Source organism: Maylandia zebra, linkage group LG9 (genome assembly GCF_041146795.1).
Source record: "Maylandia zebra isolate NMK-2024a linkage group LG9, Mzebra_GT3a, whole genome shotgun sequence".
NCBI lineage: Eukaryota > Metazoa > Chordata > Actinopteri > Cichliformes > Cichlidae > Maylandia > Maylandia zebra.
The window spans coordinates 11920472-12060579 of record NC_135175.1 but is presented as its reverse complement, the minus strand read 5'-3'; the positions used below and the strand labels follow the sequence as shown (position 1 = coordinate 12060579).

Genomic DNA, 140108 nt, shown 5'->3' with positions numbered 1-140108 from the left:
AAGCTAAACTCTTGTGTAGGGCCTCTTTCCATGTTGTACCATTCATTTTAAAAAGTCCTGGTAACAAGAGACAGAGGTGACTTGATGTATTACAGTTACTTCCCAATTTACAGAAATGATGTGACTTCTGACATTTTCCTAGCAGGAAATGTGCTACTGTGGGACACTGAAAGAATAAACAGCAAGGCACGTTTTGTTTTAATAACTTTTCTTTACTTCATTTGTATGAACTAGGTTTACCTTACAAAATCTTATACTGTATATAATGTTTTATGTTTAATTCATGTCAATGTCAGCTCGTGTTTACTCGGGTGAGCAGTACCGGCCCACAAAGAGAATGCTCTTGGTGGGTTTATGTCGGATGAAGAAGATGAAGTGATGGTCGGCAACAAACTCAGCGGGAATCGTTATAGAGCGGACTTCCATGTCAACCCCAGTGGCAGCAGCAGCCTCAGTTCCTTCTTCATTTACATCCACGAAAGCCTTGTGGACAACTTTGGACACTATCAGGTCATTTGCTGGAGACATTCCTAGTAGATGAAGAGCCCAGAAATCAGTTGTGTTTTATTCTTTACCAGATGATGTTTTGCAGTTTTTGTGCTCTCAATATAACTGTATAATTGATTCAGTGTGTCTCATTGGTGCAATATTTCTCACCAGAGAAGTCTCTCTTGTAGATGTCAAAAGCGTTCTCCATTCCCATGTTGGTCAGGATTTTCTCCAAGTCATACTTCTCCTCCATCTTAAATCGAGGGAGCTTGACATCAACCTCGTTGGGGCTCATCATGTCTGGGCGAGTCCAGTCCACAAAGTTCTGATAGGTCAGCTCCTTCTCCAGCTGTGTGGATACAGTGTCACTAGCTTGTCTGATTGAAACTGGACATTAAAGTACTGGTAAGTGCATCTTACCTTTTCCAAGCCTGTGGTATCATCTTCTATGTCATTAGGCAGGAATATGAGCATGCTGAGGTCATTTCCTTTATACGGCATCTCAAGAATCTGTCCAGAAACATTGTTTTTATTTATTACTCCATCAAAGATGATCTGACTTCCTAATCTAGAAATTTAGGCTGATATTTGTAAAAGACAAGTTTTAGATCATGCTGGTGAAATCCTGTAATAAGCTGAAAGTGATGGATGTTACCTTGCAGTTGGCCTCAGGAATGGTCGCAAAAGGAAATTTACTTTTCTGCTGCATCATCTTCACCGGCTTAGTGTCGTTCTGAAAAATAGGGGAGACAAGAGAAATGTTTTTTGTGTTTAGTCTCAAAATGATCTCAAAAAGTTCTGTCATGGTTTTATTCCAGCCATTGAGTGGATTTGGATGTAGAGCACACGTCACAACACAATTTGTTCTTGTTAGCCGAAGTTTGTGTTGTGCTGTTGTTTGAGATTTATTTGAGAACTTATTGGATATTACATGAATAATAAACTGCATTGCATAACTGCATAAAGTTGGAAAGTGATCGTCCTAAAAGCACGATTTTATCCCCTCAGAGCTCCAGGCTTTATGTTCTCATTCAGCAAAGTCCACAGCTCGTTTGTAGTATGACAGATCAAAGTATAACTGCACCATCCTATGCTGCCTTTCTGCACTGTTACCTTGTTCAGTCGAAAATGCACATCAGCAGTCTTCTCCTCCTTAAACTGCGTGTTCCAGCTGCCCTTGAAGTAAATGGCATTCACGAGAACCAGCTTCGTCAGGCTACCCACTGCATCCTGGCTTAGCAAGTCCTTGATTTTATCTGGTAAAAAGAATTTATGAAAACTATTAACTATTACCAAAGATGCACTAGTTACTGTACAACATCTTCAGCTATAAAATCAGAAAACAGGGCAACAGCAAGATGGTTTTTATTTTAAAAAAAGGTGAAAAAGCTTTATGATCAGTATAACAGGGAACAAAAAACAAAAATTCAAGCGTAGGCTTGAAGCTACTGAGGTGGTTGTTAGCGGGGGTGACGCGATGCTTCTGGTATGCATGAATTAATTAAACAGTCCAATAACTCCAGCAGTACTTATCTTGTCCTTTTTGGTCTTTGTTCCAAACATTTTAAGATAAAAGCGCAGCGGTCACAAACGTTTTGCCTTCTTATGATTAACAACACACCTGACGCTGATTACGTGCGTCCACCTTAAATACCTTACATAAACCTACCATACAGGAACTTAAAAAGGTGGAATCCTCAGTGGTGCTTGGTGCCACACCCTCAGGGACTTTAATGTTATATAAAAACACTGACAGCTCAATATCTGCCTCAGTCACTCTCCCCGATCCAGCTGAGTCACCAATAGGAAAAATCTGCTTTTCACAGGAACTTGGTAACAGCAATAAGAGAATACGTAGTTTATTCCAAGAAGATATCGTCTCTCTCCCATATATAACATCTTATTGGAACCGATATGTTCCAGATATCAAGTGGAAGACAGTCTGGATGGTCCCCCATAAATATTTGATTGTAAATAAGGTGAAAGAAGTCTCATTTAAAATTCTACATAAATGTTATCCAGCCAGTCACTACATGGTCAAATTTAAAAGGGACATAAATACTAATTGTACTTTCTGTGGGGATCATCCAGAAACTGTGACGCATCTTTTTTGGTACTGTTCTTTTACACAGAGATTCTGGAAGGAATTTAGCAGGTTTGTTATTGTCCATATTTTAAGGGAGTTTTCTTTACGATGGGAAAATGTTTTATTCTGTTTGTTTAAGTTCCCCAAGAAGTATGAGAAATGTTTTTTATGATGAATTTGTTCATACTTTTAGCTACATTTTTTATCCATAAATGTAAGTTTACTAACAAAACACCATATTTCTGTCATTATTTTAAGGATGTGGAAATGTACATACAATCAATATCAGACTCCACCAACACAAAGGCTCTCAAAACAATACATGTATGTGTATTCTTATAATTGTTACCTTTTTCTTTTACTCTTGGCTTTTTGTGTTCATGTTCTGTTGTTTTGTATACTTCATCTGTTCGTATGTTGTATACTCATTGTTTGTTAAATAAAGTTTAAAAAAAAAAGAAAAAACTTAAAAAGGTTACCTCTAGCGGCAACATGAGGTATCAACCCAAAAATGGCTCCTACAAAAATAATGTCTTCTTTCAACTGGGATTAAGATTGTCTCATTTCCAGCAGGTGGCACCACAGTCCTATAACCCTCATAGAAAGTCCTTGTATCCTATTATTATAGATGGTAGATTTATAAATGGCCTGTATTTGTATCGCGCTTTTATAAAAACAATGAATGAATTTCCTGCTGCACTTAAGATAATATAAAGATATAGAATCAATAGCAGCCAATCCTAAATGGGCCTGAAAAATAAAAATATGTTAAAGACACAAGTGATCAAAGTAGAAGTACCCATCACATAATATAATAAGAATAGAAGAATTGGCCTGCTATTTACAGCAACATACTGCTGTGATGGTTTTATTAATAGCATGAAACCAAACAGTAAAACCCAGAGATAATGCTGCTTAATACTGAATAGAAATTAGACTGGAAGAACTGGAAACAGAAAATAATGTGGACGGTGGACAATCCGGTAATAATGTCTCAACTGAACACAACACAACTGATCCCCAAGGATTTACAGTGGAGATCATTTAAAGTTACATTATGCTTACCTTGTGTCTGCTTCTCCACCCAGCTGTTGATGTGGACCCTGGCCTCCTCTGCATTTCCTTTGAAGTCCACAGACTCGAGCTCAGCGTTGTAATGCTTTTTGGTGCCTTTTAAAAATTCCTGGAATTGTGAAAATAAGTCACTCGAAACAGATTCAACAAACTACGGAGACTTCAATCAAGTTCAGTCACTGTGTTAAAACATTTTCAGTCCTTTGGATGCAGTTGAAGCTTGAACTAACCAGTCAGCCTTTGTCTAATAAAAGATTAAAGCAAATAGCTTGTTGGATGCCAATTTAAGTAGCCAGCATAGAAAAATACACAGATTGTGGGTAAGCTGGTTTGTAACGTTTCGGTTCAGATGGCAGCAGTTTTTGCTGACAAATGTAAGTTTTAGTATTTCTAAGTATTAATAAATTACTGTTTTACTTCTTTATATATTTCTTTATACTATTTGCAAATATTTTAAAAGTTTAATCTGCTGTGATGACTGGAACACAAAGGAGAGAAATGGTGCCTTGTCTCTTGTTATGAACTGTAAATAGCTAAGTGCTTAGAGCAGCTGGTCCTAGCACACTTCAAATCCTGTCTCCCCCCCACCCTGGACCCCCACCAATTTGCATACCGCCAGAACAGGAGCACAGAGGATGCAGTCTCCATCGCACTGCACTCTGTCCTCTCACACCTGGACAACAACAACACCTACGCCAGAATGCTGTTTATAGACTTCAGTTCAGCATTCAATACAATCCACCCCTCACAACTCATCAGGAAACTGACAGACCTGGGCATCAGTTCCCTCATCTGCAAATGGTTACTGGACTTCCTGACCAACCGCCCCCAACATGTCCGGCTGGATAACCGCTGCTCATCTACCATCACAATGAACACCGGTGTACCACAAGGCTGTGTGATGAGCCCTTTCCTCTACTCCCTCTTCACCCACGACTGCAGACCTGCTGATGGTTCCAACACCATCATTAAGTTTGCAGATGACACCACGGTGATTGGCCTCATCAGTGACAACGATGAGGCCGCCTACAGGGAGGAGGTGGATCGTCTGGCTGAGTGGTGCGACACAAACAACCTGCTGCTTAACACCGAGAAGACCAAGGAGCTCATCGTGGACTACAGGAGGAATGCTGACCCACATCCACCCATCCACATTAAGGGGACGGCTGTGGAGCGTGTGAGCAGCTTCAAGTTCCTGGGAGTCCACATCTCCGAGGATCTCACCTGGACGACCAACTGCTCCAAGCTGGTCAAGAAGGTTCATCAGCGCCTCTTCTTCTTGAGGACTCTGAGGAAGAACCACCTGTCCTCAGACATCCTGGTGAACTTCTATCGCTGCACCATCGAGAGCATCCTGACCAACTGTATAACAGTCTGGTACGGGAACTGCTCTGCCTCGGACCGGAAGGCGTTGCAGAGGGTCGTGAAAACTGCCCAGCGCATCGCCGGAGCACCACTTCCTGCCATAAAGGACATCTACAGGAAGCGGTGTCTGAAAAGGGCTGGGAAAATCATCAAAGACCCCAGTCACCCATCACATGGACTCTTCACCCTCCTGCCCTCTGGGAGGCGCCACAGGAGCCTCCGGACTAAGACCACCAGGTACCGGAACAGCTACTTCCCCACAGCTGTCAGACTCCTGAACTCTGCCTCCTGACATCTGACCCACGTTAAACTCATGCACTGAACATACACACCCCCACAATGGACAACTGTACCCTCAAACACACAATAATAACATGGAGTGAACCACCACTCACAACCACTAGCACTTTATATAGCCTCTGTAGAAACTATCTACACCCTCACTTATCTTAACTGCACTACTGTATAGCTCTGTGTAAATAATCATTCTGTACATTCAATAATCTTTAATCCTACAACTGTTTACAACTTGCATAGTTGCCGGGGATTCCCATGATGCATTGAGTTTTTCCTTTCCAGTCACCTTTCTCACTCACTATGCATTAATAGACCTCTCTGCATTGAATCATATCTGTTATTAACCTCTGTCTCTCTTCCACAGCATGTCTTTATCCTGTTTTCCTTCTCTCACCCCAACTGGTCGCAGCAGATGGTCCCGCCCCTCCCTGAGCCTGGTTCTGCTGGAGGTTTCTTCCTGTTAAAGGGGAGTTTTTACTTCCCACTGTCGCCAAAGTGCTTGCTCATAGGGGGTCATATGATTGTTGGGTTTTTCTCTGTATCTATGAAGCGCCTTGAGGTGACTTTTGTTGTGATTTGGCGCTATATAAATAAAATTGAATTGAATTGAATTATCTGAAGAAGAAGCAGAGTTGGTTTGTTTCCAGCTGAAATCATCCAGGCTCAGGAATTTGAATCGATCCACATCATTTCTGCTTGAACTAGAGAACATGAGTGTCGACTTACATTTGGTCTGTGAGACACATGTCATAGTGACAGTATTTGGGTTAATATGGCATTACTCACCCTGGTCGCATTTCTTCAATATCAGGCACCAAGTTCAGGAACTCGTTCTTTTGCAGCCCGCGCAAGGTAGGAGGTCTCCAGAGTGGGAACCATCGGGAAGTTTTCACAGTCTGAGCAGGAGGGACTGGAGGCACGTGAGCTGTTCTCAGGGGTCCTTTAACACAAATCACACCAAGTTAGAATCAAATAGATAACCTGTCAATAACCGTTTGCAGATCGAGGTCAATGTTCCTAAAAATATGTTTACTTCTGGCCCATGGAGCCACAGCGCGAGTCCGAGAGAGAGGGGCAGGTAGAGGAAGGGGTGAGGGTGGCACTGCTGAAGCTCGTCACGGATGGATCACGTCCGATCGGTGAGATGAGAGAAAGCTGAAGTGAAACAACAGCAGGATGAGGTAGACGTCAATATAGGAACTCCCTGATGTGACACAGAAAGGCTATTTTTTTATTTCTTTGTATTATTTCTCACCTTGCAGTCACTGATGCTGTTCACCAGCTGCTTGTATTCAGTATTGAAGGTGTGTGTCAGAAGGCGCAGGCACTACAACACAACAGGAACAAGACCGATCAGCTCCGAGCAGAGAAGGAAGAAGGCAGCAACAAGAACGCCCACTAAGCCCACGTTTTTCTCACCTTGGTGGCCAGCTCCTTCTCACGCTTTCAAAGGTGGTGCTGGAGATCTGCGAGGAGACGGAGGTGGATGTGGACAGAGTGCCGGAGCTCACGCTGGGGGACAGAGACTCACTCAGGGACTTGGTGGTGGGAGCTGTTCCCACGGGAGCCGCCTCTCCCAGAAGGTGACGGGTCTTTTCCACCTGGACGAAAGATGGGGGCGAATGTGAGGTGGGGAGAAGAGGGGAGGTTAGTCATGTAAAGTCTGTACTCTAAGAAAAAACTTTTTAGAATAGCACTTTGGTCTTTGAGCTGAAAAGTCATTTTTCCCTCTACGATATTAAACAGATTTATTTCTTTATGAATCTTTTAAGGCCCCACCTCCTGCAGCTGCTCCATCTTCTCCAGCTCCCACTGGTGCTCTAGGATGAGGCTATCTCCTCTGGGCCTCCAGCCGGCCAGGTTCTCCTCTCCACGCACATAAGCCACTGATGTGTCCAGGACCTTCCTCCTCCTCCTCTGCATCCCTGCTCAGGACATGAGCCCTCATTAGGATGAAGCTCTCCACAGAATTATGATAAAACAGCTGCCGTTCTTTAAACATGTTTCATGGCCGCTCACCTGAGCTTCCAGTGTCAGACATCTTACACAAGCTCAGCTCGTAGATCCCAGTCACTCGGTTGTTATAATGAAGCAGAAGTTTTGAACAAGGAAACTTTGTAACGAAATGCCAACGACCGCCTGTCTGTTTTCAGGGCTGTATTTGAAGCCATGCTCCAATCAGGCAAAGTTTTAAGTGTTGCACATTTCGATGGGTTTCTTTCAGCTGACATAGTTTCCATTTGGGTCATGTGGTGTTAGATACCCCAGCGTGTGGTCATAGGGTGAAGAGCCCGGACGATTAGTGGGATTTTAGGTGTGGTGTAAAAATGACGCTGCAACTTTAAAAACGTTGTTGCTTTAAGGATTAACGTACAACCATACTTGGGCTGAGTTTGACACTGGTTCTCTTCAGTAATTAAAATAGCTTTAACACATGATAAGATCAAATGTCAGCTACACTGTGACAGTCGAGGGGCCACACTCAGATATATTTATTCGCTTGTTCTCTTTGTGTGATAAGAGTTTCCATCTGAATTTAACCCCTGTGTGGGGCTGATCTTTCATTTCATTTTATTTCAAGCTCAGATTCTTTGCCTTTGGCACATTTTCTGTGACGAGACTTCAAACCATTCCCACCGTCCTTATTAATCAACATGGTGAAGTGATTCTTCGCAAGGTGATGGGATAGGAAGAGTTTCAGAAAATGAGGCCTTTTGTCTTTATTGGAGAGGTCAGTGCAGACAGGACGGATGGGGGGAAGGCGAGGGGGGAATGACACACAGGAAACGGTGTTGGTCAGACCCAAAGACAGGCGTGGGCAGTGAGGACTCTCACCTTCAGACTCACTGTCTAATCAGTCTGACAGTGAGTCTGAAGACAGAGCAACCCAACACACGTTACTATGTTCATCATCATCATCATTGTTTATTTATATAGCACTTTAAAAACACACAAGGCTGACCAAACTGCTGAACAATAGAAACATAATAGATACCATAAGAATAATAAATACGATACAATAATAAACATAGCGAAAAACAATAAAATACAAGTCAGTCAACCACTGAGTCAAAAGCCAGTGAATAAAAATGCTTTTTCAATCTGGATTTAAAAACCAGCACTGATGTCGATTGCCTAATGTGAAGAGGAAGATTATTCCAAAGCTTAGGAGCCACGATAGAGAACGCTCGGTCTCCTCTCAGTTTCAGCCGTGATTTGGGGACTGAGAGCAACAGCTGCTCAGCTGACCGGAGCGAACGAGTGGGGACATAGGGCTTCAGCAGGTGCCAGACCATTTAAAGATTTAAAAACCAATAAAAGAACTTGAAAATGAATCCTAAATTCAATTGGAAGCCAGTGCAGGGAGGCCAAGAGTGATGTTATCACTAAGCAGGACATTAAATCAAATTAATGAGACACCAAAACAAGAGCTGGAGCCCAAGACAGCCATGAAGTCACAGTGTACACAAATACACAAGAAACACAGAAACCAGCTGGGTGGATGTGGCTCGGGAACCTTCTGTTACCTTGAACGTCGGTGTTTTGAACGCTGGCTGCTCCAGTCTGCTTGTATTTGTCCAAGATTTCCCCTCATATCTTGGTTATGGTTATTTTTTCTTTTATTAAACTGATCACACTCCTGTTCATGAATAGAAAAAAACCCCATCAGTGTATTTTCACTTAAACAAGCAGCTGTTTTTTTTGCATTAAAGTTATATAAAAATGTAACAGTGCAAATTCCTCGCTGACAGTTTAACCAAAAGGCATTTCCAGTGGAAAGTAGCCAACATATCCTCAGCATAACCATGTATAATATCCACAAAACCTGAGAAGGTTGGAGAGAAGGTAGGCGAACTCTGCTGGGATCTGCGTTTAACAAAGTGTCTAAAGACGAAACAAAGAAATCTTTCTGTAAATGTTCAGATGCACAGACTGGACTGAAAAAGAGTGAAAAAGCAGCTAACGTCCAAAAATAAGAAAACTTTGAAAGAACTCCAAAAAAACCTGGAGAACTTTTGCTCAAAAAACAGTTTTGTTTTTTTTAAATTACAAGGCAATCTGACAAAATGTCATCAAATGAGACTCAAGACTTCTGCAGGTCTCTGCCATGACTCAATTTTTTTTTCTTAACGGCAGAAACAATTGTTCCTTTTTTACTTTGTTTCTATTTTCTCTTCTTGTTTTTATCTGTTGAACAACAAACAACATTCATGCTGATTCACATAATATCCTGTCTCTACTCTCTGGGATTTCCTCGTAGCTCTTTGATGCAAAGAACATCCATCAAACGCTCCAGCTTGTGCTCAACATCATCGTGAACGGTGAAGGTACTCTGACGAGAAAATACTCAGTCGACCTTTTGGTTGATTTGTTAAAGAACCCCAAAATAGCTGATTACCTAACAAGGTATGCAGATAATTCACAGCTCTTTTCCTGAATAGCTGCTTTAAAACTCTGCTGAAAGCCTTTGTCCATTTCCAGGTATCCCCACTTCTCGGCATGTGTGTCTCAAGTGTTAGGACTGCTGCATTGGAAAGACCCAGACCCTGCAGCCAAGGTGAGAGACGACAAATATGATAACCCACACCAGCTGTGCTTAACTCTGTAAGTTCCCAGTATTCCCTGAAACCATCACGTGTGACACAGTTTACATCAGACGTGATGCAGCTGACGTCAACACTGACCTTCTTGTGGTAACAGAGACTTAAAAAAATAATAATAAAGCAACAAAGTGGGTCGCTCTTTGACAGTAAATTCCAGTGCGGTCCGCTCCAATCTCCTCAGGCTGACTCTCTTCTAGGCTCTCCTGACTGTTCCCTTTACATGCTGATGATGTGTCTTGTAAATCTGGATCCCTTTCCAGCAGGACGCTCCTCTTTTTCAGACAGTACCTGAGCTGCTCTCTCTCCTGACAGTCAGCTGTCCACCTCTGCATGGCCAGTCGAGCCAGCGCCGGCATTTGAGGCAGAGCTCGGAGCAGAGCGGGCAGCCAGGCTGAGCACGGAGCAGAGGTTGAAGGTCGCAAACTGACATCCACGTCTTCCAGAGAGCCCAGACCTCCTGCTGCAAACAGACTGCACCAACCGTTGTCTCCCACCAAGCTGTTGTAGGACAGATCCAGTGCACGGAGTGAGGAGAGACAGCCCCGTCTGCACACGGCAGCTGCACAGAGGAAGAGGACCCATTGATAACTGATCACTTTATGCCTGTTCACTTTACTGTTTTGTTCACAATGTTTCTGATGGAGACAAAAATAACACCGAATACTTTCATTGTTTTGTTTTATACGACAGCTACAGATGCTGGCAGCATGAAATAAATGAAAGAAATATCAATTTCCTTCAGGCTTTACTTGTCTTAATATACATTTATGCAGCCTAATGATCCACTACAGACCAAAAAAGAAAAAGTATAATGTCATTGTGTGTTAGTTACCCAGATGTTGCATGTCATCAGTGGTGAGCTCGCAGCTGCAAAGACGGAGCTCGCTGACGACTGATGGCTGCAGAGCATCCAGCAGGAGCGCCAAGTGACCGCCAACCACTTTACACCAGGAAATATCCACCGTGCGCAGATAGGACACCGCCAGGGCTGATGCATAAACACAAAGTTTTCACCATTTCAGGCTAGAGGGTGGAAGAGGTATTCGGGGAGAATGACTTGAAGGAAAACTTCTATAAATAAACAAGTGTGTGTGTGTGTGTTACCCAGAGCAGTGAAGGACTCGTTGCTCATGTAGCAGCTGTTGAATGGCAGCCTCCTCATTTGTGTCGCAGGGAGGGCGGAGACCAGCAGGTGGACCACACCTCCCACTTCCTTATTGGATGACACATCAAGCTCGGTCAGTGCAGTGAGAGAGGGCAGCACCTGGACTGAAAAACAACGAGTCACATGACTGCTGCAGCGAGCATGCGATTAGTGTCCGGCGTGTGAGATTGGTAGCAACTGACTCAGAGCCTCTAGATCATCTCGCGTGAGGCAACACAGGTGGAGGTCGAGTCTCTCCAGGTGTGTGACGTGAGCCAGGTGAAAGGTGAGGCGGCTCAGTCCACCAGCTAGAAGCAGCTTTACAGTATATTAATCAGAACAATGCTGCTCTCTAATGTATCTTGGTAAAGCGCAGAAAAATCTAATGTTTTATATGATACAGTGTGATTTCAGTAACATATCATAATGGAGGCTTCAGCAAGTACTTACGAAGGAAATCTTTCCTCTGCTCTTCAGTTAGTTCATCAAATACCTCCCAAAACATCTGTATGGTGGGGTGGCGGTCATGATATCTCCAACCATAACTTGTGTTCTGAAAACAGTGAAAATGACTGTTATAATCATAGAGTTTGTAAGGTCAGGCATACACTATGTTGCCAAAAGTATTCCCTAACCCATCCAAATCATTCAATTAATGTGTTCCAATCACTTCCATGGACACAGGTGTATTAAATCAAGCACCTAGGCATGCAGACTACTTCTACAAACATGTGTGAAAGGACGAGTCGCTCTCAGGAACTGAATGAATTCCAGCATGGTAATGTGATAGGATGCACCAGTGCAACAAGTCCAGTCATGAAATTTCCTCGCTATTAAATATTCCATAGTCAGCTGTTAGTGATATTATAACAAAGTGGAAGTAATTGGAAATGACAGCTAGTCAGCTGATGCTAAGGCTCATAGTGCACTTAAGTCACCAATATCTGCAGTCTGCTGTTGTTACAGATGTCCAAACTTCATTGGTTTCCATGGCTGAGCAGCTGCATCCCAGCCTTACACTGACAAACACAATGCAAAGCGTCAGATGGAGTGATTTAAGCATCTCAACACTGGACTCTAAAGCAGTGGAGATGTGTTTACTGGAGTGACGAATCACACTTCTCTGACTGGCAATCCGATGGATGTGTCAGGGTTTGGTGGTTGCCAGAAGTACTTGTCTGACTGCACTGTGCCAAGTGTAAAGTGTGGGCATGTGTGCACATGGCTGGGCACCAGTGCACAATACAAGGTCCATAAAGACATGGATGAGTGAGTTTGGTGTAGAAGAACTGGACTAGCCTGCACAGAGTCCTGACCTCAACCTGATAGAACATCTTTGGGATGAATTAGAGCAGCAACTGTGAGCCAGGCCTTCTCCTCCAACGTCAGTGTCTGACACCATAAATGCACCTCTGGAAGAATAGTCAAAAAATTCCCATAAACACACCTAAACCTTGTGGAAAGCTTTCCCAGAAGAGTGGAAGCAGTTATAGCTGCGAAGGGTGGGCTGACTATTATATTATACTATCATACAAAAGTCTGGATTAAGACTGAGATGTGACTCAAGGTCATATTTGTGTTAAAGCAGCCGACTGAATGCTTTTGACAGTATGCAGTACACAGTTATTGTGCTACAGGACAGCTGTGAAACTACAGCCTGTGTCTGTTTGGCTGACTCTACCTGTTTGAACTTTTCCCAGTCATGCACGTCCTGGCCGACCAGCACTCCCTGCAGCTCCTCTGGTCGAAACAGCCTCACCAAATCCTGCTCACACACCAGGAAGAAGCCTCGCTTGAACTCCTGGAACAGATTCTCCACTGATGTGTTGAAGGCATGATTCACATAGGCCTCCACAAACTCCTTCCTGTTTAGGAGGGAAAATGTTAAATTAGCAAACATTTCACAGAGACAAAGGTGCTGCAGATGAACCTCACAAACACTTCATGTTTTATATTTACCTCATATTAAGACCTACTAAGGACCTGATTGTTTTTAATTATGTCCTGATACATAAAACCTGAGAGCTCACATAACTGCATATGCTCAGAATAGACAGCACACATGGATACAAATTACTGCCTTGCAGCAGCAATCTTCAGACCATCACTATGAGCTCCATACAAGGTTACACTGTTCCTGTTATTAACAGCAGGGGGCACTATCAGCCACAGACTGGGAGCCAGATATGCTCTGCTGGTGCCTCATTGTTACAGAGGAAAGACTCTATAGTGAGAAACAGCTGAGGGGGAAACACTGATCTGGAAACGTCTGAGTGTTACAGAGGATATACATAGCACTGTGGTTCAGTGTCACACAATCACAAACAAATACAGCAAAGTACTAAAAAGGGTGTTGCCTCCAAAGATTGCTTTTACTGGTTTGGAGCTTAGGAGGCTTAATAACAACAGGCATGAATGAAGACAGATCAGAACAGCTGTTTGATCACAGCATCCAGTACCAACACAATCATCCACACTCAAGAGCCTGTTGGCTTCAGAGTCAGCAGCTGAATGTCTAAAATATCAAATGTCATTTTTGGTCCATCAGCTACAGCATGAACTGCTTAAAGTGAGAAGCAGCCTGAAGCCCGACAGATTCATCTTTCCAGACTGAAAATATCTCAGAGTGAACCGAGTGGTGCGTTTTCAGGGTGATCTCACAAAGTCAAATCCCTTTAATGATGTTCTGTCCTGTCTTCCTCTATCAAAAGCACACAAACACTATAAAACATTGTTTCGGTGCTTTGGGGTTTTGTTTTCTACACAGAGGTATAGCACGACTAGACCCTAAAGGCAGGCTGCTCACCTACAACCAGCTCACGAACATCTTTCCAATGGAGCTCGCTGCCTTTCTCGTGGATGAGGGTCACTGTGATCCTCCGCTGGATCCCCTGCAGCAAACATAACAGGAGCTCAGGATCACAGTGAGCACAGCTAGAGCAACATTACGCTTTAAAAGAAGATATTCAACTGTGTACAAAGGAAGCAGTTACCACTGTGTGAGTAATAAGGAAACAACATGTGCACCAATCCTGTACCTGGTGCAGCAGGTAGGTACCATGACAGGGCAGGCCTCCACTGTGATCCACGATGGCTGGGATGTACCTGTGCATGGAGGGAGGAGGTGACACAACATCCCAACTTATAATATTCTTCCTGGAGATCATTTTTATGGTTCCTTTAAAGCTTGTGCGTGAATATAACACTCCAGATGGATACTCACTCTCCAGTGGGCTCCAGCTCGCTGATCTCAAACCAGACCAGCAGGTCGTACTTGCTGACACACTGACCCAGGTTGGATTTGGTGATGGTGTTCAACTTGGAGGCTGCAACTGGCACACACACACACACACACACACACACACACACACACACACACACACTCAACGTTAACAAGTGGGAATTTTTCTGGATTTAAGAGAAGATGAATAAAAGTGAGCAGTATTTACTACATGCTTTGGGTGACTAAATGGAGGATGGATAGGTGACATGAAAACACTACTGACCCTTTATACTGAGCCAATAGCTCACACACTTCTATTAAATCTGTCTAAAGAGCCAGTAATCACAGAGGATAGATACTGGAAGAAAACTGAAATGTTAGGAGGAACTAAATCACACATTACAACACCAGTGGCAGCACCCTGCTGTCTCACACATCGGGATCACGGTCCTGTTGAAGCGGGATAATTGCTAAAGCTCACAGTTGCATTCCTCTATACTCAATATGATGGAAAAAACTATTTTAACAAACAATTAAAAAATGAACAAGTAAAAGATCTACTATAGCCAAAAGAAGACCATTTACAGACTATAGCCCTGTGAACAAGTATTTGCCTCCTTTCTCATTTCCTATCTTATTCCATATTTGTCACACTTACACCTTTCACATCAATACATTTATAACATTAGACAACAATGTCTAATATTCAACGGCAGTTTTCAAGGGCAAAACGCTATCCAAACATACTTGGTCCTATATGAAAAAGTAATCACACAGAAAACCTGATACCTTGTGTGTCACCTCTGACACCAACAACTGCAGCAAGCGTTTGGTGCTAGAGGTCACATTTGGACTCTGGACCTCTGTGGAGTGTGCACATGATCTCATTACTGTCTAAAAATCCAAGGAGTGCTGAATCATTGAAAAATACACAGTAACAGGTGTGTAGCATCGCTAACTAGGTAGCAACAAGCCTCTAACACAGTGTGTATGCTAGCGGCTAATCTAGCAAACAAATGAACAGAGTGCTTTTAGCTGTTGCACAAGGATAAGATGATAAACTGTGTGTCTTTTTTATAATGACCTGCTTCAATTTACCTTAATCCAAGGAGTGCTCAGTGTGGGTAAATCTGCCATGAGCAGATAAAGTGGATGAGTGGGACTAGGTAGGTGTGCCGAAAACAGGCAACAAAGCTGACGCTGAAGAGTGTGCTGAGAACATAGTGGCGCCGCCAGCAGGTTTCCGGCTAGCAGGAAGACTTTGCAGTAACACCTCCAACATTGGCAGTCCCATTTTGTGAAAGCCAATAAAAAAATAGCTAGGTTTCCATGTGTCATTTGTGTGGAACAATGCTGCACAACAAGCTAAATAGATTTAAAAAAACGAAAAAAATTGTTGAACAACAGAAGATAAATGTCCTTTTTTTCTATTTCCAACTGGCCGGCTGTGTGGTGCGCAGCCTTAAGAGGCCAGCATTCAGACCCCAGAGTTTAACGGCCAAGTTCGAGTCTCTGACGGTCGGTCTGCTATAGCGGGGTAGGCCGAGCGAAAGACGAAGCTCCGGGCTCCTCCTTTTTCTCGTTTCTCTTTTTTTCATTCACATTTATTTACATTTATTTAGATATCAAGCTGCAAGTAAAAGCTCAGGGAAACACTTTTAAGGCGCCCTTTAAGGTACCCTATATATGTCCTTTCACATCTTATCACTTCATACAGTGCTATGGACCAGTCTACACCTGCTACTTTCTGCACAAGCTTTTATCACACAAGACCCGCTGTTTACAGGTAAGAAACACAGTGTCAGTAATGTTAAAGTGGCTGTGTGGAGTAGCACAACCACTGCTAATATAACACTTTTCACATGCATTTCTACATATTACAGTGTCTTTTACTGTCTTTATGGTGCTAGCTTAAAGTCATGCTGTAAATGTTAGCTTGTAGTCAAACATATTCCGACCATGTTAGGACAGAAATATTGGCTTCTATCATGACTAGTTAACAGAGATGTTAACTGCCCACGCGTTACTGTAATCCGATTACTTTTTTCAAGTAACGTGACACACTGTTTACAGCAACACTGTTTACAGCAACAATACTGCACAACAAGCTAAATAGATTTAAAAAAACGAAAAAAATTGTTGAACAACAGAAGATAAATGTCCTTTTTTTCTATTTTCTTCTGGCCGGCTGTGTGGTGCGCAGCGTTAAGAGGCCAGCATTCAGACCCCAGAGTTTAACGGCCAAGTTCGAGTCTCTGACGGTCCGTCTGCTATAGCGGGGTAGGCCGAGCGAAAGACGAAGCTCCGGGCTCCTCCTTTTTCCAGCTTTTTTTTTTTTCATTCACATTTACACTGAAGCTGTGTTCACATTCATCCTTTAATCATGACAAAACGTGAGGAATCACACTGAGGTGAGACCTTGACAACAGACAAATCAGAAGCCGACACCAATGATAAGAAAGAAATTCATTTACAGACACGTGAAAAAGCAGTTTAAGGTTCTAGATCTGGATGATTACAACACATCATTATTTATTTAAAGCAACCCAAAATGCACAAATGACTATAACCAAGTACATCCTGTGATTCAGCAGCTGATGGAACCAACTTTAGCAGCAAAAACTTGAGTTAATCATTTTTCATTAGTGTTTCACAGCCAGAGATGGGCAGTAACGCGGGGTAAAGCGTTACTGTAATCCAATTACTTTTTTCAATTAACGAGTAATGTAAGGGGATTACTATTGCAAAAAAGGTAATTAGATTACTGTTACTTTCCCGTAAGCACGCTGCGTTACTGCGTTACTGAAAAATTTTTGGCCAGAGTGCCTCATGACAATAACAGCTGTGTGCAGATCAAGAATGGATAATCTATGGAGGAGTGCAGAGAGAGTATGACCGTGCAGCGTTTAAAGCGTGGAAGTACTGAGCTTACTTTGAGTTTGATTCCGTAAAAAGTGACAAAAACTTTTAGAAACTTCTTTTTACAGCGAAAAAACCCTTAACTTCAGAGCAAGCACCGAGTACGCTACTACGGGATTGGAAATTCACAGAGAGACTCGCGGATTCTTCCACAAATTTCTTCTAGTCAGGATGTTGCATATAATTTAATTTTTGCTTGATGCATAAAGTAAAAAGATTCAAACTAATAAAACAAGTTTTAAAAACAGACTTTTCCATTTGATTACATTTTGTATGATGGATGATGCAGAAAAAGTAGAATTGGGCTGAAAGATCTATTGCGTTATTACCTATTCAGGTCATAAATCATGTTTTTAAAAAGTAACTAAGTAATTAATTACTTTTGAAAATAAGTAATCAGTAAAGTAAGGGGATTACTTTTTAGGGGAAGTAATCAGTAATTAGTTACTGATTACTTTTATTCAAGTAACTTGACCAACACTGCTAGTTAAGTTACTACCATAGTTAATACAGTTACGGGTAACATGATAGTGCTAACCCATAACCCTGAACTCTGTAATACTGTAAATGATGAGTGATTTAAGTTAACACTAAACATTCAACAGTGTCTCCTGAACATTTCTAATCAGGTGTGAGTCTGGCTGCATTGACTTTTGAAGATGCAAATTTAGCATGATGGCTGATGGTGCTGTGTAAGCTTCTACTTACCTTCTACACTGTGTTTAACACACATTTCAGAATAGCAAAGAGGAGCACTGTTGCTTCATCCTTAATACTTTAGAGGAGAACTGGACTGCAGATCAAAAGGTCCTTAATAGCTTTTTGTCCTCCCCGACCCTCAAAGCCAAACCAGCCATGAGAGCTGATGGGACAGGATTTGTAAAAGTGACATTATCAGAAAGAAAGGGGAGCAAGAATACTTGATATTTGCATTCTTTAGAGAAAAGTATTTGAAAAGGCTGTCTGCTGTTTTGGATTGATGTCGTTCTCCGGAGGCTCAAAGAAGTAGGGCAGTGTCACGGTCCTTTTGGCAGCAGAAAGCTGCTGAGTGCTGGAAAGAAGCACGGCCACACCAGCTGAAATGTCTCACTGACACAGAAGCTGTTGGCCATCCTCTGTGTTGCCACTGTCTTCACCCTGCTGTTATTAAGTGTCAATAACATACATTTCTATGGAGCTAAGCTTGATGAGCGATGCCTTGTTGGCTGACATTTATGTCTTTGAGCGTGTGAGAAGTTTAATAATTATAAAACCACATGAGTTTGACAAATGTCCTTTTAACCGTCAGCTCATAGTGAAGCACACTGAGCCACCCGGAGCTATAATATCAAAATAGAAGCTGCTACCTTTGTCAAGAGTGGCTGGATCTGAGTGCATACTACTTTCAGTTATTCAAATTTTGCTGAATTTGTTCAAAGTCCTGTCTATGTGCAGAGAGTGTCTTCCAGAGGAATGGTTCTGTGGGGATTGTGATGTTCTACATCACGAACATCAGCCACTCCACAACAGAGAAAGTGTTATTGATGTTTTTAAAGCCATTCCTCCAACCACATGTAATTTTGGTTTTCATATGTGTCTACAGCCAGTTAGAAAGAATCTATTTAAGTGGTTTTCTCTTTCTTGGTAGCTCGCATTCTGCCAACAGTAAAGCTTTGAAACTGCTCCTGTGGGTTGCGTAAACTTCACAGTATCAGCAGGAAAAATCGTGATTTTAATCGACATTAATAGTAAACAGCAACCTGCTATTTAGGTTTCTGTGATGGATTTGAACATAGTGTGATGGAGCATGTTTTCTGCCCTTGCTGTACAATCAGAACATGGTATTGCTTTAACAGAAGTCATCTGTGAAGGCAGTGGTGTATTATTCATGTTGTTTCTTCTTCTTTTTGGTCCAAGGACGTTATGATGTGCACCAGGCGATACACAGATGTCAAACATGGCAGCAGCAGTGCAGCCCTGATTTAAAGGACCTGGTTAGGAGTGGATATTGGCCAGCATCTGTCAACATGTCTACTCTTTACACTTTAGACCTCTTGAGCTCCTTCCTGGAACTAAAAGTATTTTCTCCATGATTCTCCAGGGAAGCTTTTGCAAAACTGTTGGAGCGTGGTACTACAGTGGCTTGCAAAAGTATTCGGCCCCCTTGAACTTTTCCACATTTTGTCACATTACAGCCACAAACATGAATCAATTTTATTGGACTTCCACGTGAAAGACCAACACAAAGAAGAAGTGGACCAACACACGTGAGAAGTGGAAGGAAAATCATACATGATTCCAAACATTTTTTACAAATAAATAACTGCAAAGTGGGGTGTGCGTAATTATTCAGCCCCCTGACTCAATACTTTGTAGAACCACCTTTTGCTGCAGTTACAGCTGCCAGTCTTTTAGGGTCTGTCTCTACCAGCTTTGCACATCTAGAGACTGAAATCTTTGCCCATTCTTCTTTGCAAAACAGCTCCAGCTCAGTCAGATTAGATGGACAGCGTTTGTGAACAGCAGTTTCAGATCTTGCCACAGATCTGAGGGGGCGAATACTTTTGCAAGCAACTGCAAGTGTGGGGGAAGGCTGAGTGAAGTATTTCTTTGATATTGTTTTTCAATAAGCAGATGCAAATATTTACTCCTCTGTTATGTTTCTGTACATACAGACTGGGCGTGCCAAAAGCGATGCACTGCAGCACAGCTTTCTGGATGAGGAAGAGCAGCTGTGCTGTGATGTCAGCTTCAGCTGCCCAGCATGCACACCTGAAATGTTGGCGGTTTCAGTTGATGGTAACAGAAAGCTATATCACTTTCAGCAAAAAGAAAGGTGCTCATTGTTGATGTTCTTTGTGTTTGTGCCTTCCATGGTTAGACTTTATTGTTTCTCTGATGTTGCTCTGATGACCGTGACTTTTTTGATGCCGTTTTTTTGTTGAAACCAACTGTTGTCACCCTCTGCTGCTCAGTGTGCTGGCTGTTTTCTCGGGAATCTCAACCACAAGAAAGTTTATACGAACGAAGCTAAAAAACCTGTGACAGTTTGTGAAACGTCATTAGCAGCAGTGAAATAAGTTAGTTAGTGAAATGATAGAGGCTATTTTATGCTGGAAAAATTCTTCCAGCACAAAGTGGCCCACTAAACGGAATTTTTTAATACAGAAATACATCTAATGATAAAAAGCAGAGAATTCATTGTCTGTTTTCCATTGCAGAGCTGGGATGCTCGTCTCCTCATGGAGCGCTCTCGAGCTGTGAAGTGTCCAGATATCAGCGCTCACCTGGCTGGTACCAAGAAGGTTCAGCAAGTGCTCCCCAGACCTGGAGTCCTGGACAGATTCTTCCCAGACCAGCCTCAAGCTGTGCAGCAGATCCGAGCGACATTGGCTGACCTCTACACTCTAGACATGGTGAGACAAAGGGCACGGTTTGTTCATTGTTTGGAAAATTTGGCATTAGATAATCCTCACCTGGGTGTTGCTGTTCAGTGTAAGCAATATCATTTGCATTTTATTCCTCTGATTTATTTCTCTGTGGCGTTTATGAACTCGTATTTCTTAGGCTGGCTTTTAAGGAAGGAGAAAAGGTATGTATCAGTTGGCTGGGAAGAAAGATGGAGGTGGAAAGGATGTGCAAGCTATGGGACAAAGTTGCTGAGACTAGGTTAAAAAGAGGTGAGGATCAGTGAGCAGGAGTGTGGCTTTGTGCTGAAAAGAGCACAACAGATTGTCTGGAGAGAAGGTGAAGGAAAGTCAGCTGAAGCAAGACAGTTTGTGGAGTTTGTGTTGGACTGTATGTTATGCTGGGAGCCTGGGGATTAGTGCACTTTGATTCCAAGTTAATACTAGCTAGTGTTTCTCACTGGTTTTTGGGTGGTGGAGTAAAAGGGATTGGTTGGTGGCTGTTTCTAATGTTAGCCTTTTCTTGGTTTTCTTACAGGCAGGGTAAAGACATGGTGATGAATGAGTGTGTGGGCCGTCTGCTGAGGACCAAGAGCTCAGGACAGTCAGACGGGGGCGTCGCAGCAGGAGTCACCGTGCTCGACAACCCTCTGCTGTTCTGAGATGTCACACTCCTGCCTGCACATACAAACCACACTGAAGTCAAAGTTCCACCTGCACCTCCACCTGTTCTTGCAACAGCATGAAAACTGACAGAGGTGAGACAGAAGAAAAGTTCTTGTCTATTTTTTTTTTTTTTTTTACTAAGTTAAGGAATTAAGTTAAGAAGAGTGATTAAATAAATAGTTTCTTGCATTTTTGATTTAATGATTGTGTTTAGGATTATTTCAGAAACATGTTTAGAGGATCTTTGTAAGCCTGTATTTACTTTAAAAGAAGGGAAGCACTTCTTCATCCTACAGAAAAGGTGACACATTACAGATGAGTTCATAAAAAGTGTCTCTGTCACTCTTTCAAGGCTCTGTCACTTTTTCTTTTGTACTGGAACAGCATGGTAAAGTAGGCCTAGGCTGCCATCTTGTGGCAGTGTGTTGTTACTACAACATATGAAATTGTGTTTCTATTGGAAATATAATTCAGCACCACTGAGCCGCTCTCTCAGTTACAAACTGAACCTGTTTTGTAGACGTATAAATCACTAAGTACAGTGAAGCTTTTGGTTTTGTAAAAGTGTTTCTTATTCTAAATGCATGTTGATTTTTATCAGGGTGAAGAGCAGTTAGCAGTGCATTCATGGACATCTTTAAACTATTATTTGAAGAATCTTTGGTCATGATGGCATGAACTAGAAGCGTGAGCTCCAGGTGAGACTGCACAGAACAACAAGTGTCCTTAAACTGCATCAACTGATGACGTCTCACAATTTTATTCCACTGTGTGTTTTTATCATTGAATGTTTCTGTCTTTGTGTACATGTAACGCAGACACTAAAGCTGAGCCAGAACTTCATGCTGAAGAGAAGGATTCTTTTAAAATGCATGGGGGAGCAAGCGAGTCAGATACCAATGGCACGAAGATGAAGCAGGTCTGATCGGAAACCGTTTATTTCCAGGCCAGGGAGCACAAATAAAAACACCCTTAAAAGGTTCCCTCCTGCTCAACGGCGTCACTCCCTACGGAGAGAAGATCTACATGACCTTATCTGCGTATCTGGAGGTCAGCCGCTGCTCCGCCGTGTTGTACCTGTTTGTACGTGTTTTTAAGTCTCTTGATGTCATCGTGTCTAACACACACCCTTTATCTCCTCTCTGCAGCTGGACCATTGCATCCAGCCTGCCATTATCACCAAAGACATCTGCACGGTCTTTTACTCCCGAGACGCCAAGATTTCCCCACCCCGTTCTCTCAAGAACCTCTTTGGGACTGGATACTCCAAAACTCCTGACTGGTAAATCTGGGCTGCTGCACTGTGGCCATCTCTGTTTCACAATCAAAGATATCTGCCCTGTTACAAAGTTTCCTTGTTCAAAACTTCTGCTTCATTATAGCAACCGAGTGACTGGGATCTACGAGCTGAGCTTGTGTAAGATGTCTGACACTGGAAGCCCAGGTGAGCGGCCATGAAACATGTTTAAAGAACGGCAGCTGTTTTATCATAATTCTGTGGAGAGCTTCATCCTAATGAGGGCTCATGTCCTGAGCAGGGATGCAGAGGAGGAGGAGGAAGGTCCTGGACACATCAGTGGCTTATGTGCGTGGAGAGGAGAACCTGGCCGGCTGGAGGCCCAGAGGAGATAGCCTCATCCTAGAGCACCAGTGGGAGCTGGAGAAGATGGAGCAGCTGCAGGAGGTGGGGCCTTAAAAGATTCATAAAGAAATAAATCTGTTTAATATCGTAGAGGGAAAAATGACTTTTCAGCTCAAAGACCAAAGTGCTATTCTAAAAAGTTTTTTCTTAGAGTACAGACTTTACATGACTAACCTCCCCTCTTCTCCCCACCTCACATTCGCCCCCATCTTTCGTCCAGGTGGAAAAGACCCGTCACCTTCTGGGAGAGGCGGCTCCCGTGGGAACAGCTCCCACCACCAAGTCCCTGAGTGAGTCTCTGTCCCCCAGCGTGAGCTCCGGCACTCTGTCCACATCCACCTCCGTCTCCTCGCAGATCTCCAGCACCACCTTTGAAAGCGTGAGAAGGAGCTGGCCACCAAGGTGAGAAAAACGTGGGCTTAGTGGGCGTTCTTGTTGCTGCCTTCTTCCTTCTCTGCTCGGAGCTGATCGGTCTTGTTCCTGTTGTGTTGTAGTGCCTGCGCCTTCTGACACACACCTTCAATACTGAATACAAGCAGCTGGTGAACAGCATCAGTGACTGCAAGGTGAGAAATAATACAAAGAAATAAAAAAATAGCCTTTCTGTGTCACATCAGGGAGTTCCTATATTGACGTCTACCTCATCCTGCTGTTGTTTCACTTCAGCTTTCTCTCATCTCACCGATCGGACGTGATCCATCCGTGACGAGCTTCAGCAGTGCCACCCTCACCCCTTCCTCTACCTGCCCCTCTCTCTCGGACTCGCGCTGTGGCTCCATGGGCCAGAAGTAAACATATTTTTAGGAACATTGACCTCGATCTGCAAACGGTTATTGACAGGTTATCTATTTGATTCTAACTTGGTGTGATTTGTGTTAAAGGACCCCTGAGAACAGCTCACGTGCCTCCAGTCCCTCCTGCTCAGACTGTGAAAACTTCCCGATGGTTCCCACTCTGGAGACCTCCTACCTTGCGCGGGCTGCAAAGAACGAGTTCCTGAACTTGGTGCCTGATATTGAAGAAATGCGACCAGGGTGAGTAATGCCATATTAACCCAAATACTGTCACTATGACATGTGTCTCACAGACCAAATGTAAGTCGACACTCATGTTCTCTAGTTCAAGCAGAAATGATGTGGATCGATTCAAATTCCTGAGCCTGGATGATTTCAGCTGGAAACAAACCAACTCTGCTTCTTCTTCAGATAATTCAATTCAATTCAATTTTATTTATATAGCGCCAAATCACAACAAAAGTCGCCTCAAGGCGCTTCATAGATACAGAGAAAAACCCAACAATCATATGACCCCCTATGAGCAAGCACTTTGGCGACAGTGGGAAGGAAAAACTCCCTTTTAACAGGAAGAAACCTCCAGCAGAACCAGGCTCAGGGAGGGGCGGGGCCATCTGCTGCGACCGGTTGGGGTGAGAGAAGGAAAACAGGATAAAAGACCTGCTGTGGAAGAGAGACAGAGGTTAATAACAGATATGATTCAATGCAGAGAGGTCTATTAACTCATACTGAGTGAGAAAGGAGACTGGAAAGGAAAAACTCAATGCATCATGGGAATCCCCAGCAGGCTACATCTATTGCAGCATAACTAAGGGAGGATTCAGGGTCACCTGGTCCAGCCCTAAATATATACTTTACCAAAGAGGAAAGTTTTAAGCCTAATCTTGAAATCTTGTCTCCTGAATCCAAACTGGAAGCTGGTTCCACAGAAGAGGGGCCTGAAAACTGAATGTGTTCACTGACCGGTGTTGCCAGCTTTGGTGGCTCGTCTCCCGCTCGAAGAGGACCAAAAAGAGAACCATACAGTGTTCAGCTGCCTGGCTGTGCTCTACACACACAGCCCTGCTCTGGTACAGTAAAAACCACATTTACATTTGTTTACATTTCCAATGTAGAGGATGAGTTTAGATCACTGTGGTCCAAGCTTGTCGTCAGTTATAGAAACTGGATGTTGCACAGGAAAGTGTGTTTCCTTACATTTATTTTGTGTTGACAGAAGTCTTTGATTCATATTGATTATTAAAGAGCAGCTGTTCACATGTTTAGAAAGATGCTTTGAAAGGAAAAACTTCCAACCAATCATTTCTTTTATTAAATGTTAAATCAGTTATTCTTACAATCCAACACATGCAGAAACTTTGACATGCTCTGATGTAAATCTTGAATTACTTCACATTGTGCATTTTGTCCCTAAATTTTAAAAATATTTTTAATTACACTTTTTTCTTAAATGTTTTTATTTTATTTTTTTTATCTCTTTCAGGTCGTGAATTTAATGAAACCCATAGTTGCTGCTTCCAGTCATGTCGTGGGCAACAAGGATGTTGATAAAGGTGAAGATTTCTATGGCCACATGCAGAATAACTCATCAGATTGCATGTTAAAATTCCTTTGAATGAACCCTCATGACTCAGAGCTTCATATCTAATGTCTCTTAGCATCGTGCACAGCACTCTCATCAGTATTTGGTTCTTTTGTAGTGATCTGTCTCCAGTGTTGACCTCTAACTCTCAGTTTGTTTCTCCTCCACAGAAAGCCAGAACATTTCAGTAGCACTCATGAGAAAGTTTGCCCAGAACCACAGTGCTGAGGTCCAAGCAGCTGTGACCTCACTTCCTGCACAGCAGAGACCCTTGTTAACGTGCATGCCGTGTTTACTTTTTCTTATGTTAGGAGTTCGGGTTCACCATCCTGTGTTCTGTATTTTGATTTCCTGCTTCACTATAAATCGCTGCTGCTGTTCTTTACGCGGTTTGGACACACTTCTTGCTTTGTTCTCAAGAGTGTGAAGTAATGGATTTAATCTGCTAAGGAGAGGTTTTCATTCCCATTGCTCTTTGGGAGTCAGCGGGCTTTAACCTGTGGAGAAAAGCGTGTGCTCTTGCTCCTTCAAACGGTTTTCTTCAGAGATTTCTCACTGTTTGTACACATGCTGAGTGGCTAGTTTTGAAAACACTTACTTTACCTTTACTACTCTGCTCAGAAATGCAACCTGTGACCTTACACAGCCCAAAAACTTATCCTAAAACATAAATTAACAAGGACAGAAGCTTTTTACAAATGCTTCAACAGTGTAATTCTAACAAGGTATGCAATACATCTAATGTCAGTTCAGAGGTATGAAGTGATGACACTTTGACATCACTGAATAAAAGCAGTCTTGTCATAATAAGCTTTGCTGTGGACAGTTGGCGCGTTCATGTTAAACTTTTTCTTACAAATAAAAAAGGTAATCAGATGTTAAGTTTGTTCAGTTTTAGTTGTTCTCATCGTGTTGCTCCTCAGATCTCCCGTTGTCCCTGAGCCTGACTAAAGCTCGGCAGCTTGTTTTCAGGGCATGGCAATGCAGATATGAGCTAAATGTGACACAGCAAAGAAAAATCAGAATCAAGAAACCCTGAGCTGACTTTCATGGCTGCAGACGTGACATTAAGAGCCTCACAGATCAAAAAAGTATGGGATTTAAACTGCTTCTAGACCTGCACACGTCTGTTTCCAGGGCAGGATATCCATTCCAGTGCAGCAGAAGGAGCGGTCAGTGTGGACCTCGGTGCTGTACAGGACCTCCTGGAGCTGCTTGTCTCCTGGCATCTGGGCTTTCACTCGTATCTGAAGGACAAAATAGGAAAATCAAGTTGCTCTCACTGTCACCTGATTTCCACAGACTGCCATCTGACCACATCCCTGCAGTTGGATCCCACCGCCGTACCTCTAGGATGGGTCTTCTTGGTGTCAACCCAAACCACCCTCTCCTTCAGCTCTGAGCTGAATATATACACATGATTGCTTCTTAAAAAACAAACAAAAACAAAAAAACGTCCCCACACAGAGTGAGACTCAGTCTTGGATGCCCAGATCAGCCAGTGTGGTGTCCAAGAAAGGGAAGGGTTGGTTTGCCAAGTTGGGCTGTACCTCGATGGGCAGTGTCACCAACATGGGGATATCCTGCTCCAGTCTGACGCGCAACATCTTGTTGTGGGACCCCGGGAGCTTCCTGTCTGCCGATCCGCCTCTCCGTCGGCCTGCTCCACAGTCGCCGCCTCCTCCAGAGAGCGTTTTGTGTCGTCTGCTGCCAGCTTGACTTGCTGATCTTTATCTCAGGAGGCAGTGGGTTTTTACCCTCTCCCCCTTTGATCCTGTGCGTTATCGTTTAAAACTCGCTATCTGCATCTTTTGGCTCCAGCACGTCTTTATTGTTAGAGTTGTTGCTTGCTGTGTTCTTCTGCAGGGTGCTGATGATTCATTGTTCTGCTTCTTCTGATGGTAAACGCCTCTGGAAAGCCTGAATATGTGAGCGCGTCTGATTCATACACAGTTCTGCTCTGCCCCTCCGGACTGATATATGCAGCCAGTGTGAATGTGTGTTATGTAATACTCACATGTTAGGTTCATTAGACTGACACAAGGGTGATGCACGGATGTTGGTGTTTTTAGGTCCAAGTGTGAAAGTGGAAGAAAGACAAATTCTTTTGAAATGTTAAAAGAATGTTGGAAATTTGATCAGAATACAGTAAAAATGAGAGAAACAGATATTTTTCTCAGATCATTGTGTTAAATTGTCATAATCGCCATGTTCTCTTTAAGACTATCAGCTCTACTCTAAACAACCCTGAAAGCCTCTGCTGACACATGTCATCAGTTCCTTTCTTTCTTTGTAAACAAGGTCGAGTCTGTCAGGTCAGCAATAGTACTTCCTACAGATGACCCATCAGTGTTTATTCCATGACTGTAAACATGTTTCCATTTGTCACTTCAGTCTTTACTCTGAAATACAGGAAATGACATCATGGCTCAAAATCTTTGTCGTTCAAACAATTCTTTATTTAACAATATTTTAACTTTATTTAACAAAATACATTCAATAAAAACTTAAACAACAGAAAACTGATTTTTAATCCAACCACTGAAAAAAAAAGGTAACGACTGAACACAAACAGAAGAACAATTTATAAAGATTAACATTGAACTATAGGAACAGTTTGATTCACAGCCTCATTTGAACTTTAACTTAAACTTAAGGAGAGCCGACCTGAACTCTGTGGAGCCTGATCTCCAGGGTTTTAAGTTGGACTCTGAAACCAGAGGATGTCTCTCTCTCTTCAGATTCACTCTGATCCTGTGATGGGAATGATTTCAGCCCTGCGTGATCGCGCTGATGTTTGCACAGAGCAGATGATGAAGTGAATGTTTTGGCACAGTGGTAACAGTGAAACAGTTTAGTAGTAACGTGGGATCGTTTGTGTGCAGAGTATGAACTGAGATTACTGAAGCTCTTGTCACACTGCTCACAGCTGTAGTTTCCTTCCATGTGTGTACGTTCATGCTCGTTACGACTACCTGACTGTGAGAAGCTTTTGTCACAGTGTCTGCACTTGTATGGTTTCGCTCCTGTGTGGACTCGTTTGTGTCTTTTAAGCTGACTTGCAGTGGTGAAGGATGACCCACACTGATCACAGAGGTGCTTCTTGACCCCACTGTGAAAGAGTTCATGTCGTTTTAACTCAGCTGATGTGGGGAAGCTTCTCCCACATTCTTTGCAGTATTTCAGTTTGTCTCCAGTGTGTTTACGTTGATGTATTTTTAGGCTGGCTTGGTGACTGAAAGTTTTTCCACAGATGTCACAACGAAAGTCTTTCCCACCACCACAGCGATGACAGGGTTGAGAAGTGGATCCATCTGTGTCGCTCTGCTTCTAAACAAAGACACAAAGACAGTGTAAGTCAGTCCTTCAACACTTTTATCCTGGAAGTCGCCTGAAATAAAGAGCATCTCTGCAGACGTCCAATTACATTTTACTGTTTCGATTAACACACTCAGTTTACTGGGCTACAATAACTACAATACTACCACCATAATACTACAGCAATACTTATTTAATATTACAGTAACATCTGACTTACACTTAAATGAAATGAAAACCTGAATAATGGCTCAGAGCTACTCTTCGGTGCAGTAGAAGTGCTAACATGCTAACACGATTTAATGAGCACACTTGTTCCAAACAGTCAGACTGAACTTACAAGAATAAAATAAAAATACAAACCTCACAGTAACTGCACTTGTAGGGTCTCTTTCTGGTGTGGATCTGTTGGTGTTTTCTCAGGTACTGTGGAGTTTTAAAAGTCTTCTCACACAGGTCACATTGATAAGGTCTCTCCTCAGTGTGGGTAAACATGTGGTGTTGTAAGTGTGCGTCTGTTGTAAAGTATTTACCACACTGATCACACCAGTACACATCTTCTCCGGAGTGAATGCGTAGGTGTATATTTCGGTACCCTAGCTGGCTGAAGGTTTTTCCACAGATGTCACAGCTGTATGCCTTAACTCCAGAGTGGGTAACTAGATGTCTCTGCAAGTGGCTACTTCGAGTAAAAGCTCTGCCACACTGATCACAGCTGTAAGCTTTAACTCCACTGTGGACGACTTGGTGTCTTTTCAGGGAATTCTTCCAGGAAAACGACTTTCCACACAAGTCACAGCTGAACGGTCTCTCTCCAGTGTGGATGAGCTGATGTTGTTTTAGTTTAAACTTCCAGGTAAAATCCTTCCCACACTCGTCACAGGTGTTTTTTTTCTCTCTCTTTCTTCTGTGAGGTTTGTCGGCCTCCTGAGAGCGCTGACTTCTCGGTCCACGTTGGTCCTGCAGTGACAGAGATACAAACAGAGTCAGTGAGTGAAATGCAGTCATTGAACAAACTGAAGCTTCAAACTCCCTCCATTAACACTAGTTTTAAACCTGAAGGTGGAGTGTGGCACCAAACACCACCAGAACCTGAACGACTGCAGGTGCTGATAAGTTGCGGTCGCGGTATTTCAACATCTAGTTAGCAATACAGAAGACGAGCGAGAATAAATGGAGTAATATTTTTTACGTGGCAGGTAATTTCAAATGCAGCGATTCTATCAGCCCAACAAACATCAGTAAACACACAAACTGTTTGTGTGCAGTTTGTCTCACAATGTGATGTAAAGACTGCAGTAAAATCCTCTGCAGGTTAGTGCAGGATAAGCAGGCAAGTTTACTGTAATGTGATGGATTTAAGTAAAGAACAGTGTGTGACTGGTGCACAGTGACTGTGGTGCTCATGTCAGAGTTAGATTACATCAAGTGTAGCAGAGATTAACTTAAACTTAAGCTCATGATGCTGACATTCATTCACTGAGCTCCACCCACATATCAACAGTATAGTGTCTAATATAAAGACAGTGTACTGTCAGTGTAGAGAAAGGAAATCAGCCAGGACAACTCGTGAAACATCTGCTGACATCTGGTTGAATTCACAGAGAGCAGCAGGTCAGCTGATCACAGCCTGCACATTAAAAAAAATCTACTGGAGCTCTCAATAGAAATGATTGTGAGCTGTGACCCTTTTCCCCACACTGAGCCACTACAGCTGATTTTAGGGTTGAATCCTGCTGAATCCCACTTTAACATCTTCCTGCTCATTTTGATGTTTAGAGGCAACGTCACCGTCTAAGATGTAGGCATTGTATACATTGTATACATTATTTCTACATTACATTAATATTGCACAAGGTTCACTTAGTTTAGCATAAAATATACATACTGTATCAGTACTTCAGCTTTTAATGGAGTATTTCTTAACACTAGTATCTGTCACCTTCTGTGTTGAGCTCATTGTTTTCTCTGCAGTGGCTGAGCTGAGTCCAAGTAGCTGAAATTTCCTCTGCTGCTCCGTCAGACTCTTCTCCTCCTCCTGATCAGCTGGGACACAAAACAGAACTTTGTTAAGCTCCACACTGCACTGAAGAGTCAAAGTGTCTTATATGTTCATCTGAGAACACACAGAACACATTTTAGCTTCCTTGGGTGGACAACTTGTTTGAAACAAACACAAAAGGTTTGAGCACCGATACCAAATTCAGCAGTATGGCACACCAGTACCAGGAGAGCAATTCCTCTTTAAAATATGCCCTGGCCAAGAAAAAACCCGACAATATACGTGTGCCGTGAGAAATGATAGATAGATAGATAGATAGATAGATAGATAGATAGATAGATAGATAGATAGATAGATAGATAGATAGATAGATAGATAGATAGATAGATAGATAGATAGATAGATAAAATTTATTTCAAACATGCAAATATAATTGAAATAACAACAGAAAAAAATAAAAATAACAAAACTTAAAAATCATCAAGTTTTCATGTAAATATCTATGTCTACAGAATGTGTGTGCTCGAAAAGGAGTAGGGTGAAGTTTTCTTGTTCCTACCCCCTTATTTCAAATTTCATTGCTTACAAATCCATATCCAGGATTCAACATTATTTGATCATATATTTAACTATGTACAAGTCTAACACATTGAACATACACAAATAAAACCATTTTCAGCACGTAAACCAGAACAACAACAAACTACATTTTTTACATAAACTAATCACTCTGTTTATAACAGCCGCTTAATCTCTGAGTTTATTTTCTATCTATGTGACAAAAACCTTAATGAAGACTTAAGGTTGGGTTACTCAGGCCTTGATTTATAAAAAATGAGGACACAATGAGACAACTCAGTCACTGAGAGGAAGATTTCCTATATTCATGCAATTTATTATATTTTGAACAATCGTGTGAATTTTTGTATTGATGTACTTGTCTTGATTTCATCTGTATATCCGAGTGGGTGTAGAAATCTGAGCCATCATCTGAGTAAGCCTCATCACAACTTTGCGCTGATAAAGGCAGCTGTGTTTTAGCCTGGAACACATTTATTTTTACATTTCTCATAAATGTATTTCATTATAGCACTTTTACCGCCAACATGTTGGGTCTTTTGGAGCCGGAAGTGACCTTATATGGAAGAAGGGTGGCGCTAGCTAGCTTAGTTAGCAAGCTGCATTCATAAGCTGTGCAGGTGCCACAGAGATGCTAAGTAGCCTTAATAACAGACTAATAAAACAACACAAACTCTGATTACAATGAGCTCATTTAAAAGCTTTCTTCTAATAAAATTCTTTTCTTCTCTGTGTTTCACAACCTTTTGCTGATATCTTTCTGTAAATTAGTTTAAAGCAGCTTGAGTCAATTTAGTCAGATTTTTTTTTCCAACTTGTTCACAAAAACTTGAGAAGAGACACCGAGGAGAGCAACAGAAAGCCTCATTCAGGAGCTAAACTCAAGATTAACTAGACTCGGATTAATATTAGCTCGATACTTACCTTTAAGTGTTAAATCAGTCTTGACAATAATCGGAGAGAAAAACGCCATAAAGCGGGAACTCGGCTTCTTCTTCTTCTGCTCTTGTATTTTTTGGCGGTTAAAGCTTTAAGGCGCATTACCGCCACCTGCTGGACTGGACTTTTCATGTCCCAAACATCATCAATTGGGCACAAATTTGTTGGAGTTTCTGTTAATAAAAAAGATGGAATTCAAGGATCTTGTTATTTGGTTTGTTCGTTTTCACCATTTACTCTACAATTTTCTGCCAGTGTATAGCAAACCCCACAGCTCAAATCAATGAAGAATTTAGTATTTTTAACATATTGCTTAAGCTGGAACCAGCAGCTATATAGGCCTAATTTTTAATCCAAACATGTGATAGAGGTTTACCACCAGGAGAAGCAGACTGTAAATAAAAGACTGTGCTACTGAAAACTGTTAGTCTGACTTTGGATTGTAAATATGTTTCCATTTGTCACTTCTGTATTTGTATATGGCTCAAACTATTTGTTATGAAAGCAAAACAAACAAACTGATGTTGTATAAATTGATTCAGGATTATTTACTTCGAGTCCAGAAATCATAGCTGTCTCATCAGATCCAGTTGTGACATTAGCTATAGTTTCCGCGGAGGGTACTTGGTTCTGTATGACAGCACAGCTTTTAGGTTGAATTCAAGCGCTTGAGTACAGCCTGATAATTAGAGGCCTGCAAACTGTTTGCTGATGAACTTTGGAGGTAAAAGTACAGACAGCTATAGAAGACACAGGACACGAGATGGGTTCATTATTTCTTTTGAGTTCCATGTAACAATCCGTAACTCTGTAATTAATGAATGTGCCATTTAATCTTGGCTGCAGCCAAGATTAAATGGCACATTCATTAAATGGCTAAAATGGGTTGGCTGCCGTTCAGCATTTAGCACAAGTCAGCTTTTGATCAGAAAGTTTTCTGGTTTGATCCCTGGCTGCTCCAGTCTGCAGGCGAAATATCCTTGGACAAGATTGTAATCCCAAGCTGCTTTCTGATGCATCCATTGGAGTGTGAATGCTTTATAGAGTTTGTGAAACAGTTGTACGTGTGGTCAGATTGTTTTGTATTTGTGTGTGGATTGAAGCACATGTCTGAGAGCACATCAATCACTGCACATATTTTTTAAAATCTTAGTTTAAATAAAGTTTTTGATTATTTATTATAAAAAAGAGATGATATATATATAATGCAGTGGGCACTCTACCAGCTAACATGTCAGTTAATTTGACACATTGATTTATTTATCATTTCTTTTTCTCTCTCAGCTTTTCAGCTCCATATTTTTGCCATTTCTTCCACACTCAACTCTGTTCTACAAGGTGAGCCCACAGTTAATGTAGGAGAGGGCAGGTGGCATTAAGAGATTTGATTGGGCAATCTAGGGCCCAGTTAGTTCTTCCTTTTGGTGAAAGCTGGGCTCTTCAGTTCAGCATGGTACAGCTCCAAAGATTCTGCAACATCAAACCCTCTGTCTGCTAATGTTACATCACCTGGGCTGAGGCAGTCCAGGTAATTGCAACAGTTTCTTGAAATTAGTTAATTCAGATATAAACAGAGTGACAGTTTACAGATTCAAACATGTCTCAGAGAAAACAGAAAAAAACAGTAAAGCCCAACTCTCCTCTTTGTGATCAGGAAGACAAAATTCAACTTCCTGATCAAGTAGACAAATCATTCAACCAGCTTCTAGAAAAGGAAGATATTCAAAAGTTGAAAGAAATGGAACTCCTAGAAATGCAGGGAAGAAACTTTGAGCTCCAAGCAAAGCTTGATAAAGCACTAGAAAAACTAGTGCTGAAGGACAAAAAGAATCAGGAGCTGCAAGTAAAGCTTGATGAAAGACCGCACACAAATGAAGAGTTTCTTCAAGAAAAAAGGCTACAGGAGATAAAACAGAAGGAAATGGATTTCAAGCTCCAGGACATGGAGAAACACAACAAAGGCTTGCAAATCAAGCTTAATGAAGCTCTGCAAAAAAAATTAAGAACTCCTCCAAGAAAAACAACAACAGGACATGAAGCAGTGCAAACTCCAAGGCATGGAGGAAAAATACAAAGCGCTTCAGGTAAAGCTTGATAAAACACTGAACAAAAATAAAGAGTTGCTTCAAGAACAAAAGCAACAAGAAATTAAACAGAAACAAACGGACTGCAAGCTTGAAGACGTGCAGGAAAAATACACAGCGCTGAAAATAAAACTTGATAAAGCCAGAGGTGGGACCAAGTCATTGTTTTGCAAGTCTCAAGTAAGTCTCAAGTCTTTATCCTCAAGTCTCAAGTCAAGTCTCAAGTAATGTCAGGCAAGTCAGAGTCGAGTCTCAAGTCACTGGTGTAAAAGTCCGAGTAAAGTCACAAGTCTGAAATTTTGAATTTCAAGTCCTTTCGAGTCTTTAAAAAGAAAAAAACAAAAAAATAATGTTGCAGTTATGCTAAATGTAAATATTAGACCATGTAATTTTTAAATCTGTGTTTTTCTCAACACATGACAAAATAGTGAACGTAGAAAATATACACAAATTGTGAAATTGCACCTCTTTAAAATGCAGCTAAATTAAACCTAGCTCCAAGGATAATTTTCACCGACAGTTCTGAGATAAGCTGCATGTTATTCTTGGATGCGGTTGTAGGACCGGTGTCGTGCCAAAGTAGGTATCCCCGACAGAATTTGTTTCCCCTGTGCTGGGAGCATGCAGGAAGTACTGATGTTTTCATTTTGTGAAAAATTAGTATCGTTACATTACCATTCAGTTTGAGGGTTACAACAGAAAATTATATATTTATTGCTCACGGGGTATCAGATGGGATTATTTTAATAAACCATAAACATTTTGGCTAATAACTATTTTTATTCTCCTGTAACTTTATTATATAAAGAGCTAAATCCTCCAAAGTTTCAGGAGAAATGCGTCATAATAAGAAGTGTTTGTGAACGAAAAATCAGCAATGTGGGATACTGTTTGTCCGTGATTTACACAGGGGGAACAAATTGTGGCAGGACCAGCCTGATATTATTTGTATCCCACTATAACTTCGTTGTATAAAGAGCTAAGATCTCAAAAATGTCAGGAGTAGTCAGTCATTATAAGAAGTGTTTGTAAACTAAAAATCAACAATGTGGGATACTGTTTGTCCGTGATTTGGACAGTCCAGCGTGTGCTCCCGACGCAGGGGAAACAAATTCTGTCGGGGATACCTAGTTTGGCACGATAGTAACTTCAGGTCACTGCAACAAGCCCAGGTACAGTTTACCGACGGATGGGTGCAGGACCTTGAAATGCACCGTGTAGAACGAAAGACCATCGTACGTATCATAAGTTTACCAGTCTCACAAATCGTCTTCATAAATACACAATCGTTAACCGTTTATTAATAGGACCTTTAAGCTCAACGGTAATTAATTAGTAGTGGAAATAATTTCTGGTACGCGTTACAGAAATGTAGCAGTGACAACAATACTGTATGCTGTAATCGTACTGGACAATTAGTGATACAAAAAACCTGTTTTATCCTGTCAATAAAAGTATATGTTTTTGTCAATGTACCAAAATAACAGAAGCGAAACGCAATATTGTGTCAGGACAATTCACTATTTATGCACAACAAACAAAGGAGCGACAATTTCTGTTCAGCGCCAGACTTGCTTGTAACCTATATCACCAATTATGTTATGAAAATGACGCATTAACTACAACAGCAGACTGACCTTTGTGTAAATGCTTGGAGCAGACTAACCTGTGAGCTGGAGGGTTCTGGGACGTTATATTTGGTCTTTGAATGGCTGCAATCCAGGCCACCCGTCGCCTCTTTGTTACTTCGGAAACATGGCTCGAACAATTTCTCTTCAACAACGTAATCCGATAACAACCGATCTCTTTACCCGTCGGCTTCCCGTGGCTGTCATGCGACCGGCTATTGCAGTTAATAATACAACAGCTTCTTGCCATTTTTGTGTTTCTTTTTTATCGCTGTGATTTCAATTGAAAGCCTGCGTGCGCTAGTACCTCTTGCCACGAGTTCCCAGAATCCTTTGCGGTTTTACCCCTGAATGACGTCACATTTTCAATCTCTATATAATATGTATGTTAAATTTTATATTTGGGGTGAAATATCAAGTCTTTTCAAGTAAACCGGTTCAAGTCCAATTCAAGTCCCAGGTCATTGGTGTAAAAGTCCAAGTCAAGTCACAAGTCTTAGAACATTTTTTCAAGTCAAGTCTAAAGTCATAAAATTAATGACTCGAGTCTGACTCGAGTCCAAGTCATGTGACTCGAGTCCACACCTCTGGTTGTTTATGATCAGTAAAAAATAAAACAAACAGTGGGACACAGAGTTTTCTTAAAAATAAACACATGAAAAAAGTCTTTGGTATATTATCTTAATTGCCTCTAGATGCTCCCAGGGCTAGGACTCAGCTATCTCCAGCATGGACTGCAGGATGGAAGCAACAACAATAAAGAGGATGATAGAGAGGAGGAAGGCTCTGTGGATGACCTGCAGCTCAATGAGGCCAGTTTGGACAGCAAGGATTAGCAAGGTGATCCCTTCAGTCATCCCCCTGCACAGAGAGGAAGCAACCTATTATGCTACAATATAGTCTTTGTGCCAGCGAGGCTTGTACTTGACGCGTGGCAGTCTTCTGGCAGTAGGTGAGCCAGTCTGAGTGTGGTGCAGCCTAGCAGTGTCAGCGTTCTTTTCAGTCACTGGGCGACAGCGTGCTAGATGAGTGGCATTCCAACTCTTTCCATCACTCAGCAAGAAGGCATTCAAGCCTTTGGCTTTTGTTACTGTTACAGGAGGGGTAAATCTGGGATGTCCTTTGGGAACATGGTGGGGTTTCCTTATCCTCACACTCTCTCCTGGTAGAAAAGAAGGTTTCCGTGCGTGACGCCTACCATCAGTGTAACGTTGCATTTTCAACTGATATTTCCGAACTGAGTGATGTGCAACGTATCCAGTGGAGACACAGCAGGAGGCAAAGGGAGTACATCCAGTATAGTACGCATCTTCCTGCCACACAGGAGTTCTTAGGGAGAGGGAAGTAGAGGGAAGTAGTTGCATGCGGTGTTGCACAGTAAACTTGAAGCCAATCCAGCACAGTCGCCTTCCATGGTTTCGACTGCTGGATTGATGTCTGGATACAGGTGCGGAGGGCACGATGAAACCGTTCGATTGCTCCGTTTGCAGCTGGGTAGTAGACAGATGTTCTGCTGTGGGAGATGCCTCTATTCTGGAGGAATGAGGTGAACATTACAGAGGTGAACTGTGCACCATTGTCAGTTATGATGTTCTCTGGGTTGCCATGACGACTAAAGACAGATGAGAGGAACTGAATGACATCATCAGTAGTAGCATAAGGTGAAAAGGCAAGCTCAGGCCATTTGGAGTAGTAGTCAGTCAATGTTATGACGTATCTACAAGCAGGTATTGCAGTATCAAAAGGCCCAACAATGTCAAGACCAAGTTTTTTCCACGGTCCATCAGGCAGTGGGACGGGTTGGAGAGGAGCAGGATTAGTATGTGCAGTTTTGTCATTGGACTGGCAAAGGAGGCATGAGGTTATGGCAGACTGAACTTGCGAGTCCATTTTTGGCCACCAGTAGAGATCTCTTAATCTTTGTTTTGTGCGCACAATGGTGACTTTCATGTGCCAGTGCAATCAGTTTAGGTCTCACTGAAAGTGGTGCAATGAGCCTTGAGCCTCTGAGAACATAATCACTTAGGGTTGAGAGTTCATTACGGATTTTGTAGTAAGGTGCAAGCGTGACATCAAGTGCTTTGATTGAGGCAGGCCAGCCACTTTGTATTTGTGAACGCAAAGCAACCAGTTCAGGGCAAGTTGAACAGGCAGAGTCAAAGCCCGCAACTGGAAGTGAGGACATGGCAGCAGAAACTTGGGCTACCATTTCATGATCTGAATCTGATGTGGAATGGGAAGAAACAGGCAGGGGCAGGCGAGAGAGACAGTCAGCTGTATAGTTCTGAGAACCTGGGCGGCAAATAACATCATAGTCAAAACACAGGAGGCGGGCAGACCAGCGGGCGATGCGCATGCCAACCCTATTAAACCCTTTGGTGCTCAGCAGCGTTGTCAGAGCTTGGTGGTCTGTCCGCAGAGTGAAACGTCGGCCCCACAAATACGTTCTCCATTTCTCTGCAGCCCACACACAAGCATAAGCTTCTTTTTCAACAGTTGAGTACTTTTGATCTGTTGCAGGCAGTGTGCAGGTAGCAAACGCCACAGGTTTTTCTGTGCCATCAGGTTGCACTTGAGCAAATACAGCACCAAGCCCATAGTCACTTGCATCAGTAGAGATCACAACACGCAAGGCAGGGTCAAACAGTGCCAGTGCAGGACTATTCACCAGGAGTTTTTTTACTTCTTCAAAGCTCGCTTGTGCACCTGAAGTCCATGTGAAAGTGTTCTTGTCGTTAGCACAGGCACACATAGGGGCTACAACAGTTGCAAAGTTTGGCAAAACTTGGAGTACCATGACACCAAGTCCAAGAAGGATCTCAAACTGAGGGAACTGGGGAGGATTAAAGGGGCAGCACAGCAGCGTTTTGGAAAACAGTGTAAAGGCTTTTCAGGAAGCTTTTAGGACGCTGTGAAAATACTGAATTTGAATAGTGGAGGCTAGAAGTAGTGAATGTATCCTTCCTCTCTATCATTAGATGGAGAGAGTGTACAAAGGCCGGCATAGTGGGTCTGTGGCCACTCTTGCTTGCACTTTTGCGTGTCCGTCAGCCAGCTGTGGAGAAGAGCAAAGTTTTTACATGCAAAGAGCTGAAGTGAAAAGCAGTGTTCCAAACAATGAAATGTGTCCACTCTTTGTGCTTTTCATGCAGTAATGTTTGATGTTTGAAGCAATTTCTGCTGTTGTCCCATTCCCGGTGAAATCCGCTGTCCCTCCAATCCCGATCCTCTTGCAAAGCAATCAGCATTTGTCAGACGCATCAGTCATTGGCGGTACTCAGACAGGATCCTGGATGACTACACGTCTGGGGTGGCTAAGAGAGCAATTGAAGGATGCCATGTTTACTGAATATGTGCCTAATTTTGTCAGGACATAGCTGGGTCCATTGCTTCTGCGTGCTCTATTTTCACAAGCAAAGGCCTGGCTCTTTCTCAGGTGATCTCCATGCCGTGGCTTCTTCTCAAATCAACGTCTGGACTGCCGCAAAACAGCTGACCGTTGTCGACAGGATTCGAACCTGTGCGGGGAGACCCCAATGGATTTCGAGTCCATCGCCTTGACCGCTCGGCCACAACAACCACATTTGGTTTTGGAGCTACATACTTGAAAGACATACGTCTTCCAAGTCCTACGCCACACGTCTTTCAAGTAGGATGTGCACAACAACGGCCACGCTGGATTGTAAATGCGGTAGCTGCATGACTTTGGTGAGAAAGCTTGTGGTTTTGCAGTTCCGTGAGATCGGTGCAGCACAGCTGCGGTTGAAGCTAGCTGGCTGACATTAGCTTGCTTGTTTGCATGAACAGTAACACACACAGCTGATGATTTTGCCACCGCAAAGAGCTGATCAGTACATGGTTAGTAAAATGTTATCTTCATTCCAAACATTCAGCACAATATTTAAAGTGGGACTGGGTGTCTTTATGAAGAAGTAGCGTGTCCAATCACAGTTTCATGTAAGAAGGTATATGTATGAAGTGATGAGAACTCAAAGCCTGTGTGAACAGTGTCTTTCCACAGCAAACGGTAGCAGCGAGGCCGATGAAGAATGCACCTGGCCTGACATTGTAAGCCTTTGCAGAAAGAGCGGAGAACGTTTTTACTGTAAAACAGTACGCAGCCCACATGCTTGAACAGCACTGCGAGAAGCAACTGCGATGGCCGGGAATCGAACCCGGGTCAACTGCTTGGAAGGCAGCTATGCTCGCCACTATACCACCATCGCTGTGAAAAACTGCAACATCACTGAGTCATTGTCCGGCTTATGAAGCTTTCAGGACAATTAACAAGGTGGGCATTGTGATTACTCGCTTGTCAGGTTCTAAACTGGTCAAAAGGTAGATCACTAAAAAGACTAGTGCTCTCATGCAACTGCACATTTAATCTCATCAGCTAAGCTTCTTTGCTACTCAAGTGTGGCCTCTCACGCATTTAAACTCTTGTGTGATTTTTAGCACCTTGAGAGTCGCAATGGTCACGCGAGTTCTTCAGGTCACAGCAGACAAGGTGAGAATAGGTGTGAATCTGTCTTGGGACGAATCTGGGACGAGGACGTCTTTGGCTCCTCTCTCAAGTTATTGGACTTTGGCAAAAAGGTTTCACGCTTAATTAAAAAATGAGAGCAAGTGTCTGTGTCCCGAATACAAAGTGGGAGCTGGTTCCACAGAGAGGGGCCTGAAAAGTGATGGCTCTGCCTTCCATTGTACTTTTAAATCCCCTCGGAAGACAGCAGTCTGAGAGCAAAGCACTCTGTTGGGATGATATGGCACTGTGAGATCTTGTAGACAAAATTGGGGGTGATTATTCAAGACCTTGTGTGTGTGAGGGCAAGTATTTGGATTTTTATTTGGGATTTAATTGGGAGCCAATGAAGAGAGAAGTCCATATGGGGGAAATATACTCTCTCCTTCCAGTCCCTGACTGTGCTCTGGATGCAGCGTTTTGGAAAATAGTGTAAAGGCTTTTCAGGAAGCTTTTAGGACACTGTGAAAATACTCAATTTGAATAGTGGAGGCTAGAAGTAGTGAATGTATCCTTCCTCTCTATCATTAGATGGAGAGAGTGTACAAAGGCCGGCATAGTGGGTGTACCAGAGCAGGGCTGTGTGTAAAGCACAGCCAGGCAGCTGAACACTGTATTGTTCTCTATTTTGTCCTCTTTGAGCGCGAGACAAGCCACCACAGCTGGCAACACCTGTCAGTGAACACATTCAGGATGAAGATGGGAAGTGAGGAAGAACTGCTGTCAGTGCTGGAAGAGCTCGACCCCCTCCCCATCACTGCGCAGTCTCAGCAGCCCTCACCCACCCCTGCCTCTCCTGTAGATGCCTCTCAAACTGCATCAGTTCAACCCCGAGTTGAATTATTCCAAGACCGAGATGAGCCCATCTGTTTTGCTGAAATCCAAGAAGACATGTGGTCAGTGCTTGACTACCTCCCCGTCTCTCAGCAGTCTAATGTGCTCTCCTCTCCTCATTCACACAACTACTCGACTCCTAAACAAAATCTCATCTGTCCTGCTGATTCCCCTCCATCCAAACTGGCGTCCTCCCCTGTTGCATTCACTGAATTGCCGTCAACAACCCCCATCTTTTGCCAACTAATGAAAAACAATAATTTCACTATAGACGATTGGACCGATTTCAATTGAATTAAACTGTTACTCCTGTTATTTCAACATCTGTCTTTGTGTAAATAAATGAAAAAACAAACAATAGATGCTTCTGTCATAAGTTACAGCAGGATGAAACAACCTTCATGTAGTTCTTGTTTTTAACACTGCAAACCTTCTTTAGTTCTTTTGTTTCCTTTCATATTCAGCACACATCTGTCAGTGTCCACTAACTGTCAGGGAAAAGCCAGATAAAAACACTGTGGGGTCTTTTGGGACACGTGCTCGTTGGGTTTACTCATAGATATCAGAAATGATCTGTTCTGTATTCAAAGGATACACGAAGGACGTTTGTATTAAATGCAATATAGCGACTGATCATATGCTGGTTTCTTTGGGGGCTTTTCACCACCATGTTACACAAATCCAGTTTCTAACTGAAAAGAAAATCCTTCACCATTTTCTAATCAAATTCCCTGGTTTCCCATGTCAGAGATGTCATGGCTGATAGGATCATCGCATATTGAGCTCAAAGCTAAACTCTTGTGTAGGGCCTCTTTCCATGTTGCACCATTCATTTTAAAAAGTCCTGGTAACAAGAGACAGAGGTGACTTGATGTATTACAGTTACTTCCCAATTTACAGAAATGATGTGACTTCTGACATTTTCCTAGCAGGAAATGTGCTACTGTGGGACACTGAAAGAATAAACAGCAAGGCACGTTTTGTTTTAATAACTTTTCTTTACTTCATTTGTATGAACTAGGTTTACCTTACAAAATCTTATACTGTATATAATGTTTTATGTTTAATTCATGTCAATGTCAGCTCGTGTTTACTCGGGTGAGCAGTACCGGCCCACAAAGAGAATGCTCTTGGTGGGTTTATGTCGGATGAAGAAGATGAAGTGATGGTCAAAGAACATTTCAAAGCCCACACTGAGAAGTTGTTCAGAAAAAGAAGTTGAACCTGACCAAGATGAAATCCAAAATTGGGAATTAATTGTTTTATTGTATTATTTTTAATGTCACATATGGTGTTGTGTAATCCGTGTATGTATTATGTGTCTCTGCTGATGTGTTTCATGCCTCACTTTCATTTTACTGTAATTAGGCTAGTTTTAAGTTTCTTGAGTATTCTGATAAGGATACTGTGTAGTATGATTTGCAAATGAAGAGGAATCAATTAGTCTTAAATTAATTGACTAAGAGAAATGAAGCGTTGGAAGAATGTTATGTTGATGACTATGAGGTTTCTGGGGTTTATTCAATAGAGCAACAACTGTGTGGGATCTTTATACAAATTCTTATATTCTATTTAGAGCTTGCTTTAAAGTATGTTAGCAAAAAAACAGCGCACGCATTCGTTTTCACGATTTTTGTTCTTCTTTAGTCATTGGGTCTTTTTAGGTGGTACCTCCAGGTACCACAAGGGGGGATGTGGTGGATTTTTGTGTGATATGTATAACTATACACTATATATCTATGTGCACTGAACATATATATTTTAACTTTCATGTAGAGTCTTAAGCACAAGACATTTTGCTTCACCATGGTTTATTAAGGTGGTGCAGTAACAGGGCAGTTAATGCTGCTGAGAGTTCTCCTGCCTAACTCGCTCTCCAGCTAACTAACCTTCCCTAACGTCTTTCATGCAGCACATGTCTGTATCTATTTTTTCTACTCTTTTACAGAGCATCTTTTTGAGTGTCTTGATTTTAATTTGATCTAAAAGGGTTGGATCTCCACATCGTTGGTGGAAGAAGATTATCAGGATGGCTTCAAAATTTGCGACTACAGCCCCTCTTCTGTGGAACCAGCTTCCAGTTTGGATTCGGGAGACAGACACTATCTCTACTTTCAAGATTAGGCTTAAAACTTTCCTCTTTGCTAAAGCATATAGTTAGGGCTGGACCAGGTGACCTTGAATCCTCCCTTAGTTATGCTGCAATAGATGTAGGCTGCCGGGGATTCCCATGATGCATTGAGTTTTTCCTTTCCAGTCACCTTTCTCACTCAGTATGAGTTAATAGACGTCTCTGCATTGAATCATATCTGTTATTAACCTCTGTCTCTCTTCCACAGCATGTCTTTTATCCTGTTTTCCTTCTCTTACCCCAACCGGTTGCAGCAGATGGCCCCGCCCCTCCCTGAGCCTGGTTCTGCTGGAGGTTTCTTCCTGTTAAAAGGGAGTTTTTCCTTCCCACTGTCGCCCAAGTGCTTGCTCATAGGGGGTCATATGATTGTTGGGTTGTTCTCTGTATCTATGAAGCACCTTGAGGCGACTTTTGTTGTGATTTGGCGCTATATAAATAAAATTGAATTGAATTGAATTGTGTTAACTTGTGTAGTTACACAAGTTACACAGGCAGAATGCCATGTGAACACTGTCTCCAGGTGGAAAACAGAATGAGCGATACACCTGCTGTCAGGCCTGCAGGGTTTCTCCCTGTGATGTTCTTCTCTGTCTTGTGGTTGACATTTTTTTTTTTTTTACTGGCACAAATAATTTGTGGGGCGTCTTATTGTGACACCTGATTGTTGTAGTATTTTTAAAATGGCTGTGCAAAAAAATAAAAATAAGAACCCCAGATGCATTGCCTGCATTTTTAGATGAATAGTTGTATATAACTTTATTATTTACAAAATTTTTGTTTAATTTTAATTTAAAAAAATTACCACTTATATTTGCATTTCAAGTTATGAAAATAATTTACTAAACATGTCTGTGGTTTTTATAGTAAAGAGAAAACATAACTACTACTAGGGTTTTATGTGTTTGTGTGATTTCAGACCAGTTGTTTTAATAACTGTAAATTTGGACGTGTGAGGTTGTGCTGAAAAGAATGATACCAAGAAAGACAAGGTAAAAAAACAACAACAATCAAAAGCAGCCAAAAATGGCCAATTATATTTTGGACCTCAGAATATTGACCCAACAAATCATGAAAAATGAGGTTTCAATAATTGTTTGTGACAGTGCAGCTTTCTGGCAGTAGTAGTAGTCAGTACAATTTGATTTTTTTCTAACAAAAACAGTATGAAACTTAAGTTAGACTTGTGTTTGGAAATGAGCCCCCGCCCAGTGTTGTGTAGCTTTCTGGATTTTATACTTATTGGTTACATATTTATTTATTATACAGGCTATACAGTACACACATTTTATGTAACTGAAATGTTTAATTATGTGGGCTATAGAAAATAATTAAGTTATAGACCATATTTATATGAAACATATGCTTAATGTATATTAATCATATGTAACACCTGCATATGTCTTTAAAACAAGGCTTTGATTTTGCCACCCCATTTGATTTCCATGCCAGCCTGGAAAAATTTCTCTAGATCCGCCCCTGGACCTGTCCTGGACCAGCAACACCAAATCAGTGACTAAAAGAGCTCAGCAGCGACTGCATTTTAAGAGACGACTGAAGAAGGTGCACATCCCCAAACCCATCTTTAATACTTTCTACAGAGGTACCATGCAGAGCATCCTAACCCGCTGCATCACAGTCTGGTATGAAAACTGTCATGCGTCCAATCGCAGAGCCCTCCAGAGGATTGTGTGGACCGCACAGCGTGTTATTGGCAGCTCTCTACCCAGTCTACAGGATATTTACACCTCACTGGGAAAGCCACTAGCATCATGGCTGACCCGCATCACCCTTCCCATCAACTGTTTACCACACTTCCCTCCAGAAGACGACTGCGTCATCAGGAGCAGGTCGGCAAGATTGTGCAATAGCATTTTCCCCCAAAGCAGTTTGGCTCCTGAACACCATGGTTCCCTCCTCCGCACTGAAAACTTCTCCACACACTTCTTGGACTACATAATACTCTCCTCTAATTATTATTACTATTATGATGTGAACATTTTGTGCACTTAAATCTTACTGTGCTAATGACCCCTGCATCAGCACCTTGTTTGGAATAGCAGTGGAGAAGACATAGATTCAATGCTGCAGACGTCTGAGCAAAGAAAGCTTATAGAAGAGTAAAGACTAGCTAGAAGAATGAAGATTCACAGAGTAAATGTGAAAATTCATCACAGGGCTCTATGCACTTGATTAACTGACCATGAGCAAGTTTGCTAGTCTGGAGCATTCAGATCCACCACAAAGACTGTTCAGTGCTCACAGAAACTGCACAATACCCAAGAGCTGCATCTGAGCCTCTACAGGCCTTAAACAGCATGTTAATGTTCAAGACAGTTTAATTAGAAAAAGACAAAACAAGTATGGTTGGTCTGGAAGGGCCGCCAGGAGAAAGCTTCTTGTCTCTAAAGAGAACACAACAACTCAGTTGAGGTTTGCAAATTTGCCCTTGAAAGCTTCTGGAGCAACATATTTTTAAAAGATGAGACTAAAGTGGAGGTTTGGTCATAATGCACAGCAGTAACTTCAGCAAAAATCAAACACAGCACAAACACCTCAAATCCACTGTCAAGTACGCTGGTTCAATTGTGGTGATTTGAGCTTGTTCTGCAGACACAAGCAATAAGCACCTTGCAGTCCACGAACTCCTCTGTATGCCAAAGTTTTCTAGAGTCAAATGTGAGGCCGTCTGTACAACAGCTAAAGCTTCTCCTAAATTAGGCCATGCAACAGGATAATGAGCCCAAGCACAGCAGCAAATCTACTGCATGGAAGTCCAGACCTCAACCTGACAGAAATGCTGTGTATAAAGAAATGCTTGCAAATGTTGATGAATTGAAGTTATTGCTGCTAACTGCTGCTTCTGTAACCGACTCAATCATAGAATGATTATGATATTGAAAAAGACAAATGCCTGAATCCTAAATTGTGGATATCCTTTTGTTGTGATCTAAAATGTAACACTAAATGTGATTAAAACACTAAAAATCTGGACTCTTGGGCTCAACAACTGCAAGGATCACCAGCCCGAGGAAAACACAAAATACACATGACCCCGTGACAAAGACAATTCATTCTTGAATGAAGACATTGATCTGACTTTTTAAAATTTTGCCAATTGTGTTTATTATTAAATTATTGAGGAAATAGAAAGGGGGGGAGGGGTTGTAAAGAAGAAGGTAAAGGAAAGGGATAGAAAGGAGGAAAGAGATAGAGGAGAGAAAACCCCAACAATCCCCTCTGAGCAAGCACTAGGTGCGACAGTGGATAGGAAAAACTCCCTTTAAAGGAAGAAACCTATGACAGAACCAGGCTCTAGAGGGGGCAGTCAACTGTCGGGACTGGTTGGGGGGTGAGGGTGAAAAGAGAGAGGGGGGGGGGGGGGAGGAGATGGGACAGGTGATAGGAGTTAAAGGGAGACAGGGGAGGGAGAGGTGTCAGGAGAGAAAGGGAGAGAAAGAGAGAGGAGAGGTGAAAATTAAGATGGAACAGACGAGGTGACATTAGCAGTAGAAAAAGTAGAAAAAGTAGAAAAAGCAGGAGTGTCCCTCCTCCAGAAGAAGCAGAAGCGTTTTTTCTTCTTTTCCATGAGCTTTTCCACGAGCACTTTTTTCTCTAGGATGAGGGTTCTCAACTGATCGATTGTTTCTGCATTCTCCTGCTCAAGTCTCTTGCATGTTTTCTCCACTTCTTCTAATTTGGCTTGTTTGTCTTCGAGCCTTTCTTTCATTTCTTTAGATGTTGCCTCCTGCATTAGCTTTGCCTCGTGCAGCTCTGTATAACTCTGTTGTAATTTGTTGTGCGTGTCTTCCAACTGCTGACTTCTGCTCTCGATTTCTTGAAGTGAACACTGCAGGTCTTCGTTTGTTTTCTCTAGTTGTTGCTTTAGCACCTGCATCTCAGTGTTTTTGCACTTCACGTTGTCTGAAAGTTCCTCGACTTCTGTGTTTTTTCTCAGCATGTCATTGAGCTTACTCTGCATCTCTGAGCATTGGTTTTGCAGTTTTTCCTTTTCCTCTTCCAGTTCAGTTGTTTTGTAGTTCAGTTTGTTATAAAGTTCTTGCAGGTTTTGGTTTTTCCTCTCAAAGTCCTGGAGAATTTCTTTGTCTTCTTTCTGCTTTATTTCCTGTTGTTCTTGGTCTTGAAGCAGCTCTTGATATTTGTGCAGTGTTTCATCAAGCTTTACCTGCAGCGCTCCGTATTGTTCCTGCACACCTTGGAGTTGGCACTGCGTGTCTCTCTGGTCCAGTTTTTCTTTCTCTTCAAGGATTTCTTTATTCTTTTGCAGAGCTTCATCAAGCATTACTTGCGAGCCTTCGTTGTGTTTCTCGATGTTCTGAAGTTTGCAATCCAGATGTTTCTGTTTCATGTCTTGCTGTTCTTTCTCTTGAAGGAAATCTTTATTTCTTTGCAGTGCTTTATCAAGTTTCATTTTCAGCGCTGTGTATTTTTCCTGCACGTCTTCAAGCTTGCAGTCCGTTTGTTTCTGTTTAATTTCTTGTTGCTTTTGTTCTTGAAGCAACTCTTTATTTTTGTTCAGTGTTTTATCAAGCTTTACCTGAAGCGCTTTGTATTTTTCCTCCATGCCTTGGAGTTTGCACTGCTTCATGTCCTGTTGTTATTTTTCTTGGAGGAGTTCTTTCATTTTTTTGCAGAGCTTCATTAAGCTTGATTTGCAAGCCTTTGTTGTGTTTCTCCATGTCCTGGAGCTTGAAATCCATTTCCTTCTGTTTTATCTCCTGTAGCCTTTTTTCTTGAAGAAACTCTTCATTTGTGTGCGGTCTTTCATCAAGCTTTACTTGCAGCTCCTGATTCTTTTTGTCCTTCAGCACTAGTTTTTCTAGTGCTTTATCAAGCTTTGCTTGGAGCTCAAAGTTTCTTCCCTGCATGTCTAGGAGTTCCATTTCTTTCAACTTTTGAATATCTTCCTTTTCTAGAAGCTGGTTGAATGATTTGTCTACTTGATCAGGAAGTTGAATTTTGTCTTCCTGATCACAAAGAGGAGAGTTGGGCTTTACTGTTTTTTTCTGTTTTCTCTGAGACATGTTTGAATCTGTAAACTGTCACTCTGTTTATGTCTGAATTAACTAATTTTAAGAAACTGTTGAAATTACCTGGACTGCCTCAGCCCTTCATTGATTTGAGCTGTGGGGTTTGCTATACACTGGCAGAAAATTGTAGAGTAAATGGTGAAAACGAACAAACCAAATAACAAGATCCTTGAATTCCATCTTTTTTATTAACAGAAACTCCAACAAATTTATGCCCAATTGATGATGTTTGGGACATGAAAAGTCCAGTCCAGCAGGTGGCGGTAATGCGCCTTAAAGCTTTAACCGCCAAAAAATACAAGAGCAGAAGAAGAAGAAGCCGAGTTCCCGCTTTATGGCGTTTTTCTCTCCGATTATTGTCAAGACTGATTTAACACTTAAAGGTAAGTATCGAGCTAATATTAATCCGAGTCTAGTTAATCTTGAGTTTAGCTCCTGAATGAGGCTTTCTGTTGCTCTCCTCGGTGTCTCTTCTCAAGTTTTTGTGAACAAGTTGGAAAAAAAAATCTGACTAAATTGACTCAAGCTGCTTTAAACTAATTCACAGAAAGATATCACCAAAAGGTTGTGAAACACAGAGAAGAAAATAATTTTATTAGAAGAAAGCTTTTAAATGAGCTCATTGTAATCAGAGTTTGTGTTGTTTTATTAGCCTGTTATTAAGGCTACTTAGCATCTCTGTGGCACCTGCACAGCTTATGAATGCAGCTTGCTAGCTAAGCTAGCTAGCGCCACCCTTCTTCCATATAAGGTCACTTCCGGCTCCAAAAGACCCAACATGTTGGCGGTAAAAGTGCTATAATGAAATACATTTATGAGAAATGTAAAAATAAATGTGTTCCAGGCTAAAACACAGCTGCCTTTATCAGCGCAAAGTTGTGATGAGGCTTACTCAGATGATGGCTCAGATTTCTACACCCACTCGGATATACAGATGAAATCAAGACAAGTACATCAATACAAAAATTCACACGACTGTTCAAAAAATAATAAATTGCATGAATATAGGAAATCTTCCTCTCAGTGACTGAGTTGTCTCATTGTGTCCTCATTTTTTATAAATCAAGGCCTGAGTAACCCAACCTTAAGTGTTCATTAAGGTTTTTGTCACATAGATAGAAAATAAACTCAGAGATTAAGCGGCTGTTATAAACAGAGTGATTAGTTGTTCTGGTTTACGTGCTGAAAATGGTTTTATTTGTGTATGTTCAATGTGTTAGACTTGTACATAGTTAAATATATGATCAAATAATGTTGAATCCTGGATATGGATTTGTAAGCAATGAAATTTGAAATAAGGGGGTAGGAACAAGAAAACTTCACCCTACTCCTTTTCGAGCACACACATTCTGTAGACATAGATATTTACATGAAAACTTGATGATTTTTAAGTTTTGTTATTTTTATTTTTTTCTGTTGTTATTTCAATTATATTTGCATGTTTGAAATAAATTTTATCTATCTATCTATCTATCTATCTATCTATCTATCTATCTATCTATCTATCTATCTATCTATCTATCATTTCTCACGGCACACGTATATTGTCGGGTTTTTTCTTGGCCAGGGCATATTTTAAAGAGGAATTGCTCTCCTGGTACTGGTGTGCCATACTGCTGAATTTGGTATCGGTGCTCAAACCTTTTGTGTTTGTTTCAAACAAGTTGTCCACCCAAGGAAGCTAAAATGTGTTCTGTGTGTTCTCAGATGAACATATGAGACACTTTGACTCTTCAGTGCAGTGTGGAGCTTAACAAAGTTCTGTTTTGTGTCCCAGCTGATCAGGAGGAGGAGAAGAGTCTGACGGAGCAGCAGAGGAAATTTCAGCTACTTGGACTCAGCTCAGCCACTGCAGAGAAAACAATGAGCTCAACACAGAAGGTGACAGATACTAGTGTTAAGAAATACTCCATTAAAAGCTGAAGTACTGATATGTATATTTTATGCTAAACTAAATGAACCTTGTGCAATATTAATGTAATGTAGAAATAATGTATACAATGTATACAATGCCTACATCTTAGACGGTGACGTTGCCTCTAAACATCAAAATGAGCAGGAAGATGTTAAAGTGGGATTCAGCAGGATTCAACCCTAACATCAGCTGTAGTGGCTCAGTGTGGGGAAAAGGGTCACAGCTCACAATCATTTCTATTGAGAGCTCCAGTAGATTTTTTTTAATGTACAGGCTGTGATCAGCTGACCTGCTGCTCTCTGTGAATTCATCCAGATGTCTGCAGATGTTTCATGAGTTGTCCTGGCTGATTTCCTTTCTCTACACTGACAGTACACTGTCTTTATATTAGACACTAAACTGTTGGTATGTGGGTGGAGCTCAGTGAATGAATGTCAGCATCATGAGCTTAAGTTTAAGTTAATCTCTGCTACACTTGATGTAATCTAACTCTGACATGAGCACCACAGTCACTGTGCACCAGTCACACACTGTTCTTTACTTAAATCCATCACATTACAGTAAACTTGCCTGCTTATCCTGCACTAACCTGCAGAGGATTTTACTTGTATCCTCCTGTGGATACAAACCAGCAAGAACTCATCAGATCTCTGTCACTTACCATTAATGAAGTTTGGCTTTTATTAATAAACAGAGAGCACGGATCCGTGCACAGGAGGATACAAGCAGCTGCTTCTGTTTGCAGTCACCGTGCACCAGTGTTGTGTTTAATTGTGTCAGTGTTCATTTTTAAACACGTTTTTTAAATCAAATGTTTATGTATACATCAAGATTAATGTTCCAAACAAATGACACTGTACAGCAAATACATACATAGACATGTGCAGCAAAAGGAATCCGAGAAGATGTTTAACTTCTAAATGTTTAAATTGTTTGTTTTATATCCAAAGTCTGTCAGTTTGTCATTCCCTGTTATTGCTGCTGACTAATCACTCAAAGTGACACAACATGACCGTGGGTCTGATTTTTCTGGTAAACTTGTTTAGCAGCCCACTGGAGACGGATACCCTGTTCTTTGAACTTTAATACTGGACAGAAAATCGTCTCCTTCCAGAAACAAAGGGTAGCATTAGAACTTGTGTGAACAGCAAAACAATGTAGAAGATTTCCTTTTGTGTCTGTGTTGTGTCTAGGGCTGCCACGATTTGTCGACTAGTCACGATTACGTCGACTATCAAAATCGTCGACGACTGATTTAATAGTCGACGCGTCGTTTGAAGCTTTGTAAGATCCCAAAAGACGCAGGAATAAGTAGCAGGATTTAAGAGTGTAATAACGGACTGAAACAGAAGATGGCAGCACTGCATGTACAAGGATGCCAGCTGCCGTTAAACCCCGAAGAAGAAGAAGAAGAAGAAGAAGAAGAAGAAGAAGCAGCTGTGTCCCAGAATTCATAGCGCGGCCCAGCTCAGTTTCCAACAATGGCGGCAGCTAGTTAGTTTTAATATTACTCTTATTATTCTTTCTGGGTCACAAAATAAACGTTTAACATATTTTCAGCCGAGAATGTAGCTGTGTAAACCTCAAATATCGGCTCAGTTTATCAGGACACCACATATTTTCAAAAGCGCTCCGACGTTTTCAGAGACGTCTGTTACCCACTAGCTCGATAGCTAGCCGGGGGCTAGGTCACTAGCACGGTGAGAACACCGGACTCCAGGCAAATTGTTTTCAAACCCACCGCCGTCTTTCGCTACTCAGGTTAAATATATATGAGTCACTTAGATAAATTAAAAATGTTGTTGTTTGGCTTCTTTTTTTTTTTAGTATTTTATTTGTTCCTGAGTAAATCGGTTTGTCTGAGATTAAAGTTATAGTTTTTACACAGCTGAATAAACGTCAAGCAGACAGCTGATTATCAGAAGTGTGAGATGCTGGAGAATATACTCCGTTGTCCTGTTATATTTTAGATAGCAAGGAGTTTATTAAACTTCACCGAAACAATCTGCAAATTTCATTAAAATTGAATAAACTATCATCTTGTCTTTATTTTTAGTTAGCACCTTAAAAGCTTAAAGCTGTAAGCTAATGATAGTTATATAAGAGCATATGCTGCATGGTGCAATAAGCTGTAGTTTTACGTCCAGTGGATGATGATCTGATTAGTCGACTAATCGCATAAATAATCGGTGACTAGTCGACTATCAAAATAATCGTTTGTGGCAGCCCTAGTTGTGTCACATCATTTTGGCTCAAGAGTTTACTTTATTGCTATGTTTGTTTTTTGCTATTTTATTACTACATTTGTATTGTGCAGCACTTCGGTCTGCCAGGTGTGTTTTTAAAGTGCTATATAAATGATGATGACGATGATGCTTACGGAACAGCTGAAAGACTTTAAAACAAACCTGTTACTTTAATGATATTTCTGTGGTACTACAGAGTCCAAAAGAAGTATCGCAGTAATAATTCATCCAAATTGTAACTTTTAAATGTCATTATCAGCCCAAAGGTTCACAACCAGTTCATCCCTGATAGAATGTAAATATATACAAATCTATAAATTGTATTATGTATATAACTGTGAAACAAACATAATGGACCATTAATGTATCATAATAGTACATTTCTGAATTTGGGGTATAATTCCAGGTGGGATGAGTGTCTGTACAGCTCCTCCTGTTGATGTAAAAAAAGAAAAAAGTAAATGCCAGTTTTTTTTAGGTTTTCATGTTGATGTTGTAACACAGTAAAGAATTACTCTTACAGAAATAAATGTCATTTTTTCAACTTGCAGTTAAATTCATGTAACTTAATGCTGATGCTGTTGACGACTGGGGCTCACACGTCTTTTACTTTGTCTCCAGGACCGACTCACCATGGTTGACCCACAGGAAAATAGCCCGCAGCACATTCCTGACTATGACGGCATAGAGGATGAAGCTTTCCCCCCACTCCCACCACCACACTCCCCAGGCCGGGGAGGCCAGGAGGAAGGAGACCCTTTTGCAGATGGTAGATGCTGCTGTGCTCTTACAGGATTACTATGAGGTCTTTAAGATGTGATGATTCAGAACTTTGTATTTTAAATTCATGGTTTAATGAAGAATCATAGAAAAATAAGATTCAGGAAAAAAGGCTAATGTGGGAGAAATACAACCTCTCATAGTCCTTCCACAAAGCTTTTTGGAACAGCTTGATAATAATGAATTTGTTAGTTCAGCCTAGAATTAACAAATGCATGAACTGGTTTTTCAGCATCTCTCTGAGACTGGATGTTTCTAACAATAACAACACACATGTTTTTGTTTGCGTGAGCAAATGAAACCTATCAGATACTGTTCAAACCAGCACATTTCTTCTGTAACCTCCAGTCTATAATTTGTCTGGATTTAAAGATAAGCTTGAAGTTTGCCACGCTGCCAACAGAATGAGTTAGAAACACATCCTGTTGTCATGTGTTTTCAATGCAGGAGATGAAGGTGAGGTATCACAGCTGGCTGATGTCCCTACTGCTAAAAGGAGAGGCGTGAAGAGACCCCAACCCAAGCTGGACTCCCACAGGTAGCAAAGACATTTATATCACGACAGAGGGTTGAAATGCATTAAAATGCGCATTTAAATAGGAATTTGATGTCATCTTGTGTGAGCTGGGACACAAGGAGGCCAAAATCATTGATTGACGTGTGCAGACTGTCAGTGTTGCAGCCAGGTTGAACACGAGTCTGTGACTGCACTGGTTTTTATCACCGTTTCACTAATAATCGTGCACAGAGGCTCAGAGACACACTGACACACAGAGTTGTTGCAAATGTTTGAAAACGTAAGTTTGTGGAAAGAACTTTGCACAAAAAAAGTGATGTGATATTATCTGAGTGGCGACACCTGTCGTTTCGCAGAGTACTGCAGCGTCTTCTTACGCTTTAGCGGCGGGTACAAATGACTGCATCTGTGTGATGATGGTGCAGCTTCACTCTGCCAGTCATTTAAAGAAGAAAGACTCTAATACCATTGTTGTTTTCATCATTTGGATGGGCAAAATTCCCAGACTGAAAATTGTCAGAGCGTTGGAGACATCCCTGGATGTGTGTGAGAAAGATGTTTCCAGTCTCTGTACACCTATAGTGTGAACCTGGTTAGTATTGCCAACCATAAGTCAGGCTCGTTCCCAGTAGTCTCCCAGTGGGTGTCCCAGTGGCACTCCTCTGTTACTGTTCTGTTCACAATGTTCCTGGACAGAACTAAGTTATACTAAATCAAAGGATGTTAAATAAGCTTTTAAGTAAGAACGTCGATTATACTTAGGATAAAACTTGCAAGCTGTATTAAAGAAAAACATAGATTTTCATTTGATAAAATATTCAAATTAATTGCAACTTTGCTATAAATATATATATATATATAGCAATTTTTTATTTTTAGATGGAGAAATTTGACTATTTCTCATTATACTGCCTTATGTACAAACAGGTAGGAAAAGAAAGGTTGTGGGCACCCTGAAAACCAAACACCCCCCCCCCCCCCAACAAGCTACTGCCTTCTGAACATGGTACATCTGAAGGCACTGACATTTCCATTCAGAGGGTCTGTCTGTGTTGGCCCTGTGACAGGCTGGCGACCTGGCTGCTGGGATGGGCTTCAGCCATCCACGATCCTGAATTGGATAAGCCAAATACGCCTGGATGTGCTGCTAACCCTGCTTGTAATCCATTAATGGTTTAACTTAGTCTTAATATTTTTTCCCAGGCTGATATCAGATCGAGGGCTTCCAGCTCTGGGCACTCTCTTTGACAATATCCAGTTCAAAGGCAAAGGACACGAGGTAGGATATGATAACATCTGTCCCACCAATTACCAGATGTGAATGAACATTGGTTTTTGAGCTAAATCTGTTTGGCCTGTCAGCTTTTAATTAGATGTCCTAAATTTGGTTTGAGACTAAAAGGTCAAAAGTTGCCCTTTCTGTCGTGGTCAAAAATGAGTGAGGGGAACCAGAGGTTGGTTTACCAAATTAAGATGTCTTTTGTTCCAATGACTGGAAGTCATTTTTTAGTGGGAAGAAGAAGCGTCCTATCACACACAGCCCTCTTTCATATCACTACTCGCTGTTTTTGATGTTTGCCCCATTAGGCTGCAGACCTGCGGCTGCTGATGCAGAAGATGGAGAACTGGGCCCACAGGTTGTACCCCAAATTGCAATTTGAAGATTTTATTGACAAAGTGGAAAGGCTCGGCAGCAAAAAGGAAGTGCAGGTGAGAGGAAGCAGTAGAATATTTCCTGCAAGCGTGTGGGATTCCTAATGTTCAGAATTTGTAATTTTTTACTCATTCTTCTATAGACATGTCTTAAACGAATACGACTGGACATGCCCCTGACACATGAAGATTTTACAAGTACAGATGGTAAGAAGAAAAATCATTACTGATGGGGATACGGTGGACTAGGGCTGTGCGATATGACCAAAGTCTCATCTCCCGATATAAGAATTCTATCGTCCGATAACGATATAAATCACAGAAATGTAACATTTTCTGTCAATTCTGTGAATCTCGACTTGCGTGAAGTGTTTCCAGCTGCGCGTCATGTAGCTGGAGTCGAGTGTTTTAACCGATGCATGAAACGACACATTTTTAGACAGAAGTTGTAACGGCGCCGTTTTCTTTGTGAGTATTTATTACACGGCGTGCTGCGGGGGAAAGCCTGTTCTAACGTTTGAGTCTAAGGTTTATTTTTTAGCACCTGGCGGCTCTGTTTTACTTCTCATCCGTAAACACTCTGCTCTTTCACGTGATTCCGTTTATTTTGAAAAGCCTCAACAGGATCTTGAGCTTTATTCTGAAAGGTTTATGTGGAACATAAACAAGCGGACACGCGATGGTTTTACCGTCGTTGTTGCTAACGACAACGCATAAAAACAGGCGCTTGTCCGTCCGTAGTGTGGTTATATATAAGAGAAAGAGAGAACTTTACTACAGTGACATCAGAAGCATGAAGAAATATTGCCGTAAACAGTTTATTTTGCGACACCACGAAACAAACGATAGCGTAAAATGAAATAGACGTTTTTGTATATATCGTTGTATCGAACAGCCCTACGGTGGATTCACACCTGCAGGTGCACATAGGAAATACTTGCCATATTCCACAGGACTTAATTATCAGCACTGCTTGAAATTGTGTTCAGGTGCTGGTGACGAAGAGGTACAACGTGAACTGGAAACATTTGGGGATCCTGATCTGTTCAGCAGAGAGAGTTTTATTAATGCTCCCCAAGGGCAGATTGCCGAAGCCCTCGCTCCCCCACCTACTCCCTCTCTGACCGAAGAGCAGCAGAAACGTATTGAGCTGAACAGACAGCGGGCCCTGGAAAAGAGGCGCGCACGCCAGCAGCAAATTGGTAAGAATGGCAAAAATGTATCATACAGCTGGGACACAATATAACAGAAATAATTAATGATTCTGCTACAAAACATCCAGCGAAGGTTCATAAGGATCATCTAGCTTCATTGGTGTATTAACTTTATATGAAAATACAAAAAGCAAAACATTGAATGTACAGTATATTGCCAAAAGTGTTTGCTCATCTGCCCCCACACTCATATGAACTCGAGTGACATCCCATTCACGACGTCCGCCTGTGCAGCTATATCAGCTTCAACTCTTCTGGGAGTGTTTATGGGAGTTTATGACCATTTGTAAGGTCAGACACTGATGTTGAAGGCCTGGCTCCAAGTCTCTGCTCTTATTCATCCCAGTGGTGTTCTGGTCAGGACTCCCATGCCAGAGTTCATGTCTTTGTGGACCTTGCTTTGTGCACTGGTGCCCAGTCATGCTGGAACAGGAAGAAGCCATCCCCAAACTGTTCCCTTAAAGTCGGGAGCCAAAATGTCTTTGCATGCTGAAGCATTAAGAGTTCCTTTCACTGGAACGAAGAGACTGAGCCCAACTTCTGAAAAACAACCCCGCACCGAAATCCCCCTGCCACCAAACCTGGAGCTCTGTTGTCCTGGCAACTGCTAAATTGACTTGTCTATCGGCTTTCCAGATTGAGAACTGTGATCCGTCGCTCCATAGACTGCATCTCTCCTGTTCTAGAGTCCAGTGGCGGCGTGCTTTACACCGCTGTGTCCCATTGCTTTGCGTTGCACTCTGTGATGTAAGGCTTGGACTACAGCTGCTCGGCCATGGAAATGGATTCCACGAAGCTCTCTGTGCACTGTTCTTTAGCTAATCTGGAGACCACGTGAAGTTTGGAGCGATGGACTCCACAGAAAATTAGCAACCTCTGTGCGCCTCAGTATCCACTGACCCCCACTCTGGGATTTTACGTGATCCACCACTTGATGGCTGAGTTGCTGTCGTTCCCAAACACTTCCACTTAGTAGCAGCAGTCTGCATGCCTAGGTGCTTGATTCTATACAGCTGTGGAAGTTACTGGATCACCTGAATTCAATGATTTGGATGATGGGTGGTGAGTGAATACTCCTTACAATATAGTGAAGTGGATCTAGTGTATATATCCACCAGAAACCCTGAAGGTCGAGTGACGAGTTCCCGTATTGCACAGTTCGTCCAAACCACCAGAGATTCCTCACATTAGTGTGGAGTTTGGTAATAAGAGGCAAAGCATGTAGAAAACATTGATTTCTTTACTGCCTGTCTGATGTCAGCTTCAATTAGGCGTAGTATTTTTGTTTTTGCCTTACACTTGTGATCCAAACTGTTTTTACTTCCTCTTTAGTTAAAGCGGAGCCAGCTGTCTGCGATCTATTGTCTACAAATCTTTAACAGTGACATTAAATCGTTCTTCAGGGTCCTCATTTACCGCAGAAATGATGTAATGTGATTTAAATGAGACCCATAGAAAAGAAAATGACCTGTTGATCGGTCTCTATTATGAGCCTTCACCCATAAAAATGTGTTTACAGTTTATAACACTAGATGGTGATATGAGACCGTTTCCATTGTATTACCCGAGCATGATTTACTCATCGACTTTAAACTTTCACATTTTAGTCATTAGTCCTCCTTAAGAGGAGCCAATCCACCCCCCCCCCCCTTTTTTTTTTCTGTCCAGTATAGAAACTAAACAGCTGACATCATTCGGGTAGTGTAGCTTCCAGAGATCTGAAGTTAACGTGAACTCTGGAGGGCAGTCAAAAGCTTAATTTTTTATAATCCAACATACTATTATTTACATACATATTATTTTAATAAGCAGTTTCAGGGTTCGTGCTGTTTTAATGAGTGTTCGATGGAAAACGTCACTGAAGGAATTTGTACTCTTGAGTCACATGACAGTAAATAATTTCGAGTATGTGTACATAACACAGGCTAATGTTTAAAACTATGATTATTATTTTGCTAGCTATCAAACTTGCTGGAGAAATGATTGAAATGCACTGAGTGTGATAGAGTACGGCAGTGCTAGCACAGCAGTTAGTTATGGCATGGTGATTTATGCAGTGTGCTTTAAACTTGGCTAACATTACTTAGCAGTAGCAGTAATATTAGTGACTTCACTCAAGTGAAAGCTTTAATCGTTAGTCCGACACTTAACTAGCCAACTTAAGCCTTAAAGAAAAACTGGTAAAAAGAGGGACTGATGCATGTGGGCACAAAGAAGCCATTTCTTGTGCTGCTGAAGTTCCCTGGCTTTCATTCAAAATGTGTTTATCGTGAGCACCGACACATTAAACCATTTAAAAATTATAAATGGCTTTAAGCTCACATTGATGCCTGTGGGGCTCTATCAGCCACGGAGACGACAGACACATTTTAGTGTTTTAATGAATGAATGTTTCATACTTTAAGGCTGCCTGTTTATTTAAGGGAGATGAACAATACATTATTATTTGACATAATTCTATGACAGGTGATGGACTGAATAAATAGATTTTAGGTCGATGTTTGTGCGTTTTTAAAGTCTTATATGTTGAATTGAACTGAGTGTGTCATCTGTTCAAAGCCTCCCGTCAGTGCTGTTCTCCATGCCTGTCTTACTGTACATGGTGTTATTAGCACAAACACTTTAAAGCTGATCATTTAGGACTGTAACAATAATCCAGAGAGCAATGTAGTCAAACATCTCACAGTTAGTTTTATTGGGAATGAACTTTGACCTGTTAGGCCCCCAGGGCTTTTCTGAGCTTCCTGCTCGAAAATGAAGAGGCCAAAATAAATGGAGTATTTCTCTGCAATTACAAACTCTGTGTAAACAGTCTTGGTATCAAAATAAAGCTAACGCTTGTGAGCTGTCATCAGAGGGGTAAATATTACTGCAGATGTTACTATGTCAAAGTTACTGGGACTCAAACATAGAAAAAAATGATTATTTCCCTCACCTAATTTTTAAAAGTATTTTATAGCTTATATGCTATAAAATATACTTTGGGTCACATTTAACTCCAGAAAATCATAAATCAAAATATGGATGTTACCTGTCCACAGATTCATGGTGATGTAACTGCTCTTTTAACTGTTTGGTGTTTGTAGAAATGGTTTACAGCTGAGATTCAGAGGCTTCTGTGGACACTCATGTCTGCACTTATATTTCTGACCTCGTGTTATAACCGATTAAATGTGATCTCCTCTCTTTTCCCCCATTTTTGGTGGTGTGGGTGCTTAACTAGTTAAAGTACCAAACATCTGTCTCCTGTTGTTGTGTCACGTAGGAAAGAAGCATCAATATCTGATGAGCAGACTTGTTCATTTGTGCAGATTTCTTCTTTTGTGTGGTTGTTTTTTCCAAGTGGAGATGAGCATCTCTAACAAGTTGATTTGTTCACATTTGCACATCTGCATTTTTGAGAGAAATGAGTTTTTTGAGTTTGTGCACTATATGCATATAAGACAACCATTTCCTTTTTCAGTATTTTTGTGTGGTGCATTTTTCTCTGTTTTAACAAAAGAGGAACAAAGAACATTTAAGTCAACCTAAGACGATTTGTTTTAATTTTTACATGGTCTTACTGAGGTGATGCAAAGTGGAACATGCAAACTGTTTTTTTGGTAATGTGCTGGAAAAGCTTGATAATGGACCTTGAAAGTGCTTAAAGTGCTTAAATTTGACCCTGAACAATGAGTTTGAACCCTGCAGTTTACAGTTTCATTTTTCATTATCTCAGCTTTGCCTGTCTTTTATAAATCGTAGTAGACTGAGTGTGTCTGTGTTGACTGAAACCATCACTGTTTCTAATTCTCAACCCTTTCAGGCCCTTCAGCCTCTCAGACTGCTGACATGTTAGGAGACAAACCTCCAGCTGCATCCTCACCAAATGTCATCAAAGGTTCTACTGATGGAGATGAAACTGTAGAAGATCCTGACCTCGAGCCTTCCAACAACACCTCCACGCAACAAACCAGCCCGCTTCCCCCCAAAGACTCTGAGCCCGCTGAGGCTGAGACCGGCCTCAGCCCTGAGCAACAGCTCAGCAACGACTGTGTAGAGGGGGATTAAAGTTCACGTGCAGCAGTTTCTGCTGAAAAGCTTTGGCAGTGAGCAGATTTAAAGGTTTCCCAATGTTCGTGCCTGCTCATTCGAGTAATGTTGTGCATTTCTGGTGGTTTATATCTTGAGCACATGTTCCTACTGTGACGTCAGCTTTGGGTTAGCAAAGACATTTATAATCAATGGAAATAAATGTTTTTCTTATTTTTAAAAGTCCAAATCCTAAACGTATTTACCATGTGTTGGTATCTGTTACAGAAAAATATTTGAACTGATCCACAGTTCCTGCTCTGATGCATCTTCTTTCTCCAGTTTCACTATTGGCAGAATTTTGGTTGCAAACATGTTTCTATAAAAGGCCTCTGTGTGTGTGTAGTATGTGAGCTGTCAACTGACCATCACCCTCTTCCAAGCATTAAGTGCTCGTTCAATTATGAACAGTTCTTTCTTAAGCTACTGCAGGGACATGAAACGCAACACGATGAAGTGGCTCCATCTGCGCTAATGAAAACACCATTTTTAATTACAGGCCACTGCACACATATTGAAATAGTTATGTACAGTTCATATTTCTGTTGGTAGTTCTAGAAAACAATCTTAAAATCCACAAACCAAAAAACGCTTCTGATTATTTACCAGTTCAAACAATAAAAATGTCCTTGGTGTTGGTGTCTTCTATACAGGCTCTTGATATACAAACTATAAGATAAATACATCCTAGTTTTATACATCACTTCCAACACAACCAACCTCAGGTGTGTTCATTACTCTACGGGTTTATTTTAAAGTCTGCTAATGAGTGACATGAAGTTTTATCAGTCTTGTGACCTGTCCAGGGCGTATCCTGCCTCTCACCCTATGACAGCTGGGACAGATTCCAGGACGTGCAGAAGAAAATGGACGAGTGGACGTTTTATCATCTCCAGAACAATACTCGTGCTGGGTTTTGTATGAAGTGGTCACAGGTAGTACAATATGTGTGAACTCACCAAAAATGGTTCTATAACACAAGACATTTAATTTACACAAGACATTGATCCCACCAGTGAGATATTGAGATCACTGGTGCTGAGAGAAAAGCCTTTTGTTACCAGACTTCTTTAACCTGCTGCAGTTGACTAGTTTCCTGCAGGATTGAACCACATTTGCAGTGAGTACTAGGTCTTGTCAAAGTAACTGCTGACACTTCACTGGCATTAACACGTTCCCTATCCTCCTTACAACTAAGTTTAACTTGATGTGATTTTAAAAACTAACTTTTACAAAACGTATCCACTGATTCGGTTTGACTCTGGTTTCTAAAAAGATGGCGGGACATGTTTTTACTTAATATTGTGTTTGCTTTCCTGTGACTTCACACACTCGTGTGGTTTGTCCACACACAATCTGGAGCTACAAGAATGACCTGGATGACTCAGCACGAGTGATCTTCAATGATCACCGTTCTGTTAGCGCACAGCGTGCAGTTCTCACAAGTGTCTGCTTGGAGGTAAAGCTGGGCTACAGCGTTTCTATGCTGTTGTTGCCGGGAGGCGTGAAGCCCTTTCCAGATCCATCAGAGCCAACTCTCTGATTTCTTCCAGAATAGAGTACAGACTGGGAGTTTTGCTCTGACGAAACTCTCTTTCCTCTTTGGAGAGTTTGGGGCGCCGGGCTGTCTTCTCCTGAGCCAGCGCCTCTTCATTCTGACGCACCACCTCTTTGACCAGCTGACTGCGGCCCTGAGGGCTGGGCTGCTGGGACTTGGCACTGTGGTGAGGCTTGTTGCTGATGACCTCGAGGTTTAGACGGTCAGCGTGGCAAGTTGAAGAGTGGACAGAAATACGAACCTGAAGAGAGCAGAGAACGTAAGTCACAGTATTCCTCAGTTCGATCACTACACAGTAATGGCACCTACTGAAAATAGTCTAATGGAATGCTATGCAAAGACAGGCCCACTTAAGGTTTGTGACGTAATATATAACAGCAGTCCTCTCAGCACTGTGCGCAGCGTCACAGCTAAGTAGACAGTGGTGTAGAGTGGAGAAGTTTCCGACTGTGCCACAATTTTGTTCATAAATAGGATAAATTGGATACGTATGTTACACACACGTATCCAATGTAACAAACGTTCATCCATCCGTACACGAACTTTCTTTACTGTGCTTTCTAACATTCACACGACGTGGAGACTGGAGCAGAGGGGGAGAAAAACATTCATTAACACTGTGACCTCGGTCAAGTGTCACAGTGAGGTTGTTGTTTTGTTGATTTGTTTGTTGAATATCATCATCATCTCTTTGTTTGATATGATCATAGCTTGACAGCAGTCAATGCTGTGGTGGACAACTTGTGTTTGGGCTAATGTTTCTTTCTATCTTGTTTTGGCCACATGTGTCATCCATCATCATCCATCAGTAAGCTATGTTGTTAGCATTGCCTTTGCCCTTTGACATTTATGACCCCAGGATAAGTCCATGAAAGAAAGAAAAGATGTTGATAACAGTGGAAGCAGCAGTACTCTGTCACTTTTTCATGTCTTAAAGCCAAAGATGTGAGAATAACACACCGTTACTTCAGTTTCTTTTTGTTAGCTAACCTTAGGGTAATGTTTCCTGCTCTTTTTGCTTAAATCACATGCACTTATTCCTCACAATCATCGTGTGTAACATGCCTGAACTTAATATAACTTGACGCCAGTGATGGGCAGCAACGCATAATTAGATTACTTTTTTCAAGTAACGAGTAAAGTAAGGGATTACTGTTGCAAAAAAGGTAATTAGATTACTGTTACTGTCCCGTAAACACGCTGCTCTACTGTGTTACTAAACCGTGAGTTTGTTTGCAAGAGTGTCTCATGACAATGACATAAGTGCATGCGACGTTTGTGGTAACAAACGTGTGCAGAGCAACAATGGATCATTTATCGAGTGCGAGAGAGAGAGTGCGACCGTGCAGCGTTTAAAGGCGTTTATGTGAAAACAATTACCGCCCACTGTCATTTTTTATCTCCCTTTACAAAAAGGTTTGTGTAGAAACGCCACAAACTGGAAGCATTACATTTCTTGTCTTGGAGGAGAGCCTCCCCCCCCCCCCCCCCCACACTTATGTTTTTGTTTTCATATAATATTTAAAAACAATAAACTGAATAACTTTAAATGATTTATTTTCAGGAATCATTTTCGTCTCATTCATCTTACTGACGTTTTGTTACCTTGAGATTAGCTAACAAAGCAGCAACCACACAACACTTTATCACAACAAGATCATAAAACGTCTCTTAATGTTGGACCACAAAAGATCCAGTAGTCGTATGAACCTGTGATTCATATACACTCATGCATATATATTTGGAATCGTCGCCTTTAGGCGCTGCATTGCTGGAAACCTTCTAAAATGATTGATTAGCGTTTTCTGTGACTTACGGTGATGTGGTCAAACAGTTTGAAGGTGGAGGTGCCACAGCTGGAGGTGGTGGTAATGCGGTCCGGGTATTTTCGCACAGTGCCACCCTGCCAATCACAGCTGCCGTCCTGTCCCGCTACCACCACCAGGCCCTCTTTGTTCTTCAGATACACAGGCCCCCTCACACCATACCTGTGAACAACATGGCTGTGGTCAGAGGCAGCCTTACTTACTCAGTGATATTACTCAACCTGCTTTGCGCCCTGTGATTTTAATCATTACATGGATTCTACAGCCTTCTCAAAATGACCACAGGTTACATTTTAATAAACTGTTAATATTGCATATCCCTGTAACACCACAAGCATGGAGAACACTGATGTTATTAAATTACACTTTCCTTGCAATAAACAAGCAGCAACCTCCAGAGGTTAGCTAAGCTAACGTAGAAGTGCCACAAACACAAGGCTGGCTCCAAAGCACCGTCCCTCCCCACAGACTCAACTTCAGCAATGCAATTAACTTATTTAAAGCCTGGTAGAGAAAAGATTCGGGGTTTTAGCCGATTTTCCCTGCTCACAATAAATGTTTAAGGAATTAGTTTAGTAAATTTATACAATTTAAAACTCATTTTGAGGTTTTTTAAGAGAAAATAAAACTAGCGTGTATACTGTTAAATATACATTGATTAGCGTGCAATTACATCTTCCAACAAATTCATTCATTGTCATAAACTTTGAATTCGTCTATTAAAAATACACGAGTGGTTGGCCGTCTGTGAGCTGCTGTACAGCTCCATTAAACAAAGGAAAAGAAGAAGACTGCAGAACAAAACACAGGACTGAAGGTTCTTACTCTGGGATAAACACCAAGACACCGTTGTCTCGAATGGAGTAGACAACAGCGTCAGCCACACAGCACGGGTCTGTCTGAGGGTCTCGTTCTCTGAAAAACAGACACTGAAACAGTGCTGTGGATCGCATTTGGGCTGCCTGTGCTGCCTGCAAATGAAACACAGACGTCAGCACAGCTTCTGTTAATAGAGTAAGAGGTGAATCATTGAAAAACACAAACAATAAAACACCCCTGACCCTGTTCTTGCTGTTGACATGGTGAGCCATTTCCTCCACTTCTTTGTTACTGGCTGGTGCTTTACCAGATACAACGCCCCTCTGCATGTGCAGGGCTGCGGTAAGAAGGCGGTGCACGACAATGTCTGCGTACCGACGGATGGGTGAGGTAAAGTGTGTGTAGCGATCCAGAGCCAGACCTACGACAACGAAGCAAATATCAGCACGTTAGCCTTCTTTCTAGTTCTCAGTCGAATAATTCTTCACAAACAACAGACGTTGGACAAGTGTGTGCAGACGTGTGATGGATGGACTGACCCACAGTCACACTGAAACTCTAGTGCAGCCAATAAAAGCTGTGCAGCGGTATCGTACCATAATGGTAGTATTGGTCTTGAGGATGAGCACCAGTGGAGAAGTACAGAGCCTGTGACATAGCAGTGGTGGCCATCATTCTGAACAACCTGTTCACCAAGGGGTCCTGTGGGTCCACAGCTCGGTCCAGTGAGGCAGCTAAAGCCTTGTTGGACCTGAAGGAACAGAGCCAGAAACCAGGGATGAGTGAGGCCTCTCATCTCAGCAGTCAGTGACACAAAGCTACTTGCATCACCATGTCTCTTGTCCTGGGACCGGTTCTGCTGTTGGTTTAACCCCCCCCCCCACAATCCTCCAACCGCACATTCATATTTTGTTTTCAAACTCCATTGCAGTTCATTCCACGCCTCAGATCCTCAGACCTTTTGTAAACAGTTAAACAAATAAAAGTTAACTGTAATAGATTACAGGTTGTAATTAAATAAATCACTGCCTCTTTTAAAAAACAGAAAAACAAACCATCTTTAATTATTTGAGTTGTTTGTTTTGTTCCCGTGTGAGAATATTCAACACTGCTCTCTGTGCAAAACGGGTTTAAAAGCATAAACAGCTGTGGGATCCTGTTTGTCCGGGATTTGAACCGGGGAACAAACTGCGGCAGGATCAGCGTTGTGCCGAGGTCGGCATCGCCGACAGCATGTGTTCCCCCTGCGTGGCGAGCGTTCGCTGGGCACGGAGTGTGGATCCAGGTTACGCCGCCTCCATTACAAACAGTCAGACGTGGAAGTAGTGATGTTTTAGTTTTGTAAAAAAGTGAAACCTGAGTGTCGTTACATTACCATTCAGTTTAAGGGTTACAACAGAAAATGAAATATTTATTGTCCTCTCGTGGTATCAGACGGGATTATTTTAACAAACGAAGGACATTTTGCCTGATAATTATATTTATCCTGTAACTTTACTGTGTAAAGAGCTAAAACCTCCAAAGTTTCAGGAGTAGTTAGTCGTTATAAGAAGTGTTTGTGAACTGAAAATCAAGAATGTGGGATCCTGTTTGTCCGTGATTTGGACAGCCCAGCGTGTGCTCCCGACGCAGGGGAAACTAATTCTGTCGGGGAGACCGACCTTGCCACGACAGCTGTTGTGAAGCTGAAGCCAAAGGCAAGATATGCTTCATCATATGTTCTAGTCTTTGGTTTGGAAGCATATTTGGCTTCAACCTCAACCTGAGCTGAAGGAACATGTCTTCTTCTTGTCTGACTGCTCATGTGACACCTGAGTGTGTCCCCGTGTTATCAAACATTTCAGGTTCACACACTTGTGTGTCTGAACATGATGTGCGTTGGACTACAATATGCATTTCCTCAGTTTCTATACTGAACAGTCAAAAACATTACCTGGTGTCAATGGTGAAACCTTTGGCCTTTGCAGTGTCCACCAGCTGGTTGAATAGCTCCTGTTGTGGTGGTGGGTGACACCTTAGAAGGGCCTGGTTGGGGAAAGCTTCCTGGATCTTGCGGGCCACCCAGTGGTTGGCGTAAATCATGCACTCTGCCACGGTCTCATGGACCTCCAGGGGCTGACGAGGGACCAGGGCCGTAATGTTCCTCTCCTCATCCAGCTGGGCACCCACCTGAAAAGGGAAAATGCTTCTAACGTGACTTCAATGAAAAAGAATATGAAAATGCATCAGTGGGCCACATTTTACTACAGTTTACTTTAACTCAGTTGAACATGCACCATTCCACCGGAACAAATGCTGCACGGAGAACCAAATGTGAATGAATCTCAACCTGAAAACAGTCTACTGTCTTTCCTACGTTCAGCTCTCTATCATACCAGTAAGAACACATATCCCTAACAGGCACACAGCTCTGCTCATGGGCACAGAAACTCCACCGATCTGCTGTTCATGCTTTTTGTTTATAGTGGACAGCCAATCAGAGTTTAAGTTAGCTCAAAGGAAATGTGCCTTAAAGAGAGAACAAAACTTTTCTCAGACTAAGGATGAACTGAGGGGACCCAAAGCACTTCAGCAGGAACCAAAAGAAGCCAGAAAGTTTGGATTTGAACACAGTTTTGGCCGTTTTATATAATAGATCAAGATGAAACATCTGTTGTCCTTATCCTTCAGGACAACAGATGTTTCACCAGCGGTCAATAATCCAGCTTTGTCAAGATAAGAACTTGATTTTTGGGTGGCAGCTCAATCATTAAACACACTTTTAGAAATATATTGGTTTTTCCACTATCCCAGAAGCAACCCGAGAGAATCATTTTTACTTCATATCAATATTCTGTGTGCGTACAGCCATAACAGGAATGCAATAACTGAATAATAAATAAATCCAAGACATCCTATTAGAGAGCATCTTATAGAACAACAGGAATTGTCCATATGAGGTTTTAACAGATGGCCGACCAGCCGCTGTAGATAAATGGCTGTGATCTAATGTGAAAACTGTCAGTGGTTTCACAGTGGAGTGCTTGGTTTCTTTATTCCAATATTCTCACTGAAATGACTTTCTGATAAAATGTTTTCTGCTGAGGAACGTGTTCTGCTTAGACGCCTGATTTTAAAAATAACGTCTCTATTAGACCGTACTATAATTTATTATCGATGAAAAGAAATATATGGTATCCATCTGTAATTCTGTAAATAACACAGCAAAAAACCAAACTAAACATAAAGACCTGGAAGACTCCTGCGTCTAAATTCATTCAGTTATTGTACTGAGTCCTGAACATGTTAGAAATATGGTATCTTCAACACATCAGTGGAGAATCTGTTCCAGGAGTTCAAGCGAGGCTTCTTCCTGGTGTGTGAGCAGGATTTGGTGAGGCTGTTTCGACCAGAGGAGCTGCAGGGAGTGCTGGTCGGCCAGGACGTGCATGACTGGGAAAAGTTCAAACAGGTACAGTCAGCCAAACAGACACAGGCTGTAGTTTCACAGCTGTCCTGTAGCACAATAACTGTGTACTGCATACTGTCAAAAGCATTCAGTCGGCTGCTTTAACACAAATATGACCTTGAGTCACATCTCAGTCTTAATCCAGACTTTTGTATGATAGTATAATATAATAGTCAGCCCACCCTTCGCAGCTATAACTGCTTCCACTCTTCTGGGAAAGCTTTCCACAAGGTTTAGGTGTGTTTATGGGAATTTTTTGACTATTCTTCCAGAGGTGCATTTATGGTGTCAGACACTGACGTTGGAGGAGAAGGCCTGGCTCACAGTTGCTGCTCTAATTCATCCCAAAGATGTTCTATCAGGTTGAGGTCAGGACTCTGTGCAGGCTAGTCCAGTTCTTCTACACCAAACTCACTCATCCATGTCTTTATGGACCTTGTATTGTGCACTGGTGCCCAGCCATGTGCACACATGCCCACACTTTACACTTGGCACAGTGCAGTCAGACAAGTACTTCTGGCAACCACCAAACCCTGACACATCCATCGGATTGCCAGTCAGAGAAGTGTGATTCGTCACTCCAGTAAACACATCTCCACTGCTTTAGAGTCCAGTGTTGAGATGCTTAAATCACTCCATCTGACGCTTTGCATTGTGTTTGTCAGTGTAAGGCTGGGATGCAGCTGCTCAGCCATGGAAACCAATGAAGTTTGGACATCTGTAACAACAGCAGACTGCAGATATTGGTGACTTAAGTGCACTATGAGCCTTAGCATCAGCTGACTAGCTGTCATTTCCAATTACTTCCACTTTGTTATAATATCACTAACAGCTGACTATGGAATATTTAATAGTGAGGAAATTTCATGACTGGACTTGTTGCACTGGTGCATCCTATCACATTACCATGCTGGAATTCATTCAGTTCCTGAGAGCGACTCGTCCTTTCACACATGTTTGTAGAAGTAGTCTGCATGCCTAGGTGCTTGATTTAATACACCTGTGTCCATGGAAGTGATTGGAACACATTAATTGAATGATTTGGATGGGTTAGGGAATACTTTTGGCAACATAGTGTATGCCTGACCTTACAAACTCTATGATTATAACAGTCATTTTCACTGTTTTCAGAACACAAGTTATGGTTGGAGATATCATGACCGCCACCCCACCATACAGATGTTTTGGGAGGTATTTGATGAACTAACTGAAGAGCAGAGGAAAGATTTCCTTCGTAAGTACTTGCTGAAGCCTCCATTATGATATGTTACTGAAATCACACTGTATCATATAAAACATTAGATTTTTCTGCGCTTTACCAAGATACATTAGAGAGCAGCATTGTTCTGATTAATATACTGTAAAGCTGCTTCTAGCTGGTGGACTGAGCCGCCTCACCTTTCACCTGGCTCACGTCACACACCTGGAGAGACTCGACCTCCACCTGTGTTGCCTCACGCGAGATGATCTAGAGGCTCTGAGTCAGTTGCTACCAATCTCACACGCCGGACACTAATCGCATGCTCGCTGCAGCAGTCATGTGACTCGTTTTTCAGTCCAGGTGCTGCCCTCTCTCACTGCACTGACCGAGCTTGATGTGTCATCCAATAAGGAAGTGGGAGGTGTGGTCCACCTGCTGGTCTCCGCCCTCCCTGCGACACAAATGAGGAGGCTGCCATTCAACAGCTGCTACATGAGCAACGAGTCCTTCACTGCTCTGGGTAACACACACACACACACTTGTTTATTTATAGAAGTTTTCCTTCAAGTCATTCTCCCCGAATACCTCTTCCACCCTCTAGCCTGAAATGGTGAAAACTTTGTGTTTATGCATCAGCCCTGGCGGTGTCCTATCTGCGCACGGTGGATATTTCCTGGTGTAAAGTGGTTGGCGGTCACTTGGCGCTCCTGCTGGATGCTCTGCAGCCATCAGTCGTCAGCGAGCTCCGTCTTTGCAGCTGCGAGCTCACCACTGATGACATGCAACATCTGGGTAACTAACACACAATGACATTATACTTTTTCTTTTTTGGTCTGTAGTGGATCATTAGGCTGCATAAATGTATATTAAGACAAGTAAAGCCTGAAGGAAATTGATATTTCTTTCATTTATTTCATGCTGCCAGCATCTGTAGCTGTCGTATAAAACAAAACAATGAAAGTATTCGGTGTTATTTTTGTCTCCATCAGAAACATTGTGAACAAAACAGTAAAGTGAACAGGCATAAAGTGATCAGTTATCAATGGGTCCTCTTCCTCTGTGCAGCTGCCGTGTGCAGACGGGGCTGTCTCTCCTCACTCCGTGCACTGGATCTGTCCTACAACAGCTTGGTGGGAGACAACGGTTGGTGCAGTCTGTTTGCAGCAGGAGGTCTGGGCTCTCTGGAAGACGTGGATGTCAGTTTGCGACCTTCAACCTCTGCTCCGTGCTCAGCCTGGCTGCCCGCTCTGCTCCGAGCTCTGCCTCAAATGCCGGCGCTGGCTCGACTGGCCATGCAGAGGTGGACAGCTGACTGTCAGGAGAGAGAGCAGCTGAGGTACTGTCTGAAAAAGAGGAGCGTCCTGCTGGAAAGGGATCCAGATTTACAAGACACATCATCAACATGTAAAGGGAACAGTCAGGAGAGCCTAGAAGAGAGTCAGCCTGAGGAGATTGGAGCGGACCGCACTGGAATTTACTGTCAAAGAGCGACCCACTTTGTTGCTTTATTATTATTTTTTTAAGTCTCTGTTACCACAAGAAGGTCAGTGTTGACGTCAGCTGCATCACGTCTGATGTAAACTGTGTCACACGTGATGGTTTCAGGGAATACTGGGAACTTACAGAGTTAAGCACAGCTGGTGTGGGTTATCATATTTGTCGTCTCTCACCTTGGCTGCAGGGTCTGGGTCTTTCCAATGCAGCAGTCCTAACACTTGAGACACACATGCCGAGAAGTGGGGATACCTGGAAATGGACAAAGGCTTTCAGCAGAGTTTTAAAGCAGCTATTCAGGAAAAGAGCTGTGAATTATCTGCATACCTTGTTAGGTAATCAGCTATTTTGGGGTTCTTTAACAAATCAACCAAAAGGTCGACTGAGTATTTTCTCGTCAGAGTACCTTCACCGTTCACGATGATGTTGAGCACAAGCTGGAGCATTTGATGGATGTTCTTTGCATCAAAGAGCTACGAGGAAATCCCAGAGATTAGAGACAGGATATTATGTGAATCAGCATGAATGTTGTTTGTTGTTCAACAGATAAAAACAAGAAGAGAAAATAGAAACAAAGTAAAAAAGGAACAATTGTTTCTGCCGTTAAGAAAAAAAAATTGAGTCATGGCAGAGACCTGCAGAAGTCTTGAGTCTCATTTGATGACATTTTGTCAGATTGCCTTGTAATTTAAAAAAAACAAAACTGTTTTTTGAGCAAAAGTTCTCCAGGTTTTTTTGGAGTTCTTTCAAAGTTTTCTTATTTTTGGACGTTAGCTGCTTTTTCACTCTTTTTCAGTCCAGTCAGGGATGCAGAGGAGGAGGAGGAAGGTCCTGGACACATCAGTGGCTTATGTGCGTGGAGAGGAGAACCTGGCCGGCTGGAGGCCCAGAGGAGATAGCCTCATCCTAGAGCACCAGTGGGAGCTGGAGAAGATGGAGCAGCTGCAGGAGGTGGGGCCTTAAAAGATTCATAAAGAAATAAATCTGTTTAATATCGTAGAGGGAAAAATGACTTTTCAGCTCAAAGACCAAAGTGCTATTCTAAAAAGTTTTTTCTTAGAGTACAGACTTTACATGACTAACCTCCCCTCTTCTCCCCACCTCACATTCGCCCCCATCTTTCGTCCAGGTGGAAAAGACCCGTCACCTTCTGGGAGAGGCGGCTCCCGTGGGAACAGCTCCCACCACCAAGTCCCTGAGTGAGTCTCTGTCCCCCAGCGTGAGCTCCGGCACTCTGTCCACATCCACCTCCGCCTCCTCGCAGATCTCCAGCACCACCTTTGAAAGCGTGAGAAGGAGCTGGCCACCAAGGTGAGAAAAACGTGGGCTTAGTGGGCGTTCTTGTTGCTGCCTTCTTCCTTCTCTGCTCGGAGCTGATCGGTCTTGTTCCTGTTGTGTTGTAGTCCCTGCGCCTTCTGACACACACCTTCAATACTGAATACAAGCAGCTGGTGAACAGCATCAGTGACTGCAAGGTGAGAAATAATACAAAGAAATAAAAAAATAGCCTTTCTGTGTCACATCAGGGAGTTCCTATATTGACGTCTACCTCATCCTGCTGTTGTTTCACTTCAGCTTTCTCTCATCTCACCGATCGGACGTGATCCATCCGTGACGAGCTTCAGCAGTGCCACCCTCACCCCTTCCTCTACCTGCCCCTCTCTCTCGGACTCGCGCTGTGGCTCCATGGGCCAGAAGTAAACATATTTTTAGGAACATTGACCTCGATCTGCAAACGGTTATTGACAGGTTATCTATTTGATTCTAACTTGGTGTGATTTGTGTTAAAGGACCCCTGAGAACAGCTCACGTGCCTCCAGTCCCTCCTGCTCAGACTGTGAAAACTTCCCGATGGTTCCCACTCTGGAGACCTCCTACCTTGCGCGGGCTGCAAAAGAACGAGTTCCTGAACTTGGTGCCTGATATTGAAGAAATGCGACCAGGGTGAGTAATGCCATATTAACCCAAATACTGTCACTATGACATGTGTCTCACAGACCAAATGTAAGTCGACACTCATGTTCTCTAGTTCAAGCAGAAGTGATGTGGATCGATTCAAATTCCTGAGCCTGGATGATTTCAGCTGGAAACAAACCAACTCTGCTTCTTCCTCAGATAATTCAATTCAATTCAATTCAATTTTATTTATATAGCGCCAAATCACAACAAAAGTCACCTCAAGGCGCTTCATAGATACAGAGAAAAACCCAACAATCATATGACCCCTTATGAGCAAGCACTTTGGCGACAGTGGGAAGTAAAAACTCCCTTTTAACAGGAAGAAACCTCCAGCAGAACCAGGCTCAGGGAGGGGCGGGGCCATCTTCTGTGACCGGTTGGGGTGAGAGAAGGAAGACAGGATAAAAGACCTGCTGTGGAAGAGAGACAGAGGTTAATAACAGATATGATTCAATGCAGAGACGTCTATTAACTCATACTGAGTGAGAAAGGAGACTGGAAAGGAAAAACTCAATGCATCATGGGAATCCCCGGCAACTATGCAAGTTGTAAACAGTTGTAGGATTAAAGATTATTGAATGTACAGAATGATTATTTACACAGAGCTATACAGTAGTGCAGTTAAGATAAGTGAGGGTGTAGATAGTTTCTACAGAGGCTATATAAAGTGCTAGTGGTTGTGAGTGGTGGTTCACTCCATGTTATTATTGTGTGTTTGAGGGTACAGTTGTCCATTGTGGGGGTGTGTATGTTCAGTGCATGAGTTTAACGTGGGTCAGATGTCAGGAGGCAGAGTTCAGGAGTCTGACAGCTGTGGGGAAGTAGCTGTTCCGGTACCTGGTGGTCTTAGTCCGGAGGCTCCTGTGGCGCCTCCCAGAGGGCAGGAGGGTGAAGAGTCCATGTGATGGGTGACTGGGGTCTTTGATGATTTTCCCAGCCCTTTTCAGACACCGCTTCCTGTAGATGTCCTTTATGGCAGGAAGTGGTGCTCCGGCGATGCGCTGGGCAGTTTTCACGACCCTCTGCAACGCCTTCCGGTCCAAGGCAGAGCAGTTCCCGTACCAGACTGTTATACAGTTGGTCAGGATGCTCTCGATGGTGCAGCGATAGAAGTTCACCAGGATGTCTGAGGACAGGTGGTTCTTCCTCAGAGTCCTCAAGAAGAAGAGGCGCTGGTGAGCCTTCTTGACCAGCTTGGAGCAGTTGGTCGTCCAGGTGAGATCCTCGGAGATGTGGACTCCCAGGAACTTGAAGCTGCTCACACGCTCCACAGCCGTCCCCTTAATGTGGATGGGTGGATGTGGGTCAGCATTCCTCCTGTAGTCCACGATGAGCTCCTTGGTCTTCTCGGTGTTAAGCAGCAGGTTGTTTCTGTCGCACCACCCAGCCAGACGATCCACCTCCTCCCTGTAGGCGGCCTCATCGTTGTCACTGATGAGGCCAATCACCGTGGTGTCATCTGCAAACTTAATGATGGTGTTGGAACCATCAGCAGGTCTGCAGTCGTGGGTGAAGAGGGAGTAGAGGAAAGGGCTCATCACACAGCCTTGTGGTACACCGGTGTTCATTGTGATGGTAGATGAGCAGCGGTTATCCAGCCGGACATGTTGGGGGCGGTTGGTCAGGAAGTCCAGTAACCATTTGCAGATGAGGGAACTGATGCCCAGGTCTGTCAGTTTCCTGATGAGTTGTGAGGGGTGGATTGTATTGAATGCTGAACTGAAGTCTATAAACAGCATTCTGGCGTAGGTGTTGTTGTTGTCCAGGTGTGAGAGGACAGAGTGCAGTGCGATGGAGACTGCATCCTCTGTGCTCCTGTTCTGGCGGTATGCAAATTGGTGGGGGTCCAGGGTGGGGGGGAGACAGGATTTGAAGTGTGCTAGGACCAGCTGCTCTAAGCACTTAGCTATTTACAGTTCATAACAAGAGACAAGGCACCATTTCTCTCCTTTGTGTTCCAGTCATCACAGCAGATTAAACTTTTAAAATATTTGCAAATAGTATAAAGAAATATATAAAGAAGTAAAACAGTAATTTATTAATACTTAGAAATACTAAAACTTACATTTGTCAGCAAAAACTGCTGCCATCTGAACCGAAACGTTACAAACTAGCTTACCCACAATCTGTGTATTTTTCTATGCTGGCTACTTAAATTGGCATCCAACAAGCTATTTGCTTTAATCTTTTATTAGACAAAGGCTGACTGGTTAGTTCAAGCTTCAACTGCATCCAAAGGACTGAAAATGTTTTAACACAGTGACTGAACTTGATTGAAGTCTCCGTAGTTTGTTGAATCTGTTTCGAGTGACTTATTTTCACAATTCCAGGAATTTTTAAAAGGCACCAAAAAGCATTACAACGCTGAGCTCGAGTCTGTGGACTTCAAAGGAAATGCAGAGGAGGCCAGGGTCCACATCAACAGCTGGGTGGAGAAGCAGACACAAGGTAAGCATAATGTAACTTTAAATGATCTCCACTGTAAATCCTTGGGGATCAGTTGTGTTGTGTTCAGTTGAGACATTATTACCGGATTGTCCACCGTCCACATTATTTTCTGTTTCCAGTTCTTCCAGTCTAATTTCTATTCAGTATTAAGCAGCACTATCTCTGGGTTTTACTGTTTGGTTTCATGCTATTAATAAAACCATCACAGCAGTATGTTGCTGTAAATAGCAGGCCAATTCTTCTATTCTTATTATATTATGTGATGGGTACTTCTACTTTGATCACTTGTGTCTTTAACATATTTTTATTTTTCAGGCCCATTTAGGATTGGCTGCTATTGATTCTATATCTTTATATTATCTTAAGTGCAGCAGGAAATTCATTCATTGTTTTTATAAAAGCGCGATACAAATACAGGCCATTTATAAATCTACCATCTATAATAATAGGATGCAAGGACTTTCTATGAGGGTTATAGGACTGTGGTGCCACCTGCTGGAAATGAGACATCTTAATCCCAGTTGAAAGAAGACATTATTTTTGTAGGAGCCATTTTTGGGTTGATACCTTATGTTGCCGCTAGAGGTAACCTTTTTAAGTTTCTTTTTTTTAAACTTTATTTAACAAACAATGAGTATACAACATACGAACAGATGAAGTATACAAAACAACAGAACATGAACACAAAAAGCCAAGAGTAAAAGAAAAAGGTAACAATTATAAGAATACACATACATGTATTGTTTTGAGAGCCTTTGTGTTGGTGGAGTCTGATATTGATTGTATGTACATTTCCACATCCTTAAAATAATGACAGAAATATGGTGTTTTGTTAGTAAACTTACATTTATGGATAAAAAATGTAGCTAAAAGTATGAACAAATTCATCATAAAAAAATTTTATCATACTTCTTGGGGAACTTAAACAAACAGAATAAAACATTTTCCCATCGTAAAGAAAACTCCCTTAAAATATGGACAATAACAAACCTGCTAAATTCCTTCCAGAATCTCTGTGTAAAAGAACAGTACCAAAAAAGATGCGTCACAGTTTCTGGATGATCCCCACAGAAAGTACAATTAGTATTTATGTCCCTTTTAAATTTGACCATGTAGTGACTGGCTGGATAACATTTATGTAGAATTTTAAATGAGACTTCTTTCACCTTATTTACAATCAAATATTTATGGGGGACCATCCAGACTGTCTTCCACTTGATATCTGGAACATATCGGTTCCAATAAGATGTTATATATGGGAGAGAGACGATATCTTCTTGGAATAAACTACGTATTCTCTTATTGCTGTTACCAAGTTCCTGTGAAAAGCAGATTTTTCCTATTGGTGACTCAGCTGGATCAGGGAGAGTGACTGAGGCAGATATTGAGCTGTCAGTGTTTTTATATAACATTAAAGTCCCTGAGGGTGTGGCACCAAGCACCACTGAGGATTCCACCTTTTTAAGTTCCTGTATGGTAGGTTTATGTAAGGTATTTAAGGTGGACGCACGTAATCAGCGTCAGGTGTGTTGTTAATCATAAGAAGGCAAAACGTTTGTGACCGCTGCGCTTTTATCTTAAAATGTTTGGAACAAAGACCAAAAAGGACAAGATAAGTACTGCTGGAGTTATTGGACTGTTTAATTAATTCATGCATACCAGAAGCATCGCGTCACCCCCGCTAACAACCACCTCAGTGGCTTCTTTCTTTTTTTTTTTTGCCTGTCCCATTTGGTTCTTTAGCCGTCAGAATATTTGTCTGAAGACCAACAAGGATACCCAATGGATTTATTTTGCCAAATGGATCATCGCGGCATTGCCGTATTGGTCCATTTGATCGACCTTTGTTTTTATTATTTATTTTATTTCATTTTCAGTTGTTACAGACGGGACAGACATGAGTGAGGGACAGGAAAGGGAGAAAGAAAGAGGAAGGAAAAGAAAAACAGAAGGGGAGAGGGACAGTGAGAAAGGGGGAAAATAAATAAATAAATAAAATCTCCTGGATCACCTGTTGAGAGAGAAAGAATAGAAAACAAGCAAAAAAAACCAAAGCAACTTTCTAAACACAACACCATCGCATTAATCTAGCTAAGTGTAAACAGCAGTAAATACTAAATATTCAATGTTGTTGTGCAGCACGCAGGACAGACAGCACACAATGTGCTTTGAAGTAGCAGCCAAGAAAGGTGTAATTTAAGTCTACGAGCAGTGAACACCCGTGTGCACACCTGTGTGGATCAGCGCGCTTGTATTCAAATGGTTTCCACATGTAATGGTCTGCAAGAGGATGTAGCGAGCCATAGCCCCGTCCCCCAGGCCATGAAGCAGGCATGGAGGAGATCCAGGCCCCAGACATCCAGAGGCCCCAGAGTGCGAGAGCCCAAGGAGGACCACCGGAGGGGCATCCGTGCCACCCTCATGGGAAGGGCTGAGGATCCCCAGACGAGGCGTCACCCAGTAGCCACCGAGCAGAAGCTAGAGGGGGCTGCACCGGCGTGCCCGCCGGCTCTGCCGGCAGCCAGCTGTGCCTCAGTGGCTTCAAGCGTAGGCTTGAATTTTGTTCAAGCCTACACTTGAATTTTTGTTTTTTGTTCCCTGTTATACTGATCATAAAGCTTTTTCCCCTTTTTTTAAAATAAAAACCATCTTGCTGTTGCCCTGTTTTCTGATTTTATAGCTGAAGATGTTGTACAGTAACTAGTGCATCTTTGGTAATAGTTAATAGTTTTCATAAATTCTTTTTACCAGATAAAATCAAGGACTTGCTAAGCCAGGATGCAGTGGGTAGCCTGACGAAGCTGGTTCTCGTGAATGCCATTTACTTCAAGGGCAGCTGGAACACGCAGTTTAAGGAGGAGAAGACTGCTGATGCGCAGTTTCGACTGAACAAGGTAACAGTGCAGAAAGGCAGCATAGGATGGTGCAGTTATACTTTGATCTGTCATACTACAAACGAGCTGTGGACTTTGCTGAATGAGAACATAAAGCCTGGAGCTCTGAGGGGATAAAATCGTGCTTTTAGGACGATCACTTTCCAACTTTATGCAGTTATGCAATGCAGTTTATTATTCATGTAATATCCAATAAGTTCTCAAATAAATCTCAAACAACAGCACATCACAAACTTCGGCTAACAAGAACAAATTGTGTTGTGACGTGTGCTCTACATCCAAATCCACTCAATGGCTGGAATAAAACCATGACAGAACTTTTTGAGATCATTTTGAGACTAAACACAAAAAACATTTCTCTTGTCTCCCCTATTTTTCAGAACGACACTAAGCCGGTGAAGATGATGCAGCAGAAAAGTAAATTTCCTTTTGCGACCATTCCTGAGGCCAACTGCAAGGTAACATCCATCACTTTCAGCTTATTACAGGATTTCACCAGCATGATCTAAAACTTGTCTTTTACAAATATCAGCCTAAATTTCTAGATTAGGAAGTCAGATCATCTTTGATGGAGTAATAAATAAAAACAATGTTTCTGGACAGATTCTTGAGATGCCGTATAAAGGAAATGACCTCAGCATGCTCATATTCCTGCCTAATGACATAGAAGATGATACCACAGGCTTGGAAAAGGTAAGATGCACTTACCAGTACTTTAATGTCCAGTTTCAATCAGACAAGCTAGTGACACTGTATCCACACAGCTGGAGAAGGAGCTGACCTATCAGAACTTTGTGGACTGGACTCGCCCAGACATGATGAGCCCCAACGAGGTTGATGTCAAGCTCCCTCGATTTAAGATGGAGGAGAAGTATGACTTGGAGAAAATCCTGACCAACATGGGAATGGAGAACGCTTTTGACATCTACAAGAGAGACTTCTCTGGTGAGAAATATTGCACCAATGAGACACACTGAATCAATTATACAGTTATATTGAGAGCACAAAAACTGCAAAACATCATCTGGTAAAGAAAAAAACACAACTGATTTCTGGGCTCTTCATCTACTAGGAATGTCTCCAGCAAATGACCTGATAGTGTCCAAAGTTGTCCACAAGGCTTTCGTGGATGTAAATGAAGAAGGAGCTGAGGCTGCTGCTGCCACTGGGGTTGACATGGAAGTCCGCTCTATAACGATTCCCGCTGAGTTTGTTGCCGACCATCACTTCATCTTCTTCATCCGACATAAACCCACCAAGAGCATTCTCTTTGTGGGCCGGTACTGCTCACCCGAGTAAACACGAGCTGACATTGACATGAATTAAACATAAAACATTATATACAGTATAAGATTTTGTAAGGTAAACCTAGTTCATACAAATGAAGTAAAGAAAAGTTATTAAAACAAAACGTGCCTTGCTGTTTATTCTTTCAGTGTCCCACAGTAGCACATTTCCTGCTAGGAAAATGTCAGAAGTCACATCATTTCTGTAAATTGGGAAGTAACTGTAATACATCAAGTCACCTCTGTCTCTTGTTACCAGGACTTTTTAAAATGAATGGTACAACATGGAAAGAGGCCCTACACAAGAGTTTAGCTTTGAGCTCAATATGCGATGATCCTTTCAGCCATGACATCTCTGACATGGGAAACCAGGGAATTTGATTAGAAAATGGTGAAGGATTTTCTTTTCAGTTAGAAACTGGATTTGTGTAACATGTTGGTGAAAAGCCCCCAAAGAAAGCAGCATATGATCAGTCGCTATATTGCATTTAATACAAACGTCCTTCGTGTATCCTTTGAATACAGAACAGATCATTTCTGATATCTATGAGTAAACCCAACGAGCACGTGTCCCAAAAGACCCCACAGTGTTTTTATCTGGCTTTTCCCTGACAGTTAGTGGACACTGACAGATGTGTGCTGAATATGAAAGGAAACAAAAGAACTAAAGAAGGTTTGCAGTGTTAAAAACAAGAACTACATGAAGGTTGTTTCATCCTGCTGTAACTTATGACAGAAGCATCTTTTGTTTGTTTTTTCATTTATTTACACAAAGACAGATGTTGAAATAACAGGAGTAACAGTTTAATTCAATTGAAATCGGTCCAATCGTCTATAGTGAAATTATTGTTTTTCATTAGTTGGCAAAAGATGGGGGTTGTTGACGGCAATTCAGTGAATGCAACAGGGGAGGACGCCAGTTTGGATGGAGGGGAATCAGCAGGACAGATGAGATTTTGTTTAGGAGTCGAGTAGTTGTGTGAATGAGGAGAGGAGAGCACATTAGACTGCTGAGAGACGGGGAGGTAGTCAAGCACTGACCACATGTCTTCTTGGATTTCAGCAAAACAGATGGGCTCATCTCGGTCTTGAAATAATTCAACTCGGGGTTGAACTGATGCAGTTTGAGAGGCATCTACAGGAGAGGCAGGGGTGGGTGAGGGCTGCTGAGACTTCGCAGTGGGGTCGAGCTCTTCCAGCACTGACAGCAGTTCTTCCTCACTGTCTGCGACAAAGGCTTCCTCTGTCTGGAACTGAAGGGCTGCAACAGGGGAGTCCAATGAGGTGTCCTCAGGGAAATTCATGTGAGAGGCAGGGGAGACCTGATTTTCTTGACAGAGAGGTGTGTAGGGTGATGCCTGTGTGTTTGGCAGTTGCAAACACACTGGCTGCTGGCGAGGCACGCTGCTGTCATCTGGCTTTGTCTGTGGCTGCTCATGTGGCTCTGTCAGAAATGAATGAGAAGAAGAAGATGGCTGTGACTCAGCTGGCCTCATACGCAAGTTGTTGGCTTGTTGAGCTTCTTCTTCATGTACAGATGCAGATTCTGCAACGCAAACAAAAATACATTGTCTTCTTTTTTTCAACACATTTTTGTTTCGTTCGGTCAGTGCTTGACTACCTCCCCGTCTCTCAGCAGTCTAATGTGCTCTCCTCTCCTCATTCACACAACTACTCGACTCCTAAACAAAATCTCATCTGTCCTGCTGATTCCCCTCCATCCAAACTGGCGTCCTCCCCTGTTGCATTCACTGAATTGCCGTCAACAACCCCCATCTTTTGCCAACTAATGAAAAACAATAATTTCACTATAGACGATTGGACCGATTTCAATTGAATTAAACTGTTACTCCTGTTATTTCAACATCTGTCTTTGTGTAAATAAATGAAAAAACAAACAAAAGATGCTTCTGTCATAAGTTACAGCAGGATGAAACAACCTTCATGTAGTTCTTGTTTTTAACACTGCAAACCTTCTTTAGTTCTTTTGTTTCCTTTCATATTCAGCACACATCTGTCAGTGTCCACTAACTGTCAGGGAAAAGCCAGATAAAAACACTGTGGGGTCTTTTGGGACACGTGCTCGTTGGGTTTACTCATAGATATCAGAAATGATCTGTTCTGTATTCAAAGGATACACGAAGGACGTTTGTATTAAATGCAATATAGCGACTGATCATATGCTGGTTTCTTTGGGGGCTTTTCACCAACATGTTACACAAATCCAGTTTCTAACTGAAAAGAAAATCCTTCACCATTTTCTAATCAAATTCCCTGGTTTCCCATGTCAGAGATGTCATGGCTGAAAGGATCATCGCATATTGAGCTCAAAGCTAAACTTTTGTGTAGGGCCTCTTTCCATGTTGCACCATTCATTTTAAAAAGTCCTGGTAACAAGAGACAGAGGTGACTTGATGTATTACAGTTACTTCCCAATTTACAGAAATGATGTGACTTCTGACATTTTCCTAGCAGGAAATGTGCTACTGTGGGACACTGAAAGAATAAACAGCAAGGCACGTTTTGTTTTAATAACTTTTCTTTACTTCATTTGTATGAACTAGGTTTACCTTACAAAATCTTATACTGTATATAATGTTTTATGTTTAATTCATGTCAATGTCAGCTCGTGTTTACTCGGGTGAGCAGTACCGGCCCACAAAGAGAATGCTCTTGGTGGGTTTATGTCGGATGAAGAAGATGAAGTGATGGTCGGCAACAAACTCAGCGGGAATCGTTATAGAGCGGACTTCCATGTCAACCCCAGTGGCAGCAGCAGCCTCAGTTCCTTCTTCATTTACATCCACGAAAGCCTTGTGGACAACTTTGGACACTATCAGGTCATTTGCTGGAGACATTCCTAGTAGATGAAGAGCCCAGAAATCAGTTGTGTTTTATTCTTTACCAGATGATGTTTTGCAGTTTTTGTGCTCTCAATATAACTGTATAATTGATTCAGTGTGTCTCATTGGTGCAATATTTCTCACCAGAGAAGTCTCTCTTGTAGATGTCAAAAGCGTTCTCCATTCCCATGTTGGTCAGGATTTTCTCCAAGTCATACTTCTCCTCCATCTTAAATCGAGGGAGCTTGACATCAACCTCGTTGGGGCTCATCATGTCTGGGCGAGTCCAGTCCACAAAGTTCTGATAGGTCAGCTCCTTCTCCAGCTGTGTGGATACAGTGTCACTAGCTTGTCTGATTGAAACTGGACATTAAAGTACTGGTAAGTGCATCTTACCTTTTCCAAGCCTGTGGTATCATCTTCTATGTCATTAGGCAGGAATATGAGCATGCTGAGGTCATTTCCTTTATACGGCATCTCAAGAATCTGTCCAGAAACATTGTTTTTATTTATTACTCCATCAAAGATGATCTGACTTCCTAATCTAGAAATTTAGGCTGATATTTGTAAAAGACAAGTTTTAGATCATGCTGGTGAAATCCTGTAATAAGCTGAAAGTGATGGATGTTACCTTGCAGTTGGCCTCAGGAATGGTCGCAAAAGGAAATTTACTTTTCTGCTGCATCATCTTCACCGGCTTAGTGTCGTTCTGAAAAATAGGGGAGACAAGAGAAATGTTTTTTGTGTTTAGTCTCAAAATGATCTCAAAAAGTTCTGTCATGGTTTTATTCCAGCCATTGAGTGGATTTGGATGTAGAGCACACGTCACAACACAATTTGTTCTTGTTAGCCGAAGTTTGTGTTGTGCTGTTGTTTGAGATTTATTTGAGAACTTATTGGATATTACATGAATAATAAACTGCATTGCATAACTGCATAAAGTTGGAAAGTGATCGTCCTAAAAGCACGATTTTATCCCCTCAGAGCTCCAGGCTTTATGTTCTCATTCAGCAAAGTCCACAGCTCGTTTGTAGTATGACAGATCAAAGTATAACTGCACCATCCTATGCTGCCTTTCTGCACTGTTACCTTGTTCAGTCGAAAATGCACATCAGCAGTCTTCTCCTCCTTAAACTGCGTGTTCCAGCTGCCCTTGAAGTAAATGGCATTCACGAGAACCAGCTTCGTCAGGCTACCCACTGCATCCTGGCTTAGCAAGTCCTTGATTTTATCTGGTAAAAAGAATTTATGAAAACTATTAACTATTACCAAAGATGCACTAGTTACTGTACAACATCTTCAGCTATAAAATCAGAAAACAGGGCAACAGCAAGATGGTTTTTATTTTAAAAAAAGGTGAAAAAGCTTTATGATCAGTATAACAGGGAACAAAAAACAAAAATTCAAGCGTAGGCTTGAAGCTACTGAGGTGGTTGTTAGCGGGGGTGACGCGATGCTTCTGGTATGCATGAATTAATTAAACAGTCCAATAACTCCAGCAGTACTTATCTTGTCCTTTTTGGTCTTTGTTCCAAACATTTTAAGATAAAAGCGCAGCGGTCACAAACGTTTTGCCTTCTTATGATTAACAACACACCTGACGCTGATTACGTGCGTCCACCTTAAATACCTTACATAAACCTACCATACAGGAACTTAAAAAGGTGGAATCCTCAGTGGTGCTTGGTGCCACACCCTCAGGGACTTTAATGTTATATAAAAACACTGACAGCTCAATATCTGCCTCAGTCACTCTCCCCGATCCAGCTGAGTCACCAATAGGAAAAATCTGCTTTTCACAGGAACTTGGTAACAGCAATAAGAGAATACGTAGTTTATTCCAAGAAGATATCGTCTCTCTCCCATATATAACATCTTATTGGAACCGATATGTTCCAGATATCAAGTGGAAGACAGTCTGGATGGTCCCCCATAAATATTTGATTGTAAATAAGGTGAAAGAAGTCTCATTTAAAATTCTACATAAATGTTATCCAGCCAGTCACTACATGGTCAAATTTAAAAGGGACATAAATACTAATTGTACTTTCTGTGGGGATCATCCAGAAACTGTGACGCATCTTTTTTGGTACTGTTCTTTTACACAGAGATTCTGGAAGGAATTTAGCAGGTTTGTTATTGTCCATATTTTAAGGGAGTTTTCTTTACGATGGGAAAATGTTTTATTCTGTTTGTTTAAGTTCCCCAAGAAGTATGAGAAATGTTTTTTATGATGAATTTGTTCATACTTTTAGCTACATTTTTTATCCATAAATGTAAGTTTACTAACAAAACACCATATTTCTGTCATTATTTTAAGGATGTGGAAATGTACATACAATCAATATCAGACTCCACCAACACAAAGGCTCTCAAAACAATACATGTATGTGTATTCTTATAATTGTTACCTTTTTCTTTTACTCTTGGCTTTTTGTGTTCATGTTCTGTTGTTTTGTATACTTCATCTGTTCGTATGTTGTATACTCATTGTTTGTTAAATAAAGTTTAAAAAAAAAAGAAAAAACTTAAAAAGGTTACCTCTAGCGGCAACATGAGGTATCAACCCAAAAATGGCTCCTACAAAAATAATGTCTTCTTTCAACTGGGATTAAGATTGTCTCATTTCCAGCAGGTGGCACCACAGTCCTATAACCCTCATAGAAAGTCCTTGTATCCTATTATTATAGATGGTAGATTTATAAATGGCCTGTATTTGTATCGCGCTTTTATAAAAACAATGAATGAATTTCCTGCTGCACTTAAGATAATATAAAGATATAGAATCAATAGCAGCCAATCCTAAATGGGCCTGAAAAATAAAAATATGTTAAAGACACAAGTGATCAAAGTAGAAGTACCCATCACATAATATAATAAGAATAGAAGAATTGGCCTGCTATTTACAGCAACATACTGCTGTGATGGTTTTATTAATAGCATGAAACCAAACAGTAAAACCCAGAGATAATGCTGCTTAATACTGAATAGAAATTAGACTGGAAGAACTGGAAACAGAAAATAATGTGGACGGTGGACAATCCGGTAATAATGTCTCAACTGAACACAACACAACTGATCCCCAAGGATTTACAGTGGAGATCATTTAAAGTTACATTATGCTTACCTTGTGTCTGCTTCTCCACCCAGCTGTTGATGTGGACCCTGGCCTCCTCTGCATTTCCTTTGAAGTCCACAGACTCGAGCTCAGCGTTGTAATGCTTTTTGGTGCCTTTTAAAAATTCCTGGAATTGTGAAAATAAGTCACTCGAAACAGATTCAACAAACTACGGAGACTTCAATCAAGTTCAGTCACTGTGTTAAAACATTTTCAGTCCTTTGGATGCAGTTGAAGCTTGAACTAACCAGTCAGCCTTTGTCTAATAAAAGATTAAAGCAAATAGCTTGTTGGATGCCAATTTAAGTAGCCAGCATAGAAAAATACACAGATTGTGGGTAAGCTGGTTTGTAACGTTTCGGTTCAGATGGCAGCAGTTTTTGCTGACAAATGTAAGTTTTAGTATTTCTAAGTATTAATAAATTACTGTTTTACTTCTTTATATATTTCTTTATACTATTTGCAAATATTTTAAAAGTTTAATCTGCTGTGATGACTGGAACACAAAGGAGAGAAATGGTGCCTTGTCTCTTGTTATGAACTGTAAATAGCTAAGTGCTTAGAGCAGCTGGTCCTAGCACACTTCAAATCCTGTCTCCCCCCCACCCTGGACCCCCACCAATTTGCATACCGCCAGAACAGGAGCACAGAGGATGCAGTCTCCATCGCACTGCACTCTGTCCTCTCACACCTGGACAACAACAACACCTACGCCAGAATGCTGTTTATAGACTTCAGTTCAGCATTCAATACAATCCACCCCTCACAACTCATCAGGAAACTGACAGACCTGGGCATCAGTTCCCTCATCTGCAAATGGTTACTGGACTTCCTGACCAACCGCCCCCAACATGTCCGGCTGGATAACCGCTGCTCATCTACCATCACAATGAACACCGGTGTACCACAAGGCTGTGTGATGAGCCCTTTCCTCTACTCCCTCTTCACCCACGACTGCAGACCTGCTGATGGTTCCAACACCATCATTAAGTTTGCAGATGACACCACGGTGATTGGCCTCATCAGTGACAACGATGAGGCCGCCTACAGGGAGGAGGTGGATCGTCTGGCTGAGTGGTGCGACACAAACAACCTGCTGCTTAACACCGAGAAGACCAAGGAGCTCATCGTGGACTACAGGAGGAATGCTGACCCACATCCACCCATCCACATTAAGGGGACGGCTGTGGAGCGTGTGAGCAGCTTCAAGTTCCTGGGAGTCCACATCTCCGAGGATCTCACCTGGACGACCAACTGCTCCAAGCTGGTCAAGAAGGCTCACCAGCGCCTCTTCTTCTTGAGGACTCTGAGGAAGAACCACCTGTCCTCAGACATCCTGGTGAACTTCTATCGCTGCACCATCGAGAGCATCCTGACCAACTGTATAACAGTCTGGTACGGGAACTGCTCTGCCTCGGACCGGAAGGCGTTGCAGAGGGTCGTGAAAACTGCCCAGCGCATCGCCGGAGCACCACTTCCTGCCATAAAGGACATCTACAGGAAGCGGTGTCTGAAAAGGGCTGGGAAAATCATCAAAGACCCCAGTCACCCATCACATGGACTCTTCACCCTCCTGCCCTCTGGGAGGCGCCACAGGAGCCTCCGGACTAAGACCACCAGGTACCGGAACAGCTACTTCCCCACAGCTGTCAGACTCCTGAACTCTGCCTCCTGACATCTGACCCACGTTAAACTCATGCACTGAACATACACACCCCCACAATGGACAACTGTACCCTCAAACACACAATAATAACATGGAGTGAACCACCACTCACAACCACTAGCACTTTATATAGCCTCTGTAGAAACTATCTACACCCTCACTTATCTTAACTGCACTACTGTATAGCTCTGTGTAAATAATCATTCTGTACATTCAATAATCTTTAATCCTACAACTGTTTACAACTTGCATAGTTGCCGGGGATTCCCATGATGCATTGAGTTTTTCCTTTCCAGTCTCCTTTCTCACTCAGTATGAGTTAATAGACGTCTCTGCATTGAATCATATCTGTTATTAACCTCTGTCTCTCTTCCACAGCAGGTCTTTTATCCTGTCTTCCTTCTCTCACCCCAACCGGTCACAGAAGATGGTCCCGCCCCTCCCTGAGCCTGGTTCTGCTGGAGGTTTCTTCCTGTTAAAAGGGAGTTTTTACTTCCCACTGTCGCCAAAGTGCTTGCTCATAAGGGGTCATATGATTGTTGGGTTTTTCTCTGTATCTATGAAGCGCCTTGAGGTGACTTTTGTTGTGATTTGGCGCTATATAAATAAAATTGAATTGAATTGAATTGAATTATCTGAGGAAGAAGCAGAGTTGGTTTGTTTCCAGCTGAAATCATCCAGGCTCAGGAATTTGAATCGATCCACATCACTTCTGCTTGAACTAGAGAACATGAGTGTCGACTTACATTTGGTCTGTGAGACACATGTCATAGTGACAGTATTTGGGTTAATATGGCATTACTCACCCTGGTCGCATTTCTTCAATATCAGGCACCAAGTTCAGGAACTCGTTCTTTTGCAGCCCGCGCAAGGTAGGAGGTCTCCAGAGTGGGAACCATCGGGAAGTTTTCACAGTCTGAGCAGGAGGGACTGGAGGCACGTGAGCTGTTCTCAGGGGTCCTTTAACACAAATCACACCAAGTTAGAATCAAATAGATAACCTGTCAATAACCGTTTGCAGATCGAGGTCAATGTTCCTAAAAATATGTTTACTTCTGGCCCATGGAGCCACAGCGGGAGTCCGACAGAGAGGAGCAGGTAGAGGAAGGGGTGAGGGTGGCACTGCTGAAGCTCGTCACGGATGGATCACGTCCGATCGGTGAGATGAGAGAAAGCTGAAGTGAAACAACAGCAGGATGAGGTAGACGTCAATATAGGAACTCCCTGATGTGACACAGAAAGGCTATTTTTTTATTTCTTTGTATTATTTCTCACCTTGCAGTCACTGATGCTGTTCACCAGCTGCTTGTATTCAGTATTGAAGGTGTGTGTCAGAAGGCGCAGGCACTACAACACAACAGGAACAAGACCGATCAGCTCCGAGCAGAGAAGGAAGAAGGCAGCAACAAGAACGCCCACTAAGCCCACGTTTTTCTCACCTTGGTGGCCAGCTCCTTCTCACGCTTTCAAAGGTGGTGCTGGAGATCTGCGAGGAGGCGGAGGTGGACGTGGACAGAGTGCTGGAGCTCACGCTGGGGGACAGAGACTCACTCAGGGACTTGGTGGTGGGAGCTGTTCCCACGGGAGCCGCCACTCCCAGAAGGTGACGGGTCTTTTCCACCTGGAAGAAAGATGGGGGCTAATGTGAGGTAGGGAGAAGAGGGGACGTTAGTCATGTAAAGGCCATAGGTGAGGGTAGGGACGTAGATCGACCGGTAAATTGAGAGCTTCGCTTTTACACTCAGCTCCCTCTTCACCACGACGGACCGGTGCAGCGTCCGCATTACTGCAGCTGCAGCCCCAATCCGTCTGTCGATCTCCGGCTCCCTTCTCCCATCACTCGCGAACAAGACCCCGAGATACTTGAACTCCTCCACTTGGGGCAGGAACTCATCCCCGACTCATCCTATATTTCCGTTTTTATATTTCTAATGTTTGCCTTGTTTTCTTCACTGTCTGGTCTGCCTCTGTCTTGCCTGTATGGATGCATTTACACCGAAATGTCCCCAACAAAGGATGTTTTAATTCACCACTATTCCAGTGAAACACGAGTCTCCCATCTTCCTGCTACCAGTCTGGAGTTTTTGTTCACCAAAGCACACACCAACTTCATACTGACGGACAGATCACTGCCCTTTTGCCGCCTTGTCTGACCGTGTTTTGTGGCTGTGGTTCACTTCACCTCACTCTTCCCCATTCTTGTCATTAAATCAGGCTGTTCTGCAACCATGGCAGCCATTCACTCTATGGCTTTATTCATGGTGTATTTTACCCCTTCACTAAAGGCCGTTCTCGTTTCCAACATTATATTTGCAGTGTTCGTCTATCTATCAATCAATATCTGCGGAGTATTTTTTTTAACGAGTATCCTATTTTCTAAAGCACAGCATGTAAAGGGTAGCTCGGTTAGCAGGATGCTAGCATGTAGCGCTTAGTGAGACACGCCTCAGACGAGTTGAGCAAAGACCCCGTCTGTGTACTTTATACGTGAGCAACGGATTTAAATAAAATTAAGGTTTCAAAAGACAAACTTGAAGATAAAAAAATATATATATATACTCACCGGAGAGCCGCCAGGGTTTGCCGCTGCCATCTTGGCGCTCCTAAATTCAAAACTGCCTCTGCAGTCAGGCAGGGGAGGCGTGGAAATTGTCTTTGAGTTAGTCAAACGTTTTCCTTAGTTCGAGTAGATGATAAAAAAAATAATAATAATAAATGGGATTTTAAGTAGGACTAGGCGTTCTGTAATGATCTCTATTTAGGAGAAAAACTTAATCACTCACCTTTAAACAGCTCTCTTTTAGGAGACACGCTGCTGGCTAACGGTGTCATGTGATCAAACAGCGTAATTTAATTGGCTGAGAGCCACTCGACTCGATCTGGTGCTGATTGCTCTGGCTTGGGTCATTAAAGTTCATCACTTTTGCAGTTGAATTTTTGCAGGTGAATTTTTTTCAGGTGAATTTTTTTCAGGTGAATTTTTGCAGGTGAATATTTTTGCAGGGAAATTTGGAGGATAAAAATTCAGTGTCATAAATTCAATGTCTAAAAATACTTGAATTCTGATGATACTATATTTCTTCCATAGATATCCGTGCTCTCTGTTTATTAATAAAAGCCAAACTTCATTAATGGTAAGTGACAGAGATCTGATGAGTTCTTGCTGGTTTGTATCCACAGGAGGATACAAGCAGCTGCTTCTGTTTGCAGTCACCGTGCACCAGTGTTGTGTTTAATTGTGTCAGTGTTCATTTTTAAACACGTTTTTCAAATCAAATGTTTATGTATACATCAAGATTAATGTTCCAAACAAATGACACTGTACAGCAAATACATACATAGACATGTGCAGCAAAAGGAATCCGAGAAGATGTTTAACTTCTAAATGTTTAAATTGTTTGTTTTATATCCAAAGTCTGTCAGTTTGTCATTCCCTGTTATTGCTGCTGACTAATCACTCAAAGTGACACAACATGACCGTGGGTCTGATTTTTCTGGTAAACTTGTTTAGCAGCCCACTGGAGACGGATACCCTGTTCTTTGAACTTTAATACTGGACAGAAAATCGTCTCCTTCCAGAAACAAAGGGTAGCATTAGAACTTGTGTGAACAGCAAAACAATGTAGAAGATTTCCTTTTGTGTCTGTGTTGTGTCTAGGGCTGCCACGATTTGTCGACTAGTCACGATTACGTCGACTATCAAAATCGTCGACGACTGATTTAATAGTCGACGCGTCGTTTGAAGCTTTGTAAGATCCCAAAAGACGCAGGAATAAGTAGCAGGATTTAAGAGTGTAATAACGGACTGAAACAGAAGATGGCAGCACTGCATGTACAAGGATGCCAGCTGCCGTTAAACCCCGAAGAAGAAGAAGAAGAAGAAGCAGCAGCTGTGTCCCAGAATTCATAGCGCGGCCCAGCTCAGTTTCCAACAATGGCGGCAGCTAGTTAGTTTTAATATTACTCTTATTATTCTTTCTGGGTCACAAAATAAACGTTTAACATATTTTCAGCCGAGAATGTAGCTGTGTAAACCTCAAATATCGGCTCAGTTTATCAGGACACCACATATTTTCAAAAGCGCTCTGACGTTTTCAGAGTCGTCTGTTACCCACTAGCTCGATAGCTAGCCGGGGGCTAGGTCACTAGCACGGTGAGAACACCGGACTCCAGGCAAATTGTTTTCAAACCCACCGCCGTCTTTCGCTACTCAGGTTAAATATATATGAGTCACTTAGATAAATTAAAAATGTTGTTGTTTGGCTTTTTTTTTTTTTTAGTATTTTATTTGTTCCTGAGTAAATCGGTTTGTCTGAGATTAAAGTTATAGTTTTTACACAGCTGAATAAACGTCAAGCAGACAGCTGATTATCAGAAGTGTGAGATGCTGGAGAATATACTCCGTTGTCCTGTTATATTTTAGATAGCAAGGAGTTTATTAAACTTCACCGAAACAATCTGCAAATTTCATTAAAATTGAATAAACTATCATCTTGTCTTTATTTTTAGTTAGCACCTTAAAAGCTTAAAGCTATAAGCTAATGATAGTTATATAAGAGCATATGCTGCATGGTGCAATAAGCTGTAGTTTTACGTCCAGTGGATGATGATCTGATTAGTCGACTAATCGCATAAATAATCGGTGACTAGTCGACTATCAAAATAATCGTTTGTGGCAGCCCTAGTTGTGTCACATCATTTTGGCTCAAGAGTTTACTTTATTGCTATGTTTGTTTTTTGCTATTTTATTACTACATTTGTATTGTGCAGCACTTCGGTCTGCCAGGTGTGTTTTTAAAGTGCTATATAAATGATGATGACGATGATGCTTACGGAACAGCTGAAAGACTTTAAAACAAACCTGTTACTTTAATGATATTTCTGTGGTACTACAGAGTCCAAAAGAAGTATCGCAGTAATAATTCATCCAAATTGTAACTTTTAAATGTCATTATCAGCCCAAAGGTTCACAACCAGTTCATCCCTGATAGAATGTAAATATATACAAATCTATAAATTGTATTATGTATATAACTGTGAAACAAACATAATGGACCATTAATGTATCATAATAGTACATTTCTGAATTTGGGGTATAATTCCAGGTGGGATGAGTGTCTGTACAGCTCCTCCTGTTGATGTAAAAAAAGAAAAAAGTAAATGCCAGTTTTTTTTAGGTTTTCATGTTGATGTTGTAACACAGTAAAGAATTACTCTTACAGAAATAAATGTCATTTTTTCAACTTGCAGTTAAATTCATGTAACTTAATGCTGATGCTGTTGACGACTGGGGCTCACACGTCTTTTACTTTGTCTCCAGGACCGACTCACCATGGTTGACCCACAGGAAAATAGCCCGCAGGACATTCCTGACTATGACGGCATAGAGGATGAAGCTTTCCCCCCACTCCCACCACCACACTCCCCAGGCCGGGGAGGCCAGGAGGAAGGAGACCCTTTTGCAGATGGTAGATGCTGCTGTGCTCTTACAGGATTACTATGAGGTCTTTAAGATGTGATGATTCAGAACTTTGTATTTTAAATTCATGGTTTAATGAAGAATCATAGAAAAATAAGATTCAGGAAAAAAGGCTAATGTGGGAGAAATACAACCTCTCATAGTCCTTCCACAAAGCTTTTTGGAACAGCTTGATAATAATGAATTTGTTAGTTCAGCCTAGAATTAACAAATGCATGAACTGGTTTTTCAGCATCTCTCTGAGACTGGATGTTTCTAACAATAACAACACACATGTTTTTGTTTGCGTGAGCAAATGAAACCTATCAGATACTGTTCAAACCAGCACATTTCTTCTGTAACCTCCAGTCTATAATTTGTCTGGATTTAAAGATAAGCTTGAAGTTTGCCACGCTGCCAACAGAATGAGTTAGAAACACATCCTGTTGTCATGTGTTTTCAATGCAGGAGATGAAGGTGAGGTATCACAGCTGGCTGATGTCCCTACTGCTAAAAGGAGAGGCGTGAAGAGACCCCAACCCAAGCTGGACTCCCACAGGTAGCAAAGACATTTATATCACGACAGAGGGTTGAAATGCATTAAAATGCGCATTTAAATAGGAATTTGATGTCATCTTGTGTGAGCTGGGACACAAGGAGGCCAAAATCATTGATTGACGTGTGCAGACTGTCAGTGTTGCAGCCAGGTTGAACACGAGTCTGTGACTGCACTGGTTTTTATCACCGTTTCACTAATAATCGTGCACAGAGGCTCAGAGACACACTGACACACAGAGTTGTTGCAAATGTTTGAAAACGTAAGTTTGTGGAAAGAACTTTGCACAAAAAAAGTGATGTGATATTATCTGAGTGGCGACACCTGTCGTTTCGCAGAGTACTGCAGCGTCTTCTTACGCTTTAGCGGCGGGTACAAATGACTGCATCTGTGTGATGATGGTGCAGCTTCACTCTGCCAGTCATTTAAAGAAGAAAGACTCTAATACCATTGTTGTTTTCATCATTTGGATGGGCAAAATTCCCAGACTGAAAATTGTCAGAGCGTTGGAGACATCCCTGGATGTGTGTGAGAAAGATGTTTCCAGTCTCTGTACACCTATAGTGTGAACCTGGTTAGTATTGCCAACCATAAGTCAGGCTCGTTCCCAGTAGTCTCCCAGTGGGTGTTCCAGTGGCACTCCTCTGTTACTGTTCTGTTCACAATGTTCCTGGACAGAACTAAGTTATACTAAATCAAAGGATGTTAAATAAGCTTTTAAGTAAGAACGTCGATTATACTTAGGATAAAACTTGCAAGCTGTATTAAAGAAAAACATAGATTTTCATTTGATAAAATATTCAAATTAATTGCAACTTTGCTATAAATATATATATATATATAGCAATTTTTTATTTTTTATTTTTAGATGGAGAAATTTGACTATTTCTCATTATACTGCCTTATGTACAAACAGGTAGGAAAAGAAAGGTTGTGGGCACCCTGAAAACCAAACACCCTACCCCCCCCCCCAACAAGCTACTGCCTTCTGAACATGGTACATCTGAAGGCACTGACATTTCCATTCAGAGGGTCTGTCTGTGTTGGCCCTGTGACAGGCTGGCGACCTGGCTGCTGGGATGGGCTTCAGTGGAACATAAACAAGCGGACACGCGATGGTTTTACCGTCGTTGTTGCTAACGACAACGCATAAAAACAGGCGCTTGTCCGTCCGTAGTGTGGTTATATATAAGAGAAAGAGAGAACTTTACTACAGTGACATCAGAACCATGAAGAAATATTGCCGTAAACAGTTTATTTTGCGACACCACGAAACAAACGATAGCGTAAAATGAAATAGACGTTTTTGTATATATCGTTGTATCGAACAGCCCTACGGTGGATTCACACCTGCAGGTGCACATAGGAAATACTTGCCATATTCCACAGGACTTAATTATCAGCACTGCTTGAAATTGTGTTCAGGTGCTGGTGACGAAGAGGTACAACGTGAACTGGAAACATTTGGGGATCCTGATCTGTTCAGCAGAGAGAGTTTTATTAATGCTCCCCAAGGGCAGATTGCCGAAGCCCTCGCTCCCCCACCTACTCCCTCTCTGACCGAAGAGCAGCAGAAACGTATTGAGCTGAACAGACAGCGGGCCCTGGAAAAGAGGCGCGCACGCCAGCAGCAAATTGGTAAGAATGGCAAAAATGTATCATACAGCTGGGCCACAATATAACAGAAATAATTAATGATTCTGCTACAAAACATCCAGCGAAGGTTCATAAGGATCATCTAGCTTCATTGGTGTATTAACTTTATATGAAAATACAAAAAGCAAAACATTGAATGTACAGTATATTGCCAAAAGTGTTTGCTCATCTGCCCCCACACTCATATGAACTCGAGTGACATCCCATTCACGACGTCCGCCTGTGCAGCTATATCAGCTTCAACTCTTCTGGGAGTGTTTATGGGAGTTTATGACCATTTGTAAGGTCAGACACTGATGTTGAAGGCCTGGCTCCAAATCTCTGCTCTCATTCATCCCAGTGGTGTTCTGGTCAGGACTCCCATGCCAGAGTTCATGTCTTTGTGGACCTTGCTTTGTGCACTGGTGCCCAGTCATGCTGGAACAGGAAGAAGCCATCCCCAAACTGTTCCCTTAAAGTCGGGAGCCAAAATGTCTTTGCATGCTGAAGCATTAAGAGTTCCTTTCACTGGAACGAAGAGACTGAGCCCAACTTCTGAAAAACAACCCCGCACCGAAATCCCCCTGCCACCAAACCTGGAGCTCTGTTGTCCTGGCAACTGCTAAGTTGACTTGTCTATCGGCTTTCCAGATTGAGAACTGTGATCCGTCGCTCCATAGACTGCATCTCTCCTGTTCTAGAGTCCAGTGGCGGCGTGCTTTACACCGCTGTGTCCCATTGCTTTGCGTTGCACTCTGTGATGTAAGGCTTGGACTACAGCTGCTCGGCCATGGAAATGGATTCCACGAAGCTCTCTGTGCACTGTTCTTTAGCTAATCTGGAGACCACGTGAAGTTTGGAGCGATGGACTCCACAGAAAATTAGCAACCTCTGTGCGCCTCAGTATCCACTGACCCCCACTCTGGGATTTTACGTGATCCACCACTTGATGGCTGAGTTGCTGTCGTTCCCAAACACTTCCACTTAGTAGCAGCAGTCTGCATGCCTAGGTGCTTGATTCTATACAGCTGTGGAAGTTACTGGATCACCTGAATTCAATGATTTGGATGATGGGTGGTGAGTGAATACTCCTTACAATATAGTGAAGTGGATCTAGTGTATATATCCACCAGAAACCCTGAAGGTCGAGTGACGAGTTCCCGTATTGCACAGTTCGTCCAAACCACCAGAGATTCCTCACATTAGTGTGGAGTTTGGTAATAAGAGGCAAAGCATGTAGAAAACATTGATTTCTTTACTGCCTGTCTGATGTCAGCTTCAATTAGGCGTAGTATTTTTGTTTTTGCCTTACACTTGTGATCCAAACTGTTTTTACTTCCTCTTTAGTTAAAGCGGAGCCAGCTGTCTGCGATCTATTGTCTACAAATCTTTAACAGTGACATTAAATCGTTCTTCAGGGTCCTCATTTACCGCAGAAATGATGTAATGTGATTTAAATGAGACCCATAGAAAAGAAAATGACCTGTTGATCGGTCTCTATTATGAGCCTTCACCCATAAAAATGTGTTTACAGTTTATAACACTAGATGGTGATATGAGACCGTTTCCATTGTATTACCCGAGCATGATTTACTCATCGACTTTAAACTTTCACATTTTAGTCATTAGTCCTCCTTAAGAGGAGCCAATCCACCCCCCCCCCCCTTTTTTTTTTCTGTCCAGTATAGAAACTAAACAGCTGACATCGTTCGGGTAGTGTAGCTTCCAGAGATCTGAAGTTAACGTGAACTCTGGAGGGCAGTCAAAAGCTTAATTTTTTATAATGCAACATACTATTATTTACATACATATTATTTTAATAAGCAGTTTCAGGGTTCGTGCTGTTTTAATGAGTGTTCGATGGAAAACGTCACTGAAGGAATTTGTACTCTTGAGTCACATGACAGTAAATAATTTCGAGTATGTGTACATAACACAGGCTAATGTTTAAAACTATGATTATTATTTTGCTAGCTATCAAACTTGCTGGAGAAATGATTGAAATGCACTGAGTGTGATAGAGTACGGCAGTGCTAGCACAGCAGTTAGTTATGGCATGGTGATTTATGCAGTGTGCTTTAAACTTGGCTAACATTACTTAGCAGTAGCAGTAATATTAGTGACTTCACTCAAGTGAAAGCTTTAATCGTTAGTCCGACACTTAACTAGCCAACTTAAGCCTTAAAGAAAAACTGGTAAAAAGAGGGACTGATGCATGTGGGCACAAAGAAGCCATTTCTTGTGCTGCTGAAGTTCCCTGGCTTTCATTCAAAATGTGTTTATCGTGAGCACCGACACATTAAACCATTTAAAAATTATAAATGGCTTTAAGCTCACATTGATGCCTGTGGGGCTCTATCAGCCACGGAGACGACAGACACATTTTAGTGTTTTAATGAATGAATGTTTCATACTTTAAGGCTGCCTGTTTATTTAAGGGAGATGAACAATACATTATTATTTGACATAATTCTATGACAGGTGATGGACTGAATAAATAGATTTTAGGTCGATGTTTGTGCGTTTTTAAAGTCTTATATGTTGAATTGAACTGAGTGTGTCATCTGTTCAAAGCCTCCCGTCAGTGCTGTTCTCCATGCCTGTCTTACTGTACATGGTGTTATTAGCACAAACACTTTAAAGCTGATCATTTAGGACTGTAACAATAATCCAGAGAGCAATGTAGTCAAACATCTCACAGTTAGTTTTATTGGGAATGAACTTTGACCTGTTAGGCCCCCAGGGCTTTTCTGAGCTTCCTGCTCGAAAATGAAGAGGCCAAAATAAATGGAGTATTTCTCTGCAATTACAAACTCTGTGTAAACAGTCTTGGTATCAAAATAAAGCTAACGCTTGTGAGCTGTCATCAGAGGGGTAAATATTACTGCAGATGTTACTATGTCAAAGTTACTGGGACTCAAACATAGAAAAAAATGATTATTTCCCTCACCTAATTTTTAAAAGTATTTTATAGCTTATATGCTATAAAATATACTTTGGGTCACATTTAACTCCAGAAAATCATAAATCAAAATATGGATGTTACCTGTCCACAGATTCATGGTGATGTAACTGCTCTTTTAACTGTTTGGTGTTTGTAGAAATGGTTTACAGCTGAGATTCAGAGGCTTCTGTGGACACTCATGTCTGCACTTATATTTCTGACCTCGTGTTATAACCGATTAAATGTGATCTCCTCTCTTTTCCCCCATTTTTGGTGGTGTGGGTGCTTAACTAGTTAAAGTACCAAACATCTGTCTCCTGTTGTTGTGTCACGTAGGAAAGAAGCATCAATATCTGATGAGCAGACTTGTTCATTTGTGCAGATTTCTTCTTTTGTGTGGTTGTTTTTTCCAAGTGGAGATGAGCATCTCTAACAAGTTGATTTGTTCACATTTGCACATCTGCATTTTTGAGAGAAATGAGTTTTTTGAGTTTGTGCACTATATGCATATAAGACAACCATTTCCTTTTTCAGTATTTTTGTGTGGTGCATTTTTCTCTGTTTTAACAAAAGAGGAACAAAGAACATTTAAGTCAACCTAAGACGATTTGTTTTAATTTTTACATGGTCTTACTGAGGTGATGCAAAGTGGAACATGCAAACTGTTTTTTTGGTAATGTGCTGGAAAAGCTTGATAATGGACCTTGAAAGTGCTTAAAGTGCTTAAATTTGACCCTGAACAATGAGTTTGAACCCTGCAGTTTACAGTTTCATTTTTCATTATCTCAGCTTTGCCTGTCTTTTATAAATCGTAGTAGACTGAGTGTGTCTGTGTTGACTGAAACCATCACTGTTTCTAATTCTCAACCCTTTCAGGCCCTTCAGCCTCTCAGACTGCTGACATGTTAGGAGACAAACCTCCAGCTGCATCCTCACCAAATGTCATCAAAGGTTCTACTGATGGAGATGAAACTGTAGAAGATCCTGACCTCGAGCCTTCCAACAACACCTCCACGCAACAAACCAGCCCGCTTCCCCCCAAAGACTCTGAGCCCGCTGAGGCTGAGACCGGCCTCAGCCCTGAGCAACAGCTCAGCAACGACTGTGTAGAGGGGGATTAAAGTTCACGTGCAGCAGTTTCTGCTGAAAAGCTTTGGCAGTGAGCAGATTTAAAGGTTTCCCAATGTTCGTGCCTGCTCATTCGAGTAATGTTGTGCATTTCTGGTGGTTTATATCTTGAGCACATGTTCCTACTGTGACGTCAGCTTTGGGTTAGCAAAGACATTTATAATCAATGGAAATAAATGTTTTTCTTATTTTTAAAAGTCCAAATCCTAAACGTATTTACCATGTGTTGGTATCTGTTACAGAAAAATATTTGAACTGATCCACAGTTCCTGCTCTGATGCATCTTCTTTCTCCAGTTTCACTATTGGCAGAATTTTGGTTGCAAACATGTTTCTATAAAAGGCCTCTGTGTGTGTGTAGTATGTGAGCTGTCAACTGACCATCACCCTCTTCCAAGCATTAAGTGCTCGTTCAATTATGAACAGTTCTTTCTTAAGCTACTGCAGGGACATGAAACGCAACACGATGAAGTGGCTCCATCTGCGCTAATGAAAACACCATTTTTAATTACAGGCCACTGCACACATATTGAAATAGTTATGTACAGTTCATATTTCTGTTGGTAGTTCTAGAAAACAATCTTAAAATCCACAAACCAAAAAACGCTTCTGATTATTTACCAGTTCAAACAATAAAAATGTCCTTGGTGTTGGTGTCTTCTATACAGGCTCTTGATATACAAACTATAAGATAAATACATCCTAGTTTTATACATCACTTCCAACACAACCAACCTCAGGTGTATTTCATTACTCTACGGGTTTATTTTAAAGTCTGCTAATGAGTGACATGAAGTTTTATCAGTCCGGTGACCTGTCCAGGGCGTATCCTGCCTCTCACCCTATGACAGCTGGGACAGATTCCAGGACGTGCAGAAGAAAATGGACGAGTGGACGTTTTATCATCTCCAGAACAATACTCGTGCTGGGTTTTGTATGAAGTGGTCACAGGTAGTACAATATGTGTGAACTCACCAAAAATGGTTCTATAACACAAGACATTTAATTTACACAAGACATTGATCCCACCAGTGAGATATTGAGATCACTGGTGCTGAGAGAAAAGCCTTTTGTTACCAGACTTCTTTAACCTGCTGCAGTTGACTAGTTTCCTGCAGGATTGAACCACATTTGCAGTGAGTACTAGGTCTTGTCAAAGTAACTGCTGACACTTCACTGGCATTAACACGTTCCCTATCCTCCTTACAACTAAGTTTAACTTGATGTGATTTTAAAAACTAACTTTTACAAAACGTATCCACTGATTCGGTTTGACTCTGGTTTCTAAAAAGATGGCGGGACATGTTTTTACTTAATATTGTGTTTGCTTTCCTGTGACTTCACACACTCGTGTGGTTTGTCCACACACAATCTGGAGCTACAAGAATGACCTGGATGACTCAGCACGAGTGATCTTCAATGATCACCGTTCTGTTAGCGCACAGCGTGCAGTTCTCACAAGTGTCTGCTTGGAGGTAAAGCTGGGCTACAGCGTTTCTATGCTGTTGTTGCCGGGAGGCGTGAAGCCCTTTCCAGATCCATCAGAGCCAACTCTCTGATTTCTTCCAGAATAGAGTACAGACTGGGAGTTTTGCTCTGACGAAACTCTCTTTCCTCTTTGGAGAGTTTGGGGCGCCGGGCTGTCTTCTCCTGAGCCAGCGCCTCTTCATTCTGACGCACCACCTCTTTGACCAGCTGACTGCGGCCCTGAGGGCTGGGCTGCTGGGACTTGGCACTGTGGTGAGGCTTGTTGCTGATGACCTCGAGGTTTAGACGGTCAGCGTGGCAAGTTGAAGAGTGGACAGAAATACGAACCTGAAGAGAGCAGAGAACGTAAGTCACAGTATTCCTCAGTTCGATCACTACACAGTAATGGCACCTACTGAAAATAGTCTAATGGAATGCTATGCAAAGACAGGCCCACTTAAGGTTTGTGACGTAATATATAACAGCAGTCCTCTCAGCACTGTGCGCAGCGTCACAGCTAAGTAGACAGTGGTGTAGAGTGGAGAAGTTTCCGACTGTGCCACAATTTTGTTCATAAATAGGATAAATTGGATACGTATGTTACACACACGTATCCAATGTAACAAACGTTCATCCATCCGTACACGAACTTTCTTTACTGTGCTTTCTAACATTCACACGACGTGGAGACTGGAGCAGAGGGGGAGAAAAACATTCATTAACACTGTGACCTCGGTCAAGTGTCACAGTGAGGTTGTTGTTTTGTTGATTTGTTTGTTGAATATCATCATCATCTCTTTGTTTGATATGATCATAGCTTGACAGCAGTCAATGCTGTGGTGGACAACTTGTGTTTGGGCTAATGTTTCTTTCTATCTTGTTTTGGCCACATGTGTCATCCATCATCATCCATCAGTAAGCTATGTTGTTAGCATTGCCTTTGCCCTTTGACATTTATGACCCCAGGATAAGTCCATGAAAGAAAGAAAAGATGTTGATAACAGTGGAAGCAGCAGTACTCTGTCACTTTTTCATGTCTTAAAGCCAAAGATGTGAGAATAACACACCGTTACTTCAGTTTCTTTTTGTTAGCTAACCTTAGGGTAATGTTTCCTGCTCTTTTTGCTTAAATCACATGCACTTATTCCTCACAATCATCGTGTGTAACATGCCTGAACTTAATATAACTTGACGCCAGTGATGGGCAGCAACGCATAATTAGATTACTTTTTTCAAGTAACGAGTAAAGTAAGGGATTACTGTTGCAAAAAAGGTAATTAGATTACTGTTACTGTCCCGTAAACACGCTGCTCTACTGTGTTACTAAACCGTGAGTTTGTTTGCAAGAGTGTCTCATGACAATGACATAAGTGCATGCGACGTTTGTGGTAACAAACGTGTGCAGAGCAACAATGGATCATTTATCGAGTGCGAGAGAGAGAGTGCGACCGTGCAGCGTTTAAAGGCGTTTATGTGAAAACAATTACCGCCCACTGTCATTTTTTATCTCCCTTTACAAAAAGGTTTGTGTAGAAACGCCACAAACTGGAAGCATTACATTTCTTGTCTTGGAGGAGAGCCTCCCCCCCCCCACACTTATGTTTTTGTTTTCATATAATATTTAAAAACAATAAACTGAATAACTTTAAATGATTTATTTTCAGGAATCATTTTCGTCTCATTCATCTTACTGACGTTTTGTTACCTTGAGATTAGCTAACAAAGCAGCAACCACACAACACTTTATCACAACAAGATCATAAAACGTCTCTTAATGTTGGACCACAAAAGATCCAGTAGTCGTATGAACCTGTGATTCATATACACTCATGCATATATATTTGGAATCGTCGCCTTTAGGCGCTGCATTGCTGGAAACCTTCTAAAATGATTGATTAGCGTTTTCTGTGACTTACGGTGATGTGGTCAAACAGTTTGAAGGTGGAGGTGCCACAGCTGGAGGTGGTGGTAATGCGGTCCGGGTATTTTCGCACAGTGCCACCCTGCCAATCACAGCTGCCGTCCTGTCCCGCTACCACCACCAGGCCCTCTTTGTTCTTCAGATACACAGGCCCCCTCACACCATACCTGTGAACAACATGGCTGTGGTCAGAGGCAGCCTTACTTACTCAGTGATATTACTCAACCTGCTTTGCGCCCTGTGATTTTAATCATTACATGGATTCTACAGCCTTCTCAAAATGACCACAGGTTACATTTTAATAAACTGTTAATATTGCATATCCCTGTAACACCACAAGCATGGAGAACACTGATGTTATTAAATTACACTTTCCTTGCAATAAACAAGCAGCAACCTCCAGAGGTTAGCTAAGCTAACGTAGAAGTGCCACAAACACAAGGCTGGCTCCAAAGCACCGTCCCTCCCCACAGACTCAACTTCAGCAATGCAATTAACTTATTTAAAGCCTGGTAGAGAAAAGATTCGGGGTTTTAGCCGATTTTCCCTGCTCACAATAAATGTTTAAGGAATTAGTTTAGTAAATTTATACAATTTAAAACTCATTTTGAGGTTTTTTAAGAGAAAATAAAACTAGCGTGTATACTGTTAAATATACATTGATTAGCGTGCAATTACATCTTCCAACAAATTCATTCATTGTCATAAACTTTGAATTCGTCTATTAAAAATACACGAGTGGTTGGCCGTCTGTGAGCTGCTGTACAGCTCCATTAAACAAAGGAAAAGAAGAAGACTGCAGAACAAAACACAGGACTGAAGGTTCTTACTCTGGGATAAACACCAAGACACCGTTGTCTCGAATGGAGTAGACAACAGCGTCAGCCACACAGCACGGGTCTGTCTGAGGGTCTCGTTCTCTGAAAAACAGACACTGAAACAGTGCTGTGGATCGCATTTGGGCTGCCTGTGCTGCCTGCAAATGAAACACAGACGTCAGCACAGCTTCTGTTAATAGAGTAAGAGGTGAATCATTGAAAAACACAAACAATAAAACACCCCTGACCCTGTTCTTGCTGTTGACATGGTGAGCCATTTCCTCCACTTCTTTGTTACTGGCTGGTGCTTTACCAGATACAACGCCCCTCTGCATGTGCAGGGCTGCGGTAAGAAGGCGGTGCACGACAATGTCTGCGTACCGACGGATGGGTGAGGTAAAGTGTGTGTAGCGATCCAGAGCCAGACCTACGACAACGAAGCAAATATCAGCACGTTAGCCTTCTTTCTAGTTCTCAGTCGAATAATTCTTCACAAACAACAGACGTTGGACAAGTGTGTGCAGACGTGTGATGGATGGACTGACCCACAGTCACACTGAAACTCTAGTGCAGCCAATAAAAGCTGTGCAGCGGTATCGTACCATAATGGTAGTATTGGTCTTGAGGATGAGCACCAGTGGAGAAGTACAGAGCCTGTGACATAGCAGTGGTGGCCATCATTCTGAACAACCTGTTCACCAAGGGGTCCTGTGGGTCCACAGCTCGGTCCAGTGAGGCAGCTAAAGCCTTGTTGGACCTGAAGGAACAGAGCCAGAAACCAGGGATGAGTGAGGCCTCTCATCTCAGCAGTCAGTGACACAAAGCTACTTGCATCACCATGTCTCTTGTCCTGGGACCGGTTCTGCTGTTGGTTTAACCCCCCCCCCCCCCCCCCCCACAATCCTCCAACCGCACATTCATATTTTGTTTTCAAACTCCATTGCAGTTCATTCCACGCCTCAGATCCTCAGACCTTTTGTAAACAGTTAAACAAATAAAAGTTAACTGTAATAGATTACAGGTTGTAATTAAATAAATCACTGCCTCTTTTAAAAAACAGAAAAACAAACCATCTTTAATTATTTGAGTTGTTTGTTTTGTTCCCGTGTGAGAATATTCAACACTGCTCTCTGTGCAAAACGGGTTTAAAAGCATAAACAGCTGTGGGATCCTGTTTGTCCGGGATTTGAACCGGGGAACAAACTGCGGCAGGATCAGCGTTGTGCCGAGGTCGGCATCGCCGACAGCATGTGTTCCCCCTGCGTGGCGAGCGTTCGCTGGGCACGGAGTGTGGATCCAGGTTACGCCGCCTCCATTACAAACAGTCAGACGTGGAAGTAGTGATGTTTTAGTTTTGTAAAAAAGTGAAACCTGAGTGTCGTTACATTACCATTCAGTTTAAGGGTTACAACAGAAAATGAAATATTTATTGTCCTCTCGTGGTATCAGACGGGATTATTTTAACAAACGAAGGACATTTTGCCTGATAATTATATTTATCCTGTAACTTTACTGTGTAAAGAGCTAAAACCTCCAAAGTTTCAGGAGTAGTTAGTCGTTATAAGAAGTGTTTGTGAACTGAAAATCAAGAATGTGGGATCCTGTTTGTCCGTGATTTGGACAGCCCAGCGTGTGCTCCTGACGCAGGGGAAACTAATTCTGTCGGGGAGACCGACCTTGCCACGACAGCTGTTGTGAAGCTGAAGCCAAAGGCAAGATATGCTTCATCATATGTTCTAGTCTTTGGTTTGGAAGCATATTTGGCTTCAACCTCAACCTGAGCTGAAGGAACATGTCTTCTTCTTGTCTGACTGCTCATGTGACACCTGAGTGTGTCCCCGTGTTATCAAACATTTCAGGTTCACACACTTGTGTGTCTGAACATGATGTGCGTTGGACTACAATATGCATTTCCTCAGTTTCTATACTGAACAGTCAAAAACATTACCTGGTGTCAATGGTGAAACCTTTGGCCTTTGCAGTGTCCACCAGCTGGTTGAATAGCTCCTGTTGTGGTGGTGGGTGACACCTTAGAAGGGCCTGGTTGGGGAAAGCTTCCTGGATCTTGCGGGCCACCCAGTGGTTGGCGTAAATCATGCACTCTGCCACGGTCTCATGGACCTCCAGGGGCTGACGAGGGACCAGGGCCGTAATGTTCCTCTCCTCATCCAGCTGGGCACCCACCTGAAAAGGGAAAATGCTTCTAACGTGACTTCAATGAAAAAGAATATGAAAATGCATCAGTGGGCCACATTTTACTACAGTTTACTTTAACTCAGTTGAACATGCACCATTCCACCGGAACAAATGCTGCACGGAGAACCAAATGTGAATGAATCTCAACCTGAAAACAGTCTACTGTCTTTCCTACGTTCAGCTCTCTATCATACCAGTAAGAACACATATCCCTAACAGGCACACAGCTCTGCTCATGGGCACAGAAACTCCACCGATCTGCTGTTCATGCTTTTTGTTTATAGTGGACAGCCAATCAGAGTTTAAGTTAGCTCAAAGGAAATGTGCCTTAAAGAGAGAACAAAACTTTTCTCAGACTAAGGATGAACTGAGGGGACCCAAAGCACTTCAGCAGGAACCAAAAGAAGCCAGAAAGTTTGGATTTGAACACAGTTTTGGCTGTTTTATATAATAGATCAAGATGAAACATCTGTTGTCCTTATCCTTCAGGACAACAGATGTTTCACCAGCGGTCAATAATCCAGCTTTGTCAAGATAAGAACTTGATTTTTGGGTGGCAGCTCAATCATTAAACACACTTTTAGAAATATATTGGTTTTTCCACTATCCCAGAAGCAACCCGAGAGAATCATTTTTACTTCATATCAATATTCTGTGTGCGTACAGCCATAACAGGAATGCAATAACTGAATAATAAATAAATCCAAGACATCCTATTAGAGAGCATCTTATAGAACAACAGGAATTGTCCATATGAGGTTTTAACAGATGGCCGACCAGCCGCTGTAGATAAATGGCTGTGATCTAATGTGAAAACTGTCAGTGGTTTCACAGTGGAGTGCTTGGTTTCTTTATTCCAATATTCTCACTGAAATGACTTTCTGATAAAATGTTTTCTGCTGAGGAACGTGTTCTGCTTAGACGCCTGATTTTAAAAATAACGTCTCTATTAGACCGTACTATAATTTATTATCGATGAAAAGAAATATATGGTATCCATCTGTAATTCTGTAAATAACACAGCAAAAAACCAAACTAAACATAAAGACCTGGAAGACTCCTGCGTCTAAATTCATTCAGTTATTGTACTGAGTCCTGAACATGTTAGAAATATGGTATCTAAGCAGATTCTTACTCTGGATGGCATTACCTTGGCCTCCAGTAACGCTGTGAGGAACCTTGGAGTCATGTTTGACCAGGACATGTCCTTCAATGCACATATTAAACAAATATGTAAGACTGCGTTCTTCCATTTGTGCAACATCTCTAAAGTTAGAAATATCCTGTCTCAGAGTGACGCTGAAAAACTAGTTCATGCATTTATTACTTCCAGGCTGGACGACTGTAATTCATTATTATCAGGATGTCCAAAAAACTCGCTGAAAAGCCTTCAGCTGATCCAAAATGCTGCAGCAAGAGTCCTGACAGGGACTAGAAAGAGAGAGCAGATTCCCTTCATTGGCTTCCTGTTAAATCCAGAATTCAAAATCCTGCTCCTCACATACAAGGTCTTAAATAATCAGGCCCCATCTTATCTTAATGACCTTGTAGTACCATATCACCCTATTAGAGCACTTCGCTCTCGCTCTGCAGGCCTACTTGTTGTTCCTAGAGTATTTAAAAGTAGAATGGGAGGCAGAGCCTTCAGTTTTCAGGCCCCTCTTCTGTGGAACCAGCTTCCAGTTTGGATTCAGGAGACAGACACTATCTCTACTTTTAAGATTAGGCTTCAAACTTTCCTTTTTGCTAAAGCATATAGTTAGGGCTGGACCAGGTGACCCTGAATCCTCCCTTAGTTATGCTGCAATAGACCGTGGCAGCTGGGGGATTCTCATGATGACGCCGAACATCATCATCACCTCTTTGTCATCATTATCACTGACTACATGTTTATAGACCAATCTCCATTTAATCATTAGTTATCATTAATCCCTGGCCCTTTTCCACAGGTGTCTTTTGACCTGATTTCCTCCCCTCGGCTGTATGAAGTGTTTCGGGGTGACTGATACTGAATTTTCTAACCATGATGTCATCTGACAAAATGACCAAACACAGAGGTTAAGTCAAACTTTCACTTAGACAGAAGCTTAGAAGGGAGAATCTTCTGCAGCTGAAATGTGCGAGAAAGATAGTGGTTCCAGTTTTTAATGTGCAGAATGGATTTCTCTCCACTGAAGCTATGTGCACGGTTTACTTTGTTTGATTCACTTCAGATTCATTGAATCATTTTGTGTCGTATGTTAGACGTCAGTAATGACGATGTGTTAGGGTTAGACACTCAGCTATAACATGCTTACGCTTTCAATTAAGAACATGAACCTTAAATGTTTGCAGTCTTTATTTATATAGTCTTACTGTTAAGTACACACATTACCAAAACACACAAAATACTCTATGAAGATACAAGAAACCAATCATACCTCCACTCCTTCCAGCTCCAGCGCTCCTCCTCTGTCCCTCTTTGCCCGAAGATGTCTGGCTACATGTGTGAGCATCTCAAGTGCCTCAGTGAGTTGAGCTAGCTTAGAACCCTTTTCCTGAGGACCCAGGTTGGCCAGTTCCGCTACCTCAACCTGTTCTCCGTTGAGGAGCGCCTGAGCCAGCTCGTAGTGGAGCTGATAGGAGGAGCGGATGAGTGTACGACCATACCAGACCTCTTGGACTTCAAGGGATTCTGCGTCAAGCTCCCAAAGCACGCTCATTGCATACCTGAATTTGAAAGTGTCAGTTACACAACTAGCATGCATTTTAAGCATATGAAAATGAAACGTGTGATGGGAAGTCTACTAACCTGTCAGCACCTCCCAGCAGTGAGCAAAGGTCTGCGCTGAGAATAGCAGGCAGCATGTCGTACCTGCGGTCTGCCAGGTAGTAGGTTGTAGCCCTTAAGAAGTGACATAATAAATATAAAAAGGCAATGAGATCAAAGCAGCAGCTTTATCATCTTCTTTCTAATCAAAAGTGAGACATAATTTGAAAATAAGTACTAAATATTCAGAGTTTGTTCCACCTTTGTCATTTTCATCCTTCTGTTTATTAATAAGTCAGGAAGGATGAAATAAATAAGCAAAATGTTTTTCTTATGATTTAATAAATATTCCCCATTTTCTGAAATAGAATTTAAGGCTTCAAACCACAATCATGAGATTTTAATTTACTTCTTTAAAGTGTGGAGGCGAGCTGGACAGGTGGGTGATCTGCACGCTGCTTTGTGGACAGCTATGAAATGTAAAATGGAATTTTAGAGTAAGTCAGAGAGAAAGCAGAGGACCAAAACTACATTAAAAATCACAACATAAAAAATATATAGTAAGATTTCAGTATTATTTTATAAGTGCACGTTGTTAACAGTCTACACGGAGTTTCTCTCCTCACTCGGCTCTCAATCATCTTCTGTACATGCTGCTGCTGCTGCTGCTGCTGCCTTTAAAAAACGACATGCACTTCATGGACCTTCTTACTAATTTATCTGCAGACTACACTTTATCAGATACATTTTATTAGCACTGGGTTAGACACTTCTGCCTTCTGAACACTCCTTTCTTCACTTCCAAGACTCAACAAGGTGCTGAAAGAATTCCGTAGAGATTTTGGATTATAGCGAGATTACACCGAGATGACAGCAGAATGCATTTGCTGCAGATTTGTCGGCCGTTCAGCTGTGACACAAATTTTTTTGGGCTGCTTCCCTGTCACATGGTGTCATCGCTGCATGTTCCCAGGAAGGAAAATTTGTGGAGATCAAGTGCAAGCATTACTTTTGCAGCCCCGACCTTCACTTCATTTACTGCAGATATTTTAAACTCAGTTTTATTCATTTGTACAATACAGCACAAAATAAATAAATAAATCAGAACATGTGCATATATCTGGACATAAACACAGATGAATATCTTCTTGTTCTATTACTGTGGTTCAACTGTCTTGTATCATCATCCTCTTTATTAATAAGATGCACTGAAAGCCAATTATAGACAAACCATTAACATCAGGTACTCAAGGTCACATGCCATCATGTGACCTCCGGTGTTTTCCTGACACCCGTAACTGTACAAAGGGGATCTGAAAACAAATGATGTGTGACACACTGTTCTTTACTTCTACCACTCAGTAGAATAAAACTAATTTAGTTGGAAGCGGACTCATTTTTCCTTTTTTTGCTGCATGACCTTCTGGTTGAATGTTGTGTACAAGTATGGCTGCCATGTCCCGTAGTAATATATGTTTATGAAGGCCACAGTGAAAATCACTCAGGCTTTCCCACAGCGGAAACATTCCCCTGTCCTGTTAATGGCATCGTACTCAAAATGAGCACAAGTTCTTCGTAACAACATGGACCACTGTGTTCTGTGTGTAGCAGTTCTCTACTGTGAGAACCCCAACCACCTTTTAGCACGACCAGCATTCGTCCATTCGCACACATATTCATACAGCGCGTTAGTCTATACCTTTAAGCATTTTCTCTCACATGCACACTCACACTAACGGATGCATCCAGGGAAATTTGGGGGTTAAGTATTTTGTGCAAGGTGACTTTAACATGAAGCCCGAAGGCACCAGGGATTGAACCAACAATGTGCTGACCATTGGTTCAATTCCTGGTGCCAGTGATACTTTCAAAGCCATCATGGACCCTGTGAAGTCCTTCTACATGTGATTAAATGATAGACATTTAAGGCTTAATGCTTCACATCAGACACGAGCCTTATTTAAGGTGGCCCTCTGTGTTATTTATAATTGCGCTACAAGGCATGCTGCTGATGCAACATTAATTCAGGCAACAACTTTCTTGCCTCTTTGTACTTCTGAAAGTTCCTCTGAACACTTATGCAAGATGCTGTAATTTTCTTTTATCCTTTTATATCCCACCTACTCTACCCAACCACTCCAACCAGTTCCTCACCTTGAACGTGCCTCCAAGTCTGTGAGCGAACCCTCTTTGACAAAGTGAGTGACATCAGCAATGTGAACTCCCAGCTCCAGCCTTCTGTTGGGGAGCTTGTGTACAGACAGCGTGTCGTCTACATCTTCACAGCCGCGTGGATCGATGCTGAACACCAGGCGACTGTCCCTAAGATCCCGCCGCTCTGCCACCTCAGAGGGGTCTACCGTCCACGGCTTCTCCAGAGAGTTGACCGGCATCTCTCTCAGCTGATGGCAGACGGACAGGCACAGCTAAACAGCCGCATAGTCTTTTGAACTTTTCACATTTTGTTATGATTCTATACAAAACATTAATAATAATAATAATAATAATACATTTTATTAAGCGCCTTTCAAAACACTCAAGGACACTTTACACAAAGACAAAGCAAAACAGTGTTTCACTTTCAGTTGCTCCCTTGTCACAAGGGGTCACCACACCTGATAGCTCAGCATCTTTTGATACGGCAGAGTTTTATACCAGATGCCCTTCCAGGCACAACCCTGATTTGTATCTCCGGTTGCAATCGAACCAGTGACATTTTGCCTGCAAGCCAGTGTGTAAACCACTGATGAAAAAAGGAAAGAATGAACTATTCCACATATTTAATGATTCTTTAATATTTTGTTGATTTGATAATAATAATAATAATAATAATGGATTGGATTTATATAGCGCTTTCCAAGGCACCCAAAGCGCTTTACAATGCCACTATTCATTCACTCTCACATTCACACACTGGTGGAGGCAGCTACAGTTGTAGCCACAGCTGCCCTGGGGCAGACTGACAGAAGCGAGGCTGCCATATCGCACCATCGGCCCCTCTGGACAACAATAGCTATATTGCAATCTTTAAAACCTTTGGTTACTATGGTAACTCTCTGATAACCAAGCACTCTCTGATGTGACCAATCACAGAAGCTCTACTGCCACCCCCTTTATAACATAAAAAGTTATGAATGATGTTCCAGTCTATGATAGTGGACTCATCTGTGCTTGTCCTTTGTTACAGCCCATTGCAACCCTTACACTCCTTACAGTGGAAATGCAGTTGTCTTCAGGTGTTGCCTAGGTTTAACTGCCGATTGTCTACACCTGGTGAGGTGTGGCTAAAGGCGTTCCTGAAGTGGTCTAGTCCAATCACCTTCTCCAGGCCAATCAGCATTCATGCTGTGTCCTCGGTTATTCTTCCTTGTACACGCCTCATCTCATCACTCATGCTCCATTCAACCATTCCACCACCAGCTTCCAGGCTCTCGGGGCTCCTGCTCTAATCCTTTTCACAGACGGGGTTCTGTTCCGCTGAGATAGGCCATCTGAGTCTAACGGCAAATCACCTGTTTAAATTCTGTTCATCAGTAAATCAATTTCATTCTTTCAAATAACCTCTCCTTATTAAAATATCTGTACTGTATTTAGTGATGAACAATTGTTAAACTCTGGTGTTTGCTCCCATAATTTCCCTTTTATTTTGACGCTCTCTGCTCTTTCCTCTTTCACCTGATCTCTGACTGCGATTGTTTGGAGGTGAAAACCAAACATCACCTGGGTTTCAGAAAACCAGAGTTACCCTGGTAAGCAACCATTCTCTGTATCTCACTATGGGAGATATAATCTACTTCCAGGTTGTAAGTTCTTTATCCTTAACAAGGTATGGAGCAGGGTAAGCCCACACTAAGGACTGAGTGTGCCAGTGAGGATGCAATAATATCAAAAACGCATAACCTAACAAATGTAATAGATGGTCCTCTGGTGAACTGTGAAGGTCACACTCTCAGTAGCCTTCAACAGCCACACAGACAGATACACTCAACAAAACAGGAACACACAGATGCTTCAATCTATGCAAAGGAGTGCAAGACACAGAAAAGCGCTATATATGGCTACATTTTCAGCAATTTACCGTTTAAAAGTGGGCCCTGCATAAACAGGATGTGGACCAATTGGTGCATTCCCAAAGTAAATGTGATACGAAAGAGTAGCTAAATGCAGTTTAATAAATGGAAAATAATCCTCTCTTATTTAGCTAATCCTGAAGGAAACATAACACATGTGGAACAGAGTTAGGAATGGGTACCGGCAATGTTCCCTCGAAGCTGTGTGTGTGCACAATTGCGCACTGCTGGCACGGTCTCTGCGCACAGAAAATCTGCGTTGCGCACAAAAAAAAAAATCTAACCTGAATTGAAATTAAAATCAATACTTTAACAAGTCTGTTTTGCAGTGTTAGTCAGTGACTGGCTGCTCCCGTATGGGATCCAGCCAGTAATGCGATTCACATTCGTATATACGCAGCTAATCAATGTCGTTGACAGGCTCTGACAGCGTCCTTATGTGCCGACACCGGTGTTTTAGCGAGCAAAGCGGCGTGGCGACGTTTAGTGTGTGTCAGAACAATGAGGCGACTGCTGAGTGTTACAGGTGTTACAGCAGTGACACATCTGCTGCTGTCAGGCCTGCAGGTATCAGGCTGTTGTTCTCCTTCATCTCATAGTTGACAGAAATTATTTTTGGAGTGGCACAAATAATTTGTGTGGCATCAGATTTGATGCAATTTGATGATTGTTCTCTAAATAATTTAAAATGTTTATTTAAAAAAACGCCTTGGCTGCATTTTTAGGTAAACAGCTGCAAAAAACTTTGTTGTTTGCATAACTCAGTTACTTTTTTGAAGAAGTAACTATATAATTAATTACCCAACATTGGTCATTATTTACTGTATTTTGCAGACAGAGTTACAGACTCTCTCCCAGACCACAGACTCATAATACAAGTCAGAGCTTTATGAAAAAAACAACCAAAGAAACTTGTGTTTTCAAAATTGGAGTTCAAGTTATTTTTACTTCCAATAGTGTTAACATGCTACACAGGTCATGAACAAGATTTTTTTGTTTTGTTTTTTTAAATTTTCATTGTAAGTGGGCTAAAATAGTTAATTAAAAGTAGTCTAACATAAATGTAAATGCTGTAATTTTATTATTTTAATAAACCATGTAACTTGCATGGATTCAATGCTGGCGTCACCACAGTGCACACGTCTGCTGTTGCTCACAGTGGTCCAAGGGATCGCTCAGGGAGTTTCTGTGTTCGCTCAGACACATGAAAAATTAGAGGGAACATTGGGTGCGGGTATACCGGATACGGGTGGCTTTTTTTTTTCTTGAGATGTCATACACTTTGGATTCTAGCCAATCATTTTACGTTTCCGAGGATAGTAGGCGGGTCCAGGTACGTATGTTCTTTGAGAGCAGAGCTACAGATTAAATGTCCAAGGCAAAGCGGTCAAAAGTCTGGCTGTACTTCACAGCAAAATATGCAAACTCAGCAGCAACAAGTGCTTTAAGGTGATACTGTGATACTGTGCAAAGGAAGTAACACCTCGAATCCAATGAAACACCTGGCAACGCAATAGCGTTTTTTTAAAAGCAGAGAAATGCGCCGTATTTGATAGCTTGCTGCGAGACTTCACACCAAGCACATCTGCTGCGGGTGGGTTGCCTGTTATTGGACCTGGAGTTAGCAACATCCCCCAAAAACCCGAAGAGGAGAGTCCTGGCCCCTAGCCCTGCCAGTGTAGCAGACGGATGATGATGCAGCAGCAACCGTTCTTCTCTGCGTGAGGAGCTTAATGTTGTTCGTGTGTAATTTACGTTGAGTAGGCTAACCACGTTATTACATTAATGCATGTAAGGTGAACTAGCAAACACCGTCGTAGTTACATGCGACTGTCTTCTTGTTTGATAGAGTGATACCATACATGCCCTGTAGCTGCAGAAAAAGCTAACACCGTTATCTTTTTACAAAAAAAACAAACAGCTAAACATGTTTTCCATTATTCACCGGTTCCAAACAAAGTAGGTATGTTGTATCAAAAGAAAAGGCTAACTTGGTTATCATTTTGCAGAAAAAAGAGACTGCTAAAAATAAAAACATAAGAGGTTTTTGGACAAAGTTTGTGTTCTCCATTCTTTAAGCAATTCAATTCAATTCAATTTTATTTATATAGCACCAAATCACAACAAAAGTCGCCTCAAGGCGCTTCATAGATACAGAGAAAAACCCAACAATCATATGACCCCCTATGAGCAGCACTTTGGCAACAGTGGGAAGGAAAAACTCCTGTTTAACAGGAAGAAACCTCCAGCAGAACCAGGCTCAGGGAGGGGCGGGGCCATCTGCTGCGACCGGTTGGGGTGAGAGAAGGAAGCAACGGTTAGAGCACCATTTAAGCACCCGCACAGTTTCAAAAGTACCGGTATCGGATAAAACCTAAACGATACCCATCCCTAAACAGAGTATAGATAAGGAATCTCTCAAATACAGTGGGGCAAAAAAGTATTTAGTCAGCCACCGATTGTGCAAGTTCCCCCAACTAAAATGATGACAGAGGTCAGTAATTTGCACCAGAGGTACACTTCAACTGTGAGAGACAGAATGTGAAAAAAAAATCCATGAATCCACATGGTAGGATTTGTAAAGAATTTATTCGTAAATCAGGGTGGAAAATAAGTATTTGGTCACCTCAAACATGGAAAATCTCTGGCTCTCACAGACCTGTAACGTCTTCTGTAAGAAGCTTTTCTGTCCCCCACTCGTTACCTGTATGAATGGCACCTGTTTGAACTCATCATCTGTATAAAAGACACCTGTCCACAGCCTCAAACAGTCAGACTCCAAACTCCGCCATGGCCAAGACCAAAGAGCTTTCGAAGGACACCAGGAAAAGTATTGTAGACCTGCACCAGACTGGGAAGAGTGAATCTACAATAGGCAAGCAGCTTGGTGTGAAAAAATCAACTGTGGGAGCAATCATCAGAAAATGGAAGACATACAAGACCACTGATAATCTCCCTCGATCTGGGGCTCCACGCAAGATCTCATCCCGTGGGGTCAAAATGATCATGAGAACGGTGAGCAAAGATCCCAGAACCACACGGGGGGACCTGGTGAATGACCTGCAGAGAGCTGGGACCAAAGTAACAAAGGTCACCATCAGTAACACACTACAACGGCAGGGAATCAAATCCCGCAGTGCCAGACGTGTTCCGCTGCTGAAGCCAGTGCATGTCCAGGCCCGTCTGAAGTTTGCCAGAGAGCACATGGATGATACAGCAGAGGATTGGGAGAATGTCATGTGGTCAGATGAAACCAAAGTAGAACTTTTTGGTATAAACTCCACTCGTCGTGTTTGGAGGAAGAAGAATACTGAGTTGCATCCCAAGAACACCATACCTACTGTGAAGCATGGGGGTGGAAACATCATGCTATGGGGCTGTTTTTCTGCCAAGGGGACAGGACGACTGATCCGTGTTAAGGACAGAATGAATGGGGCCATGTATCGTGAGATTTTGAGCCAAAACCTCCTTCCATCAGTGAGAACTTTGAAGATGAAACGAGGCTGGGTCTTCCAACATGACAATGATCCAAAACACACCGCACGGGCAACAAAGGAGTGGCTCCGTAAGAAGCATTTGAAAGTCCTGGAGTGGCCTAGCCAGTCTCCAGACCTCAACCCCATAGAAAATCTGTGGCGGGAGTTGAAAGTCCGTGTTGCTCGGCGACAGCCCCAAAACATCACTGCTCTCGAGAAGATCTGCATGGAGGAATGGGCCAAAATACCAGCTACTGTGTGTGCAAACCTGGTAAAGACCTATAGTAAACGTTTGACCTCTGTTATTGCCAACAAAGGTTATGTTACAAAGTATTGAGTTGTATTTTTGTTATTGACCAAATACTTATTTTCCACCCTGATTTACGAATAAATTCTTTACAAATCCTACCATGTGGATTCATGGATTTTTTTTTCACATTCTGTCTCTCACAGTTGAAGTGTACCTCTGGTGCAAATTACTGACCTCTGTCATCATTTTAGGTGGGGGAACTTGCACAATCGGTGGCTGACTAAATACTTTTTTGCCCCACTGTAGGTGTCTCACTCTCCATATGTTTCCTGTCGACTTATTCATGGCATGAATATCTTTAACACCTTCTGCATCACTACTTGCTAAGCAAAGACAAAGCAAAATGTTTCACCTCTACCCTAGAAATAAATCTACGTAATATCTGTGACCATAAGCGTGCATGCATTGACCTTTTACTGCACTCTAAGTCACCTTTCACAACAGATCATCTCTTCATGAGCACTTTTTCAGTATGTGTAAGAAAGTGTGCATTATAACCGCTTATTCTACTAAAAGATCAAAGAGAAAACAAACATTTTCAACGTCACTTCCTCTGCCTCCGATATCGGTCATCCTACCTTTTCGACAGATTTAAAAGCCTCTAAGCCCAGGTTTGCCCACCTTGCTGTTCAATTGACCGTTCTCTGTCCAGGACAGCGGCCCGATTTCTAAGTCTTATGTTAATTTATAAGCGCTTCCCGCAGCTTAACAGGAAGCTCCACTTAACCGACATCTAAGTATCCCACTTTTTTTTTAAACAATGTCTTTTTTATTAAGAGGTTTCCTTTTGTACACATAAACATCAACATATATATTATACATATAGACAGAAAGAAAAGAGAAGGATTACAGATGATCTGTACATTAAGGGTTTGTTTTTTTTTTGTGTCCCGTTTGGATCTATAGCCATCAGAATTGTTGTCTTAAGGCCAAGAAAGATGCCAAGCGGATTTATTTTACCAAGTGGATCATCATGGCCTTGCGATATTGGTCCATTTGATTGACCTTTATTATAATTATGAATTTATTTTATTTACAGTTGCTACAAATGGGACAGACATGACTGGGGGATAGGACAGGGAGAAAGAATGAAAGAAAGAGAGGGAGAGAAAGAAAACCAAAGGGGAGAAGAGACGGTGAGAAGGGGGGGAAGAAAGAAAAAAAACAAACAAAAAAAAAACAAAAAAACACCTGGGTCACCTGTATGGAGAAAAAAACCAGAAGAGAAAGCAAACAACAAAGAGCAACAAAAATAAAAAAAGGCACCATCACAATAAACTAGCTAGCAGTAGATACTAAATAATAAACGATATTGTGCAGCACGCAAGATAGACAGCGCACAATGTGCTTTGAGGCAGCAGCCAAGAAAGCTGTAGTCCGCGTCTGTGAATATCCGTTTGTACACCTGTGTGCATACCTGTGTGGATCAGCATGCTTGCATTCCAAAGGTTTCTCCATGTAATGATCTGCTAGAGGGTGTGGGGGGGCCACAGCCCCGTCCACCAGGGCATGAAGCAGGTATGGAGGAGAACAAAACTCCAGACATCCAGAGGCCCCCAGAACACAACAGACCAAGGAAGACCAACAGAGGGGCAGCCGCGCCACTGTCCCAGTAAGAGCTGAGGAGAGTCCCAGATGAGGGCTCACTCAGCAGCCACGGAGCAGAAGCCAGGGGGAGTTGCAGTGACGCGCCCGTGAGCTCCGCCGGCAGCCAGCTGTGCCTGAGTGACCGAGCCCCAGGCCGAGAGGCCGGGGGCACCCCACCTCCGAAGTGGCCCGAGCGAGCCCCAGGCTCCAGGCCCCGATAAGCGGCCGCCAAGGAGTGAGCCGGTGTGTACCCGGACGCCCACCCCCAGACACAAAGAACCACCAACGCACCGACACCTGAGGGAGTCCGCCACTGGCAGGGGAAGTGGTGGTGGGTGGAGATAGGCCTCCAAACCTTGGAGGGCCTGAGATGTCCCCAGAGAGGTGGCGTCTGATACCCAACCTGACATATAGACACAAACATCCATTCCCACCCTCATGCTCTCATATGCACTTACTCCACACTCAACCAACGTGGAGACAGACATAAAGAGACGCTGTACACACGATCACACTCCCCAAGCGTACTCTACGAACCGGGTCTAGGTACCCTTGCCCCTGGAGGGGGGAACTGCACCCAGACCCAGGTGGTCTGTACATTAAGGTTAAGTAGTACATTTAAGCTGTGAAATGAGTCCAAAAATGTATCTTCGGCTGTGAAATAAAAGAAAAAAAAAGAAAAAAGGGAAAGAAAGAGAAAAAAAAAGAATATAAACAAATGTATAATATATCCCAAAGTAACATAATCCCTGCAAAACAATCCCATTCATTCCCACCCAGGTCACTGCCTGCACCCGCACACTGTATTTCCACACCTGACTTAAGAGAGTTCGCTGAAAAATTCTTATAGATTTTGAAAAGCATCAAGGAAGGGTCCCCACATGTCTTGAAATTTCCCAGTGGAGTTCTGAAGTGAGTGTCTTATCTTTTCCAGTTTTAGACAGGCCATGAGGTCATATAACCACTGTTTGTGAGTGGGAGGGGCAGCGTCCCGCCACCTCAGTAGGATTGCCCTTCTGGCCAACAGGGAACAGAATGATAATGCCTGTTTTTTAGAGGCCGGTAGAAGCACCTCATTCCCACTGATGCCAAACAGAGCAAGAAGGGGGCCGGGGGCCAGCGTCACACTGAGAATTCTGGACAGGGTACGAAAAACCTCTGACCAGAACTGAGTGAGATTGGGACAAGACCAGTACATGTGGACCAGTGAGGCTTCAGCAGTTTTGCATCTGTCACAGTATGGAGTGATTTCAGGGTAGATACGGGATAATCTGGATTTTGAGAAATGGGCTCTATGCACCACTTTGAACTGGATTAAACAATGGCGGGCACATAGTGATGTAGTGTTGACATGTTTGAGTATAGAGGCCCATGTTTCATCAGAGGTTGTCATGTTTAAGTCTTCTTCCCACAGTGTCTTGAGCTTGGATGAAGAGGTATGTGTCAAATTTAACATTTTATTGTAAAGCAAGGAAATCAGCCCTCTATTGGTTGGATTGAGTTGTAGAATAGTTTCTAGTAGTGTAGGCTCTGGTGGAGGGCTTGAGCCTGAAATCTGGGAACAAATAAAGTGCCTGACTTGCAAGTATCTGAAAAAGTGTGATGGTGGAAGAATATATTTATTAGCAAGTTGTTCAAATGATGCTAGTTTGTTGGCTATGAATAGGTCCTTAAAGCAAGTTATTCCACTTCTGTGCCACTCCGCAAACCCACCGTCCTGGGTAGAAGGTTTAAAGAAATGGTTAGATGCAATGGGACTGAGGAGGGAGAAGTCACAAAGTTTAAAATATTTCCTAAACTGGCCCCATATTTTTAATGAGTGCACCACTACAGGGTTGGGAATGAAGTTGAATGAAGAGGATGGGAGTGGAGAACAAAGTGCAGCTAGTAAGGATATACTGTTGTCACTATGCAATTCCATAGTGACCCAGTCAGGACAACCACTCCGATTATGGTAAAAATACCAAAACACCAAACATCGTATGTTAGCAGCCCAATAATAAAAACGAAAGTTGGGAAGTGCAAACCCACCCTCAATTTTAGATTTTTGAAGATGCATCTTATTGAGCCTTGGGCGTTTACCCTGCCATAGATAAGATGAGATGACAGAGTCCAGCTTATTGAAAAAAGTGTTGGGAATGAAAATGGGTATGGCCTGGAAAAGGTATAGAAATTTGGGTAGAATGGTCATTTTAATTGAATTGATATGTCCTACCAGAGACATAGAGAGTGGTGTCCAGTGGGTAAGGGACCGCTTCACTTGGTTCAGCAATGCACTCACATTTTCTGTGAAAAGGTTTTTATGTTTTTTTGTCACTGTGATTCCCAAATATGTAATTTTTGTCCTTTCAACTCTGAAGGGCAAGCAGGTGAAGTCTAACATACTGGCTTTGCTACTTAGCGGGAAGAGCTCACTTTTATTAAGGTTCAGTTTATACCCTGAAATCTGACCAAATTGACTAAGCAGATTCAATGCAGATGGTAGTGAGGCTAAGGGCTTAGAAATAAAGAGCAGGGCCCTGTTTCAGGAAGCCGGTTTGGAAAACTCAGAGTGAAAAACGATACGCAGGGTTGAGTAACCCCGAACTGTCCAACTCGGAATATTCGGTTTCAGAAAGGCTGATAACAAGTAGTTCAGTCAACGCGGAGTTGCTTTAACCCCAAGTGAAGCGCGCGGACGAGGATACATAAAGCCCTGATAAGCGGAGCACAGATTAAGCGAGTCACCATGGAGACGGAGGGAAAGAAGGCGCGGTCAATGTATTTCACAGCGCTTGAGGCCGAAATTCTGATGGCAGCATATGCCGATAACATGCAAATTCCGCGGAAAAAAGTAACACAGCCACAGCTGCAAAAGCATGAATGGCAAAACATAGCCGACAGAGTCAATGCGTGAGTGTTAATATAAACATTGATCTAGGGATTTCCACCCATTTAACACGTTATTTTATCATATGTTATTTTATTTGTTATTTTATACATTTTATTTTGTGATGTGATGTGAGCGCAGGTGCAACCCAACAGGCCCCAAACGTTCCTGGCAGCAAGTAAAAATGAAATATAAAAATATAGTCCAAACAGGTGAGGTGTAATTGTATTATGAGCCATAGTGCTTGGTCTGTTTGTCCGATGTAAATCAATTGCAGTTAGAGGCTACATTAATTTTCTTTCTGTAAGCACTTATTGAAATTATCTGAGCACATTACAAGTACATATTTGCTTACTCTGTATGCTCAAATGTGGCCCGTTATAGCCAACAGAAAAAAAGCGGAGGCCCGAAAAACAGGTGGGGGTCCTCCACCACCACCACTCACAGAGGCTGAGCAGTTGGCCCTCAGCCAAAACAGTGGGCGCCCTGTGGCCGAAGGCATCTCTGCGGGGACATCCTCTGAGGCAATAACCCCGCAAGACACAAGTGCCTACATAAGGGGTAAATTCAAAATAATACATGATGTGCGTACATCCTTTCTTCACAGTCACCTTTGCAGTGCGACACATTCATTTGATAAACTCTTTACCATAATGGATTATTTTGTAGTGAAGTTATTTTCCGACTGATTTTGCCTTCCCTCAGTCTTGGTTGTCTTTGAGAGCATAATGACAATGAAGTGTAAGGTGCTTGGTATGTTTGTTAATTGCCATTTGGTCCCTTGTAAGTTATAAGTGACCTGTATAAACCTCATATTCTATCAGTTGATGGTGATGGTGTACTGCATCTGGTGCAGCCTCCTGTTGAGCCAGACCAACATGCAGTTGTGAGTAATACTCCACAGATTATATGAGTTTACAGTAGAACAGCAATGTTGTTTATTTCTTTACTACAGGAAAATAATGAAGAAACATTGACAGCTGTTACAGAGGAGGAAGCAACAGAGACACTTTATGAGGTGTACATCTTTTAATACTTTGTGTACAGGAAATACAGGCGACCAATAAAGCCAGTTGAACAAAAAATCTGTTTATTCTTCTATCAACATGTTGAGGTGATGGGTCAAAAGAAATGATTGTGACATATGGTGTCTCTGACTGCACTTCCATCTTGTATGTCCGTGGGAGGGTCAGGATGTTCATGGTTTGGATCACTGCTGATGTTTGGTTCAGAAGGACAGTGTTCTCCTCTAATTGTGGCAATGTTGTGAAGAATCACACATGCCACAATAATGTCACATGCCCTTTCTGGGGTGACCCTGAGTCTTTGCAGGCACTGGAACCGGGCCTTAAGCATTCCGATAGTCATTTCAATTCTGGCTCTTGTCCTGCAATGAGCCAGATTATATCGCTGCTGTGGGCCCGGTTCAGGGTCAGGGTAAGGGGTAAGCAAATAGGGTAAACATGGATACCCCCTATCACCAAGCAAGTAGCCAGTGAACTCTCCTAAGACAGAAGGGTACACTTCAGTTCAAATGTCCCTGAAGCAATTGGTCTTTATATATTTTAAAGTATTCTCAACTCACCATGTCCAAATTTTGTGCTCAGTGTACATTCACGGAATATTTGTGAGTCATGGACAGAGCCTGGCCACTTGGCTTCCACATTTGTGATAATGTTGGCAGCATCATATATGATCTTCACAGTGCAGAGAACACAAATTAGCATCCATTACTATGATGAAATAATTTGTTAGTTTGAAATGCTACAGGGAACTATGTACCTGTACATTAATGCTGTGGAAAGACTTCCTGTTCACATAGTCTCCTTCATTTACTGAAGGAGCAATGATTGGAACGTGAGTGCCATCTGTACAGCCAATCACGCCTGGGAACCCTGAAAATAAATGTAAAATTTAAGTAGTAGTTCAAGTATCACCACATCATAAATTAAGTTTTGGTCATCCTGATACCTACAACTTTGTGGCATCCCTCTTTGATAAATCTTGTGGGTCTATGACCGGGGAACACCACAAACGAGTACAGGAGACGTTTCAGTGCAACTGTAACATTCCTGACTGCCCGACAGACGGTAGCCTTGGAAACGTGCTCAGCATCACCAATATTATACAGAAAGCTCCCGTTTGCAAAAAAACGAAGTGCAATACAAATAATATGTACAGAACTGAGAGGATGTCCGCGATGTGTCACATGCGTAATATATGGCCTGAGGATGTTATTCAAATAACTTATAGATTGTGCTGAGAAACGGCAACGTTCGCACAGACAATCATCAGGAAATGATAAAATGTCCAAACGCGCTCTAATCACTCTCTCCCGGCGGAGAGCTCTGCGGAGAATTTGGGCTTCACGATCTACTGGCTCTTCAAGGAAGGAGCACGCCATGTCCGACACTTCCTACTGTCAGGTTTCCGACAAAGGGGCGGAGACAGTCAGGGTTAGTTGTAGTAAACCTGCTAGGGGGCAGGTTAGCTTCACGGCGTGTGTCGTCATAGTGACTCACTCAGGCTTCAGCTGAACTCGCTTTGTGAAACCGAAAACCCAGAGTTTTCGTTAACTCAGGGTATACTTACTCAGTTTTTCCACTAAACCGGCTTCCTGAAACAGGGCCCAGGAGATCATCTGCATAGAGCGAGACCTTATGTTCTGTATTGTTTCTCCAAATGCCGTGTACCTCTTTGCAACTGCGGAACGCAATGGCAAGGGGTTCTATGGCCAGATCAAAAAGCAGGGGCCTGAGAGGACATCCCTGGCGTGTGCCTCTGTGAAGTTTGAAGGGTTTTGACAATTGGAGGTTAGTTCATATTGTAGCAGATGGTTGAGAATAGAGTAATTTGATCCATGAAGTAAATTTCGCTCCAAAGCCAAATCTATCAAGGACTGCAAAGAGATAATCAAACTCAACTCGATCAAAGGCCTTTTCAGCGTCAAGCGAGACCACACATTCATCAGAGTCTGTAGAGCTGGAGTAGACTATGTTAAATAGCCTCCTTATGTTAAAATATGAATGACGACCTTTAATGAAGCCTGTCTGGTCTTTCGAAATAATTTTTGGAAGAACTATTTCTAGTCTACGGGCAAGTATCTTGGCTAATATTTTAGCGTCTGTGTTCAGTAGAGAAATGGGTCTATAGGAGGCACATTCCAACGGATCTTTTCCTTTCTTTTTAATAAGTGTAATACAGGCTTCATAGAATGATTGAGGAAGAGATCCTTGTTCCTTGCAGTCCGTGAGGGTTGCACTAAGCTGCGTGGACAGTAATGAAGAGAAGTGTTTGAAAAATTCTGACGGAAAGCCATCCGGACCTGGACACTTACCAGAATGCATCGAAGCTATAGCCAAGGAAACTTCTAACTGGGAGATGGGTTCATCCAGCCTTGTTTTAAGTTCTGTTGGAATTTCAGGAATGTTAAGTTTAGCTAAAAACTCATTAATTGCATTACAGTCAGTTTGGGACTCTGAGGTGTAAAGCTGTGAGTAAAAATCCCTGAACACTTCATTGATTTTTTCATGATCTGTGACTATGTTGCCATCTTGTGCTCAAGAACTTCTACTCCTGCACCATCGAGAGCGTCCTGACGTCAAACATCTGCACCTGGTTTGGGAACAGCACCAAGCAGGACAGACGAGATCTGCAAAGGGTGGTGCGCTCGGCAGAACGCATCATTCAATCAGAGCTCCCTGACCTGCTGTCCATCTACACCAAGCGGTGCAAGTCCAAAGCTAGGAAGATTATGATGGACCTCTCCCATCCCAACAATGGACTCTTCTCACTGTTGAGGTCTGGGAAGCGCTTCCGCTCCCTTAAGGCCAAAACAGAGAGAATGAGGAGGAGCTTCTTCCCCCAGGCTATTCGGGCCCTGAACCAGGTGTAGGACTGGACTCTCCCAAACACGTCACTATAAGACTGGACTCTCACACACGTCACCACACGCACCACCACACATTTCCTATAATCCTATAATTCCTATAATTTACAATCCTTATCTTTATAATCTCTTCTGCTATTTGCACATTTTTACTGTAAATTCCTAAGTTAATTTGTAAATTTTTGTAGTAAATTGTAAATATTGTAAAACTTTTCTTCTGTCATTTAATGGTCGGGCATTGTACAGCTACAAGCATTTCACCCCCATGTCATACTGTGTATGGTTGTGTGTGTGTGACAAATAAAATTTGAATTTGAATTTGTTGTCGAATTTTAAGAATACTTTGCCTTGCCCGAGAACCTTTTAGAAGGCTCGCCAGTAATTTATCAGGTTTGTCACCATGCATATAAAATTTGGATTTGTCATGTAAGAGTAAACGTTCAGTCGAGTACGTTGTGAGTAGGTCAAGTCTTGTTTTAAGTTCTACACGCTTTTTAAATATTTCATGACTCTGTTTGAGAGCATACTGTTCATCAGTCTCCTTAATCTGTTGCATTAACTTGTTCCTTTCATGGGTGGACTGTTTTTTAATTCTTGCCGAATAAGCAATAATCTGGCCTCTGATATACGCCTTAAAGGCATCCCATACGACAAGGCTGGAAGTCTCTGGGGAAGAGTTGGTGGCAAAGTAAAAGCGTATCTCATCCTGGATAAACTTTACAAAATTTTCATCCGACAGGAGGGTCGAGTTGAAACGCCATTGTGCAGCTTTAACAGGAGGATGTGGAAGAGACAGAGACAAAGTAAGAGGGGCGTGATCTGAAATAACTATGCTATGGTAGGCACAGGAGTGGACCTGCTGCAGACAATTAGTGTCAATGATAAAGTAATCAATTCTTGAATATGTATGGTGCACATGTGAAAAATAGGAGTAATCTCTTTTATGAGGATTTAGAGTACGCCAAACATCACACATTCCATATTCTGATAGAAAGGCATGAATGACAGATGCAGATTTGCTTAAAACATTGCTCTTAGTGGATGAGCGATCCAGGGCTGGGTCTAACCAGCAGTTAAAATCACCCCCCAGAAAAAGAGAGTAGACATTTAAGTCGGGCAAAGAGGAGAATAGTTGTTTAAAGAAATTCTCGTCATCTGTATTAGGAGCATACACATTTACTAGAGCAACAAGACTGTTATACAGTTTCCCACTGACAAGATAAGATAAGATAAGATAGAACTTTATTAATCCCTCGGGTGGGTTCCTCTGGGAAATTCGACTTCCAAAAAAAGCACAGCAACGACCGAAGTTACAGTTACAGAATTGTTATATATATATATATATACACACACACACGCACACACACACACATATATAAATACAGAGACAAATATAAATAAAATATACAAAGGGGATAAATAGAATAAATAGGAATAAAAAATAAAAATACAAGTGAATTGCACATTTCAAGTATTGAGTCTATTGCACTGTTGACTATTTACAAAAAGTATTGCACAAGGTATTGTACAGTGAGGTGTGTAATATTATTCTGTTATTATATGTTACCTTATAGATGTAATCAAAATAGTTGAATTATGATATTGTTGTAGATCATATTATACCCTTTAAAATAGAGTGTGTGATCTGTATGTAGTTTAGTTCTCATTATACTTTTGAGTTAACAGAACATATTCACATATTAGTTCATTAGATAAATGTGCATCACTCTGTATCCTTGATCTGCTGGGAATGTGTTACACTGTTTTCTTGACATGCTTAAGTGTTGAATCATGAAGAGAAGGTTGTAAGCAGGAGACTCTGTGTCTAAAGACAGGGGAGATAGACAGACCACATTCCACACCCCCACCTTACAGAAAGCAGAGAAACAACTGCCGAGGTCATAACTTAGGCGCTGTAACAGAGAAAAATGTGATGTTTTGGCTTTTACGACTAGCTGGGGGCCACTAGAGACTATAAAAAGCTGAGCAACCCGTCACCATTTTGAGACATGTGCCTGACCCTCTGGTAGCATCTCTCCCGTCCGGACGTTGTAATGCTCTGACTGTTGAATTGTATGGAAATAAATGATTGTTGATTGAGCATTGATACACCGAGTATTGTCCTTCCTTCAGCCCAAAGATTCAAAGAACTGCGTGTTTTCAACAACTTGGTGCCGTGTGACCCGGATCTTTGGTGTGCTGAGGAGGTGTAGATTTGGCCTTTGGTGAGATCGTGGGGCAAAGTGAACAGAAGGCCGGCCTAAAACAGAAAGGTAAGCACAGCCTGTTGTATTATAAATACCAAATGTGCATATTGGGCTTTCCAAATTAATCTGTTCGCTGAGTCACATGTATTTTCACAGTAAATTTGTCGGTGTCTGGTTTTTGGCGCAAGATACTAACAACATAAGTTGAGGCTGAATTCCAGGGTGTTAAATAAACTGCTTCTACCGAGATACTAATAACATACTACGTTGGTCTAGATTGCAGTAATCTGCTTCTACCGAGATACTAATAACATACTACGTTGGTCTAGATTGCAGTAATCTGCCTCTACCGAGATACTAATAACATACTACGTTGGACTAGAGTGCAGCCACTTTACCTTCCACATTTAATTTTGTCTAATACTGGCTTCTGTAGCAATAATACGTTAGAATTTATTCTGAAGACGCGGCCATAAGTTCAGTACATTGAAGTCGAGGTTTGTTTATTTTGTTTATGGTGTCAGTGACGTCCTGGCTTTTGCCGGCTATGAAATAGAAGTTGATTTAAGGACAAGCAGATACTGGCTTCACGGTGCAGTTGGACGCTGGCAACGCGAGAGCGAAACACGTCCGTAGGTTTGGTTTATGATACGGCGTGTTCCGGTGGTGCGGCCGTGAAGTGCAGTAGTGGTTGGTGCTAATTTTAGTACATTTGAGAGAGGTTTTGACGGTGGTTTGTGGCGTCAGTCGAGTATAAAGGGCTGCGGCCATAATACAAAGTAAAAATTTAAGTACAGAGCAACACCTGGTTTATGATGTCAGGTATAACTTCGGGGATGCAAGCATCACTTTTATGATGCGACTTTGCCCCGTGGTGGCGGTCATAATCGCAGAGAAAAGGGTATTTTGGTCTATGGTGCAGTGTGCTTTAAGAAGATCTAATAGTTGAGCTCAGAGGTTTCTGTGTAAAATTCCCGCTGAGGAAAAGTGTTGTGTGTGAGTCTGAAAGCGCGCTCTGGGTGAGAGAGTGTGTGTGAAGCTGCGAGGCGCGCTCTGGGTGCTGTCTTGTGGGTAAAGCGCGCACTGAGTGAGAGTGTGAGTGAGGCGCGCTCTGAGTGTGTTTTTTATGTGGAGTGTGAAGCGTGAACACAGTGACAGTGACGGTTAATGTGTTTGATTAGGAGGACATTAGAGCAAATACACATTTTAGGATCAAAGGTTGATGAATAGTGTACCTGTGGAACATTTGCCTATGGAGTAGCGACCCTCCTGTCCGTGGACGCGTGGCCAGGACCGGCGTTGTCCGGGTGCTGAGGTGGTGACTTGGGGAGGTGAGGGCCCCCGCATAGCCACGGAAATAACACTGGAACGGCCGTGTAATCACGGGTTCACATTTATTTCCGGACTAGAACAAGACACATTTTGCGAACAAACGTTGAGTCTAGATTAGTTAAGAAATAAAAAGGTTGAATTCCTCGTTTCAGTGGTTGAAATTGTTGTGTGCCTGTCCCCTGACGAGTGTGAAATTAAAATAAAGAGGGAATTTGGAGCCACATAGAGATAGACGGGCATAATTGGGTGTATTACTCTGTGGTGTAATAAAAATAAAAAGGAGAGATAGTAAGAGGTGTGCAGTGGAGAATTATGGAGGAGTACAGAGAGGAATGTGTTGGGAGACTGGCGTACAGTTTACGCCGTCAAGGTAGGCGTGTTGCCTGCTTATCGGTTTAAAAGTGATGAAAATGAAATTAAAATAAATCTCTTAGTGTGTTAATACAGGAAGCTGCGGACCTGGACCAACTGCCCCCACAAGCACAGCGGCCGAAGCAAAATTATAGGTAATGGGAACCACACCCAGCACGAATCAGCAGCTGTGAAACAGACAGCAGCGAGGAGAGAATTAGAGGAGAAATTAAGAGAAGTTTTAACACATAAAATTGGGGCCAACGGACTTGTGGAGGTTGGGAAGGCGTCCGGAGCATCACAACAAAAGGTGAAACAAAAACACACACAAGCAGAGAAATCTGAGAGAAAGGCTCCTTTTAAGGTAACGCCTAGTTTGAGAAAAGATAAAATTAACCTGCTTTTATACAAATGCACATACACGCAATGAAGAAACAGCTTACACTCATGAACACGTGAAGATTTTCCAGCAAGGTTAAAGAAAAATTAACATACTTAAATGATGAAGTCTATACATTACTGACAAAGAAACCCTCTGGGTTGCAGGACAACAATTTAACTAAAAAAAAAAAAAAAAAAAAAGGAACACTGGTCTAACCAACCAGGCAAGACACAACAAATTTAGTGGTTAAAAGATTCAAATTGTGACATGTTTTCTGTTGATTGATTAATAAAAGTGATTACTGAATGAAAGAAAGTTCCTTTTTTGGGCTTTTAAACATGATCTTAAGAATTTTAACATATACCGGTGTTGTCCTGTCAACTTGGTGGGTTAGGAGTTGATTATATCGGGAGACAAAAAACAAAAAAAAAGGGGGAGAGAAGGCTGACACAGGGCCTGGCCCCATTGCCTCCCCTCTGAATAACACAGCCAACACAACATCATTTTCCTGTTCGTTTGTTTTTGTTTTTTGTTTGTTTTTGTTTTGTTTTGTTTTGTTTTTTCTATACATATTTAATTACAGGCTGCTTTGCCGGCCCTGAAAGCCGAGGCTGACTGGACTCCTGCTCTCCCCCATACGTGACACTGACCAAATGCTGCAACAGCTGGACCCACAACAACGACCTGAGAATGTCAACAGACCTGCAGGAATGTGATCTCATGCAGCCGAGACGGAGAGCACTAAACCTAAGGCCCGTTTCACTACACGGGGGAAAATTCCCAGACTGCGTCAGCTGACAGAGCTGTAACGAGACGCCCGCCAAGCCCGAGTGAAAAGTAAGGCCGAGCGAAAGAATGCTGACCTTGATAACTTTGCATTCACACTGTGCAGGACAGTGATGGACCAACACGGATGATCGGGTGGCGAAAAAGGGCGTGACCGAGACAGGAGGAGTAACTGAGGTCAGAAGGCACCTCAGAATGGACAAAAACACAGAAGAAGATGCAGGTTTCACCTGCGGTGAACAACGACACTGGAGAAAGGACTGCCCCAATCGGGGTCAGAACCAGGACGGACTGAATTTTGAGCAGCAGCAGCAGCAATGGTCGCAAACAAACTGAAAAAGGAGGGGGGCAGGACCCCAGGGCACGCTTCAGGCAGTGGTTTACCCAGAACACCAGAACAGGAAAGTGATGAACACAAACACCCACACAAACACACACATCTACATGCACTGACTCAGAATGAAGAGAAACACACACACACACACACACACACACACACACACACACACGGGAATGTTGATTCACTGAGAAGTGATGCACACACATACACATGCACACGCTTGTGCAATAAAGAGTGATCCACACGCACACACACATACACGCTGATGCAATGAAGAATGCTTTGCTTATGCTGATATGCAAAATGCTGCACACAAACATCCCAATGCATAATTATTATGAGGAGCCATTGATTACTTAGAATGTGTTATATGTCACCCAGAGGGCATTTATGTAGATTTTAGGAATAAGGTCTAAAAAGTTTGGATATGAAAACAATGTCTGTGCGTGATGTCTGTTTATGGCTCAAGGCCTTGACTGAATTCTTTGCTGTGCTTCACACAGCCCTGATGAGGAACAGTGGCACAGAGTGAAAATGATGAATTAATAGTGTAAGGTTAGTTCAAGGAGGAACAAAAGGTGTTACGGCACCTGAGGTTCTCATTCCCACACAATATTGTCCCGGCAGGAAGCAAAATGTTCCTGTGAATTTCTGGTTGATTGTTTGGTTTTGTTTAAGCGCTAGCTTGATTTTATCAGTGAGCTTTGGCTTGTGTTCTTTCTCGTAAGCGAGAGAGGGATAGTTTTATGCTTGGACATGTCTGCAACGGGCCCTAGTTTGTGTTATTTTAGTAGTATTTTGTTGGTTATGTCTGTTTTCGTTTTTGTTACAGTGCACTGGAGAAAAAACATCTGAGAGGTGTGATCCACCGGTGGTGATATGTTGATATTTTGTGAGTTTATGATTTAACAATCAGCTCTTTAAACCAGGCCTGAAAGATTGAAATTTAAAGCGCTATAAAATATTCTTACAAAAACAGTTGCAAAGTGTGCTTCTCCATGATTGTAATTGGCTTGGGAGAAATTCACTTATAGGGAACACTGATCTAAAAGGATTGCACCGAGTCAATCCGGCCCAAAAAACAACAAGGAATTGTTTTCCTTTAAAATGATGACGTCATCTTGCTGGTGATGGAGGCTCGAATAGGTTGCGCGGGAGACTCCATTATCAGCAACATCTGGTATGAATGTGTATGGAGGTATGCATGTGAATGGACTGTGATGGACTGACAACTAAAAGTTTTGACTGACTTGATACTGAGACAATGACTGCACCCACTGTAGGATTAGTAAATGCCAATAAACAAGTCACCCAGCCGACAAGAGAAGGGTGGATGCTTCGCTTTGTTTTGTTTTGTTTTTTCAGGAGCAGGAGGATAAGAGAGACTGGAGGAGGAGACTCTAGCTTCACATAAGTATGAACTGCAGACTTAACACTGTGGTTGCTGATTTTGAGTTACTGATGTTTGCATCAAGAAAACTGTGCTATATTAACTGTGTTTTGATTAAGGTATCATGTTATATTATTGGGAATGCCAAATGCTACAGTGGAGAAGACTTTTGATATCACTCATGACTGGAATATGTTACTATTAACCACAGCAGGCCACTGTAAAAAGTCAATTAAATTTTATAGAGGAAAATCGCCAAAATTGAACAATACCTATGAATGACTGGCCACATTCAGAATAGAGATATGCAATAATAAACATTGGTCCACGTGATTTAGGTTCTCACTTGAAATAGTAAGTTATTAAATGTAGAATATAATCGACAGGGACATTTGATAGGATGTGGTACTGCAAAAGAACAAGAGCAAAGTAAATAAAGAAAATATTGTGTTTAGTTTGGATAAATTCAAATTGAAATGTACCATTACACTCAGAGGATCAATATGGAATAAAACATATGCAAAATTTGTAGGCAGTACATGACTGATAACTGTTCTGTCCTGAGCGTTTGTTTCTAGAGCACCCACTTGACCACACCAACAGTTTCTCGCCACCGAGGAGGGGTACTTGCAAAAAGAATAAAATAAAAATCTGAGTTTAACAAAACATTTTAAATGTAAATATCAAGCTTACCTTTCTTTTTCCATGAAATGTGCTTGTGGGCACGCCAGCCATTTTGAAAAGGTGGGCAAAGCAATTGGCAAGGCCACACCCCCACACGTGTGATATAATTTTAAAGGTACTGTTGCCCTCTCTAAGAAACATCAGGACTTAGAGGAGTGGCAAGTAGAGTATGCGAGCTACAAGCAAAAACTAAAATGTGTACTACAGTGTGCAAAAATGAAATACTGGGTCATCAGGGGGACATGAGGGACATTTATAAAACTAAAAGTCCCACTAACCTTAAAGTGCACTTGAGAAGCCCACACAAGAAGGTTAACCTAGCTTACCTAGAAGACCTCATCAGGGGGAGCACACTCCCCCTCCTTGAAGAGCTCACCCACTCAACCCGCATCCCCAGGAAACAGCTAACCCCAGATAAGGCAGCGTGATGCATCCCGAGACAACAGGACTGGGACATCTAAATAAAGGTGTGAAACAATCGCCTTCAAAGGGTTATCAATTAAATTTAACCAAAATTAGGACCACACGGTGCGGCAAGAGTTAATAGTTATTAGTCTCAACCAGTGTTGGTCAAGTTACTTGAAAAAAGTAATCAGTAACTAATTACTGATTACTCCCCCCAAAAAGTAATCCCGTTACTTTACTGATTACTTATTTTCAAAAGTAATTAATTACTTAGTTACTTAGTTACTTAGTTACTTTTTAAAAACACGATTTACAACCTGAAGAGGTGATAAAGCGATAGATCTTTCAGCCCAATTCTACTTTTTCTACATAATCCATCATACAAAATGTAATCAAATGGAAAAGTCTCTTTTTTTAACTTGTTTTATCAGTTTTAATCTTTTAACTTTATGCATCAAGCAAAACATTTAATTATATGCAACATTCTCTGACTTGAATAAATTAGTTTAACATTTAAACCTATTTTCTACACATTCCAGCACATAAAATAAAATATTTTTTGTGTTTTCACTCACTCTTTCAAACAGATGCAAGTAAAACACAGCAGAAAATAAATAAAGTCAAAGACTCAGCGGTCCTGTTGCTCTATTTTCACCTGTAAAGCAGGAGCAGGGTAGGCGGAGGGTTACCCTGGTGTAGGTGTGCTGCGGTCAGTTGAAGAATCCGCGCGAGTGTCTCTGTGAGTTTCCCATCACGTTGTAGCTACTCGGTGCTTGCTCGGAAGTTTAGGGGTTTTTTTCGCTGTAAAAAGAAGTTTTCTTCCCACGCACGATGGACGCTAATGTTTTTGTCACTTTTTATGGAATCAAACTCAAAGTAAGGTCAGTACTTCCACGCTTTAAACGCTGCACGCTCATACTCTCTCCCGCACTCGATATATTATCCATTGTTGATCTGCACACAGCTGCTGTCACCAACTCCCACTTGCTTACGTCACTGTCATGAGACATTCTCGCAAAAAAAATCACGGTTTTAGTAACGCAGTAACGCAGCGTTCCTACGGGAAAGTAACGGTAATCTAATTACCGATTTTGCAATAGTAATCCCTTACTTTACTCGTTACTTGAAAAAAGTAATCAGATTACAGTAACGCGTTACAAGTAACGCGTTACTGCCCATCTCTGGTCTCAACACCCAAGGATAACCAGAAGAGCATGACTGATATGGTGGGACTGGGATTTTGTTACACTTAATTTTTGCAAAACACAAATAAAACTAAATTGAAACTAAGGATTTTCAGAAAATAAAAACTAAACTAAACTAGCAAAGAATTGGTAAAAACTAATTAAAACTGATATAAAATTGAAAATCTGAAGTCGAAGCTAAATAAAAATAAAAACTGATGAAAATTGCAAAACTATTACAACCCTGGTGCAGAGATTGGCAAATCTGACCAGGAAACGTTATAAAATGGATTGTCAGGATAGTCAGCGTTAAAGCCACTTTTGACAGTCCATACTAGGATGGCATTGGACATCGTCGGGGCAGAAAAGGGTTGGTGTGACCAAGGTGTGGTTTGGCTTGTTGTATGTACATTTCAAAATGTTACAGCTCTGGATGGACCAGTTACCAGGGCATGGAAGGATGACAGACTTTATTACATGAGGAGAAGGGACATTTTCGGGATCGAAGATCCTCAGGGATGACAAGGCTGGAGCAACGGTACTCGAGAGAAGAATTTCTGATACTTTCTGAGATATGATGTCACTAACCTTCTCTTTTAATTGTCTAGCTCCAATGAATTGACACATGGGAGTGTGTCAAAAAGGGGGAGTTGAGTCCGAACATCAAACAATGGTTTTATGAACATCTTATGACGTTATTTCTGTGTTTAATAATTTAGCTATGGTAAAACTTAAGCTTATAATGTGTTAGACTTAGAAAGGGTTCACTAATTTTTGATTTCTTTTACACACACATAGATTATGATTAGAATAGGTCCTGAACATAATATTTTAAACCAAATTTGAATCATTAGAACAACAATGGATAACAATATTAGATTATCAAGGCTAGGGAGAGAGGTGTTTTGGTTTTCTGTCTCTTACAGAGAAAGGAACAGACACCAGACGGGGACACGGAGATGTGAGGACCCTTCACAGCAGAGACAGATGTAGGGACAGCCGAGACAGCAACTGGGGTCAAGTGTCATGACGTTTGGGCTCCTGGAGAAGATGGATCCCACAAACACAGCAATAACCATGAAGGGGTTGGCGAAAACCAGGAACACCAGACCAACGAGGTTCGAGAGGCTCTTGGCAAAAAGGGGGACACGCCGGTGAACCCAAAACACACAGATCCTTGTTTGAAATCGGAGCAGAATAATCCCCAGAACTGTGCAATGACTAAAGGGTGGTCTAACCCCGGAGGTCGAAGAAAGAAGCTGAGAATCACCCAACTGGAAGACACTGGTAGCTGCAGCAATAAAAATAAAGGTTAAAAGCTCCTTAGACAGAGGTTCTAGTCTAAGTACATTTGAAAGCTATTAGGTGGCATCAAAGGGGGTGGAAAATTGGAGCACCAAAATAAAGCTGTGGGAAAATGGGGAGTGATGGGAGTGTCATCTGTAACTGCTGTTATGGTTGTAAATCTAACTTTGCTTGCATCTGAACTGCGTGAACACAGAGGTCATCCCACATATGGTCCACCCGTTAAAGGGGGACAGAGGGCCTCAGGATCAAGAAAACCTGGACCTTGCAACGCTGAAGTGCTTGTTATTAGTGATCTCTTTAATGAGAGATCAAAAGAGGGTATTGTGATATTATTCTGTTATTATATGTTACCTTATATATGTAATCAAAGTAGTTGAATTATGATATTGTTGTAGATCATATTATACCCTTTAAAATAGAGTGTGTGATCTGTATGTAGTTTAGTTCTCATTATACTTTTGAGTTAACAGAACATATTCACATATTAGTTCATTAGATAAATGTGCATCACTCTGTATCCTTGATCTGCTGGGAATGTGTTACACTGTTTTCTTGACATGCTTAAGTGTTGAATCATGAAGAGAAGGTTGTAAGCAGGAGACTCTGTGTCTAAAGACAGGGGAGATAGACAGACCACATTCCACACCCCCACCTTACAGAAAGCAGAGAAACAACTGCCGAGGTCATAACTTAGGCGCTGTAACAGAGAAAAATGTGATGTTTTGGCTTTTACGACTAGCTGGGGGCCACTAGAGACTATAAAAAGCTGAGCAACCCGTCACCATTTTGAGACATGTGCCTGACCCTCTGGTAGCATCTCTCCCGTCCGGACGTTGTAATGCTCTGACTGTTGAATTGTATGGAAATAAATGATTGTTGATTGAGCATTGATACACCGAGTATTGTCCTTCCTTCAGCCCAAAGATTCAAAGAACTGCGTGTTTTCAACAGGTGAAGAGGCACTACAGCTTAGTTGTTCCCCCCTCCTTTGTCCTCCTGTTTCCCCTCCCTCTCCCCTCCAGAGAGGAGTTAAACAGTCTGATGGCGTGTGGGACAAAGGAGTTTTTAAGTCTGTTAGTTCTTGTCTTGGGGAGAAGCAACCTGTCACTGAACAGACTCTTCTGATTGTTTATGGCCGTGTGCAGAGGATGCCCAGCATTGTTCATAATGTCCATCAGTTTCTTTAATGTCCTTTTCTCTGCCACTGTCACCAGAGTGTCCAGCTTCATGCCGACCACAGAGCTAGCCTTCCTGATCAGTTTCTCCAGCCTGGATGAGTCCCTCTTTGCTGTGCTGCTCCCCCAGCACACCACAGCATAGAAAAGTACTCCAGAAACCACCGACTGGTAAAACATCCTCAGGAGCTTCCTGCAGATGTTAAAAGACCTCAGCCTCCTGAGGAAGTACAGTTGGCTTTGGGCTTTTTTATACAGGTGCTCTGTGTTGCATGACCAGTCCAGTTTATTGTCCACCCACAGCCCGAGGTACTTGTACTTGTTGACCACCTCCACCTCCTCCCCCTCTATCTGAACCGGTAGTGGACCTTCTCTGGACCTCCCGAAGTCCACAACCAGTTCCTTAGTCTTTGAGGTGTTGAGTTGCAGGTGGTTTGTGTGACTCCATGCGACAAAGTTCCTCACCAGACTTCTGTACTCCTCTTCCTGATCATCCCAGATACACCCCATGATGGCCGTGTCATCTGCAAACTTCTGAATATGGCATAATTCAGAGTTGTAGCAGAAGTCAGAGGTGTACAGGGTGAAGAGAAGAGGGGACAGCACAGTTCCCTGTGGTGCTCCTGTGCTGCTGACCACAGTGTCAGACGTGATGTCCTTCAGCCTGACGTACTGTGGTCTGTCGGTGAGGTAGTCGGAGATCCAAGCCACCAGGCAGGGGTCCACCTCCATCCTGTTCAGTTTTTCCTGAAGCATACAGGGCCGGATGGTATTAAAGGCACTGGAAAAGTCAAGAAACAGGATCCTGACCGTGCCTTTTCCCCCATCCAGGTGTGAGTGGGCTCTGTGTAGGAGGTACAGGATGGCATCCTCCACTCCGACACCCGCCTTGTATGCAAACTGTAGTGGGTCCTGGGCATGTTGTACCTGTGGTCGGAGGAGGTTGAGGAAGAGCCGCTCTAGAGTCTTCATAAGATGTGACGTCAGTGCCACCGGTCGGAAGTCATTCAGCTCATTGGGCCGGTTCTTTTTGGGGACCGGGACGATGCAGGATGTCTTCCATAGGGCGGGCACTCTCCCCAGTCGCAGACTGAGGTTGAAGACTCGTTGTAGCGGCTCCCCAAGTTCAGCAGCACACGCCTTAAGCATCCTAGGACACACCTTGTCTGGGCCTGCTGCCTTTCTGGGGCGAAGCTTCCTCAGTTGCCTCCTGACCTGATCCACTGTGACACTGGGAGGTGTTTGGGAGGAGGGGAGGGGGGGAGATGTCTTGCTGCTGAGAGAGGGATTGGAGGAAGGGTGTCATGGTGTCAGGAAGGGGGGGAAGCGAGGGAGGCAGGAGAGTGGGGAGAGGACTCTGTAGTGAAGGTGAGGGTGAGGGTGGGGGGTTGTGGGCTGGTCAAACCTGTTGAAGAAGTTGTTGAGTTCGTTTGCCTTCTCCACAGTCCCCCCCACTGTGCTTTTCTTGGTGTTGTGGCCTGTGATGGTTTTCACACCATTCCAGACCTCCCTCATATTGTTCCTCTCCAACTTCTGCTCCACCTTCCTCCTGTAGGTGTCCTTTGCTTCCCTCAGGCAGCGTTTCACCTCCCGCTGTGCTGCTTTCATCTCCTCCTTCACTTTGCTCCTGAAAGCCTTCTTCTTCATGTTGAGGACTATGACTATGACATGTCTACCATATTTGTCTGCTATGACATTGTGGGCCTCAAAGGGAATGTTCTGCCTGACCAATATAGAGACCCCACGTGCCCTAGCTTGGAAAAGTGAGTGAAAACACTGGCCCCTCCAACGGGAGAAGAGACGGACATTATCAGAGGCCCTGACGTGGGTCTCCTGCAGGAAAGCCACGTCAGTGTTACGGTGTTTAACATGTGACAAAACCCTCCGTCTCTTGACTGGATGATTTAGACCTTTAACATTCCAGCTTAGAAAGTTCAATTTCAGACTCATCTGATTTGTAGAGCAAAGAAACTATGCACACTGGCCTTAGATGATAAGAACAGAATAACTTTACAGTGGGTGGAAATTAGTTCAGAACAGGTTAAAAAAAAGAACAGTGTATGAGGTTCAAAGCAGTGACCCTTACCCTCCCCAAACCCTCCCCACAACAGAAAATGGCTGCCAAAAAAAAGAACAAGAACAAGCAGCGAGCTCTTCAAACTTAACATATTTAGAGTGTTACTCCTCCTGTCTATGATACCAATAACCTAGGTATTGAAGCAGTCGAACCACTGCTCCGGTGGCCATAGCATAGTAAGCTGAAACCCCTTATAATACTGTTAAGTTTCGAAACTGTATCAGCCACCAAGTCCAAATGTAATTGCTGGAGTGTTTCAAAGCAGAGTCCAAGTATGTAAACAAACAACCAAACACAAAAAGATGATGTAGTTCAATAAGTACTACCGTTATAACTGAATTATTGAATAAGAACAGACAGAAGGCTACGAGTAGATAACAAAACTCCCCGTCTCCGTGCAACAGGTATTACGTCATTAGCCAACGGGTAGAAGTCAATGAGGTTGTCTCCTTATTTAACAAAGAAAACAAAATAAGATTATCGAGTTAAATTAAAGTAATAATCAGCATTTCAGTGCTATAGCACTCAGACTACATCGCTACACTCGGAGAGGAAAAGCAACGTCTTACGTGGATCCCGACTGCGCCTCCATACCTATATGGAATGTTTGGTACCTGCATTTGGTGCCATTGTTTTATCAGTAATAATTCTTCACGGGGCTTCCGGAGCCTTTGGGAGCCTCTCAATGTACTGTTGAGCCTGGTCCACGGAGCTGAAAAACTTTCTGGCGCCTCTGGCCTGCGTTATGCGAAGCCGTGCTGGGAAGAGGAGAGCCGGCCTCAGGCCTCGCCCGTAGAGCTCCGACATAATGTCCTTGTACTGCGCCCGCTGATTGAGGACCTCGGGGCTGTAGTCTTCCACAATTCGGATAGGCACGCCTCGGTAGTCGAATTTCCCTCTCCTCCTAGCTTCTCGGATGATGAGGTCCTTGATCTGGTATCGGTGCAGGCGGATGATCACCGGGCGAGGTGGGCGTCCCACGGGCGGCTTCGCTGCGAGGGAGCGGTGCGCTCTATCGAGCTCCGGTGGAGACTGAAGTATTTCTTTGCCCAATAACTCACAGAGAAGGTTGGAAAAGAAGTGAGTGGGGCGCCCACTTTCAGTGTCTTCAGGCAGTCCAAGGACGCGGATGTTCTGACGCCTGCTACGGCTCTCCAGGTCAGTGACTTTGTTCTTTAGCTGGTTGTTGTCTTCGCGAAGAGCGGCACACGTGTTTTCAAGGTCAGCGACACGTTGGCTCAGGTCTTCAGTTGCAAGCTCCAAGGATGAAACTCTCTCGGCCTGTTCCTCTTGGGCTTGTCGTACCTGGTCCAGTTTTGAATCGAGGGCGTTAAATGAGGTCTTAAATTCAGATGCCAACTCTCGGTGCTGCTGGAGCAGCGTGGTGATAGCCTCCAGTGTTAAGCTAGCGTCCTCCTTTTTGTTCGCTTTTGCACTCTTAGCAGCCATTGGAAAGGGTCAAAAGTGTTCAAAACACTAGAAAAGTAGTTACGAGTGTAAGCGACTTAAAGGTGGCAGTTGAAGGGGTGAAACTGGTCAAAGCGGAGTTAAGTTCACCACAGCAGCTCGTTCCTGCGTCTATTCGGGTCGCATGCTGACCGGAAGTCCTAAATATCCCACTTTAAGCTTTACTTAAAGCTTACCTGTCAGCCACGTTGAAATGGTCACGCCTGAGGCCCGCTCTTTACTCAAACAGCACGGTAAAGAAGTGGTCCTTGACCACTTGGTTTTTAATGGGTTCCCGAAGTCCCGCGGGCACCACTCGGGCTAACTGGACGCCGCCAGGCCTGACCACGCATCTGTGATCAGGAGTCGATGCCACACGCTGAGCAACCGCGCTCCTAGGGATTACCGTCCCCGTCCTAAATAATTTAAATAAATTTAAAAGCACCACTGTCGATTCCACAGTTAAATTATCTGGTGCCCGAGTCCAACCCTGCTAATCAATGTGGGAATAAAATCCCCTATCCAAATGTCCTAATCTAATCTCGTTTCTTGGCTGACGTAACACATTCACACACATAACACACCAACTTCAAACAGACGTCACATCAACTTTGAAATTCACCCCAGCATTAATCACAATAAGCTTTCATCAAATAT

At 42.3% G+C, this 140108-nt stretch overlaps 11 protein-coding genes, 4 long non-coding RNA genes and 2 other non-coding genes across 19 annotated transcripts in view; 8 read left to right on the top strand and 9 right to left on the bottom strand.

Moving 5' to 3' along the window:
- The window catches only part of LOC143420255 (transcription factor 7-like 1-B), a 3883-nt gene extending 3828 nt beyond the window's left edge, over window positions 1-55 (top strand). Inside the window, exon 4 of the mRNA XM_076888013.1 lies at window positions 1-55. This exon is cut by the window's left edge and continues 651 nt beyond it. The gene's annotated coding sequence lies outside the window, so the exon portion shown is untranslated.
- Window positions 56-191: 136 nt separating this feature from the next.
- On the bottom strand, window positions 192-7352 carry LOC143420557 (leukocyte elastase inhibitor-like). The gene is made up of 11 exons (XM_076888753.1): window positions 7331-7352; window positions 7169-7236; window positions 6754-6912; window positions 6345-6466; window positions 6140-6251; window positions 3641-3758; window positions 1603-1745; window positions 1145-1222; window positions 910-999; window positions 658-838; window positions 192-530 (listed from the first exon to the last, which is right to left on the bottom strand). The coding sequence occupies exons 1-11, from the start codon at window positions 7350-7352 to the stop codon at window positions 304-306; spliced, it is 1320 nt and encodes a 439-aa protein (XP_076744868.1). The 3' UTR covers window positions 192-303.
- An 860-nt stretch (window positions 7353-8212) lies between these two features.
- On the bottom strand, window positions 8213-12469 carry LOC112436483 (leucine-rich repeat-containing protein 31-like). The gene is made up of 5 exons (XM_024806126.2): window positions 12376-12469; window positions 11510-11612; window positions 11020-11184; window positions 10748-10903; window positions 8213-10474 (listed from the first exon to the last, which is right to left on the bottom strand). Exons 1-5 carry the CDS (start codon window positions 12391-12393, stop codon window positions 10017-10019), a joined length of 900 nt encoding a protein of 299 aa, XP_024661894.2. The 5' UTR covers window positions 12394-12469; the 3' UTR covers window positions 8213-10016.
- A 3422-nt stretch (window positions 12470-15891) lies between these two features.
- On the top strand, window positions 15892-22150 carry LOC143420253 (glutathione synthetase-like). Of its 2 annotated transcripts, none has more exons than XR_013100076.1 (7): window positions 15892-16068; window positions 19098-19258; window positions 19856-20016; window positions 20402-20596; window positions 21126-21345; window positions 21855-21951; window positions 22072-22150. XR_013100076.1 is itself a non-coding variant. In XM_076888011.1 (7 exons), exons 3-5 carry the CDS (start codon window positions 19875-19877, stop codon window positions 21132-21134), a joined length of 309 nt encoding a protein of 102 aa, XP_076744126.1. In that variant the 5' UTR covers window positions 15892-16068; window positions 19098-19258; window positions 19856-19874; the 3' UTR covers window positions 21135-21345; window positions 21855-21951; window positions 22072-22150. The 2 variants fall into 2 exon arrangements, 1 of the variants encoding a protein (XP_076744126.1); XM_076888011.1 differs by having other exon boundaries at window positions 19856-19979.
- Window positions 22151-24191: 2041 nt separating this feature from the next.
- LOC143420252 (uncharacterized) lies at window positions 24192-26720 on the top strand. The gene is made up of 3 exons (XR_013100075.1): window positions 24192-24759; window positions 25173-25242; window positions 25442-26720. It is a non-coding gene; the product is annotated as an uncharacterized LOC143420252 (long non-coding RNA).
- A 714-nt stretch (window positions 26721-27434) lies between these two features.
- Window positions 27435-32768, bottom strand: LOC143420247 (uncharacterized). Its single transcript, XM_076888005.1, has 4 exons — window positions 32095-32768; window positions 30532-30635; window positions 28953-29549; window positions 27435-28601 (listed from the first exon to the last, which is right to left on the bottom strand). The coding sequence occupies exons 1-4, from the start codon at window positions 32141-32143 to the stop codon at window positions 27924-27926; spliced, it is 1428 nt and encodes a 475-aa protein (XP_076744120.1). The 5' UTR covers window positions 32144-32768; the 3' UTR covers window positions 27435-27923.
- Window positions 32769-39318: 6550 nt separating this feature from the next.
- On the bottom strand, window positions 39319-39400 carry trnas-cga (transfer RNA serine (anticodon CGA)). The gene has a single exon. It is a non-coding gene; the product is annotated as a tRNA-Ser (tRNA).
- A 575-nt stretch (window positions 39401-39975) lies between these two features.
- On the bottom strand, window positions 39976-40047 carry trnag-ucc (transfer RNA glycine (anticodon UCC)). The gene has a single exon. It is a non-coding gene; the product is annotated as a tRNA-Gly (tRNA).
- An 8548-nt stretch (window positions 40048-48595) lies between these two features.
- On the top strand, window positions 48596-60935 carry LOC143420245 (TIMELESS-interacting protein-like). The gene is made up of 9 exons (XM_076888000.1): window positions 48596-48739; window positions 50134-50237; window positions 53139-53286; window positions 53745-53835; window positions 55018-55093; window positions 55402-55524; window positions 55611-55674; window positions 56457-56669; window positions 60487-60935. Exons 1-9 carry the CDS (start codon window positions 48691-48693, stop codon window positions 60729-60731), a joined length of 1113 nt encoding a protein of 370 aa, XP_076744115.1. The 5' UTR covers window positions 48596-48690; the 3' UTR covers window positions 60732-60935.
- Window positions 60936-61219: 284 nt separating this feature from the next.
- LOC143420556 (DIS3-like exonuclease 1) lies at window positions 61220-67344 on the bottom strand. The gene is made up of 7 exons (XM_076888752.1): window positions 67331-67344; window positions 66889-67152; window positions 65552-65706; window positions 65198-65376; window positions 64962-65107; window positions 64127-64298; window positions 61220-62551 (listed from the first exon to the last, which is right to left on the bottom strand). Exons 1-7 carry the CDS (start codon window positions 67342-67344, stop codon window positions 62234-62236), a joined length of 1248 nt encoding a protein of 415 aa, XP_076744867.1. The 3' UTR covers window positions 61220-62233.
- Window positions 67345-67929: 585 nt separating this feature from the next.
- LOC143420555 (leucine-rich repeat-containing protein 31-like) lies at window positions 67930-72047 on the top strand. Its single transcript, XM_076888751.1, has 6 exons — window positions 67930-67935; window positions 68245-68406; window positions 69535-69637; window positions 69960-70124; window positions 70241-70396; window positions 70670-72047. Exons 1-6 carry the CDS (start codon window positions 67930-67932, stop codon window positions 71125-71127), a joined length of 1050 nt encoding a protein of 349 aa, XP_076744866.1. The 3' UTR covers window positions 71128-72047.
- Window positions 71906-79810, top strand: LOC143420554 (leukocyte elastase inhibitor-like). Its single transcript, XM_076888750.1, has 10 exons — window positions 71906-71971; window positions 72228-72386; window positions 72674-72795; window positions 72889-73000; window positions 75388-75505; window positions 78257-78399; window positions 78780-78857; window positions 79003-79092; window positions 79164-79344; window positions 79472-79810. Exons 1-10 carry the CDS (start codon window positions 71906-71908, stop codon window positions 79696-79698), a joined length of 1296 nt encoding a protein of 431 aa, XP_076744865.1. The 3' UTR covers window positions 79699-79810.
- A 2396-nt stretch (window positions 79811-82206) lies between these two features.
- On the bottom strand, window positions 82207-88376 carry LOC112433829 (leukocyte elastase inhibitor-like). The gene is made up of 8 exons (XM_076888749.1): window positions 88366-88376; window positions 88161-88272; window positions 85656-85773; window positions 83618-83760; window positions 83160-83237; window positions 82925-83014; window positions 82673-82853; window positions 82207-82545 (listed from the first exon to the last, which is right to left on the bottom strand). The coding sequence occupies exons 1-8, from the start codon at window positions 88374-88376 to the stop codon at window positions 82319-82321; spliced, it is 960 nt and encodes a 319-aa protein (XP_076744864.1). The 3' UTR covers window positions 82207-82318.
- Window positions 88377-90381: 2005 nt separating this feature from the next.
- On the top strand, window positions 90382-94076 carry LOC112435333 (uncharacterized). 2 transcript variants are annotated; one of them, XR_013100072.1, is made up of 3 exons: window positions 90382-90446; window positions 92633-92780; window positions 93239-94076. It is a non-coding gene; the product is annotated as an uncharacterized LOC112435333 (long non-coding RNA). The 2 variants fall into 2 exon arrangements; XR_013100071.1 differs by lacking the exon at window positions 90382-90446 and adding an exon at window positions 90641-91465.
- Window positions 94077-94433: 357 nt separating this feature from the next.
- LOC112434429 (uncharacterized) lies at window positions 94434-99230 on the top strand. Its single transcript, XR_013100073.1, has 2 exons — window positions 94434-94964; window positions 98782-99230. It is a non-coding gene; the product is annotated as an uncharacterized LOC112434429 (long non-coding RNA).
- Window positions 99231-99514: 284 nt separating this feature from the next.
- LOC112435332 (DIS3-like exonuclease 1) lies at window positions 99515-113009 on the bottom strand. The gene is made up of 9 exons (XM_076888003.1): window positions 110338-113009; window positions 108226-108318; window positions 107855-108143; window positions 105187-105422; window positions 103841-103995; window positions 103487-103665; window positions 103251-103396; window positions 102416-102587; window positions 99515-100847 (listed from the first exon to the last, which is right to left on the bottom strand). Exons 1-9 carry the CDS (start codon window positions 110574-110576, stop codon window positions 100530-100532), a joined length of 1827 nt encoding a protein of 608 aa, XP_076744118.1. The 5' UTR covers window positions 110577-113009; the 3' UTR covers window positions 99515-100529.
- Window positions 113010-121330: 8321 nt separating this feature from the next.
- Window positions 121331-122747, bottom strand: LOC143420244 (uncharacterized). The gene is made up of 3 exons (XR_013100070.1): window positions 122278-122747; window positions 122081-122192; window positions 121331-122000 (listed from the first exon to the last, which is right to left on the bottom strand). It is a non-coding gene; the product is annotated as an uncharacterized LOC143420244 (long non-coding RNA).
- Window positions 122748-140108: the final 17361 nt, after the last annotated feature.

Coding starts and splice junctions, on each gene's coding strand:
- LOC143420557 (XM_076888753.1), bottom strand. CDS start 7,352: ATGTCTGACACTGGAAGCTCAG. Junction 6,252..6,344: donor TGTGGCTCCATGGGCCAGAA/GTAAACATATTT, acceptor TTTGTGTTAAAG/GACCCCTGAGAACAGCTCAC. Junction 531..657: donor CTACAAGAGAGACTTCTCTG/GTGAGAAATATT, acceptor TTCATCTACTAG/GAATGTCTCCAGCAAATGAC.
- LOC112436483 (XM_024806126.2), bottom strand. Junction 10,904..11,019: donor CGAGTCCTTCACTGCTCTGG/GTAACACACACA, acceptor TTTATGCATCAG/CCCTGGCGGTGTCCTATCTG. Junction 10,475..10,747: donor TGATGACATGCAACATCTGG/GTAACTAACACA, acceptor TCCTCTGTGCAG/CTGCCGTGTGCAGACGGGGC.
- LOC143420253 (XM_076888011.1), top strand. CDS start 19,875: ATGCACTGCAGCACAGCTTTCTGGATGAGGAAGAGCAGCTGTGCTGTG. Junction 19,980..20,401: donor GTTGGCGGTTTCAGTTGATG/GTAACAGAAAGC, acceptor TTTCCATTGCAG/AGCTGGGATGCTCGTCTCCT.
- LOC143420247 (XM_076888005.1), bottom strand. CDS start 32,143: ATGGCGTTTTTCTCTCCGATTATTGTCAAGACTGATTTAACACTTAAA. Junction 30,636..32,094: donor GACTGATTTAACACTTAAAG/GTAAGTATCGAG, acceptor TTTGTGTCCCAG/CTGATCAGGAGGAGGAGAAG. Junction 28,602..28,952: donor ACAAGTGCAGTTACTGTGAG/GTTTGTATTTTT, acceptor GTCTTTGTTTAG/AAGCAGAGCGACACAGATGG.
- LOC143420245 (XM_076888000.1), top strand. CDS start 48,691: ATGGCGTTTTTCTCTCCGATTATTGTCAAGACTGATTTAACACTTAAA. Junction 48,740..50,133: donor GACTGATTTAACACTTAAAG/GTAAGTATCGAG, acceptor TTTGTGTCCCAG/CTGATCAGGAGGAGGAGAAG. Junction 55,094..55,401: donor TCAAAGGCAAAGGACACGAG/GTAGGATATGAT, acceptor TTGCCCCATTAG/GCTGCAGACCTGCGGCTGCT.
- LOC143420556 (XM_076888752.1), bottom strand. Junction 64,299..64,961: donor GTCTTGGTGTTTATCCCAGA/GTAAGAACCTTC, acceptor TGTTGTTCACAG/GTATGGTGTGAGGGGGCCTG. Junction 62,552..64,126: donor AACTGTTTGACCACATCACC/GTAAGTCACAGA, acceptor TGCTCTCTTCAG/GTTCGTATTTCTGTCCACTC.
- LOC143420555 (XM_076888751.1), top strand. Junction 69,638..69,959: donor GCAGAGGAAAGATTTCCTTC/GTAAGTACTTGC, acceptor CTCGTTTTTCAG/TCCAGGTGCTGCCCTCTCTC. Junction 70,397..70,669: donor TGATGACATGCAACATCTGG/GTAACTAACACA, acceptor TCCTCTGTGCAG/CTGCCGTGTGCAGACGGGGC.
- LOC143420554 (XM_076888750.1), top strand. CDS start 71,906: ATGCAGAGGAGGAGGAGGAAGGTCCTGGACACATCAGTGGCTTATGTG. Junction 72,387..72,673: donor CCAGCACCACCTTTGAAAGC/GTGAGAAGGAGC, acceptor GTTTCACTTCAG/CTTTCTCTCATCTCACCGAT. Junction 72,796..72,888: donor TGTGGCTCCATGGGCCAGAA/GTAAACATATTT, acceptor TTTGTGTTAAAG/GACCCCTGAGAACAGCTCAC.
- LOC112433829 (XM_076888749.1), bottom strand. Junction 83,015..83,159: donor TTCCTGAGGCCAACTGCAAG/GTAACATCCATC, acceptor GTTTCTGGACAG/ATTCTTGAGATGCCGTATAA. Junction 82,546..82,672: donor CTACAAGAGAGACTTCTCTG/GTGAGAAATATT, acceptor TTCATCTACTAG/GAATGTCTCCAGCAAATGAC.
- LOC112435332 (XM_076888003.1), bottom strand. CDS start 110,576: ATGCCGGTCAACTCTCTGGAGAAGCCGTGGACGGTAGACCCCTCTGAG. Junction 108,319..110,337: donor GACTTGGAGGCACGTTCAAG/GTGAGGAACTGG, acceptor TCACTTCTTAAG/GGCTACAACCTACTACCTGG. Junction 105,423..107,854: donor TGGAGCTGGAAGGAGTGGAG/GTATGATTGGTT, acceptor TTCCCTTTTCAG/GTGGGTGCCCAGCTGGATGA.